Source organism: Malaclemys terrapin, chromosome 1, assembly GCF_027887155.1.
Source record: "Malaclemys terrapin pileata isolate rMalTer1 chromosome 1, rMalTer1.hap1, whole genome shotgun sequence".
Classification (NCBI taxonomy): Eukaryota; Metazoa; Chordata; order Testudines; family Emydidae; genus Malaclemys; species Malaclemys terrapin.
The window spans coordinates 297007471-297139498 of record NC_071505.1 but is presented as its reverse complement, the minus strand read 5'-3'; the positions used below and the strand labels follow the sequence as shown (position 1 = coordinate 297139498).

The 132028-nt window shown below is 43.3% G+C and overlaps 1 protein-coding gene across 2 annotated transcripts; it reads right to left on the bottom strand.

Annotated features, from left to right (window-relative positions):
• Nucleotides 1-34351: 34351 nt before the first annotated feature.
• On the bottom strand, nucleotides 34352-110879 carry FAM124A (family with sequence similarity 124 member A). 2 transcript variants are annotated; one of them, XM_054015143.1, is made up of 5 exons: nucleotides 110640-110879; nucleotides 97845-97876; nucleotides 52031-52770; nucleotides 44261-44329; nucleotides 34352-39188 (listed from the first exon to the last, which is right to left on the bottom strand). In XM_054015143.1, the coding sequence occupies exons 1-5, from the start codon at nucleotides 110696-110698 to the stop codon at nucleotides 38352-38354; spliced, it is 1737 nt and encodes a 578-aa protein (XP_053871118.1). In that variant the 5' UTR covers nucleotides 110699-110879; the 3' UTR covers nucleotides 34352-38351. The 2 variants fall into 2 exon arrangements, with proteins under 2 accessions (XP_053871118.1, XP_053871117.1); XM_054015142.1 differs by lacking the exon at nucleotides 44261-44329.
• Nucleotides 110880-132028: the final 21149 nt, after the last annotated feature.

Here is a 132028-nt window from a genome sequence, read left to right as displayed (position 1 = left end):
GACAACCCAAAAATACAAGAAAAATACAGTAAAGATATTTGGACAATTAGGCTAGAACCTATAAATAACTATCGCTAAGGAGCAGATAGGGAAATACTAGGGCAATGAGAACATATATACATCAGTTAATCTGGATGTACACCCCAAGGTATTATGGAAATTAGTTGGCAATTATTATTGTTAAATTATGGAGAAGGTACCAAGGAGGGAGGAATTATTTAGTGTAGGACAGTGGGATATAAGGAAAGGGTAATGCACTGATCTGTAGAAAGGAAAAAAATAAGCCTATCAGGAAATACTTCCTAATGCTGAGATACATTGGACTGTGGAATAGTCTCCCAAGGAATGCCCCAACATCTGGAACTCTTAGGAGTAGCTTGGACAAAATATGGGAAGTAGATTGGAACAATCCTGCATTGTCATGGGGCTGGACTGGATGATCTAATAGGGGCTGTGTCTGGTTTCTGTGGTTCTGTGCTGAGCCCCTGGAGGTGAGAGAATGCCATGAGTTACAACATTCTCCAGGGAACAACTCTGGCCACCTGCCGGAGCAGCACTGAAAGGCTTTGGGGGGAGCTAAGTCCATCTCTCTCCATTGGAGGGGTAAAATCACTGTGACACAGGGCCGGGCAAGGTAAAAGGCAGCACCTTGTGGCACCACTCTCTCCACCATCACCACCTCCAGCCAGAGAAGAAATCTGAGGGAAGAGTCAGACAAAAACTGCGGATGGAAGGCTCAAGGGACTGGTAATAGACTGCAGAGTCTTTCACCATCAGATCATCAATTTTTCTCCATTGTGTTGCCAGCAGATTACAATTCAATGTCCTGTAAAGACACCATTGTGGATAGAGACACACCACAAAACCTATCACAACTGGCATTAATTGGTACCCTTTCTGGTAGTGTCACAAAGTAAGGGAGGAGAGTTGTCCAAGAGCAGAGAGAATACAGAGACCGAATGGACTGGCAGCTGAGGTAAGCCTGGAAAGACACGGAGTGAGCTCAGAGGAGAAAAGCCTAATTCAGAGCTGTTGGTCTCAACATTTTCCTCTTCCACGCCTTCTCCGGGCCAGATTCTGTTCTCATTTATGTCAGTGTAAATCCGAAGTACCACCCACATTGACTTCAGATGAAATTCAGAGTTAATACCTGATTTACATTAATGGAAGTAAGAGCAGAATTTGGCCCAGGGAAGGCTTTAGAGAGAAAAAGCTGAAACCAACAGCTCTCAATTATGTTTTTCTCTTCAGAGCTTTTCTACAGGCAATCCAGGAAATTTTTGGAAAGTGTAGGGGACAATTTCCTGGTGCAAGTGCTGGAGGAACCAACTAGGGGCAAAGCTTTTCTTGACCTGCTGCTCACAAACAGGGAAGAACTAGTAGGGGAAGCAAAAGTGGATGGGAACCTGGGAGGCAGTGACCATGAGATGGTCGAGTTCAGGATCCTGACACAAGGAAGAAAGGAGAGCAGCAGAATACGGACCCTGGACTTCAGAAAAGCAGACTTTGACTCCCTCAGGGAACAGATGGGCAGGATCCCCTGGGAGAATAACATGAAGGGCAAAGGGGTCCAGGAGAGCTGGCTGTATTTTAAAGAATCCTTATTGAGGTTGCAGGAACAAACCATCCCGATGTGTAGAAAGAATAGTAAATATGGCAGGCGACCAGCTTGGCTAAACAGTGAAATCCTTGCTGATCTTAAACGCAAAAAAGAGGCTTATAAGGAGTGGAAGATTGGACAAATGACCAGGGAGGAGTATAAAAATATTGCTCAGGCGTGCAGGAGTGAAATCAGGAAGGCCAAATCACACTTGGAGTTGCAGTTAGCAAGAGATGTTAAGAGTAACAAGAAGGGTTTCTTCAGGTATGTTAGCAACAAGAAGAAAATCAAGGAAAGTGTGGGCCCCTTACTGAATGAGGGAGGCAACCTAGTGACCGAGGATGTGGAAAAAGCTAATGTACTCAATGATTTTTTTGCCTCTGTCTTCACGCACAAGGTCAGCTCCCAGATTGCTGCACTGGGCAGTACAGCATGGGGAGAAGGTGACCAACCCTCTGTGGAGAAAGAAGTGGTTCGGGACTATTTAGAAAAACTGGACGTGCACAAGTCCATGGGGCCGGATGCGCTGCATCCGAGGGTGCTAAAGGAGTTGGCGGGTGAGATTGCAGAGCCATTAGCCATTATTTTTGAAAACTCATGGCGATCGGGGGAGGTCCCAGATGACTGGAAAAAGGCTAATGTAGTGCCCATCTTTAAAAAAGGGAAGAAGGAGGATCCGGGGAACTACAGGCCAGTCAGCCTCACCTCAGTCCCTGGAAAAATCATGGAGCAGGTCCTCAAGGAATCAATTATGAAACATTTAGAGGAGAGGAAAGTGATCAGGAACAGTCAGCATGGATTCACGAAGGGGAAGTCGTGCCTGACTAACCTAATTGCCTTCTATGATGAGATAACTGGCTCTGTGGATGAGGGGAAAGCAGTGGATGTGTTATTTCTTGACTTTAGCAAAGCTTTTGATACTGTCTCCCACAGTATTCTTGCCACCAAGTTAAAGAAGTATGGGCTGGATGAATGGACTGTAAGGTGGATAGAAAGCTGGCTAGATCATCGGGCTCAACGGGTAGTGATCAATGGCTCCATGTCTAGTTGGCAGCCGGTTTCAAGTGGAGTGCCCCAAGGGTCGGTCCTGGGGCCGGTTTTGTATAATATCTTTATTAATGATCTGGAGGATGGTGTGGACTGCACTCTCAGCAAGTTTGCAGATGACACTGAACTAGGAGGCATGGTAGATACACTAGAGGGTAGGGATCGGATACAGAGAGACCTAGACAAATTAGAGGATTGGGCAGAAAAAAACCTGATGAGGTTCAACAAGGACAAGTGCAGAGTCCTGCACTTAGGACGGAAGAATCCCATGCACTGCTACAGACTAGGGACCGAATGGCTAGGTAGCAGTTCTGCTGAAAAGGACCTAGGGGTCACAGTGGACGAGAAGCTGGATATGAGTCAACAGTGTGCTCTTGTTGCCAAGAAGGCTAACGGCATTTTGGGCTGTATAAGTAGGGGCATTGCCAGCAGATCGAGGAACGTGATCGTTCCCCTTTATTCGACATTGGTGAGGCCTCATCTGGAATACTGTGTCCAGTTTTGGTCCCCACACTACAAGAAGGATGTGGAAAAATTGGAAAGAGTCCAGCGGAGGGCAACAAAAATGATTAGGGGTCTGGAGCACATGACTTATGAGGAGAGGCTGAGAGAACTGGGATTGTTTAGTCTCCAGAAGAGAAGAATGAGGGGGGATTTGATAGCAGCCTTCAACTACCTGAAGGGGGGTTCCAAAGAGGATGGAGCTCGGCTGTTCTCAGTGGTGGCAGATGACAGAACAAGGAGCAATGGTCTCAAGTTGCAGTGGGGGAGGTCCAGGTTGGATATCAGGAAAAACTATTTCACTAGGAGGGTGGTGAAACACTGGAATGAGTTACCTAAGGAGGTGGTGGAGTCTCCTTCCTTGGAGGTTTTTAAGGCCCGGCTTGACAAAGCCCTGGCTGGGATGATTTAGCTGGGAATTGGTCCTGCTTTGAGCAGGGGGTTGGACTAGATGACCTCTTGAGGTCCCTTCCAACTCTGATACTCTATGATTCTATGATTCTATGATTCTATTGTTCCCTCTCCTTTATCAGAGCTTCTCTCCACTGTCATTTCCCTCTGTTCTAGGACGAGTCTGTAAACCATGGAGTTAAACTGTCACAACCAAGAACAGGCATTGGCCTTCTGCCTCTCTCTCTCTTTCTCTCTCTCTCTAGAGGAGTTAAACTTAGCCAAAGATAGCTTTCTTTCCCCCTTCCCTGCCCAAATATTCCTCCTCTGCTGTGTTCCAGGGAACATTCCTCAGGAAACACACCCCAAATACGTATGTTAAAATATCCCGTGAAACCTCTAAAGCAGCAAAGGAGATTATGGCACCAGAAAACACAGGAACTGGGTGATTCCATAGTATTGGGGTATGTGGGGGTGTCTACTCATATTTATGCTCACAGTATCCAAAAAGTTTCTACTGCCATCTCCCCCTCTGTTGCCCACTTTTTGGGAAAGAATGTGAGAGCAAAATCTGATTCTTCCAATGATAAGTCTTATGGAAAAGTCCTATAAAATGTAATAGGCATGTGGACAAACTACTGTAAAAACCAATCACATGTAGTACAACATGAATAGCATCTATCGGGTTGCTTTTAACCAATCTACATAATTCTGTAACAGGGACACACTCCCCCATTAAATTATATATAATGGTTTCAAACAAAAACAACTCAAACTCTGCAAAGTTGATCAATTATTATTAAATTCTGTAGGACTTTTCCATTCAGGGAGCTTAGGAAAGTATTCCATGCCTAGAAAACTGAACTGCTGGCACACACGATCGCATTACATCAGGGTTGTAGCACTTTGGGCCAGATTCTGCTTGGCCCTTCTGTGGGTGTACAGATGGAGGAGCAGGGACGTCTGGCCTTTGCACAGCTAGGTAAGTATGAAGTAGAATTTCAGTTCCTGCACACAGGGAGCTCAGAAACTGCTCCATTCCTATTCCTCTGGGAGCATAGGGTGGAGGATGGCTGGGAACGTGGGGGAGTCATGACCATAACCACCTGTTCACTTGTCTGGGAAGTGGGACTGGCGCACTCAAAGGAGTAGGCTGATACTCACATTCAGCTGATTATCCAAATACACACCCAAATCTTTTTCAGAGTCACTGCTTCCCATGATAGAGTCCCCTATCCTGTCAGTATGGTCGACATTCTTTGTTTCCAAATGTATGCGCTTACATTTAGCTGTATTAAAATGCATATTGTTTGCTTGCGCCCTGTTTACCAAGCGATCTAGATCGCTCTGAATCAGTGACCTGTCCTCTTCATTATTTACCATTCCCCCCCCATTTTTGTGTCATCTGCAAACTTTGCCAGTAATAATTTGTTTTGTTCCAGATCATTGATAAAGATGTTAATAGCATAGAGTGAAGAACCGATCCCTGAGGGACCCCACTGGAAACAGACCCCCTTAATAATGATTCCCCGTTTACAGTCACATTTTGAGACCTATCAGTTAACCTATTTTTAATCAAGTTGATGTGTGCCATGTTAATTTTATATCATTTAGTTTTTTAATCAAAACATTGTGCAGTACCAAGTCATTCGCCTTATAGAAGTCTAAGTATATTACATATATGCTATTACCTTTATCAACCAAACTTATAACCTCATAAAAAAAAAAACCAAGTTAGTTTAAGAAGATCTATTTTCCATAAATTCATGTTGATTTGCATTAATTACATTAGCCTCGTTTAGCTCTTAATTAATCAAACCCTATATCAGCTGCTCCATTATCTTGCCCAGGATTGATCTCAGACTGTCAGGTCTATAATTATCTGGGTCAGCCCATTTACCTTTTACCAGCACAACATTAGCTTTCTTCTAGTCTTCTGGAACTTCCCCAGTGCTCCAAGACTTATTGAATCAACATTAACAATATAGTGAGCTCCTCAGCTAGCTGTTTTAAAACTCTTGGATGCAAGTTATCTGGACTTGTTGATTTAAAAATATCTAAGTTTAGTAGTTTCTGTGTAACATCCTCAGAGATAGAAGTGGAATAGAAACAGTGTTATCATCACCATATGATGAGACTACTGCATCTGTTGCCCCCCCCCCCCCCAAAAAAAAAAAGAACAGAAATATTTATTGAACACTTCTGCCTTTTTCCATCTAACAATGCACCAATACCTTGTCGGGATTCTTTTTGTTCCTAATATATTTTAAAAACTCCTTGTTATTGTCTTTATCTCTGCTGACCATAGAGGTTTCCTTGTGTACCTTGGCTTCTCTTATCTATTTTCTACAATTCCTAACTTCTGATTTACATTCATTACTATCAACTTCCCCTTTCTTCCATTTGTTATATATTATTTTTTTTTTTTACAGCTGCCTTCATGTCCCCTCTAAAGCATATTGTTTTTTTTTAACCAGCACAGCTTTCTTCCTCAGTTGTGGGATTGTGTCTTTTTGGGCATTTGGTAAGGTGTTCTTAAGTGATTCCCAATTATCATTCATATTTTGCTGAATAAATTCTCCCTCACAGCTGATTTGGTTCATAAATTGTTTTCAGTTTTGTGAAATTGACCCTATTAAAGCACCAACTATTTATATTACTGGTCTGACTTTATTCTGCTTGTACATGATAAACGTGATCAAGTCATGATCACTTGTACCCAAGCTACCAGTATAATTTAGATTTGGGATAAATTTCTCTTTATCTGTTAGGTCATATCTTCCCTCTTTTTAACCTCCCTTTTTGCTACTAGTTTAACCCCCTCCTGACTTCTCTAGCCAGTCTGTCCCCTTCTACTGAAGTGCAGGCTATGCAGACTATATAGTCACCTTTCCCCATAGAAGGTGAACCAAAGTTCCACAAAACCAAAGCCCTGCACCGCTTACCTAGCCAGCGATTCACTTCCAGAATCTTCTGACTCCTGTCTTCCTTTGCTCGTGGGATAGGAAGGGTCTCAGAGAAGATTGCTTGGATATGTTTCTTCCATGTAGTGTGTTATGGAGATCTTGAAAACTGAAGGCTTGTCTGGTCTCTATGGACTCTGAAGATACAATGGGCCGCTTTATCAGAGTAAAGTTTTGCCCATGATAAAAATGTCCCATCTCATTACTGAAACATTCCCAGTGTCTCCTCAGTTCAGAGGTGGCTGCATCTCAGATGTAGTGTCAACTTCCTAGTTTGTCAAGTGCCATTTTCCTCTTTGCAGATCAACCATTTCGGTATTCGTCTGCACATGCAAAATACATCCATGGGAAGAGAGTCACTGTGATGTGTAATGGGTATGGAGGACAATAGTGTCTGAAACCAATAAACAGGAACCACAAAATTGGGGTCTATCTGTGGCAGCACATTGTTCTCCCAGAAGAACATATGGACCAAGTAGTTTAGATAATCTTTATTGCTGACAGGTGAATCTCAAAACCTTCAGACATCCATTTTAGCTCAGAGAATCCTTCTGAAGTCTGAGTGTTTATTTAAATGACCATATCAGCACTTCTTCAGTATACCACACTAAACTTGGGATGGAATCTCAGGTCAGCAGACTGCCCCATGTGATTAATGCATGTGATTAGCACTGGAATAGCCTTCCTAATTTTTTTGATGATACTCCAGTTCCTACTCAAACCAAGAACCACAGAGTATTTAACTGTTTTAAAATATTTTTTTAATCTTAAAAAATGTTTGGGTTGTGTTCTGACAGAAGATGCAGGTCCATTCTTATTTTATCTGAACTCATACTCCCACCTCTAATATTTACTCCATATTTTCACCTATATGTCTCACCTAATCAAACATATGGGTAGATGGATATTAGTGTGTAGTTTGTTAATTTAAAGCAATAAATAAATAAAACCGTAATAGCACCAGGATTATTTTTTGCTGTGCTTGACCCCACACTTTATGTATATAGCCTTGTAGAAGGAGGATTTGGCTAAGAAGATGAGTGCCGTATAGTAGAGGAAACTGAGATATGAACTTCCAGAGTGAATGAAGGGGGGAAATGCGATGAAAACAGCATCTGTCGCCATACATCAATCCAGCCTAGAGAATAAAACAGAAAAGTGGATGGCGCCAATTTTCTGACATGTTTGGAAGTAACACATTTATACAGGATGATTGGTACTGGAAACGGCAGTTTCAGAAACTGTACAGTAGAATCAGAGTTGAACAGATGCGCAGTGTAGTGTGTGGTGGAGTGGCGTGTGTAGAAAGAATAGCAGAGTAAGCACTGCACAGCAGTTGCTTGCTTGTCATTCTTCTGTATCCCCTCCAGTGTGGGCTGTAGTTTAAAAGCTACAATCTGGCTGCGAGGGCACTGTGCTGTACTATCGACCCATAAGCCTTGCTTGTAATGTAAGCTTGGGCTGGACAGAGATGAAAAATGAATATATTATGGTATGAGCAAACCTTTGTAGGAAAAAAAAAATCTCTACAAAAACTTAACAAAGTTGTATAATTGAATAGAAAGGGGCCCAAACACCCTTAAACTCCAGGACAATTCAGATCTGAGTCATGAAGTCACCAAATGGCAGCCATTTTCATCACTTTCTCATCTCTTCTCTATGCAGGTTCCTATAGAGCACCCATCGTCCTAAAGCCCAAACCCTTGAGCCACACAGCCCTTGGGGATAAGTTTGGATCCAGATTCAAACTTTGCATCTCCACTCTTAGTCACTGCTTATGACCCAGTCCTGCTGCCAGTGAAGTCAATGGCAAAACGTTCATTGTTTTCAGTGGGAGCAGAAAAAGGGCCTTTAAGGATCAGCTGACACCTCATGGAAAAGCTTTGAATAATGGTCTATTTAATAACAATCCTGCTGGTGTCATATTTTGTGCAGTTTAGGGGAGAGGGTGGGCAAGACTCTTCTTTCTTCTTTTATTACTAGGTCAGTTTACGTCAAAGCAGGGTCTTTATTCTTTAGGAGCTGATCTGTTCCTGAAGCTTAGACCCCACTTGAAGTCATAATCCTTTGTTGGTGACATCACAGTCATTGCCACAGTGACCAAAGTGATGTCACAAAAAGAAGATTACAACTTTAAATGCGGAATAAGCCTCAAGAGGAGACAAACTCCTAAGGAACTAATATCCTGTTATTATATAAATGTCCCTAATAATTATATAATTGTATTAGGAATAAAAAAAGAAGAAAAGATGTGCAATATAATGGTATTGGCAGAGATGTTTCTAAATATTCAAAGTTTTCCATGAGAATCAGAGTTTAACTCAGAGTTTTCTTATATCTAAAATTCTATATAGTTTTTCAAAGTTTTATATTACTATTTAGCTTGTTTAATCAATTGCAAAATCTCTTCAAATTTTAAAATTGTTATTACATTTTAAATCAAAAGGAAAACACAAGTTCTGTACAATCCTTAACTTGCTATCCACTAAAGAATTACATAGCAACACATAAGTAAAATATACCTTTTATCATTAAGGACTTGTTATAGAATTTGCACATACGTATGTATAAAACTATTCTCTAAAAGAAAATATGCAAACAAGAAACAATCATTGCAGCTTTTTATGAGCTTGGTTATATACTGACCTACATCTTAGTTTTTAAACAAAGGTATGTATATAGAAATTACAATCCCATTCCACAGGCAGTACCAGAGACGGATTGTATATACTAAGCTATCTGATTATTACGTTGTTTTATTTGTATGGTAAATAGGAACCATAATAATGAAAAATTAGGACAAGAATAGCCAAGGTGAAGCTTCTCAGTAAGGTATTCATTGCAATAATGATAGAATAATTTAGACATTGATATATAGTTTAACAAACCCAGGGTAATTTCTGAATCTTTACTAAGAACATTCTTTGCAGATGCCCCAATACACTGGATGGTGTCAAAGCATGGTTATCCATACTCAAATAATTATTACAAGTTTCTACTTGGGAATTTTAAAATTGATTTTTTTGCTTTGTAATGATAAGATTAACTTTAAAAAGATTTTACACCAACACTTCTAACCACATAGTCTGCATCTCCAATAGCTTTTTACATTATGCAAGTAGACATTTAAGGTACTTAATACTTTCTAACCTCTAGTGCCCTATTTACACAGAGACAGGCAGTCAGCATGGATTAATCTGATCCTAATTAACCTCAAACTCTTCTGATATTTGGTCATTGCACAGTAGCGTGCTGCCAGGTACGCAGAGGTAAACTGAGCTGGATTATCTGCCAGTGCATGTGCTTCATGGAGGGAGGTCTAACACTTGGTATTGTGAATGAGTTATGTGCATAGATGGTTTTAAATCGAGAGCATGAAATTGCTGTGCAAGGTTGGAGCCACAATAAACTGGAAACAACTGCTTGTCCGGCCTCTGCCTAAAGTCCTTTTATCTTTCTAGGTTAAGTTTTTATGTGTGGCATATATTACCGCGGCAACTAAACACAGGAAAATCAAGAGCACAAAAGCCCAGAGAAAAAGGCATTTTCTTTCCATTTCTCGGGGGAAAGGAATGTGACTTTGTATGGGTATAATTTTTCCTTCCTTTTCGCCTTCTTTCTTTAAGTGGCTGTGTGTGAGACACGCTTTGATCTGAACTCTGCCAGGCTTGGCTTTTGTCTGATCTCTTCTGGCAAGGAGTTCTACAGCCAGGATCACAGGCAACGTGAATGATATCTTTCTTACAAATGGAATATATCCCTGTATATTTTATGCTAACAGAATTACACACACTCTCTCTCTATACACACACACACTGTGTGTGTGTGCACGCGTGTGTGTGTGTAGACACAGTATATAGATAATGGCTGCATTAAAGATAGCATATTAGATCTATGAAGCAGCACTTCATGGCAATAGCTAGGGTGACCAGATGCTAAGTGGAAAATATCAGGACGGCCGCAGGGGGGGTGCTTTTTTAATTGTTACACTCACCCGTCCTGGTCTTCAGTGGCAATTTGGCGGCAGGTAATAAACCTTTCCGCCAAAGACAGAAGCACCCGCCGTCGAAATGCTGCCGAAGACCATCAGCGACTGAAGGACCCTCCGCCGAATTGCCGCCGAAGTGAGTGAGTGTAAAAAAAAACCCACCCGAAACAAAATATCGGGACAAATGGTGTCCCAACCTACTTCGGTTGGGATGCGGGACAAACTCCTCAAAATCAGGACAGTCCCAATTTTATCGGGATGTCTGGTCACCCTAGCAATAGCAGGGATAGATCTCAGATCCTCCTGCTCCAAAGCATTTGAGCTAAAGGAGAATCTCCGCAAGATGAAAAAATATCAGGACTTTTCCAGTCTGTGATAAAGTTAAGTTCTAGCTACATTGCTGCTCAGCACAATCTTCAGTTTCAAACCACAGGTTTACAGGAGAATTTCCCTGACGTGTCAGCAATACGAGATTTATGATCCACAGTTGAGCAGTTCTAACCCCAGATAACTCCTAAGATAACAGAAGACTGGACTGAACTGTTTTTTGGTTTTTATTTTCCCAGATATATAGAAGCATGTAAACAAAAAGAAAGGAATGAAAAGACACTGCACTAGAGAGAAAGTGACAAGCTATACAAATCATACAATGTTGAGATTTCTTAGGGTCTGTCTACACTTGGAGCTGGAGGTGTAATTTCTGGCTCAACTAGGTTTGATCGAGCTAACATGCTAAAGATAGAAGTGTATCCATGGCAGCACAAGTGGCAGAAGGGGCTCGCTGCCCTGAGTACGTAGCTCTGGTTTTGGATGGGTACGTACGCAGAGTGGCTGGCCCCTCCTGTCGCTTGCACTGCTGTAGTCACACTGCTATTTTTGGTGGACTAGCTCTATCGCAGTTGGCGAAGGTAAGTCCTCTGAAGCTGGAATTGCACCTTCTAGGCTTGAATGTAGATATAGTCTTAGAGAGCAACAGTCTAAGCAAAGACATGAACATGACTTCTGAGAGCAAATGAGATGTAGAGAAAAAAATATGAATGAAGTGCAAGATGGAGAAAAACATCCAGGTTGCAAAGTTCTAGTGGTACAGACCAGAAGAGGTGGTGTACTCCAGGAAATCAAATTATTTGAAATCTCTTCTGAGACCACAAACCCTGATCCTTAAGCATGGTAGAGTCCACATGCTTCTCTCTCTTATGTTTCAGAGTGGTTATGCCCAAATAAATTTGTTAGTCTCTAAGGTGCCACAAGTACTCCTCGTTCTTTTCTCTCTTCTGTGTGTCTGTCCCACCTTAGGATCAATGGCCATGGGTTTTCTGTGCTCCTTGGGCTGATGGCAGGTATTAATCCTTAGTTTGCTGATCACTGGTACTAAAATGGACTCTCAGTGCATGGTGATTCCACCTAGTGGTTGGGTGAATATATTAATATACAACCCCCATGACCTCTAGGGCATAACCAATAGCAGCAACCAAGGACCAACCAACCGCTGCTGGAATAATGTGAGCAACTCTGGTGAACACAATTCAAGAAGGAGGTTATTAAATTGGAGAGGGTTCAGAGAAGAGTCATGAGAATTGTTGAAGGATTAGAAAACATGCCTGATAGTAAGGAACTCAATCTGTTTAACTTTAAAAAGAGATGGCTAAAGTGTTACTTGATCACAGTCTATAAAAACCTACATGGGGAAAAATATTTGAAAATGGGCTTTTCAATCTAACAGACCAAATCAAATGGTTGGAGGTTGAAGCTAGACAAATTCAGACTGGAAATAATATGTAAATGTTTAGCAGTGAGGGTAATTAACCATTGGAACAATTTAGCAAGGATTGTGGTGAATTCTCCATCAGTGGCAATTTCTAAACAAAGATTGGATGTTTTTCTAAAAGCTCTGCTTTAGTTCAAACAGGAATTATTTCAGGGAAGCTCTATGGCCTGTGTGATACAGGAAGTCAGACTCACAGTGCTCCCTTCTGGCCTTGGAATCTCTGAATGAAGAAACACTTTATTAGGGTAAAGGACAGGGGAACTGAGGCATGAACAGAGTAAACTGCAGAGCAATAATCAAATAAAAATATCCCTCTGATATCTGAATACAGTCCAAGCTCTGCAAAGAGTATACAAGCAAATGATTGAATCCTGAAGTGTGTTCACAGTTCCTAGATAGTCAAAGTGTCCAGTGTTCTCATGTCAGAGCTGTCTAGGGCTGACTGAATACCAGTAGCACAACAATCAAAGGAACACCGCAGGCCTTACCATTACTTGTCTGTGCTGTGGTGCCACACACCCCTTCAAGTTCAGGTGAGTTTTCACCTGGCTGTACACCATCATTCTCTTGCTAGCAGCTGACAACCAACAGGGATTTCCTTGCCCATAGACTTCCTAAATAGCTAGGTGAAGTATTCCCATTACTCACTGCTAAAGCTGCAAGACAGACCCCTATCTGGGTTGAGAAGGTCCTGGGTGGCTCAAACCTTGGCATTCCCTTTGCTTCTGGAGCAAGGGAGGCCTAATACGTGAGGCCAGCAGATGGTTCTCTCCCTCCGGATATGGCATCTTGGGCCTCTGTCTTTCTCTCTGAGTCTGGCTTGTGACTGGTGACTGCTTGGGTGGAAGACCTGGCTTCTCTCCCTGCCTGATGCTTTCAACAGCCAAACTGTTTCAGAGACAGCTAACTGCTGGGGACATCCTTGCCCCAAGCACCGCGTGTGCCCATAAGCGGTGCACATGTGTAGGCTGTTGGGGCCTATAGTTGGGTGCACTGGCATGTCGGTGAGGCTTGTTCTGGCCCAGAAATGCCTCCTCTGTCCCAAGCCCCACTGCTGTTTAGGTCTCAAACGCAGGCAGGCAGTTTCAGTTTTGGGAGCCCTTTGTGCTGCTTTGTCTATGTGACTAGGGGTCTACATATAAAAAACTGTAATGGAGGTTTAGAATTGAAACTGAAGGATGCTATGCAGCGTGGCTCTAAGAAGTCAGATTGCTCTGAGACCAGTCACGATCCTGCAAGATGCTGAATGCTGTTACCTCCCATTGCTTGCTGGCAGGTGAGGGCACTCAGCTCCTTGCAGGATTGAGCCCAGAGACTGGTAAAGGGGCAGAAATAAAGTCAATTACCTGGTGTGGCAGAAAGTGTTGATCTACAAAGTACATGGTGCTAAGTGGGAAAGCTGGAGTCTTTGATCACCTGAGCTGTTTAAAATACCGGAGCAGCCAGATAGGCACTCGAGCAGGAGCTCAAGAACTGAAAATAGAATTGGTTGCTGCCTGACCAGGAGAATGGGTACTAAAAACAATATGAAGGGGTTATTTTTTCCCCTAGGAGAGGAGATCCTTCAAAGACTTTCTCAAACCCCTTTGCTCAGTGTTACCGAGACACCTTCTCGCTAATTCTGCTTCCATTTTGAAGGGAAGATTGTGGTGATGTTGTTCAGTACCTCTGTATATTGCTGAGTCATACTAGAACTGATCAGCCACTTTCTCCATACTCTCCGTAGCCTGCTAGTGAAGGCATTGGCCTGGGACATGGGAGAGGTTTTCACCTCAACTCACTCTGATTTCAGCAGAATAAGGACTTGAACCCAGGTCTCCCACATCCCAGACCACTGCTTACCCACAAGGCCTCTCTTTCCCTGTTAGTCAGGCCTTTTGACACCTCTTCCTGAATGTAAAACCTCAGATTTTCAATTCGAATACTGACATTTTGACACCATTCTATTTTCATGAAAATGTTCAAAAGGTTTTGCTTTCATTCCAGAACAAAAACAAATGTCAGAACCTTGGAAGTTGCTGTGAAACGGAATTGTCCTCCTCCAGCCAACTCGAATCCTAACAGCCCGAGGTGACCCATCTTGAGGGCTCAGACAAACAGTTCTGAAGAGGAAATTTCTGCCTATGTAATGGACCCGGATTGCACCAATGGCAGGTATCTTCAAAACATTTCCTGGGGCGGGAGAGACTTCCCCGGAAGCAGACCCTAAGTTGTAACTACATATTTGGTAATCAGCTAGAACTTTCTGAGGAAAACATTACAGAGAGGCTAGATTTAGGCATCACTAAGGCCTGTTCTACACTAACCCCCCAATTCGAACTAAGGTACGCAACTTCAGCTACGTGAATAATGTAGCTGAAGTTCGAAGTACCTTAGTTCGAACTTACCTCGGTCCAGACGCGGCAGGCAGGCTTCCCCGTCGACTTCTTGCTCTGCTTAATGTGTCTATTACCTTAATTTCTTAGCCCCAATGTTGATTAAGACAAGGAGCCAACCAAAAGACAAGCTAAGGGCCCAATCCTGAAGTCAAGAGGCGTTTTGCCATTAATCAAGTGGAAACCTGACTGAGACCCAGGATACATGCCTCTGTACCTTGTTATACCAAGAGATGCAAAAAGGTAGGCTTAGAGTTATAAGTATTTGCAGAAATGTTCATGAAAGAACAAACAGGAGTAATGCTATTTTCTATATGTTCTTTCTTTAAAAGCTCTAAGGCAGAGGTCGGCAACCTTTCAGAAGTGGTGTGCCGAGTCTTCATTTATTCACTCTAATTTAAGGTTTCGCCTGCCAGTAATACATTTTAACATTTTTAGAAGGTCTCTTTCTATAAGTCTATAATATATAATTAAACTATTGTTCTATGTAAATAAGGTTTTTAAAATGTTTAAGAAGCTTCATTTAAAATTAAATTAAAATGCAGAGCCCCCCGGACCGGTGGCCAGGACCCGGGCAATGTGAGTGCCACTGAAAATCAGCTCGCATGCTGCCTTCGGCACGTGTGCCATAGGTTGCCTACCCCTGCTCTAAGCTGTACATCTTGCTGCCTGTGCTCATTTCAAAACATCCAGGGAAGTTGACATTCTATTACCTTGGCAAACAACATTTTTCTTTTGTTTCAGTGTTTCAAGAAACAAACAAACATTCTCCTTGGATTGTGCAAGAAAAAAATTACAACTGTCAGCATATTGTCAAAGTCAATTATCTTGGATTGATCCATTTACCTTAGATCTTTATGGGCATTCCAAATACTTTATAAATCATTTGTTTAAATTCCGTAGGTAACTCCAATACCTCATTACATAAAGAAACAAGGAAAGTCTTGATATCCTTCCCCTTAAGCCTATCACTCAGGGCCCAAAAATACACAGATGACTGCTTCTTAGGCTATTCTCAAGTGGTTCATTTTTAAATTGCAAAAGAGCTTTATCCTCTCCTATAACACTACCAGCATTCTCATCAGTGCTCACTTTCTCTCCAGTCCCATTATAATTATCTTCCACTACCACATTTAGTATCCGTGGCTACAATAGGGCACAATAGGAGAGGCACATTACAATTACTGGTGACTGTGTAAATGTCACATAGCAACAGGACACTACTTAGAATTGTATTGATGGGACAATACCTGGAAGGGAAAGGAGAGAGGAGATTTATTTGGAAGGAGATGACTTACTAGAAGTTGTATATTTGGAAAGGCCTACAAAATTTATGAATATATTTACCAACTAAGGGTGAAGGCAGCTATCCAGATCTGGAAGAGAGGGACATACAGACACGAAACTGTAAGGTTTCATATTACCCAGGTGGTAATATTTTTGTGCACTCCTGGCATAAAATTTGAACGGATCACTGTAACTCCTGTTATGCCAAGCTGCAAAATGGATTGGATAACAGCAGTGGAAGACATAGGGAATTAACAATGGAGGAAAGAAGGCAAAACAATCTTTGGAGGTTTTTTCTAAATTCTGTCTCCTGTGGGTGCTATGTGTCCCCCTGCACCTTCTTTTCTGAACTCTTTAGGCCTTTACACTGGCTTGAACTAGTCACATTTCTTTTTTGAACACATATCCGCCATTGATTCTGCAGTCTTCAGGCAGTTAATCTCCAGAAAGAACTAAATCTACTCAGGAAAATTTCCAGTTTTTCCCCTCCCTCCCGCCATTTCCTGTCCCTGCACCATTCCCTCTGTTTGTTAGTCTTGCCCTTTTCAGTTTTGTGGCACCCCAAAAATCTACCATCAACACTTTCAAAAATTCACATACACCTCCCACCCGTGCCCACCCCAAAAGCCCCCTCCAGTTTGGGGATATTCAGGTTGAATGAATATTCCCCAGTGCCTACATTCTGCTGGGCATGCCAAAGAATAGGAGCTTCCCCACTTCTGAGCATCTTCATTTCTCTCTCCAGAAAGGAGGTGCGGAGCTGCAGAGGAGTTTTGCTTGGTTTCAGGTTTCAAAACTAAAGGTTCATGTGGCTCTGATACAGGGATTGGCAACCTTTGGCACATGGCTTGCCAGGGTAAGCACCCTGGAGAGCCGGGCTGGTTTGTTTACCTGCCACGTCCGCAGGTTCAGCCGATCGTGGCTCCCAATGGCCGTGGTTCACCGCTCCAGGCCAATGGGGGCTGCGGGAAGTGGCGGCCAGCACATCCCTCAGCCCGCGCTACTTCCCACACTCCCCATTGGCCTGGAGCAGTGAACTGCGATGCATCCGAAGAAGTGGGCTATTGCCCATGAAAGCTTATGCTCTAATAAATTTGTTAGTCTCTAAGGTGCCACAATACTTCTGTTCTTTTTTCAGGTTTTTCTGCAGTTTCATACCGGAGCTCTGAGCAGTCATACTGCTCTCTTACATAAAGTGCAACTCCCCCACCTTTTCTGCCCTGCCTGTCCTTCCTGAACAGTTTATATCCATCCATGACAGTACTCCAGTCATGTGATTTATCCCACCAGGTCTCTGTTATTCCAATCACATCCCTCAGAATATGGTTTTATGACATCTCAAGGAGATATTTAGAGGTATTTGTATATGTAGTTATTTTTGCTTTTTAATTACCATTTTAATTTTTCTATGTCTCTATGAGTTTGGTTTCCTAAGTGGCCAAAATAATCCTTTTGTGTTCCTCCTGGGGAAAATCTGTGCCACTGATTTGGGCAGCCGGGGGAGAGGTGAATCACCTGGGGGAGACGGGTCTGGGGATGCCCCGGGGCATTAGTCCCTCCTCCCCTTCCCTGCACAGAGCAGCCAGGGCTGGGTCACATCAGCCCCCAGAAACTTCCCCTGGCTGCAGGAAGCTCTACACCGCAGGGGGCAGGGCGGGGAGTAAGGCTGAGTAAGGAGTCTGGGGGGTGGGGTGGGGGATGAGGCTCAGCAGCAGGGTTGGGTGCAGGGGTGTCCAGGTTGTGTGGACAGGGGAAGCAGCTCCCCGTATTTGCACCGTCCCCCTACCCGGAACCCTTCCACCTAGCCCCCTTGTATCAGGAGCTCCCCACAGCCATAACCACCCCCCCCACGGAGTCTCCCAAACTTCCCCCCACTGAGCCTCACCCCTGCATCAGGAGCCCCCCACACCCAGACCCCCACTCCACTGAGCCCCAACCAGCTGACCCTGATCCCCCCTCAAGCCCCATTCCTCCTGCTGCCCCCCCGCACTGAGCCCTAATCACCTTCACCCGGATTCCCCTGCAGAATCCCATTCCCCCTGCACCCAGAACCCTGCACTGAGCCCCTGTGCATCCAGATTCCCCCCCAGACCTTCCACTGAGCTGCGCTCACCCAGATTGCACCCACTTTTGAGGAAATTCTTCGCCAAAAAATTAAAACTTTTCATTTATATTGTTTTATTTTGACAAATAAAATATGCAGAATTTTAAAATATTGTGCACAGAATTTTTATTTTTTTGGTACAGAATTCCCTCAGGAATATTGTGTGTATGTTTTATTTTGTGTAGCCAGTATATTAAATCTTTAATCCTGTGCATCTCTCAACTCCTGGGAAATAAATTAAAAGGTTGTGGTATTTCATAGGGTTGGGCAGTGGCCAAGTTGGAGTTTTGAGGATCACAGTGGAGCCTAAAAAGGGGATTTAGGGGTCTAAGACAAAGGTCAGTGAGGCTACTCGTGCTGACTATGTGCATAAATCTTTGCGGGATTGAAATTTAAGGCCTTGTCTACACTGCAGAGTTTTGTCGGAAAAAAGGCAGCTTTTGGTGTACACACTGCAATGCCACTTTTGGTGACAAAACTCTTCAGTTTTGGTGACAAAATAAAACCACTTCAATGAGAGACAAAGGGCTTTTTGTGGCAAAGTTAAAATGACAAAGCGTCAGTGTAGATGCTGCCCTTCATTATATTGCCAGAACTGGCCTCCCCCAGTATCCCACAATGCCTGCCGTGACTGCTGGGCTCACTGTTTCCAACTCGGCTGCCCTGCAGGCATGCACCCCTCCCTTTTCAAAGCTCACTGGGCTGCTCTGCTCTGGGGGCAAAGAGCAAATCATTAACGTGGAATGCTGCTGTCTCCCGCACTACAAACACAGAGGCAGGTAGGCAGGGGCAGATGTGTGTGTGAGAGACTGCTGTGCGGGGGCTGATGTTGTGGGTGTCGCTGTCCCCATGCCTCAGGACTGGCTGCTCAGGCTGCTGTCTGAACTTAGAGACAATATGCAGACTACAGTTGCTTCCCTGGGCTACTTCCTCCCCTACCTTCGGGGTGTACCTGGATCTTGGGCTTGTACTCCATCTCTCTGGGGTACACTGCTAGGGGCAGTCCCAGCAGCTCCTCAGTGTTTGGGGTGCCTGGCAGCTCTGGAAGATCTGACGAGTCCTCGGGGCAGTGGAGGTCCTCTTCAACTTCCCATTCCAGCAGTGGGTGGGAAGTGTCTGTCTCCCTCAGCAGCTACTGCCTAAGTGAACTGCAGGGCCCACCTTTTGTACTTCCTGTACCACCCCTCTGCTTCCAGAGAGGTGTGCGTTGCCTCCCGTGTGCGGTGTTCCTTCCCTGTCAATCTTGGAGGGAAGCTATGCCTGCTCACACAGTATCTTTCTGGGTCCATTCCTGACATGTGTCCAAGCCATCACAATCATCTTTTTTGAATCTTGTATAATAGCATTATTTCTTGCCCTAGCCGTATTTTTATTGCTTCATTTTTTAATTTTCTGCTGTCTTGATACCCTCAGCCAGTTCATTTCTGCAGTCAATATCTTATGTTTGTCAGCTTTCCTCATACTCCAGCATTCCAACCCATACAGCAATATCAGCACAATTGTCTCATATACGGTGATTTTCATTTTTATCTAAATGTCTGTAGCCTTCCAGATGTTGCAGAGCTTTCCAAATGTAATAGCACCTTGTCTGAGTCTTCTCTTTTTATGTCATCCTCACAATTCACATTCTTCAATCCTCCATTGTACACACATTTTTCCACTTATTCTAGTTCTTTGTCTCTGTTTTTGATCTTTACGTCTTCTTCTTGTCTTCCATTTGACATAGTTTTTGTCTTCTCCATACTGATCTTCTGTCTGAATTTTCTGCTTTCCTGGTCTACCTTGTCAGTTATTCTCTGTACATCCTCCTTGGTCAATTCTAAGAGGTCAATATTGTCTGCAAATCTAAAGTTATTTACTGTCCTCCCACGTAACATGACTCCTCATTTCATCTCTCAGTGTTACAGCCGTCACTACTTCCAATGCTAAGTTAAACAAATCTGGTGATAGCATGCATCCTTGTCTCACGCCTGTGCTCATCCTGAACAGTCCACCAGCTTCTTGTCTGCTCTGACGGCACTCATCCATTTTGTGTGTTTACATGTTTTCTGTCAGCTTGATCATTTTGCCAGGGACAGCATACATTCTCAACACTTGCCATAACCCTTTCTCCAAATGCTATCAAAAGCCTGTTTGAAGACTATAAAGTTGTTGCAACAGGCTTGGGCGTGGTCTATGTATTTCTCCGATAGCTGATCTATTATACTTTGTCCTAGCCTAAATCCAGCCTGTTCTTCTGCAAGTGCCACTTCCATGTACCTTTTCATTCTACTCTGCAATATCTTGGTGAATGCTTTTTCTGGCACACTCAATGAGCTGATTCCTCTATAGTTCTTACATTCACTCTTATCTCCTTTCTTATAAATTGGTACTATTATCATTTTACCCCATTCACTTAGCACTTGCTCTTGCTTGTAAATCTTGTTGAATAGCTTGTGCACTGCCTTTACTATGTGTTTCTCGATTGTTTGCAAGAGCTCTGAGGTTTTGTTACTTCCCGGTGCCTTTTCCTTTTCAAACTTTCTATTGAGATCTTTACTTCTTCTAAAAATTCTAGCATCTGCTCTCCCTCATTTGTACTGGGAAGCTTCTCTAGGACCATTCCATCTACTGTGTTCTGCATGTCATGAAGCTCTTCAAAATATTCTTTACATCATTTATTCTTTGCTTTTTCATCATCAATAATTTGCCAGTGCTTCTTTCACTGCCAACGTTTTCGACTTCTATGTCCCACTCACTTCTCCAATCTTGCAATACAGTATTGCATTTCTCTTTGCATAGTCTTCTGCTTATTTACATTTTTCATTTATCCAATTGTTATTTGCTGTCTTCACTTTCTGTTCTATCTTTCTGGTCATACTGTTTTACTCAGTTCTTAGACTTGCATCTTCCTTTTTATTCTCCTTCTGTTTCCTATTCTTGTCACTCAACTGCAGCACTTCATTCTTCGATTGCTTTTATTTGGACTGTAGCCCAACACTAGTTCAGCTGCTCTTGTAATCCAATTTTTTACACTCACTATTCCATGTCTCTTCAGTGTTTGGTTCTTCTTTCACCAGAGATCTGATACTTTTCCCATATGGCTTCCTTGTATTCTTTCCTGGTATCTGGCTCTTTCAATTTGTCCACATCATAGATCTTGTTCTCAGTACTTTTTCAGTTGTTCTCAGGCTCAACCTCATTGATGACAACAGTAACTTATTATCTGATCTGTTATTGGCCTCAAATGATCTGCATGACAACACACCTGATTTCCATCTGCAATTCACAAGTACAAAATCTATCATGATCTTTGTTTGCCCATCAGTTCAGTGGCGGATTACTGCGTGGGTCCATAGGACCCAGGCCCAGGGGCCCCGGCCAATTTGGGGGCCCCCTTAGGAGTGCTGGAACTCTGGCACTGCCCCCGCTCCTCTTCTCCCCACCCGGGGCCCTGCTGCCCTGCTCTTCCTCTTCCCTCTGAGGCCCTGCCCCCTGGCTAGCCGGAAGCTGGAGCCTGGCAGTAGTAGGGTGAGCATATTCCCCCCACCCCCTCCCGTGCCGAACTGGCCTGAACTCCTCCCCCTCCTTCATGTGGAGCTGGCCCAAGCCTCTCCCTCCCCCACTTGCCCCACCACTCACCCCTCCCCCCCCCCGAGCCCCTTTTTGGCAAGACTGGGCATTTGTCCTGTTTGTTCTTGCCAACTGATGATCAACAAATGGGCAGGGGTCCGGGGGGCCCGAGAGCAGCCCCTGGCCTGTGTCCCTGCCCGCCCCCAGGGCAAGTGGAGGGACCAGGGCTCCCCCTAGCAGCCTGGGCTCCCTGGGCATCTCTTACCACTGCCCTGGCTTCTGGCCAGGCCAAGAGGCGGAAGCTTGTGGGGAAGGGGAGAAGCAGGGGATGGGGCCCCCATACTAGGATTGTTTGTGTGTGTGCGGGGGTCCAAATGTTCGTTGTGCCCAAGGCCCCAATAAATCTTAATCCGCATCTGCATCAGGTGATAGCCAAGTCCATTTCTTCCGCAATTTTCTTTGTTGAAATAGCCTATTTGTTATCACCAGGTTGTTAGGCTACTACATTTCTGCCTTTCTCTTCTTTCATTTTCTTCACCGAGCCCAAATCTGCCTATTGCTCCAGCTCAGGAATTCCACGTCGATCCTTCTTTCGCATTAAAATCTCCTATTACCAATACCATGTCTTGTCTGGAAACTTCTTGTATTGTTTTCTGTAGATTGTTATAAAATTAACCAATATCTTCCTTGTGCCCCCACTGAGGTTGGTGCATTGTGAGTGCATTGGATTTGACTCTGAATCCTACCTTCGGCATATCAGGTTAAATGCCGTAAGAGCCTGGCTGGCCTTTGGCTTTAGCACCAATGTGACTCTGCCTGGTGTCCATCATCTCTTCTTCCTGATGCACACACACGTACACGGCCAGTTCCGAATGGGATTTTACATGCCATAAGCCGCTCACAACAGAAAAGAAGAGATCTTCACCATGTTTTTGTTTCCCATTCAAGGAAAATGTTTATCTTGTTGCCTCAGAGGATTCCCCCCGGGATTGAGATACAATAGTCTGGTAATGTACTATATACAGTGTACAGGATACAATTCCCTCTCTTCTTTCCAAATTCCTCATGGAGTTCTCTAAAATGAACATTTCCTGCTCATTGTGACACATCACAATTCCTGTTGTGCATATGCTTATTTTTCCAGCTTACACAAATCTATCATTTGTTGCCCTGAGTGGTCTCAGTCTCTGAAGTCTCCTGTTTTCTTTCTTATTTACTTTGCCTCTTGTATGCCACACTTGAGGCCATAACACGCCTCTGATATTTTAAAGTAGCATTCATCACTGATATTGCTGAGGTATCAGGTATCATGGTGATGGACAGAGCCGGGCATACATACTTGTTATATTCCACTGCTTAAAAAACGATGGTTGATCTGGCCCTCTGTGTTGTCCACTGATAGAGTATTTCCTCTCATTGTGTTTTCAGAATGCTGTCTTTTGTACCCATTTCTTTAGAACTTCCACTCAGTTTGATTTCCACTGTTAATATTTAATTTTTCCTCTGCAGTGAGTTCTGGAAACTAATGTTTATATCTGGGTTGCTGCTGAAAGGGAGTAAGACACCCAGACAACAATAAGCCATTTAAACATCAAAGTGTGCAGATTCTGAAGCAATCTACATCTTACTGAATTGTGTGCTATGATAAATTGCAGGAAAGAAACTCAATGGACAGTCCTATCTTTCAGTACCTCTTCTCATTTGTTAAAGAGACTAATAATGCTAGTATTTAAAAATCAAGGTCCCATTGAGTCACACATGGATATAATAACTGAGTGAGCCATAAAAAATGTTTTCTGCTCCAACTCCCTTCTGCCCCTTCCTTCATCTCCACCTCACTCCTCATTTTCCCTCTCACCCTCCTCTTTCTTCCCCTCATGTTCTCTCCCCTCCCCCCTTCCTTTGTCTTCCTGTTTAGCTTATCCCCTCCTAACAAAATTCAAGCAAAAAACAAGGTGGGGCAAATATGCCATTTGCTGCCATCACATAGATCACTCTGCATGTATGTTATACTCCTTTTCCCTACCCTGTTGCGATTGTCTCGTCTATTCAGAGTGTAATCTCTCTGGGGTAGGGACTTTTTCACAGTTTGTTACAGTGTCTCACACAATGGGGCACAATATTGGTTGGTCCCTCAATATTACTGTAATAAACATGACAATAATAATAACATTAAACTGTTACTGCCATAGATTATAGTTATGTATATTTCCATTTGTTGCATAGTCAAGTTGGCCTTGCAAATCTTATCACTTTTCATTCTACTCTCAGTGTAGTGTAAAGACCAGAGGGTAATCGGCTTTGGGATGTGAAGTATGTCCGTTGTGAAAACCATGGCTTACTGTCATCACAACTGCATCTCTATAGTGGCCTGATCCAAACCCACCACAATTAATGAAACAATTCCCATTAACTTCAACGGACTTTAGAGCAGATCTTTCCCTCCTTATTTGTACAATTTTGTATTAATAGTGCTTACACTGCAAGATCTCAGTTCTGCAAACCCTAGAATACGGTCTGTAATCAGACTACCTGTGAGAGTAAGGATTACTCTTGTGAGTAAGGACATGCAGGATTAGATCCTGAAACTGTAATTCCATCCAGATGTTCTAGTGCCATAACAAACAAGAAAGAGGGCTTCAATTGTTCGTGCTTATCACCAAAATGCCACGAAGGGTTACATTTAATGTATTCAGATTTGTATTGATACATTAACATGTCACTCGGTGAAAAATCTTCACTCCTGCACCAGTTCTTGTGCTCCCCTTTTCTCAACTTTAGCACATTCCATTGGATTTTTAAAATTATTTACACTCCCAAATGTAAGGGGACTATTGTCCCCTTACTAAAACTCAGCGGGGTGTTTTGGTTGATTAGCTCCCAGTACCAAAAGTAAGGGGAGGGGTCGATGGGAAATCAGGACCCTGAGACTGACAGTCCCCAGGAACAATGGAGAGAGGCCAATGCTCCAGGTCAGGGCGGGCAGACTAATCAGGGAGTCAGGAGACCGGGGGTGGTGGTGTCCCATCCTCCACGTGAGCTGGAATTGCCTGGGTCAGACTGAGTGGGGCCGAGCTAAGGAGAAAGCAGGGGCCCAAGCTGAGCTGGAGAGCAGAGCCGTACCCAGGGCTGGCTCCAGCATTTCTGCCGCCCCAAGCAAAAAAAAAAAGAAAAAAAAGCTGCGATCGGCGGCGGCAGTTCAGCGGCAGGTCCTTCGCTCCTAGAGGGAGTGAGGGACCTGCTGCCCCCAAATTGCCGCAGGTGCCGCCCCTCTCCCTTGGCTGCCCCAAGCACCTGCTTGTTAAGCTGGTGCCTGGAGCTGGCCCTGGCCGTACCAGCCAGAGGGGCCAGACAAGCAGCCAGGAAGCAGGTCAGTGCTGGGAGCAAAGTCCCAGAAGCAGCCCACAGAGCAGACCTGTACAGGGGGCAGAGCTGTAGCAACCAGAGCCAGAGGGACCATACAAGCAGCCCAGGGAGCTGGAGGCAGAGCAGCAGCAGCAGTGCTGAGGCAGAGTGGGGTTGGAGCTGGGGCTGGAGCAATCCAGAGTCGGGTGCAGTGAGCAGCTGGGAAGAGGTGAGGGGGACCCTGGGCAGTGGGCTCAGCGCAGGGCGATGCCCCCAGCCAAGAGGCCCTGCAGGCCAGACTTGGGGGGGATCGTAACCCCAACGGGGCAGGGGCGATGCTGGTAAGAAGGATCCTGCCACCTAGAGCCTGAGAGCATGTGACCACCGCAGCACAGCCAGGGCCTGAGAAGGAGGCCTGGGACTTGTGAGGAAGAGACTGAACTTAAGGGTCCCTTCCAGTTCTAGGAGATGGGATATCTCCATTAATTATTATTATTATTATAACTTCCCTTACATCCCAGAGACGCTCCCTTACATCCCCATGCCACAGAGCAGGATGACATGTTTTCCTTTAACCTTTCCCATTTTTTTCCTTATTTTTTTTAATTGATTGCTGTTTAATAAATTGTATTTGCTTTGAACTGTATGTAACGATCAGCGGGTCAGGGAAGCGTCCAGTCAGAGAGAGCACCCTGGAGTGGGGACACCCTAGCCCCTGCCCTAAGTGACCACAACAAGGTTGGGGATTGAGCCCCCCAGGAATCCTGGGCCCAGCCTTGTTGGGGTTATGAGGACTCTGCCACAGTGGAAGGCGGAGCCCTTGAGGTCAGGCAGGCCTCTGGGTAAAGGAAGTGGGAGTGAGAACTCAGATCCTGGGGTAGTGTATAAGCCAGGAAAGTTCCCCACAATAATGGGACCATTCCCCCACTTACACAAAGGTACATCTGATGGTTATGATGTCCATTTCTGATTCCATTTGCTTTTCACTTCAAATAATAAATATGGATTCACACACCCATTTCTGTGGGCTGCCTTATATAATAAGATCAATTCCGTTTTTTTCACCAAACGATGCTGCTGGACTTCCTGATAAACATACCAGTGGAGATGGCCTTGGGAAACAATCTGTCTCAATTCTGCTACACTATTCAGTTTTGTCAAGCTGAAGGCTAGCAGGCATTACAGAGTATATCTATGCTTCCTGTTTGCTATCCGGCAATGAGTCTGTAGTGTTCAGGCAGCAAGCAGAGTCAGGCAATTGTCCTAGAAATAACACAGGTGTGCAGCAAAAGAGAAGGTTTAAGTATCGTTTTCTGTTTAACGGACAACAGGCAGTAAAGAAAGTCAACAGAGTAGCACATGCAACAGGGGGAATTTTCTGAAGTGGTGAGCTAGGATGTCACTGCGCGATGCTCGTTATTGTTAAAATGCAAAGTCTTGTGTATTGTACAGCATGTTAGACCTAAGTTATGTGGCAAGCTCCTTCATGTTTATTTCAGTGGTGCCTAGGGACTTACTAAGGATGGGGCCTCATTGAGCTAGGTGCTGTACAAACACATAGTAAGAGACAGTCCCTGCCCCAAAGGGCTTGCAATCTAAATAGACAAGACAGCCACCGGGCGGGAAAAAGGGCGGAACATGCAAACAGAGTGATCAGTGCGATGATGGCAAATTGTATTTTAGTGCCTTTTGAGGGCTAGAGGGGGCTAATTTTGGGGGGTTGGTTTTGTTGAAAGAGGATCAGCTAACTGGGAAGACATGGGAAGGGAGATGGGACAGGAAAGTGGGGGAAGAGAGGAGGGGAAGGAAGAGGGTATGAAAGGCAGGTAGAGACTCTGAGGGAGGAGGTGAAAAGATTCTGAGGGAGGAGGCGGAAGTAGCGAACAGTCAATCAGTACAGGGCAGAAAATGTCCAGTCAAAACTGCAGAAGATGCTTTATGGACATCATCCATGTCCAGCAACCCTTGTTATAAATCCAGCCTTTGTTTCTGCTGACTTCAGTTTCTTTGGCCCCTGGGCTAGCTCCTCCCTACTAATATCTTCTTCCCCGGTCCACATGGCTTGGGGGTGGAGGGCCCAGTCTGGGTCCTAGTGTGTCCAGAAGGGGAAGGAGACGTATCGCCCCTGCACAATTCTGGGTCCAGGAGTGTTCAGGTTGAGGAGTAGTCCAGGCTTGGCCACATCTCTGGCCCCCATGGTACAAAATCTGCCAAAGCTGTGCTTGTGCCTGCTCCTGTTGGCTTCAGATGATTTCAGTGTCAAAGCTGCACTGAATTATGTTTCATTTGAGGAGAAGGGGAGAGTTTAGGAGCCACCTTTTTCTGCAAGACTCCCCCATACCCGTAAGAGCTGTAGCACCTTCTGCTGTTGCCTACCCGTTACACTGTTCCTTCAAAGCTGCAGGAGAAGAGTAGCTTGCTGTGTGCTTCACACCTTCCCTGGCCTCAGTGATGACAATCCCACCCTGACACCTATGTGCCCTTGGAGAGAAAAACTGGCTAAGCTCCTGCGCATATCTGTCCTTGTTGCTGCCTTTACTGTGGAAGGATCTTCCTCTTGTTGACTTCCACTTTATAAGTAGAGCAGCCTGGGAGCTAGCACATGGAATTAATCCCCATTCCCCTTTTGGAGAAACCACAGAACAACAACAATAAAAAGATGGGAAGGAGGCAGAGAGGCAAAATGGCAGATAGAGAAGGTCAAGAGCAGATGAAGCATTTTGGTGGATTTATGGGGCATCAGCAGGGAATTGTGGCAACTGGACAAAAACATAAAAGTATGCAACCATTTGCTCAGCCACAAAATCATTAATTTAAGCTGGGCTTTGTCCTGTCTAAACAAAACAAAACCAGCCCTAGAAAAGTCACAAATATGTTATGGAGAACAATGGGGGGAGAGGGAAAACCCACCAAACCCTCCCCCAGACTTTTAGCAGAAAACATGCCCAAGTCAGAGAGTCAGAGCACATATTAGTTGCAAATATATTGTGTGGTTCTGATTTTATGTTTAAGACAAGTTGAAACCAAATGAAATTCATCCAATTCATGTGTAAGACACAAAATAACAAATAAGTTCTTATAAAACGGGTACTAGAACTTGTTTTCTTTCCTAAATTACTTGTTTTTAGATTTCCTCTCATCTCAAATCATATCTTTATATAAAGCGAAGGAACACCTTGTACAAGTACTGTTTGTTGGTAGGACATAGGAAGACAGCACTACATCGGTTACACTTGGGTCCCATTTGGGAGATTATCTTTGTACAAGGAGGACTAAAATTTCCATTAAAAATTACAGTTAAAGGTGTTCAGCAGAGGATTATTGAGCTGCTGGGACTTTTATTTTTTAATTGCAAAAATTGTGGAATTTGTGACAACCTGCCAGCGTTATGCATTATACGCAAGGCTCCGTTAATAGCAGATGTGCAGTTAAATCCCAAGACACAGATTTGAAAATTGACCGCACTTAGCGTAATATTGTACACATATTACAATAATGTGGCATGTTAGCAAGATAAATAATTTTTTAAGTTCTGTTGTAAAAACTATGACGCAGACCAGTTTGGTTTGAAAACCAATCTGGTTGCCCTGTCAATGTTTTAGTAGTTAAAGGGTGACCAATAAAACATAACAACAGTATGTGCGCTTGTCTCCAAATCTGCCAGCAAAGAAAAATGAAATGCAGAACTAATACAACATCAGGGCAGACAGAACTGTTTTGTAAATCAGTGAAATGCTCTCCATTGCTCTTTTGAGAGAATATCTCTTCGCAGCACTTATTTTGAATAGGTCAGCAATTTTTTGTGACAAATGATGATCATCAAATGAAACTACTAAGGAAAGGTAGGACCTTCTCTTCATTCAGGATCAGGTATATCAAAAGAACCTACTAGTGGATAGTTTGGAGGGATGTCACTATTTTTTTTCTATTACAGCTTCACATTGCAGTGCCACTTGTTATATTTTTTTAAACAACCACAAGATGGCACTGGCAGCTTTCACAGACCATATTCAGTTGCTTCCAGCTCAGGTTCCATAAGGCAGAGTAGCACAGTCTGCAGAAACCCTTATATCATCACAGAACAGTACTGAAACATTCTGCAGACTTTGAGATACCTGAACTCTCAGAGCTAGTTCCTAACCTACAATAAGACAGGGAATTTTCCTAGTTGTCACCATGACTCTACTGTGTGATCAGTCAGTTCTAATAGATTGTTTTGCTTTGGCAAACCTATTCCAATTCTAATTGCACTCAGTATTAATGGTCAGAAATGTTCATTTATGACAACCACATTAGATTTTAAATGCCTCCATTGAGCAAGATATTTTGTATTTCATGCATCATACATTCAGGAGAAATTTAATTAAAATGGACAATTAACTTTAGTTTGAGTCACATATAATTCAAGAGACTCAAAAGAGGAGAAGGAAGGAGCCAGTATAATTTTGGAATTGTCTAGGGCTCCAGTTGTCCTCTCTGTGGCCTGATTTGCAAATGACAAGTGCATGGGTGGCACGTAATGGAGCTGAAGGGAGAGGGAGAAAGGGGATTTGGGTCTCCCAGAAAAATCTCCCTGCGCCACGGCCCCAGGGCTGGAGGAGCTATTGCTCCCTGCTGTGGCCTTGCTGCTACAGTCATAGGCGCCGACTCCGTGGGTGCTCCGGGGCTGGAGCACCCATGGGGAAAAATTAGTGGGTGCTCTGCACCCACAGGTAGCCAAGCTCCCTGCCCTGCCCCTCCGACTCACCTCTTGCTCCGCCTCCTCCCAGTGTACCACGTCTCTGCTCCTCCCTCCCAGCGCTTGCCGCCACCAAACAGCTGTAGCAAGCACTGGGAGGGAGCGGGGAGGAGCGGGAATGTGGCGCGCTCAGGGGAGGAGGTGGGGCCGGGACAGGGATTTGGGGAAGGAGTCGAATAGGGGCAGGGAGGGAGCGGAGTTGGGGCGGGGATTTTGGGGAAGGGGTTGGAATGGGGGCAGGAGGGGGTGGGGCTGGGGGCAGAAGAGGTCGAGCCAGAAGTCGGCGCCTATGGCCACAGTGAGGGCACAGAGCTTTTCCGGTCTCGGGGCCGTTGTGGGGGTGGAGGGATAGGAGTGAGTGGGGGGGTAGGAGTGAGTGTGGGGGCCGGGCCTCAGGGGAAGAGGCAGAGTGGAGGAGGAATGGGGGAAGGGGAGGAAAGCGGTGGGGCCATGGGCAGGGCTGTGGATGGAAGGAGGTGGAATGGGGGGAGGAGCTCGGAGCGCCGTGCTCGGAGCTCCAGCCAGGGCAGACAGCTCTTCTGCTGTCCCAGCCGAGGCTGAAAGCTCGACCCTAGCCAGGGCCTAGCTCTCAACCCCCCTCCCTCATCGTAGCCCCAACTGAGCTCTCCGCTTTCCCCCCTACCCCAGCGTAGCCAGTCGCTCAGACAAACAAGTTTGTTTACATTTGCAAGAGATAATGCTGCTTGCTTCTTGTTCACAATGTCACCTGAAAGTGAGAACAAGTGTTCGCATGGCACTGTTGTAGCTGGCGTTGCAAGATATTTACCTGCCAGATGCGTTATTCATATGCCAGATTCATTGTCCCTTCATGCTTCAACCACTATTCCAGGGGACATGCGTCCATGCCGATGATGGGTTCTGCTCGATAACAATCCAAAGCAGTGTGGACCGACACATGTTCATTTTCATTATCTGAGTCAGATGCCACCAGCAGAAGGCTGATTTTCTTTTTTGGTGGTTTGGGTTCTGTAGTTTCCGAATCGGAGTCTTTTAAGACTTCTGAAAGCATGCTCCACACCCTGTCCTGTTCAGATTTTGGAAGGCACTTCAGATTCTTAAACATTAGGTCATGTGCTGTAGCTATCTTTAGAACTTCTTTGCGTTTTGTCAAATCTGCAGTGAAAGTGTTCTTAAAACGAACAACATGCTGGGTTATCATCTGAGACTGCTATAACATGAAATATATGGCAAAATGCAGGTAAAACACAGAGCAGGAGACATACAATTCTCCTCCAAGGAGTTGAGTCATAAATTTAATTAACGCATTAGTTTTTTAACGAGCGTCATCAGCATGGAAGCATGTCCTCTGGAATGGTGGCCAAAGCATGAAGGGGCATACGAATGTTTAGCATATCTGACATGTAAATACCTTGCAATGCTGGCTACAAATGTGCCACACAAACGTCTGTTCTTTCAGGTGACATTGTAAATAAGAAGCGGGCAGCATTATCTCCCGTAAATGTAAACAAACCTGTTTCTCTTAGTGATTGGCTGAACAAGAAGTAGGACTGAGTGGATGTGTAGGCTCTAAAGTTTTACATTGTTTTGGTTTTGAGTGCAGTTATGTAACAAAAAAAATCTACATTTTTAAGTTGCGCTTTCATGATAAAGAGATTGCACTACAGTACTTTTATGAGGTGAATTGAAAAATACTATTTCTTTTGTTTATCATTTTTACAGTGCAAATACTTGTAATACAAATAATATAAACTGAATACTATACACTTTGTATTCTGTGTTGTAACTGAAATCAATAAATGTAGAAAAACATCCAAAATATTTAATAAATTTTGATTGGTATTCTATTGTTTAACGGCGCAATTAATCACGATTAATTTTTTAATTGTTATTAATTTTTTTTAGTTAATCACGAGTTAACTGCAATTAATTGACAGCCCTAATTCTAATCTAACAAAGTTACTAACATAGTGTAAATAGTATTGTAAAAAGTGATAATAACATACAATATTATACTTAGCTACAATTGCAGGGAATGTTTTTATATCATTGTAAATCAGAACTATTGCAGTCATTTAAAGTGCTGCACACATCCTGTGAAACCCCCATAATTATGGCCTATCCCCCAGAAACTCCTGGACCTAGTCAGATTATAAAACATCCGTGCAGGTAAATCCGCCCTACCAAAGGTCATGGAATAGAAAACCCAGTTAGAGTCTGATCCTGCTCCCATTGAGGTCAATGACAAAACTCCCACTGGCTACAATGGAGCTGGATCAAGCTTTTGGTCACCATAACCTCTCACTAACCAAAGCCATCAACACCCTGACACAAGGTCAGTAACATTTCCGTGGTAAAAAAGTTGTGGTCCACGGTAATTTTTCAGAAAATTGAATGACTGAATGGCATAACGCCTCTCACCCCCCAATGTCCGTCACTAAGTACAGTAATTTTGTCAAATGTCCGTCACGCAACATGGTGGTGCCAATCCCTGTTTTGACACCAAAGTGTCCACTCCCTCCAGACTGCCACCACAGAACTCCATGTCTCTGATGAACTGTGTAAAAACAGGAAGGAAAAAAAAATTGAGCCGGCAGGAGGAAACAATCAGGCACAAGGAATTCTTGAGAGCCTATGCCCTGGTGATGAAAGAAACAAAGAAATCCTATCTTTCCTCCACCATAGCAGCAGCCACTAATTATGCCCCACTGAACTATTTGAAACCATGCGTGCAGGGGACTGGACTAGATGACCTCTTGAGGTTACTTCCAGGCCTATGATTCTATGACCACAACAGCTACATTCCTCTGGACCAATGTCAGGTTCAAGAGTGCAGGACACCAGATCTGAAAATCAACCCCAAGAGATCAGGATGACCATGAACCTCAGCACCTTCGGAGCAGAATGCAAAACATCTACAGTGGCACAATGTTAAACTATAAAATACAGTAAAACTCCCTACATATCTTTGTGTATACTGTGGAATTCTGGGATGCACTCAGATCCCATGATGATGAGTGGCTATAGACAGATAGAAAGAGATAGTCATAGTGTAATTGTGGGACAAAGACCAAAAAATGAAGGCCATATTAAAAAAAGTGTCATCACTCTGACCAACAGGGAGGAATTGGTTGCGAATCGGAAGGTTGAAGTCAATTTAGGTGAAAATGATCATGAAATGATAGAGTTCATGATTCTAAGGCAAGGAAGGAGTGAGCGCAGCAGAATAAGGACAACGGATTTAAAAAAAGATTAGCTGAAATTACTGTAAAGTGGGTGCAAAACCAGTTGAAAGACTGTACTGAAAGAGTAGTTATGAATGGTTCATTGTCAAACTGGAGGTATGCATCTAGTGGGAGGCCTGCAGGGGGTCTATTCTAGGTCCAGTACTATTCAATATTTTCATTAATGATCTAGACAATGGAGTAGAGATTATGCTTATAAAAGGTTTATAAAATCTTCAGATAACACCAAGCTCAGAAGGGCTGCAAGCACTCTGGCTGACAAGATTAGATTTTAAAATGAGCTTGACAAATTTGAGAATTGGTCTGAAAGCAACAAGATGAAATTCAATATAAACAATATAGACCTCTTAAGGTCCCTTCCAGCCCTACATTTCTATGATTCTAATACAGGATACAAAATTAAGTTGGATTCATGTATGTAGAATTTTTCATATCCTCTGTTAGTCATTTAGCTTTACTGGGATAAATACTACTCTTAGGAAGGAAAACATCAAACATGTAGCTACAAAATGTGGAATAACTGCCTAGGTGGTAGTACTGCTGGAAAGGATCTGGGGGTTATGGTGGCACACAATCTGAATATGACTGGACAATGTGATGCAGCTGCAAAAAAAGGCTAATATCACTCTGGGTGTGCATTAACAGGAGTGTCATCTGTAAGACATGGCAGGTAATTGTCCCGTGCTACTCAGCAATGGTGAGGCCTCAGCTAAAGTATTGTGTCCAGTTCTGGACACCACAGTTTGGGACAAACTGGTGAGCCTTCAGAAGAGAGCGACAAAAATGATAAAAGATTTAGAAAACCTGACCTATGAGGAAAGGTTAAAAAGCCTGGGCATGCTCAGTCTTGAGAAAAGAAACGGGGGAGGGAACCACTGCAGATATGTTAATGGCTGTTATAAAGGGGACAGTGATCAATTATTCTCCAAATCCACTGAAAGGAGGACAAGAACTAATGGGGTTAATTTACAGAAAGTGTGATTTAGTTTAGATAATAGGAACAAATTCTAACTGTAAGGATAGGTAAGCACTGGAACAGGCTTGTAAGGGAGTTTGTGGAATCCTCATCATTGGAGGTTTTTCAGAACAGCTTAGACAAACACCTGTCAGGGATGGTCTAGGTTTACTTGGGCCTGTCTCAACACAGGGGGCTGGACCTGATGACCTCTCAAGGCCCCTTCCAGCCCTACGTTTCTATGATTCTAATACAGGAGACAAAATTAAGTTGGATTCATGTATGTAGAATTTTTCATATCCTCTGTTAATCATTTAGCTTTTGGGATAAATAATTTGCAATAAGAAAAGAGAAATAAGACCTGTTTGTAGAGGTAAATCTGAGTCTAAAATAAGAGACATCTCTTGTATTTAGGGCTGTGTTTATTTTATATTTGCTCTATTGATCAACATTGCGCAGAAGTGATGTGCTTATGTCTGGTACAGTGATCTTTTGAAATCTGAGGAAGGCCTCACTAAAGTAACCAATATGACTCCACTGTGTTTAATAAATGAACACACAGAAGTTTAAATACAATTAACTTTCTGTCTATATTTTATTTGATAAAAGCAACATATGCTGGCATGGAAGAAGAGAGGAAGTTAAGGGGAAATCTGCAATTTTCTACTGATCCTGTTCATAATATAACAACAGTTATATGATACATAAGCAAAATGCCATAGCATGAACCTTGTGCATCTCCAGTCATCTGGATAAGTTCAACTCCCTTTTAAATTATAGAAAAGGGAACTAATGACACTTATTTTAATTGAAACACTCTTGAAAAGCTGGCTTTTATTTTTATAACATAAAAGGTTTCAGTACAATAATATTATTCCGTTTCCTCTCAGTGGAGCATTTTGTGATTCCACAATTTTGTTACACACCCCATGAATTATTCATACAGAACTTAAAAAATTAGAACATTATTTTCTAGTTAAATATCAGTAAACAGAGTAGAAGTACTTGGAAGAACAGAACCATCTGAGACAATATAAATTCTCTCTTCTGAGTCTGTTGAAATTAATTTGGCTTCCTTCCTATATTGGTTTACGTGATACAGTCTGGAGTTTAGATGTTCCCATTCCCGTATATTAACATTAGTTGCTACTTGGTAATTTGCTATCTTGTGCTAATTTGCAGCCTTTCAACATCATCAATACTTCTGATAAAGCCAGGCTATTGCATTCAGCTATGCTGAACTCCAGTCATAAGGCACGCTGTAGATTGACAGATATTTCCAAGTCTTCTCTCCAGTAGTAGAACAAGTCAGCTTCCGTCAGGAGTCTGAACACTGACATGGTTCCAGGAATGAATAGACATGTCAGCTGAAGTCAGTTCTCTGAAGATCTTCTGATTCCATGTTTTGATGACTTTTTATAAGTATTATAAATATTTTGAATATGCCTTTTCCCAAATAATGAATGATAAAACACTTTTTTTGACAAGGGTGAACCAATTCTTTCCTGTTAATTGTCATATCTGAAAATGGCTAGTGTTGGTAAAATGGCTTCACAATGTTATTTCATCATTTATCTTTGTGCCACCACACATTTTAGAGAAGAATATTGTGCCATTAGTCTAAACCAGGGGTGGGCCTGAGGGCCACATCAGGGAATAGAAATTGTATGGCGGGCCATGAATGCTCACAAAATTGGGGTTGGGGTGCGGGAGGGGAGTGTGGGCTCTGGTTGGGAGTGCAGATGAGGAGTTTGGGATGTAGGAAGGTGCTCAGGGCTGGGACCAAGGGTTTTGGAAGGCGGGAGGGAGACTCAGGGCTGGGGCAGGGGTGTGGGAAGAGCTGCAGGTTCTCACTGGGGGTGCGGGCTCTGGGGTGGGGCTGCGGATGAGAGGTTTGGGGTGCATGGGGGTGCTCTGGGCTGGGGTTGAGGGGTTTGGAGAGTGGGAGGGGGATCAGGGCTGGGGCAGAGGCGTGGGGAGAGGCTCAGGGGTGCAGGCTCTGAGTGGCGCTTACCTCAAGTGGCTGCTGGAAGCAGTGGCATGTCCCTTCTCCGGCTCCTACGTGGAGCCAGGTGCAGCCAGGCAGCTCCCCAGCGGGAGCTCGTGAGCCGGCTTAAAATGGCTCCGGCCCGTAGTTTGCCCACCCCTGGTCTAAACCTATTGGGCCTGATTCTTCACTGACTTGCACCTTGCATAGTCATTTGCCAAGTGAGTGCAAAATGCTACCATTCTGATCGAGTAGTGTTCTACACATATTTTGCCCAGTTGTAAATAATTACATATAGCCCATGACAGTGGCAAATCAGGCCTACTGTGCTCTAACAGTTCTGAGACCCTGCAAAGGACCCTGCAGTATTGAGTCTCAGAGCCTGGGCTCCAGCTGAAGTCTGAAGGTTTACACTGCAATTTTTAGCCCCACAGCCCGAGCCCCACAAGCCCGAGCCAGCTGACCCAGCCTCTGAGACTCGATGCTGCAGGTTTTTTAGACATACCCTAAAGTCTGACTGACCTAAACCCCAAGACTCCCACGGACTTTGATGGGCTTTGGAGCAGGCTGATAGTTGGTAAACATTCAAACACCATGTTAAATCCCTCATTCATGCTGTTTCTGCTTCCAAGCATCTCTGAACAGGGTCGTTTATCAAAAGTTGGAGTGAACCCAAACAGCTCTGGGTGGTAGTGGTGGGGAAAGTGCTAATATTCAGCTGGGTGTCCAGATCTGGAATAAAATCCTATTTTTATAGTTAATACAGAAGACAAGGTTTCCAGGCAGTTCATGTTGTCTCAGTAGCTGACTACAGGCAGGAAACTCTAGATGAGGCAGATGCACCATTCTCTATCACTGTGGGGGGGAAAAAAGCAAAAAATGCCGAACAGCATAAAGGAGGGTCAGTGAATTGACTGCCAATTCCTTCAAGCCTTTACTGTCAATTTCCTGCCTTTTGTGGATTTGGGTTACAACTTTAATGGTGTTTAAACAGAATGATTTTATATTTATTTCTTCCAGACTGCATTTTTTTTTTAAGGATGGTTAGTGGAATAGTATAAACTGTATATTTAGTTGGGGGTTAGAATGAAGGTTTTTGGAGCTGTTCCACTCTCTTATGTAACTATTTATTTAGGCTGTTTTAAAATGAATAGTATTGTTCGGAGTAACGCTGCGGAGTAATACACACAAGATCATTCTTCCTCCCTAGTTTTATTTACTGACTGATCAGAGTGGATCTTCTGCAGCTGTACCTGTCTATTATTAAATACAGTTTTGTAAACACTACTTTAAACCAGGTAACGTTCTTAGTGCCTAGACCAGAACAACATTCAGCGTCAGTCGTGTTTAACACAGAGATATATTGTCAGAAAAGTTTGAAATAGATGGTAAAAATCCTTATAAAGGTACTTAGCCATTTCTCAGACTAATGGCTTCTCCATGTAAACGTTTTTCCAAAATATCAAAAGTAATTACACCATAACAGCTTGCCACATTATACTGTAACAACTTGCCAAAATGTAACTTGATAAAAAGGCCAGTACAATTCTACATGTTTTTCCCTTTAGATAAATTAAAAATTCAGACAAGTTTGGCAAGAAATTTGTCTTACACAGAAATTGGGCTGGGACCACCAATACTATGTTTATGTATGGGGTGAATTTTTTACAACCAAAATAACAAACCCCTAAAAATAGGGAGCTGCAGTGCATTTTTAACAGTGAGTCGCCCTGCTCCCTTCCCATATGATGAAAAACACTTTTGACTTGGGTGGGAGGGAGGGGGGAGAGATGGGGAGAAAAGCTCCTCAAGGTTCCCCTCATGGCATTTTCCCAAAATCGGTCCATCAGATTGGGGATATGGTGCGGGTTCCTTCTTCCCCATGGAGCAAACAGGACGTTCTCTCCCCGAATCTGCAGATTCTCAAAGATCAGCTGGAGGCTTGTGCCTCTACAATGGTTCTGGGGCCCTCAGCCTCCTTATCTGGCTCTACTGGAGTCATGTTGCTAGGGTCGGCCCTTTTCATAGCTGCCTCTGGAACCTCATAAAGGAGGTGGGGAAGGGTTCGCCAGTGTGGAGAGAGCTTCTCAGAAAAGTTAATGCAGCTTGAGGTTGTATTTTCTTTTCAGCATCTTTACAGATACTTGTCAGGGGAAGGTGGGTTAACATGTGCATCCCTGGGCACTTCCTGCTCTACATGCTAAGGGTCAGTCTCCCAAACCCCCTTCGCCAGAGCTGAAGGACACTGAGCGCAAACCTCCTACCTGCACAGCTACACATCGAGGTTCCTCTCCACATGAATCCAGTGGACACAACCTCACCTGATATTATAATACACATTTATGAGGCACCCATTACAGTGGTGTGTGGGAACCTTTCACAACATTTACAACATTTAGTGATGTAACACCCTCCCCTCAGGAAGGAGCAAGGAACTTGCCAGCACAGATGGCTCAGATGGTGGAAATGCACTGCTGTAATTCACATATGCACAAATTTACATTAAAAGGTTCAGCATGGAGAAAGCTCAGATGTAGAATTCCTCCTCGTTGGTTGGAGAGCCTGGATGAATGCTGCCAGTTGTTTTCCTATCATTCAGAGAACAAGGGGTTGCTCCTGGTGACTGTCTGAGTTGGCAGTGAGATGCTAAGGAGGATGCGGAAGATGACAAGAAAGAGCTGGAAGACCACTCGGAGAGAGATGGAAGTGAACCACTAGGGAGCTCAAGGGTACTGCACATGGCTGACAACGGCCTTCCCCTGGAGACAGCCTGTTTAGATATACTGACACTTTGCCTTTGTGAGGGAAGAGTAGCTTCCAAATCACTGCAAAATCCATTAAAGGTAGAGTAGGCTGAGACCACAGACAGATCTGAGAAGGACAGCTTCATCCCTGTGTCGACATCAGTCTCCTGTGAACCCTCCAAGTCCTCAATGTTAAGCTTGGGGCTGCATCTCCATGTTTTTAACCTGTTCACAGATGACCCAGTATTTAAATTCTGAAACGGTTCACTAAAGTTAAAGGAGTCAGAGGCCGGAGAGGAGCTTGTTGTGGGCAAACAGAACAGAGACTTGCTTCGCTGAAATGACCATGAAATGCTGGAGGCACTACTGGATCTTCGGGTGAAGTCTCCTCGGTCACCATTTCTCAAGTCCTGCTGGGAGATGCCAAGGTACTGACCCAGGCCATTTGCCCGATGCAGCTTGATTTGACCAGCTGATTTCAGATGCTCACTAGTTTGATCAGGGGCAGGTCTGTGACTATGAGAAATGTAGCTTGGTGAAGGAGTGAAATGGGAATCCCTTGAAGATGGGAAATGAAGCTTGTTCTGCTTAGCAGACTTCCTATACCAAATACGTGCCTGCTGCGGGAGGGGGGAAAGAAAAGAGGAAAGACCACATTAACTCAGACTTGGCAATTTTACAACCGTTAGTCTCCATTGTTGAACTGTTACTGCATGTAACTATAAAGCAGACTGTCACTCAGTACAGTCACAGTAAATATTTCATTTTAATAATAAAGAAAAAGCACTGTGCCAAAATCCAAATATTTATATAAGGGTCCTTGGAGGAAAACAAAAGTGAATAGGCCTGGAGCCTTAAAACTGTCCTGCCTCAGAGGGTGAATTCCATGGAACAACAGTGAAATCCTGAGAAAGACACTCATCTCTTGGAAGACAGGTGAAATTTTAAGACTCTAGGACTGTAGCAAAATTTTCAGATGTGCTCTGAGAATTCTCTATGTAATATTTTTAAGAACTATAGTATTCTATATGAGATTTCAAAAGGCTGAGCTCAGAAAGACCCTTTGGAAAGGCATCTAATTTTATTCCAATTTAAAAAAACCTGGCTCTTAAAAAACAAGTAATGTCTCATCGGACATTCAGTAAAAGCCTGGATTGATTGATTACATACTTACATAGTATGTGAAAAAACAAAACTATAGGAAATTGACATAAAAAAAAATCTTTGAAGCTTGTGTGTTGAAGCTCAGGGCAAAATTGGATGGGTGAGAGGAGCAAGTTACTCCAGCTCACCAGGTTTTCCTTTTTATCTCAAAATCCCAGAGTTTTTCTCATTCTGAATTTTAATATATTGATTGGGTTTTACTTAAAAGGTTAAATAAATCAAAGAGAAACTGTTTATTGGTATTCTACAAGTTCAACCAGCATGGACTTTTTAACTAATATAGATTATTATATGACTTCATTCATACTCTACTTCCAGCATTTCTTCTTTTAGTAAAGGAAGTTGAAGATGAATAGTGTAAATGCCAACCCCTATTACTGTTCTTTCTCCATTCATTTCTTCACTAAGGGTGGTGAGAAGTTTGCTACTTTCTTCCTTTTGATTTTGACCGCTGACGTAAACCCAGAAATCTCATTCTCCCTCTTTTTCTCTGGAACTCACCAACGCTTCTACTTCTCTCTCCATCCAACTCATCCCCTACCTTATATTTTCTAGGAATGAAAAGGGCAGATTACTTACCTGTAACTGGAGGTTCTTTGAGATGCGTGATCCTTATCTGTATTCCACTGAGGGGATTCAAAATCTGTGCTTCCTGCCTACCTTTTTTCACTCTTGTGAGCCTTGGAACAACTCGTTCCTCCATGGCTGGAATTCGTTGACAGGGCAATGTCCTTCTTGGACTTGGAGGAAGACTTATGGCCATGCTTATGCGCATGCGTCCATGACTCATGGCTAGGTCGCTGCATTGGGTCTGTAGCACTGGTACTGGCGGAGCCAGCTGGAGTTTCCGTGGTAGGGGGAGCGCTCTTAGGTTGCTCAGGCTGATGGACAGGGGGGATTCCCTGGCCAGGATCTGATTTTGGCCCCACTGCAGCCTCCATGAGGTGATTTTTGAGGGAAAGAGCTCAGCTTTCCCATGTATGGACAGGGAAGGAGAGGAAGATACTGCACCTTGATGTGATGTGGGATTTCCCCAAACAGTACAAACAGCACCGGTGCTCATCACTGATGGAAAACAAGCGAGGGCAGGAAGCCCAGATTTTGAATCCCCTCGGTGGAATACAATAGGGACCATCACTTGAAGAAGAACTTCATGGTCATCAACAGCCCTTTCTCCCCAGCCTTCCAACCTCAATTCTAATGATAGAAGGGCACCAACGCCACCACTGTCACCCATAGCCTTGCCCTAATATCATTACCCTGAAACACTCCAATTCTTAGTGTCAGTCAAAACCAGTATCTCCCACTCTTTGAAAAACACATCACCCTTCTCTTTTAACATTGCCCTATCTCCAAGATCTATTGTCTGAGCAAGGGACCCTTCTCCCCCCCACTCCCGCCCATCCCCCCTACTCCTAGCAAACCTTTTTTGAATGGTTAATAACTTCCTGTATCCTTCTCCTCATATTAGTTATTTCAATATGTCTTCAACAGTTTGTATTTAAATCACTTCTTTTGAAAGCTTTACTGGAATTTCTCACATGATGCAAAATATCAAATTTTGTCCCCAGATACGCTTACATGCAATTCCCACAGACTGCAGCAGGAGCTTCACACACATCCAAAGTGAGAAATTAGGCCCAAATAAGCCAATACCTTATTTATTGTCCTCCACCTCATGACTTAACACAGCATGGTTCAAATACTCTACCACACAGCTAGTGTATCAGAACTGAGAAAATATCTCACCTCTGAAGCTTCCACATCCATTACTTGACATCTTACAGATTTATTCAGCAAATAGCTTCATTGTTTATATTTTAAATTATATTACTAGATAAATTTTAAGAATTTTAAAATGGTAACAACTGGAATTTAGTGCAGATAGCAACCTACTGTTACTTTAATGCCTAGACAACCTCCAAGCATTGTTGTTGCTCATTTCTCACTACTGCACACCCCAATGGTTTTAGTGGCAAAGATGTGCTGTTTAAATCTTTCATTATCTATTACATTGATTGTAGAGGTAACAAGGTACTTTCACATCTGCAAAAAATTGTTTGCTCATTTGTAACTGTCCAGGCCAAGGGTGCGTTATGGGACATAAACCCTGTTGAGTTCCCTTATGTATTGTAGATGAATACACCAACACATGAAGCTATGGTAATTCATAATCCATCTTTTCATCCATCGTAATCCATCCATCCATAATGTAATAGGCTATTTTTCTTAACGCCACACAGAACTAACTGAATCTTCGAATAAAATTAGCTACAGTACTGTACCAGCTTCATTAACAGATAAGGGATCAAGATTTCAAAAGAGTCAAACAGAATGGCTCAAATTGAATGGTAGTCAATGAAGTTTTATCAGAGATGACTTTAGAGCTATATTATTTTTATTTATGCAGAAGGCAAGATAAGTTATTTTAGAAATTATGCAGAGGCTGTTAATAGGTGTGTATTGATGAAAAAAGCATCAATTTGTATTTGAAGGCATTTCTGGATAGCCTATAGAATGCAGTATTTCATTTTCAAGGACACAAACAAATTATCTCATCACTTCCTGTGTTTGTGCAGGAAATTATTTTGTTATATCGTTGTCCACTATATGAATACAAAAAAAAGAACAGGAGTACTTGTGGCACCTTAGAGACTAACAAATTTATTAGAGGATAAGCTTTCGTGGACTACAGCCCACTTCTTCGGATGCTAATAAATTTGTTAGTCTCTAAGGTGCCACAAGTACTCCTGTTCTTCTTTTTGCGGATACAGACTAACACGGCTGCTACTCTGAAACCTGTCATTATATGAATACAGTTTACACTCACTAATGGTTCTGATTTTCTCTGCAGATTTGTTCTATTGTGAGATAAACTGCATGGCAAACAGATGGATTAAGTAATTAAAAAAATAAATAGTTGATAAATATTTAAGACAAAACATGCACCAGTAGTAACTGAAGCTAGACTCAATGGGACCCCCTGCAGGTGTTAAGAGTCCTTATTTGTGGATTCCTGGACTAGGGCCTTTGAAACATTAGATCACAAATACAGTTATCAAGTCAAATGACTTATACTAGAAGAGCTCAAAAATGCTTTGTGGGACAGATCTAACATGGGCAAAGAGGATGGTCTTATGGATAATGCAAAGGACTGGAAATCCAAAGGAGATATGGATTCTACTCTTGCACTGTGATGTCTTTGGCAAGTTATTATATCCCTGCACCACAGTTTCTTTATGTAAAAATATTTGTAATGAGATGACCTATAATTTATGGGTCACATTTTCAAATACCATCTTAAATTTTATGGGCAAGTGCAATATTTGCTAGAACACTTTCAGAAGCCCTTTATCCCACATCATGGAAAACCATCCTAGCAGTTATATGTATTATTAGACTGTATAATAATCTCCCAAGTGAAGTAGTGGAAATTCCATCTTTTGGCACATTTTATACCAGACCAGAGAAAACACTAGCAAATGTAGATTAGTGGATACTCCTTTATTGGTAGAGAGCTGGATTAGATAAATGAATAGGACTTTTCCATCTCTAAATTCTCTGATTTGCTGGAGATCACAGAGGGAAACCATATTTTAGCCTGGATTAAAACTCAGGGGAAATTGGCTCTCAGTCCTGTGTTGAGGCCACTACACCATGCCTCTACTTACTAGTCAACTACTGTATACAGAGAGCTAGGCAGTCTGCTGTTCCTCTTTGCTTTTACCAATTAAATGTATATAAAAATTTAAAAAATAATAAAAGACTTGGAACCCATTTTCAGAATGTGATGGACCAAAATGAGACATGAAACATGAGTGAGAGAGACTGATCTTCCTTTGCTACTCTGATCTTGGACAGAGGAAAATAGAAAAACACTTGTTTTTATCTGTTAAAGTAAATGACATGTACATCTCAGCTGTTCTTTTTAGCATAATGCCTTTATATTCCCCACGTGGGGCAAATCTTTTGTCTCACTTCAGAAGCAAAATCTCATACTTTTTTTTTCCCCCTTCAGCCTCCTTACAGTTTGCTTTTTGCAATGCCCATTACCTCACTGCAGACTGACAAAGCACTGTCTGGTATATCTGTGCTGCTTGTGTTAGAAACAAAAGGTCCAGCTACACTGGAAAAGGATCAGCCATCTGACAGAACAAAAACCCTGTGTACAAACTGATACGCCACTTGTGCAGCCCCTAGAACACCAAAAAGGTTGATTTTGATTGAAATTCCAAATAGAGAGGATGATATATCTGCCCACATGAATACCCATGAGAGAACAATTGTTGATTGAACAGATTAGCTTATAATAAAAAAAATAATATATTTTTAAAACCTAATGCTTGGTCTGTTACCCATGCTCACTGTAGTCTTCACAAATCTTCATGAAGTCTATGGGAAATTACAATCTCTCCACATCAAAACAGAATTTTTGGAGGATATTCAGTCAAACATTCAGAAATCAAGGAAACAAGTTTTGGTGAAAGTTACAGAGATCTACAGAGTCTATGTTATTAGGGCCTCCTACATCTGATGAGAAGAATCCAGGGCTGCTAGTTAACGTTTTGCATGTTGACAGAAGAAAGGAAATTTCCACCTTTAAAAAAAAAGATTTATCTTATTAGTCATTATTTTTATTTCAGTAGTTCCTAGAGGCCTCAACTCTCACCAGGGCCCTGTACAAACACAGATAAGGGACAGTCCCGACTACAAAGATCTAAGGGCCAGATTATGACACCCTTCCTCACACCAATTAGTATCTTACTCTGTTAGATGGGCTGTTGTATTAACTTCGATGGAATATATGGACCCAAAGAGTCAAAGGTGTTAAAATGACCTTGTCAGAGATCTCTGCCTGCTTAGTACCATGGCAAACACATTATTACAAATCTGTTAAATCCTTTATTAAAGATACAGAAAAGAAGGAAACAGTTCAGCATTTGACATGTAAAGTATTAAAGATACCAATAACTGTCCCTTTTGGGGGGGGGGGGGAAGGGGGAGGGAGAAGAGGTTAGCTGAGATGAACTGGAGATGTTATTGCTATTGTTCGAAGTCTGATCCAGTTTCCTAGAAGACAAAACAAGACAAATACACACAAAAGGGGAGAGAAAAGAATAGCAAATATAGAAAATGCAGCTTCTGTCTCTGATTGACTTTCACTTGCAACCTCACTGGCAAAACACAGGCATGGCATTTAGTCTTATTAGCCTCTCTGAGATCTGGCAAACTCGTATCAGCACGAAGCTACTTAGAGCATTGCTTTTAGTTTCCTCTCTGGTCACAGAGTTTCAGCAATGTTGCAAAATGTCCAGTCTTGGCTGGCTAAGGCAGACTCTTATTAGACAAGAAGAAAAGAGAGGGATATGAAAGAGAACAAAGTGAAGGAAAAGGACACACATGAGCAGGGATGACAAATCTCACATCCCAGTTGATGGTTGGGATTTAGCCAGAGCCAGTGGAGGAGGTGACATCATCAGGATCCCACTCTCTCTCTCTCTGACCCAGTCTGGTCAGTACATCTCTCAGGATCAGGGCAACTAAGGCTGAACAGTGTCATGGTAGATCCCGGGGTTCCAGGCCTCTTTGTTTGGACTCATTCAAAGTCTGTCTCCCTTTTGCACCTTTCCCCATCAACATTTGTTGTTATAGATTATTGTGACATTTTATAAACTTTCACTCACTTTTTACAGCTGAGCTCACAATTACAGTAAATGTGTAGTCCCAGTCATCACAAGAGGAATCTTATAACATTATATATGTACACTGGCTTTTTTTGACTATATGTTATGTTTAAAATGGCATTCGATATATTGATATTCTAATTAAGATATTTTTTTAAATAAAAAGATATAAAAGAGGTTGTCTCTCACTCATGGTGAAGGACAGAATGGCTGAAAGATCATTTCCTGTTGTACTGAGCTTCCAAGACCTCCGTTTAGGATTGTGTGTTTCTATTAAAACCATCACTGATACTAGAGAACTCACAAACATCTAAGGCAGAAAAGGCAGAGCACATCTTGCAGGAGAAACACAGAGGACAAATTTTTTTAAAAACAGGAGGCAAAAGTTAGGTTCTTATTAGGGTGACCAGACAGCAAGTGTGAAAAATCGGGATGGGGGTGAGGGGGTAATAGGAGCCTATATAAGAAAAAGGCCCAAAAATCAGGACTGTCCCTATAAAATCAGGACATCTGGTCACCCTAGTTCTTATATCTGTAATTAAACATGTCTTGTTGAGTCCACTGTTATACGAACGGTTTGTCGTTTTCAGCAACATGTCCAACACATGCCTATCACAAGATGTGGTATACCTCATCCAGTGCACTAAATTCCCCAATAAAAATGATGAGAGTGAAAACAGACAATCACTATGCTCTTGAATGAACTCACTCAGAAAAAAATAAAAGATAAAAATAAAAGATAAAAATACCACATCACCTATGGGGCAACACTTTTCACAAAATGATCGCTCCATATATGACCTCTCAGTCTTTGTCCTCAAAGGAAACCTACACAAACGATGAAGCTTAAATTCATAACTTTACTAGATACTAAAAATCTAAAGACACTGGATTTATGGCTTAGTACAACAATCTATAAGCCACTAATCCCGTTTTTTGTTTTATGAGTGCAGGAGTGTTAAGAGGACACTTCACCTTGAATGGTCCCTTGAAATAGGTGTTAACTATTTATGCTAAATAATCTGTTCCACCTTGTACTTAGCTATGATGCTCTGAGTACCTTTCTTAGACCTGAAGAAAAGCCCTGCATAGCTTGAAAGCTTGTCTTTTTAACCAGCAGAAGTTGGTCCAATAAAAGATATGACCTCACCCACCTTGTTTCTCTAATTTTCAGCACACTAAGAAATTAAAGGAAACTTTGTAAAGGCTATTCTTTTTGTCCTTCTGTCCAGTCAAAATCCCTCCTTGCCTTCCTTTCCTTTCACTGTTCATCAAATTTGTTCTATCCACTTGCACCATTAATTTAAGATGTCTCACATTTTTCTTTAATCACCATCCTTTAGTTTTGTTTGGCAAAAGTCGCACTTCCCCACCTTTTTGGGGGGCTGTCCTTGACTTTCTATTTCCTTTACACCTCCTTTGATTTCTAGTTAGTTTGTTCCCCTCTCTTCCCTTTTGTCCTTTTAACTGTAATTGCTCAGACTTTGAAAATGGAAATGCACTCTGCTATTTATCTCAAAGTGTTTGTAGCTATGCTGGTTTTGAAGAAGACAGGCAAGATAGATAAAGGCAAACCTTTTACTGGATTAACAAATAAATTGTCATATATAAGCTTTTGATCCCTTTTTAAATAGTACAACTTATTTGATATTCATTTAGCTCAGTAACCATAATTCTTCTTGTCTTTAAATATTTTGTACTGTACATATTTATCAGGGCCATACAGAATGCCTTCATTTACATAGGTGGAATACCTCTGCACTCACAGATTTACTTTTGGGAGTTACACTGAAATGCTTGACAGTTATTTACTGAACCACTACATACATTGTAAAAATTCAACATATGAAAATAATGACAGAACCAGTACTGATCACAGACAATCTTGCTCACACTAAATCCAACAACATATCTACCCTTGACTTCAGCTGGAATAAGATCAGGCTGTTTGAGTTAATTTGAGGACAGACAAAGCAAAGATGCCACAACAAAACATTTTTGGAGGGTGTTATCTTTGCAAACAAAGGATATCAAATGCCAGACTCATCCATTAATACGCTTTTTTTCTTGCTCTTACTTAATCTAAGCTCCCTGATAATTGCATTTGCAGAACGGGTTAAGAGGATGGAGCAATCTTACTGGTTGGCAGGAGTCCCAACCCCTGTAAGTATACCACAAGATACACGTAGGTCACATTGCTGAAGTATATTAAAATCCCAGTCACATTAAATGCTTTCTTATTGCTCTGAAGTATAGATTTATTATTGGTGGGTATAAGTGATACTTTTGGCATGTGGAGATAATCAATCTGAGTATGTAGCAATCAAAAATATTCTTGTTATTAATAACACAAACCTATATGCAAGCTGAAAAATATTAGAATGTCATTCTGATGGGAGGTGAAAATTAATACGGATACTGTGACAATAGCCATGGAATGTTTAAACCCCTGTACAGTATCCTAAGCAAAGACATTAAAATGTTTTTCATTCAGTGTCATTATGCTGTAAATTATTGTAGTTGGAAGATTCACTATTAAAAACTGGAATCAGAGAGAATTTCACTATTCAAGAGATTACTAATGGGATATGGACCCTTTAGTCTATAGAAGAAAAGCAGTAAGTGAAGGTGATCACAAGTGGTTACCACATCAAGGTAGTTTGTGGCCATTTTGAAATGAACTGATTATCCCAACCTAGTGCCTATCCAGTCCACATCACAAAAACCAGTCCAACAACTAAAATTAGTGGCAGTCTCAGCAGAAAGGCCAAGGACTGGATGGTCAGGAAGAGCAAATTGCCTTCTCAGCTGCAGTCAGACTTGAGGCACCTATATGGGGCAGTGCCGTTGCTGCCAGTGGAGCAAGGGGTAGAGCTACAGCCTAGGTGGGATCTGCAATAGCGAGGTGCGTGGCGTGGTGATCTTGCCAGAGAGAAGAGCTACGGGCACACAGCTGCTACATTGCAGAGATGGTCTGCGCACACCCAACACTGCAGAAGTGTGCAGAGGATGGAAGGAGATATGGTTGCTCAGCAAGTTCAAGCAGAACTTCCCACAACTGTCAGCATCCTAAGTTCCACCAAGGAAAAGGATCAAACCTATGGTACCTGTTCTGTAGATAGAGGACTTCAGTAGCAGGGGCACCTTTCACAAAGAACATTCACTGTCAACCTCCCCACTTTAAAATCGGAATGATGACATTCTTCTACATGTGAGGGTCTAACTTTCCTTGACACACATACTTAGCCCTATTAGCATTAATAGCATGTGGATTTAGGGGATGATCTGTCCCATGGATTTTTGAAAATAAAGTGCAAATTAATAGTGGGTGGGGGCTATTTTTATTGAGCAGAAATATAAATCAGAAAATATTTAAGAATAAAAGGTTAAGCCTCAGAAAACCTCTTTAGTAAAACAGTGGCTTTGAGGCACATGGTTAAGCAAAAAGCCACAATGTACATTAATGTAACTGTGGAGCAACATACCTGTTGTGTGTACAGTAACTCCTCACTTAACGTTGTAATTACGTTCCTGAAAAATGCGACTTTAAGCAAAACTATTTTAAGCGAATCCAATTTCCCCATAAGAATTAATGTAAATGGGGGAGGAGGGGTGTTTAGGTTGCAGGGAAATTTTTTTCACCAGACAAAAAACTATATATTATATAGATATACACACAGCTGCCCCAAGCTCTCTCTGTCTCTCTCCAGTCGTGTCCCCTCCCTGCTCTATATGGAGAAGGGGTAAGTGGGGTGCAGGGGGGAGGGGGACACCCTGACATTAGCTCCCCCTTTTCCCCCTTCCCTGCACAGTAAGCAGGAGGCTCGGGGAGCAGTTCCAAGGCAGAGGGCAGGAGCAGCACATGGCAGTCGGGGGAGGGACAGCTGAACTGCTGATTGGTAGCCTGCTGGGTGGCTGCAGCACAGGGAACTTAGGGGAGCGGGGAGCTGATAGGGGAGCTGCCGGTCCACCCTGGTTCCAAGCCCCCACCAGCTAGCTCCAATGGGCTGCTCTTCCTGCAAGCAGTGGACAAAGCAGGCAGCTGCCAAACGACGTTAGAAGAGAGCATTGCACAACTTTAAACGAGCATGTTCCCTAACTGATCAGCGACATAACCATGTTAACCAGGGCAACCGTAAGTGAGGAATTACTGTATCTTGATGAAGAGTGCAGTTTTGGAAAGCTTGTTATTTGTTATTCTATTTAACTCACTTGCATATGTTGAAGTGACTCTAAGCAGCCTTAGATACAGTATGGGTACTGTGCCTTTCACGACCTTTCCACTCCTATTGACCAAACTCTCCACAGAATCTGTCTATGAGTACATGCAGCTTGAGATAAGATTGAGAAGGCAGATTGCAGGGAGCATGTCTCCTAAACAGCTCAGGTTGCTTCTCTGCTTCTTTCTCCTTTTTTCTGGGTCTGATAGCTATTTTGCAGAACAAGAAGATTCCTGGGCCATCTATTGAGGTGTGCAGTTGGTCACCCAGTGTTTTAATATATATATGTGTAAGCAGAGTCAGGATGAGCTCTACCCTGACATCTGGTGGTGAATTTTGGCGAGTGTGGAAAAGAACTCCAGGGGCTGATCTTGTTTGCATAGGCACACCCACTTGCCTGGCATGAAACAACAGCAACTCAAAGTGGTTACTTTGGCTGGTGTGGGATCCCCAGTCTTCTCTGTTATTGGGGCAGGAAGAATAAAGTTTTGTTACCCTGATTCTGTGAATCCAGGGCAGTGAAACTGTTGTATGACAGAAGGACTGAGTGAGTCCTTCACCATTACCTAAGTAGCACTTGCTTGACAAGGGGCATGGGTTACAAAACCCAGTGAATGGAGAGAGGATGGGGACAGGTATTTGTATCTGATGGTATGGGCCCTCTCTGAGGGGTTGAAACACCAATTGCACTACCTCCTCGCTCCACTGTTGAATATCAGAGCTAACTTTGATTCCATTAGAAGTCTAGTTACAGACTGCTGAGCTGAATTCACTTTGGGCCAATGGTGCACTAGCACTGGGGCTCCCCTACCTTGAGCTGAAATCGCTAAGAGCTGAAATCACAAAAGAGCTGAGATCACTGAGGCTGTGTTAACTAGTGGGGGAGCCTGAAGCTATATTGCTAAGCAGCTGGCGGAGCAGCTAGTAGAGTGGAGCCTTGCGGGATGGTTGGAGTGGAGCTGAGCGACTCACAGGTCGGTGAGCGGAGCGGCTGGAGGAGCAGCTGGCAGAGCAGAGCAGAGCCTTGTGGGAGCGGCCCAAGGGACTCCTGAAGTGGAGCAGAGTTGAGCGGCTCACAGGTCGGTGAGCAGAGTGGAGCAGCTGCCAGAGCAGTTCATGGGACGGCGGGAGCAGCTCACGGGACAGCTGGTAGAGTGGAGCGGCTCGTGGTGAAGGCTGCGGCGGAACCCGTCGGCCTCGGATCACGTAAGGTGCCCCTTAACACCCTGCCTGCCCCCCCACCGGGCTCTGGGGCTGCACTGACCAGGGACAGAGACTTTGGGGGGTTGTTGGACTTTTGGGACTTTGGTGATCCTTGGGTTGCTGGTTTCAAGAACTCAAGGGAAAGGGAACAGCCCAACTTGCTGGGGTGGGTTTTTTTGCTCATGGTTTGTGTTATGAATCCTGTTTGTGGTGTTTTTCCAATTTAATGCTGATGTCGTTTACCTCATGTTATTAAACATTTTCTGTTACACTCAGACTCCGTGCTTGCGAGAGGGGAAGTATTGCCTCTTAGAGGCACCCAGGGGGTGGTATGTAATTGTCCCAGGTCACTGGGTGGGGGCTCGAGCGGGTTTTGCATTGCGTTATTGAAACGGAACCCCTAGATACAGAACCCGGCCCTTGTTGCTGCCAACTTAGGGTACGTCTATACCCAGCCACTAGTTTGGCGGCTGGCAATCGAACTTCTGGGTTCGACTTATCGCGTCTTGTCTGGACGCGATAAGTCGAACCCGGAAGTGCTCGCCGTCGACTGCGGTACTCCAGCTCGGTGAGAGGAGTACCACGGAGTCGACGGGGGAGCCTGCCTGCCGCGTGTGGACCGAGGTAAGTTCGAACTAAGGTACTTCGAACTTCAGCTACGTTATTCACGTAGCTGAAGTTGCGTACCTTAGTTCGATTTGGGGGTTTAGTGTAGACCAAGCCTTAGATGGGCAGAAGGGTTACATATGTAAGGAAATAATTTGTACCATCAAAAATTCTGTTTACCTCTAATAAAGAGCTAGTCACTAATAGCTATTTTATAAAAATGTGTGGTCTGGGTATTCATGTTTCTTATAAAAACTGCAAAAACGTGCATCTTTAGCTATCAGTTCACAATCTTTCCCTTTTCCACACTTGGCTTATCTCAATCTCTTCATTGCCTAACATGGGGCTAAGGGATATATGAACATCATGGGATCACCTACAGCTGTATTGATTTATATATTTTTACATGCACAAAGATTTGATAAGCTCTCTTTTTAGCAGTATTTTCTTGGGTCTGCCTACCAGAATATTGTTATGGAAGCCCCACCCTTTATTTACTGTTCTGGGACAAATTAGCATTCTTGTACAAATCAGCAAATATGTTTCTGTTTCATCACATACAAAATTAGAGATGTTAGAGAATACCTGCAAGAGGATCTTATTCCCATCATGGTCTTCTGTTTGCCACCTGCCTTCACTGATTGGGCTACAAGGATTGGGCAAGAGAGGAACAAGCTGTCCAACATCTTCTACTCGGAATTCCAGCACCGCTGACTCTGTAGGGGTTGGAATCTGGCCCTTAGGGAGTCTTTTTAAAGAGAACTGAATGTCTATATCCATGTTAGAATAGACAGGAAAGACACAAAAGTCCGCCTTTTTCTGACACACCGGTCTTTTCAGGATTAACTGGTACAGTTTCATAATGTCAATAAAGTTTTCATTCCTGCAGTATATGGCAAAGCGGATAATTTCTCTCCCATAATGCACTGGGCGGATGGCCCACAAAGGGGTCCCATGGGCCAAAGTGAAGAAGTCCTGACTGCATGGCATGTAAGGGAGGAACTTGCCTTGCACTCGTTCTGTATGGTGGTAATGCCAAGGTGGTCTCTGAAAGGTTTCATGGAGCTGTAAGATTGGTTCTTCTCCATATTCCTCCTGCAGAAACAGAATGACTGCAAGGGCTGGCTGAGAAACAGCAGCCTTACCAGACTTCCTGTGCTTCCTTGAGACCCGTCTTTCTGAGACTCGGAACAACTGGAGGTCTGGATGGATCCATGCTAACAGTTTATCAATGGCTTGCTGGAGAACTTTGGATTCACCAGGGTCTGCAATGATATGTATACTAACAAGGAAAGGGTCCTGATTGCCTTCCACAGAAAGTTCACCTGATAGTATAAAAACAAAATCTGTATTAGGTTTTAAAAATTATTTAGCAATTCCTCATATTGTGTCGTGATTTATGTAGATTATGAAGGAGAAATACATTATTCAGTCATTGCTCAATCTCGGGTGGCTGAATGCCACTTGTCCCTCTAAGACAGTCAGTTACAGTGATTTTTCTATATCAAGCTGGCCTACAATAGTCAGCAATATCTAGAGGTAAATATAGCCATAAATAAAAGAACCTAACAGAAAACAAACTAGTATTTAGACTACTCAAAATGGGCTAGGCACTATACATTCCAGTGTAGAAAGAGACAGTCCCTGCCCCAAAGAGTTTACAGTCTGAAGGGCAAAAAGCAAAGAATTGGGAGAAAGTGATACAATCAACAAACAAAATGGTCAGGATCAAAATGGATATCTGGCTTGTTCATTCCATGTTTTTGTTTTAATTAGTGCCACCCGGCTTTGTGCATGGAATTTACACAATGGAATTTTATTCTATCACCTTGCCATTAGCGTTTCCCACCGAGTATTCAAGGGGCCTGAAGGCAAGTATCAGAAGATTTTATATACTTAGTGAAGATGTATCTGCTTAGTAATAGGAAGTAGTACAAACATCATGGTATTCAAAAGCCGAATGTCATTCAGGCAAAAATTACTTGTTACCACTCAAACGCATGAGGGAATCTCTATGATGTAGAGTGGGTGTTTAGCACACCCACCCGCCTGGCATGAGACAACAGCAACTGAAAGTGGTTACTTCGGCTGGTGTGGGATCCGCAGTTTCTCTGTTATTGGGGCAGGAAGAATAAAGTTTTGTTACCCTGATTCTGTGAATCAAGGCCAGTGGAACTGTTGTATGACAGAAGGACTCACCATTAACTAAGTAGCACTTGCTTGACAAGGGACATGGATTACAAAACCTAGTGAATTGAGAGGTTGGGGGCAGGTATTTGTACCTGGTGGTGTGGGCCCCCTTTTGTGAGCCTGAAACCAATTGCTGCTGCTCCTCCTCCTCCCCCCCCCCCTTGTTGAATGTCAGAGCTAGCTTTGATTCCATTAGGAGTCTAGTTACAGGCTGCTGAGCTGAATTCACTTTGGGACAATAGTGCTCCAGCACTGGGGCTCCCCTACTACTCGCTGAAATCACAAAAGAGCTAAAATCACAAAAGAGCTGAGATCACTGACTGCTGTGTTAACTAGTGGGGGAGCCTGAAGCTATATTGCTAAGCGGCTGGTGGAGCAGTTTGCGGGGATGGCTGGAGGAGCAGCTAGCAGAGTGGAGCCTTGCGGGGATGGTTGGAGCGGCCCAAGGAATGGCGAGCGGAGCGGAGCCGAGCGGAGCAGCTGGTAGAGCAGAGCAGTTCGTGGGATGGCAGGAGCGGCTCACGGGACGGCTGGTGGAGTGGAGCGGCTCGTGATGAAGGCTGCGGCGGAACCCCACAGAGAGGCGGCCGGTCGGCCTCGGATCACGTAAGGGGCCCCTTAACACCCTGCGCGCCCCCCCCCTTTGAACTCTGGGGCTGCACTGACCAGGGACAGAGACTTTGGGGGTTGTTGGATTTTTAGGACTTTGGTGATTCTTGGATTGCTGGACCCAAGAACCAACGGGAAAGGACACGGCCCAATTTGCTGGGGTGGGTCTTCGCTCATGGTTTGGTCTATGCACTCTAGTTGTGGTGTTTTCCCAATTTAAAGCTATGTCGTTTACCTCATGTTCTTAAACATTTTCTGCTACACCGAGGCTCTGTGCTTGCGAGAGGGGAAGTATTGCCTCTTTGAGGCGCCCAGGGGTGTGTAAGATTTTCCCAGGTCCCTGGGTGGGGGCTCGAGCTGGTTTTGTGTCACGCTGTTGAGAGGGGACCCCTATGTACTGAACCCGGCCCTTGCTGCTATCAACTTGGCCTGGCAGAAGAGTTACACTAATAAAACCAAAAAGAAAATAATGTGGATTAGTTATACAATCACACTTTTTTCTAAGAGCGGAATGCAAGATGTTCAAATCTGTTCTCCCTTCATTTCCTTTGATAGCATTTATGTAACAAAGACTGCAACAAGGGACAGGCCTGATATTTATGCAAATAGATGGCTACAGCTTTGTAAGAAGCCTGGGCAGAAGGATGTGAAGCAAAGAGCCGCCATTCCTGTGGGCTGCTTACTTTGCATAAAAAAAATGACTGAGCCTGGCCTTTCTGCCCTCTTGTCACTCAGCGTGGTAGAGGGGTGCTGAATGGTCTAAAGCATTTTTCAAAAGCCAAGCTTTGTGAGAACCAGCATTAGCATTAGTATTCCAAAGCTATCACCAAATGTACCCGTCAGCACAAGATGCTAAAACAAACAGCCTCAGAGGACCACCAGTGTACAGCAGAAAGCCATCATTAGTAGCTAAAGCTACGTATACACCAGAGAAAATCATCTTTTGTTGAACTAGAAGAAACCATGAACTAAGCCAAAGGAGGAAATGAGTAACTAATAAAAGCTGAAAGAGCTTCCATATCAACTTTACATTAGCAGGGACACTTCTACTATAGTACTGGTCCTACCTTTATACCTGCAAAAGCCAGTCTTTTCATTAAGGTAAGAAAAATGTAAACAGGAATATGAGGAGAGGAGTTTGATGAAACCTCTCCTAAGCTGATTACATGGTGTGAACTACTTCTGTGCTATTAGCAAGACTTTCTACTTCAGCTTGCACTTATCAAGAAAGGGGCGGGGAAAGAGTCACTGCTTCTCAAGTTAGTGCAATTCAATTTGCCCGAGGCAAATTAAAGTTCTGCATATATATTAGGCTTTCTGTGCAACTGATTAAACCCACCAACAAAATGCTGAAACATTTATTTGAACCTAAACCGTACAGTTCTCACAACTGTTCTATTTTTTCCCATGGCAGATGGGAATTGTTTCCTTTTGGGGTGGCAGAAACATTAAAATTGCTAAAAGGGAAACATTATCAAGATTTAAATAATATTTATATATGTTTTAACTTCTGTTAACTTGTGTTACTACCACCAGCTGGAAGACTTTGAACTGAGATAAGTTAGCAAACCGAGAGCCTGATCCCACAGGGGCTGAGCGCCCTCAGTGCCCATTAGCTTCAATGGGAGTTCAGGGTGCTCAGCATACTGCAGAACTGGATCCAAGATTTTTCTTTTTCCGCGGGTACAGCTTGATATTCTGTTGCTGTTTGCTTTGTTTATTTCCTGGGCAGAGAAACGGGAGGTCTCATAATGGCAAGGCAGCAGCCCAATCTTCCCTATATTATTTCATCAGCTATTACAAGTATATCTGGTGAGGAATTTTCAACTGGAATGATTTTCTGACAGAAAATGCAGTTTCCACAAAAATCAAAACTTTCTATAGAAAATTTTTGATTTTGCTGAAAATTCTTGATTTTTCCCTCAGGAAAATTGAAATTAAATATTTCATTTGGGGTCAGTTCAACATGAATATGAATATTGTGTTGTTTAAACTATCCCCAATTTTTTCATTGAGATACAGGTCAATAAAACATTGAATTGCATTTTACTATTAGTTTAGTTCTAGGCCTCATTCTCTTCTATAGGCTGGGCCCCCTGGAGAAGTATGGGTCCCATAAGGTGAAGTGTTCATTTCAGTCATGCGAATCAGATGATTCTGGGTGCACTATGGGAGATGCAGGCCAACCTGGGGAGCCTGGCATATAGCAGGGAAATGGGCGCATCATGCTCCAGAATAACAAATCCCATAAGACAATGTGCCACCATAAGGAAATGCAGTTTAACATTGAAATGACTTGAAACTGCGTTTTGGGAATGTTGACATGTTTCACTTGGATCAAAAATATTTCCAAAACCAAAACATTTTGGAATTTCTGTTCCACAGGAAATTTTGTCTTTTCATCCTTTTTTGGGACACAAACAAATCCTGACATGTTGAAATTTCCCCTGGGATGAAAATTCCAAGTTTTGCTCAACTCTAATTACCATATTGACACTTTGTTGGAGTGTTTCTTGAAAGCTGTACAGTGAGGCACAGGTAGAAAAGTTATTTTAATCAACAAATTGCATCATGTCATGGATCACTGTGAGAGAAGTGGTTAATGGTCATCTCTGGCAGTGGCACTACATTGTCCTTTGCTAAATCACACACTACTAATAAAGCAAGCAAGAGGGGATCACAGCAACAGATTCACCAGCTCCGCCTTCTCCCTCTCCAGGTTAGTGGCTTCTGACAAATGAAGTGTGAGCAGTGAGCAGTAATCTGTTCCTCAACAGGCTATCCTGTGTCTGATTCTTTATATACCCTGAAAGGGGTATATATATGAATATGTGACCTGACCTGGCCACAAGGCTGAGTCACAAGAAAGGGGCAGACCGTTGCAGGAATGCTTGTTAGCAGGCATGCCAGGAAAGAAGAAGTGAGCCTGCCACACCTAAGTTCAGCCACCAAGGGCACCTGTGGTGAGTGAACTCCTTCACAAAGGCCTTTAGAATTTCTGCCTTGACTGCAACATCCTGCTCTGGTTTTTCTGACACTAACCTCAGCCCACTCAAATCCCTTCAATAGGCTACTGCCAAGATCATCTTCTTGGCTTGTCATCCTAACCACATCACCCCCTTTTCCAAGTCCCTGCCCCTTCTCCATCACGTCAAATACAAGCTTTATGGCCTTACCTTTAAGGCCATTCACAACGTAACTCCTCCCTACATATCCATTTTTGTATCTCATCTTGTCATGCTCTCTCCCTTCCTCTTCCACTTTGCCAATAATGCCAGCCTTGACTGCCCAATCGATTGCTTCACCAGCTAATAACATCACACTTCCTTTCATGCCATGCATTCTGTGAGGAACACCCTTCCAGAGCTAAGGGCTACCCCACCTTCCTTCAAATCCCTTCAGTTCCACTTCTGTCATTCCTTTGCTAAATTGCTAACTCACAATTGCAAGGCAAGGAGCCAGTAGGGATTGTCCAGATCATTATATCTTAAAAAAACCCAACCCAAACTCAACCTTCAAATTGTGTGCATAGGTCTCCTATTATTATCCAGGGTTCAAAAAAGAACTACATAAATTCATGGAGCATAGGTCCATCAATGGCTATTAGCCAGGATGGATTGGGATGGTGTCCCTACCCTCTGTTTGCCAGAAGCTGGGAATGGGTGACAGGGAATGGATCACTTGATGATTACCTGTTCTGTTCATTCCCTCTGGGGCACCTGGCATTGGCCACTGTCGGAAGACAGGATACTGGGCTAGAGGGACCATTGGTCTGACCCAGTACGGCTGTTCTTATCCTCATCTTTTATCCCCCACTCCCTGTTACACCCTCCTGTTACATCTTGTCTTTACAATCTAAGTTAACTCCACGGGGAAAGAACTACATTTTACTTGGTGTCTGGATAGCACAATGAGGTTCTGACCCTCACTGGGGCCTCTGGGGCCTACTGTAGTAAAAATAAAAATAAGGAGTGGGGGCTTGTGCTCTTGCACTGTGGCAGAAGGTGAGCAGTCAAAATATTTTGTAGCCCCCCCGTACACACCTCCTTGTGGAGCGCTTCCAGCTCCCTCTCCTGATGCAGAGTCAAAGATTCTTCACCTGCACTGCGACCTCCTCCTTCAGTTCTTACTCCTGAGACAATGAGCTCGCTCACTCCCTAGTGCAACAAATCACCATCCTCAGCCACACCTCCCTGGTTATCCTCCACGACAATATGCTGCTGCAGCACTCTGTACTGCCAACCACGAGGGTTAAAAAAGAATAAATGAATAAAGTCCCTAAAATTATGAGATTGGCATAAAAACCATGAGATTTAAATAAATACATAAATATCGGTTCTTTTTTATTTGTCTCCTTGTTTTTGATCCTTTAGAGCGCAAAGGAGGCACAAGAATGATGACTAGAAACTTAATTTTAAAAAAAATAAACCAGAGGATCCTCACAAGGCTCCAGCTGCTGGGACTTTAAGAAAAATAACAATTATTTCAAAATTCACAATAGCAACACTAGCTCTGAGGTAACACTGTTTGCTTCCCTATACACCATTATGCTTCTGCTACATATTGGTTTTGGGCTGAACTTCAGGGTAATGGTTCTCAAGGTGTTTTGAGAAACTTGTGGTACTCCTCTTCTGCTCACCTGTTGCTCAGAATTGGAAGGAGGTGCAGCATGTTGCACATATGTGTGCCTACCCTTTTGCTCTACATAACAAACCCAAATTTGGGACATGTTTCATTCTGACTGGCGACACCAATTTTTCAACCTCCTATACATCCCCATCCCTCCCTCCACAGCTCATTTCTGTCTGTGCTAGACACACCAACAGTGAACTGCAAAATTATAGAACTCCCAGATAGTGTCTACAATTTCACAAAGAACCCCCATCAATGGGAGGTTGATGGGATTCTGAGTTTCTGTGGGTGTTACATGTTTACAATTCAAAGCTTGCAAATCAGTCTGGTGCAAAAATTAATGGAAACTATGTAAACTGGAATTGTGACAGTTAGCACAGGGGATTAGTAATGGGATTTAGAGCCTTTCTCCCCTAGGCTGCTGGTTTGAATCTCCCCAAAGTCAATAATGACTGAAGTTTGCTAAAATGTGAGGATAGTTTAGGAGTCTCTGTCCAATTCCCATTGTATAGGTGCCCATTTCACAAAACTGAGGAATCAAAAAACACAGAATCTCTCTTTCCTAACAGATGTCAGAGCTTGATGTCCGGGTTCCATAACCACAGCGTGGCCTTTTTATCAAGACATGCTAGATGTTTTAGACTGTCCTCCAGCTGTTGGGCTGGACACTCTTCCACCACATGATTTACTGTCTGCTATGCTTCTCCACAGTCACAGAATGGAGAGGAAACCAGTCCTAGCTACTGCATGCTTGTGGGTAACTCTGGTTCAGTCAGCAAGTAACCTGTTAAGTCTAGTCCAGGATCTACAATCAAGTGGAGGCAGGTGCAGCAATGGACTCCTCCTGAATTTACTTAGTGTGTTAGACTCTCTTTCCTACTGATGCTTCTAAAGGTGCAATTTTTGGCTACCTGGTGATACTGATCATCCGTGCATGGTAAAGGATCAGCAGTTCTTTTGTCCAAGAGTGCATGAGCTGCCGTAACAAAGGGGAGCTGAGAGCGAATCCATGGCGTCATATCCCAGACCACAGGAATGAGATTCATCCTTTGAATATATCTGAGATTGGGGCACTAGCCAACTGGAGATGTAATAGGTTGGTTTCATCTGTCGCAGCTCTCCAAGAAGGCTTAACAGGAACAACATCTCACTGCCAGTCTGGCAGAGCTATGTGTGCTAGCACATACAGACCGCAGGCTTGTGTGTAGTTCGAACAGCCACTAATGACATAAGTGGCCAAACTCAGCTCTGTGTCAACAAGCTGAATGTGGCAGCTGCAGCCCCAGACTGCAAAACAGTATTCAGCTGGAGCAAACACCAGTGCCAATACAGAAGTATGAAAGACCACAGGGTCGGCTCCCCAGGAGGTTCCCAATAGTTTTCGTATCAAGGTGATATGGAAAGAGATCATAGGTGTTCCAGGTGAGGCCGTTTGACAGACTATGGTGGAGTTTTACTCCCAAGTAGGTGACCACTGGATGGAATGGCAGAGGCCACCCTTGGACATGGATCAAGATGGGGTTGATTGGCAAAATAATTGTTTAGAAGACAAGTAATTGCCACTGTCACAACCTGCTCTAATTGGCGACTTTGTTAGCAGTCTGCCCACAAAAGCCAAGAATTGATTCGCTTGCTCTCCATCTGGATACTAAAATGACCTCATTACCTGTGGGCAGTTCCCATGTGAGAGCTGAGTGTGACAGCTGGGGTAAACTGGAGAAGCTTGAGAAACTTGCTTCGCCACCACTCATACTATACCTCTTCTGTGGAGAAATAGGGGAGCTGTCAATTCAGCATCTTTCATAAGCACTGAAGTCACACAAATGAAAAGAGAGACGGAGTACTCAAACAGATCCTGTTTCTGCAACCTTTTTCACACTGGTGAACAGTGTGTTCAATGGGACTACTTGTATGAGTAATTCCACATCAACATGAGTAACAGTACAACAATTACGCCTTAAAATAGCAGCTTGTCTTGTTTCTAAAGTTAAGGGTTTTGCAAAAATGTAGAGAAGTCTGTTAATTAAGTACTAATTTATAATTAGTATATTTGTTTTGATTATTAGGTAACATTTAGTTTAGAATTGACTAGAGTTGCATCATTTTTAGTGGGGAATAAAAAAAGCTGAAAGACAATGAAGTCTGGATTCTGACCAACTCCAGATTTCCACTTTAGAAGATTTAAGGTTTGCAAAAATGTAAGTCCCTTCCAGTCATAAAATTTTCCAAATAAAAATATGAATTGCTATAGTTGGCAGAAACCCAGGATACTGATCTTTGTTATATTTCAGTTCTCTATTCCAAGTTCTCAAGGCGAACTAATTCAGCAAAAAAAAAAAAAAAAAAAAATCCATTAATAATCTCTCAATAAATTAAAAACTGTACAATTTATATGAGCTTTCAAAATGCATCCAAAGAGTTAATCAGAGTCCTTTCACGCTTTCCTTCAGTTGTTTGATTTAATGTATGTGTGTACTTTACTAAAATCTAGTTCCCAATTGAAACAGAGTTTTTCAAAAGTATGATTAAAAAAAGGGTAGAAAGTACATTGCCTTTTAAAAAATACTTTGGAGCTGTGCACACTTACACTGTTGCTCAATTTGACCCAAGAGCTAACTCTGTCCACTGCATAATGTCATCGAATTGGCAAAGACATGGTCCCATGCCATAAAATATGTTTGTGGTAGTGCCTGCATAGGTAATCAATAGTTTGTGTACAAAAAACAACAAACTTCTCAGAAGGAGTAATAATGGAAAACTATTCTGGGGCACATAAACCTCTCAGCTAATAGGACTGTGCCATGAAATAGACACATACGCACCTTAGCTGATGGGAAAGGAAAGCAGTAACAGAAAGCATGCTTTGTGACTGAGGGCCTAATTCTCAGCCCTCAAGAGTCTCACACATAGTCTGTATGTGAAACAAAACAGACCCTTTCCTAGGATATACAGTCCAACTGGACCTATCCCAGTACCCTGCCATTGGTATCTCTGTAGCCCTCCCCGGGCTCAGTCTTTAAGTAATCCTGACTCTGGAATTGAGATGTACCCCCGGGGGCTTCCTCCTGGGAGACGCACTCTTCACCTGCTCTGGGCCTTTCTGGTCCCAGCTCTAGCTGGGCCACTAAACCATCTGATCCCCTTCTGGGTGTGTTTCACAGTTTAATAATCAGCCCCTTCTCTGGGCCTTCTCAACTCCCTTCCTGAGGACTTAAGCCACTTCCCTAGTGGCTGATAGGGGGGACCCAGAGCTGCCCACTACTCCAGGCCCCAGCACAGAGACCCTATGAATGGCAGCTACGTGCTACTGAATTCCCCTTAACTAGTCACCATGCCGCTACAGTAGCCTGGGCCACTTCCCCGCGGCCCCAGCACCTCCACAAATGTTTCACCCTTACCATAGGGCTGAAGTCTTTTACTCTGGCCCAGCAGCCAGCCAGAAGCTCTCTCTTGCTCCCCCAGTCCCTGCCAGCAACTGATCTGTCCATGGTCCTGCCAGTCCTTCAGCCAGCCAGAAAAACAGTGCTCATTCCTCCAGCTCCAGTCACCAACTGACTGACTCCTCTGGCCCTGCAACTCCTTTTATGTGAGCCTGTTGGGCCCTGAATGGCTGCTCTCTCTGCAGCCTCTCTCATTGGCTGCTTCCCCCGCAGCTAGTCTAGGCAGCGTGGAGAACTTCTCTACTGCTCCTTTCTGGGGCAGGATGTGGTAGGATCCTGAGGCCTCCAGCCAGGGGCCTTTGGGCCTAATATACCCTCTCTCACAGGGGAAATCTAAAAAACCGTACGTGTTTATCACGTTTACTAATTCCATTTCAGCTAATATCCTGGGTGACAAAACAAAACAGAAAGGCTCTCCTTGTTTACAAAATAAAGTTATTTTATGGCTTAGTTCCTAAAAGACTCTAGTTGGTGTACTGGAAACAGTTGATCAATATAAATATACACTCTATGCAATTTGCAAGCATTATTCTTTAAAAGCTAGTAATACACTTTTTAAAAATTGAATATTACATTTCTAAAATAATCATTAATTCAACTATTAATTTAAAACTTTTTTCCTGTTTCCATTCAAGAATGGATAATTTATTTTAAAATGTTTAAAATGCGAACTGGTTCTGAAACTCTAAAAAAAATCTTGTTCTCAGAAACAGAATGACAAAATGAGGGAAGCTGGCTAATACAGATTGAATACACAGAATATTTAAATAAAATGAAATCCCACATTGCTTAACATAAACTCTGTTTTTAATGGTGGTGGTGCTGAAAAGAGGGTTACTCACCTTTGTAACTGTTGTTCTTCGAGATGTGTTGCTCATATCCATTCCAATTAGGTGTGCGTGCGCTGCGTGCACGATCATCGGAAGATTTTTATCCTAGCAACTCTCGGTGGGTTGGCTGAGGCGCCCCCTGGAGTGGCGCCATTATGGCGTCCGATATATGCCCCTGCCGACCTGGCGCCCCCTCAGTTCCTCCTTGCCAGCTACTCCGACAGTGGGGAAGGAGGGCAGGTTTGGAATGGATATGAGCAACACATCTCGAAGAACAACAGTTACAAAGGTGAGTAACCGTCTTTTCTTCTTCGAGTGCTTGCTCATATCGATTCCCATTAGGTGATTCCCAAGCTTTACCTAGGTGGTGGGGTCGGAGTTAGATGTTGCAGATCGAAGAACTGCTGAACCAAACGCTGCGTCGTCCCTGGACTGTTGCAGTATAGCATAGTGGGAAGCGAAGGTGACCAAGTCGCTGCCCTGCAGATTTCCTGTATGGGCACATGAGCTAGAAAGGCGGAGGATGACGCTTGAGCCTGAGTAGAATGGGCAGTAAGCTGGGTAGTCGGGACACCCGCCAAGTCATAACATGCACGGATGTAAGATGTAATCCAAGACGAAATTCGCTGCGAGGAGACCGAGAGACCTTTCATCCAGTCTGCTACTGCAACAAACAGCTGGGATGTCTTTCTAAAGGGCTTAGTTCGTTCGATATAAAAGGCGAGAGCCCTGCGAACGTCTAGGGAATGTAGCTGCTGTTCCCGTCATGAAGCGTGGGGCTTTGGAAAGAAGACCGGAAGGAAGATGTCTTGGTTGACATGGAAGGCAGACACCACCTTAGGGAGGAATGCGGGGTGTGGTCGCAGCTGTACCTTGTCCTTATGGAACACCGTGTATGGTGGATCCGATGTAAGAGCTCGAAGCTCCGATATTCATCTCGCTGATGTGATAGCGATGAGGAAAGCTGTTTTCCAGGAAAGGTACAGAAGGGAGCAGGTGGCCATCGGCTCGAAGGGGGGACCCATGAGTCTAGAGAGGACGAGGTTAAGGTCGCACGTAGGGGTCGGATGACGGATTTGTGAATACAGCCGTTCCAAACCCTTGAGGAACCTGTTGACCATGGGATTGGAGAAAATCGAGCGGCCATTTTCACCTGGGTGAAAAGCTGAAATCGCTGCCAGGTGTACCTTTATGGATGATACCGCTAGACCTTGTTGTTTGAGTGACAAGAGGTAATCTAGGATGGTAGGTATTGGAACCTGTAGGGGGACAGCGTCCTTCAGGGCACACCAGCAGGAGAAACGTTTCCACTTGGCTAGGTATGTGGATCTAGTGGAGGGCTTTCTGCTTCCTAATAGGACTTGCTGCACCAAACTGGAGCAGCGCAGCTCAGACTGTGTCAGCCATGCAGCATCCATGCTGTGAGATAAAGGGACTGCAGGTCCGGATGGCATAACTTGCCGTGATCCTGCGTGATCAGGTCTGGCCATAATGTGAGAGAAATTGGCTTGGTCACCGACAGATCAAGGAGTGTGGTGTACCAATGTTGTCTGGGCCACGCTGGTGCGACCAAGATTAGGCGGGCCTTGTCCCTGCGTAACTTCAGAAGGACCTTGTGGACAAACGGAAACGGAGGGAAGGCGTAGAGCAGCTGGTCTTTCCACGGTATCAGGAAGGCGTCTGACAGGGAGCCTGGGGAGCGTCCCTGGAGAGAGAACATTTGGCACTTCCGATTCTTGCAGGAGGCGAAGAGGTCTATGTGGGGAAACCCCCACCTCCGGAAAATGGAATGAATGACGTCTGGATGTATTGACCACTCGTGAGTCATAAAGGACCTGCTGAGGCGATCTGCCAAGGTGTTCTGGACTCCCGGGAGAAATGATGCCACCAGGTTGATTGATTGGGCTATGCAGAACTCCCAGAGGTGAATGGCTTCCTGGCATAGCAGGGACGACCGTGCTCCACCTTGCTTGTTGATATAAAACATGGCCGTTGTGTTGTCTGTGAAGACAGCGACACAACGGCCTTTCAGGTGTTCGCAGAATACCTGACACGCCAGGCACACTGCCCTCAGTTCCCGAACGTTGATGTGGAGGGATATTTCCTGTGCAGACCAGAGGCCTTGAGTGCGAAGGTCCGCGAGGTGAGCACCCCAACCGAGGGAGGACGCATCCATAGTGAGGACTAGAGAGGATAGCGGGGCATGGAATGGTATCCCCCCGCAAACATGGTTGGGATTTAGCCACCAACTCAGAGAGGACAATACCTTCATAGGCACCGTGAGTACTGTGTCCAAGCTGTCCCGGCCTGGACGGTACACTGACGAGAGCCAGATCTGAAGCGGGCGGAGGCGTAGTCTGGCATGTTTGGTCACGAACGTGCACGAGGCCATGTGGCCCAGAAGACCAAGGCACGTGCATGCTGTCGAGGTTGGGAAGCTTTGGAGGCCGAGGATAGTGGTCATCATGGACTGAAAGCGGGTCTGTGGAAGGCAAGCCTTGGCGAGATTCGAGTCCAGGACTGCCCCAATGAAGTCTATTCTTTGGGTCAGCTCCAAAGTGGACTTTTCGATGTTGAGCAGCAGGCCCAGCTGCCTGAAGCAGGTGATGACAAAGCGAACGTGAGACCGCACCTGTAGCTCGGACCGACCCCGAATGAGCCAGTCGTCGAGGTACGGAAACACTTGGACCTGATGTCTGCGGAGCCAGGCCGCTACGTCGGCCATATGTTTTGTGAAGACCCTTGGCGATGTGGACAGGCCGAAGGGGAGGACAGTAAATTGGAAATGTTGGTGTCCAACCAGAAAGCGAAGGAACCGCCTGTGCGGCGGGTAGATTGCTACGTGGAAGTACGCGTCCTTCATGTCGAGGGCGGCATACCAGTCTCCAGGATCCAGGGATGGGATAATGATTCCCAGGGTGACCATGCGGAACTTCAACTTTACCATGAATTTGTTGAGTCCGCGTAGGTCTAGGATGGGCCGAAGCCCCCCCTTTGCCTTGGGGATTAGGAAGTAGCGGGAGTAAAGCCCCCTGCCCCTCAAGTCCTTTGGGACCTCTTCCACCGCTCCAACCGACAGGAGCGTTTGTACCTCCTGCAAGAGGAGTTGCTCGTGAGAAGGGTCCCTGAAGAAGGACAGGGAGAGAGGGGAGAAGGGGGGGCGAAACAAATTGAAGATGGTATCCTGTTTCCACCGTGCGAAGGACCCAGCAATCTGATGTTATGTGGGACCATGCAGGGAGGAAAAAGGAGAGGCGGTTGGAGAAAGGTAGGGAAGGATCCTGGGAGGAGACAGGTGCTCCGTCCTCGAGCGCGGCTTCAAAAGTTTTGTCTGGGCCCTGCTGGTGGTCTCGGGGGGCCCTGATTCTGGCCTGACTGTGGACCAGGTTGACGCCTCCTAGTGCCGCGACCACGCCTTCTAGGAGGGTCTTGTCGCGGTCGAGGGTTGGGGTAAGTGCGCTGCGGTTGGGGCCGGAAGGGCCTATGTTGTGTCATTGGGTATGCATACCCAATGAGCGCATGGTGGCCCGGCTATCCTTCAAACTTTGCAGTCTGGGATCAGTCTTTTCCGAGAAGAGACCTTGTCCTTCAAAGGGAAGGTCCTGTATAGTCTGCTGCAGTTCCGGTGGGAGGCCGGACACTTGCAGCCAGGAAATACGTCGCATGGCCACCCCTGAGGCTAGAGTTCTAGCAGCTGAGTCCGCTGCGTCTAAAGACGCCTGCAGAGATGTCCTTGCCATCTTCTTGCCCTCTTCGAGCAAGGCTCCAAACACTTCCTTGGACTCTTGGGGAAACCAGCTCTTTGAATTTCCCCATCGAGTTCAGGGTGTTATAATTATACTAGCTCAGGAGGGCTTGCTGGTTAGCTACCCTGAGCTGTAGTCCACCACAGGAGTAAATCTTACGCCCGAATAAATCCATGTGCCTGGCGTCCTTGGATTTAGGGGCGGGCGCTTGCTGGCCATGTCTTTCCCTCTCGTTTATGGATTGTACCATGAGGGAGCAAGGTTGGAGTGCACATACAAGTACTCGTAGTCTTTGGCTGGTACCATGTATTTTCTTTCCACCCCCCGCGCTGTGGGAGGGATGGACGCCGGGGACTGCCAGATAGTGTTGTCATTGGCCTGGATAGTTTTAATAAAGGGCAAAGCTACCCGGGTGGGGGCATCAGCTGATAAGATGTCCACAACTGGGTCCTCAATCTCTGCCACCTCCTCCACCTTCAGATTCATGTTCTGTGCCACCCTACGAAGGAGGTCCTGGTGAGCACGCAGGTCTATGGGTGGAGGGTCAGAGGAGGATGTGCCTGCCACAGCCTCATCAGACGAAGATGAGGACGACAGTCCCTGGACCAGTGGGTCCTGGGGAAGGTCAGGCTGGGGCGGGTCCGGTTGTCCAAGGTCCACGACTGGAGGGACAGTGGCCTGGTCAGATGGTAAAGCCGTTGCCTCTGACTGTATCGGGGGACGACAGCTAATCGTTGCCTCAGGCACCCTAGGCTCCGAATGAGCCAAGCGAGAGGCACCTGAGGGACCACCTTGGGCTTGGTGGTATGCCCAAGGGGTCCAGAAGGACCATTGAGGAGGACCCTGGTCGGGATCATGTGTCTCGTCCTGTCCCTGGCTTGCACCATCAGCGTCCTGGTCTTGGACATTATAGGCGCTCCCTTCTTGGGACGACGCCGAGTTCTGATGGGAAGGCCATGGCGGTGCCGAGCACACTTGCTGAGGTGGCACGGCACCATCTACTGGTGCGCATCTGGGGATCAGGGACCGGTGCTGGTGTCCCAAGGGATACCATGACCTGGAGCGGGACCGACGGTCATAGCGGCGCCGAGAGGTCGATCTGGATCTCAATGAAGATCGACGGTGCAGGTAGTGCCACGACCGGCTGCCGGGACTGCGAGCGGTGCCGAGAGCGGGACCATCTGCATGACTGGGACCACGACCGGGACCAGGATCTCGAGTGGTGCCGAACTGGTTCACTCTGCTGAGGAGGCCACATGAATGAGGGCTTCCCAATCGATTGGACAGCCTGTACCGGCGGTGCCGGAGGCTGAGAAGGTCCAGGCTCAGTCAATGCGATCAGGTCGCGAGCGGTGGAGAAAGTCTCCAGAGTCGATGGCAGGCCCAGCTCAACCAAGGTGTGCACCGGGGAGCTGATCTGCACCGGACTCAACAGCGCTTGGGGCGCCGGAATTGACAGTGCCGAAGTCAGGGCCTTTGTGGTCAGGTCCGGCGCGGTGAGTTGTTCTGCTGGGGCCACAGGAGGTGCATGCCCTTGTGGCGGGGCAGCAGGCTTTTGTTGCTTTCTGGGCCGCAGTGAGAGCGATCTGTGTCGGTGCCATAGATGTCCGGTGCCGAGGGGCTTTACTAGGACCGGGATGCTCCAGTGCAGGACGCGCGCTGTGGACCGATGGTGCCTGATCTGCGCGCGGTGCCGGGGGCACTGGGCTAAGTGCCGCTTCCATCAGGAGCTGTTTTAACCTGAAGTCCCGCTCCTTTTTCGTCCTAGGCTTGAAAGCCTTACAGATACGGCACTTGTCAGGCTGATGAGCTTCCCCCAGGCACTTCAGACAGGAGTCGTGGGGGGTCTCCAGTTGGCATAGGCTTGAGGCAAGCTGTGCAAGGCTTAAAGCCCGGAGCCTTGGGCATGAGCCCCGGTACCGGGTGAGAGGAACGGGGATAAGCCCCGAATCCTCAACTTATCTACAACTATATACACTAAATTTACTAACTTATAAACTTGCTAACTACTAAACTAATTACAACTACACTAAGGAACTATCAATAGAACGCTAGGGATGTGGAGGTCTGCTACGCAGCTCTCCACAGTTTCAACAACCATCACGGGCGGTAAGAAGGAACTGAGGGGGCACCGGGTTGGCAAAGGCATATATCGGACGCCACTCCAGGGGGCGTCTCAGCCGACCCATTGAGAGTTGCTAGGGTAAAAATCTTCCGATGATCGTGCATGCGGCACGCGCACACCTAATTGGAATCGATATGAGCAAGCACTCGAAGAAGAATACATTTACTTCATCATCTATTAGAATCAAGGCATTTTGAACAGTTATTGCATTTTAATTAATTTTTTAATCAAATAAGTTAGACCAGATAACCCAGATACAACAAAGGGCAAGGAAAGAAATGGATAAATTAGCAGCTAAAATTTGTTTAAATCTCAATTATACACTATTATTTCACTGTGTTTCAGTTTCTCCATCCATAAAAAACCCAGAGGAACAAGGATACCTGCTGTAAGGATTAGTCTTGCTAATAGTACGTATGTAGCGTTTTACAAACAAACCCTAAAACTACAAGTAAATTCTCGATGTCCTCAAAATGGTGTAATACAAGAGAAATCCTTAAAAGACAGTAAAAAAACCTCTTAATAGAATAGTTATTTTTGATAGCATGGAATATATTAAATTACAAGACAGCCAAAGTTAGTTAACAAGAATTCTGTAAGGAGGATGAGAAATCTGATGAATATATATCCTGAAAGGGCAGAATGGCAAATAACTTACTTCAGAGATACATTTTTACATGCACTTCAGGATGGACATTCTGTATCTGCAGAGTGGCCCACGTGATAGAGAATCTGTGTGCCTTCCAATGGTCATTTCTGGATAAAATAAGTGTGGTAAATTGAAATGAGATTGATATGTAACAAATCATGCCACTTATTTGCCTGATGGAAATAAAAGATTTCTCTGTGGTCCATTAATATGAGCAGGCAAATGACAAGGTGACATTGTCCTTGGTGCACAGCAATATTAAAAATCCTATTGACTGCCCCTCTACATGGAAAGAAAAATGCAAGTGGAAATAATAAAATTATTTATTTTTTATAGGACTAAGATTGAATTGATACATTGGTAGGTTACATAAGTGCTTTCTCTGACCTAATTAATTTATCCTTTTAAACAACAATAAAATATCGTACTGTTGCCTTTAGAGACAAGTCAAAACTTCTATATATACCCCCCACCTGCAAAGAAGTGTATGGTCTGATTTCAGTAGTTCTGAACATTCAGAAATTCCACTGAAGTCAACTGATGCTGCAGAAGTTTAGCACCTTAAAAAAATCACTCACGAAAGTCCAAAATCCTTGCCTTTAGCATGTTGGGAACCGAGCAAATATATTACAAAGCTCTTAGAAATTACAGATGAAAAAAAGACTTATTCAGGTCCATTCACCTGCAAGGGCAAACTATGCTCCCAACAAAAAATGTATCGGGTATTAAACTTCTACTACATTGTGTGTTTTAACTGTGTGTCATTTTATACAGCTTGTACATACCCACATGAACACAATTTATTGGTGCAAACAGGATTTGACACACACCTACCTTGTGTTCACTTGGAAAAAAAGGTGTATTCTTAACTCAAGTTAGCGAACTTAAGGTAAAATCCCAGTGATAACAAGGCAATTTGCAGGTTTCACACATTAGCAGGACGAATGAAATCCTAGGCTCCCAACAGCCTTTAACTAGACTTGCAAGCTCACGTGGAAACTACCAGCTGCCTTGTCTTCACTAGGATGTTCTTAACTTGAGTTTATTCCTAATGAATACACTACCACATAGGTCAACCCACAGAATACAGCAGAAGAGAGGAAGTATGGTACTACAGTGATGAGTGCAACAGAAAAGCCTGTAAGAAATGAGATCATCAGATCAGAATAAGAATTTATACTATCTATGTAACTCAAGCCAGTCCCACGCCCCTCATTCTCCTCAGCTCATATCTTCTTCTAAATAAGACATTACTAAAGATTAATTAATGTAAGACATGCACAATACTTATTTCTATTTGTGTATAGGTGTTCCCCGGTCAGTGGAATACTTCAGAACATTTACTCCAATCAAGCACAGTGTAAAAAGTAATATTAATCTACTTGAAGAACATGCATTTACATGTGGGTTCTGCTCTCTTGATGCACGGAGTGTGATGCATGTACATCACATATGGGAAAAATCTCTCTCTCTCTCTTTAATGTAGATTTCAATACTACTTTGGGAAACTAACTTCAGAAATCTGGCATTGTCAAACACTAACTTAATGGAAACTGTCTTAAGAACCTCTATTTTCAGAGATCTTCTGTCATTGGCACAGTATAGCAAGCAGCTCTGTCCACTTTATTATAAATAGTGCATGTGGGTAAACAGTTAGCATGGGACCAGGTTACCTTTCCTTGCTTCATTCCTTGGCTTTAACCATCTGGACAGCTGTTACAAGCTTTTAAAATCATTTTCAGCATCATTTCAGCTGAGCTTGGATTTTCAAGGAAGACCTTTTCTGTAACCCTTAATTCGATGACAATCTTTCTACCTACTTACTCGCAGTATTTTGGAAGCTGCAGCAATGATACATTCACATAAGAAAGTGTAAACCAGGAGACTTAAATATACAATTTTCTTCTGCAAGACATTTTTATCATCTTTCTTGCTATAACATTAGAGTGGCATTCAGTACCCTTACTGTAGTTAGGGGGTTATCGAGGTTTCTTACAAGCCAAATTTGATTGTTGGTGAGGAAGAGGAGCAATTTGCTTACTTGTTTTTGATTTATAGCATGGGTCCTCAACGCGGACACTGCAAAAAAAGTACAGGGGGTGGGTCACAGTCAGCCTTCCATTCTTTATGGTTAGATAGGAGGGGAGCCTCACGAGCATTTTGTCTGTTGTAACATGGCATTAGGGTATGGAAAAGGTTGAGAACCACTCATTAAGAGATCAGATATACAATTTTGTCACACTCTCTCCAGGTGCCCAGGGCTCGTTATTCCCCTATCTCCAGTGAGAGAAAGACTTGCTGATACTTAACTGGGTGTCAGCTCCCTGACACCACTAGTCTGTTAACCACCCAAACAATCTCCTCAGGGCTCTGCCAACCTTTACTTTGCCCTGCAGGACAACAACAGGTGTGCCACAACTCCCAATCCCCTCTGAAAGCATCCCCTACCATTTCCAGCCCTTACCCACTGGACAGTCACAGAAATTCCCAGACAAGCTGTCTCCACAGGAACAGTGCACACACCAACTTGTTTGGTTCAACTGAGGCTCATCTCAAATATAACATCACAGCACTGAGATACATTTATAGTGAAAACAATGATAAGTGTATTATCAAGAGCTAAGATTTAAGAGACAGTGAATAAGGATAATGGAAACATATAGATCAAAATCATAAAACACAAAGCTGGATCTACACTAATCAATGATTACCTTTCCTATATAATAAAGGAGTTTTCCCCTCAAGGATTCAGTCTTTTGCAGCGCTCACTGGTTTTCTGGCAAACCAGGATCCAATCATTCATGAACACCCCTGCTGTTCATGCCTCCTTGCATTCTATTTATATTCTTCAAAGTTCACACCTGCCCCACAACCATGGTATAGTCTCCAGTGTCTTCCCAACCCCCTGTTTACTCTGTATACAGATTTGGCTTCCATTGTTTTGGCTCACAACTAGGGCTGTTGATTAATCGTAGTTAACTCATGTGAATAACTAAAACAAATTAATAATTAAAAAAATTAATGGCGATTAATCACACTGTTAAACAATAAAATACCAATTGAAATGTATTAAATGTTTTTGGATTTTTTTCTACATTTTCAAATATATTGATTTCTATTACAACACAGATACAAAGTATACAGTGCTGACTTTATATTATTATTTTTATTACAAATATTTGCACTATAAAAATGATAAACAAAAGAAATAGTATTTTTCAATTCACTTCATACAAGTACTGTAGTGCAATCTCTTTTATCGTGAAAGCACAAGGTAAAATGTAGAATTTTTTTTGTTACATAACTGCACTCAAAAACAAAACAATGTAAAACTTTAGCGCCTACAAGTCCACTCAGTCTTACCTCTTGTTCAGCCAATCGCTAAGACAAACAAGTTTGTTTTACATTTACAGGAGATAATGCTGCCTGCTTCTTTTTTACAATGTCACCTGAAAGTGAGAACAGGCATTTGCATGACACTTTTGTAGCCGTTTTGCAAGGTATTTATGTGCCAGATATGCTAAACATTCGTATGCCCCTTCATGCTTCAGCCCCATTCCAGAGGACATGCTTCCATGCTGATGATGCTCGTTATAAAATAATGCGTTAATTAAATTTGTTACTGAACTCCTTGGGGGATAATTGTATGTCTCCTATTCTGCTCTATCCACATTCTGCCATATATTTCATGTTATAGCAGTCTTGGATGATGACCAGCACATGTTGTTCATTTTAAGAACACTTTCACAGCAGATCTGACAAAAACGCAAAGAAGGTACCAATGTGATAGTTCTAAAGATAGCTATCCCACTCAACCTATGGTTTAAGAATCTGAAGTGTCATCCAAAATCTGAGAGAGATGAGATGTGGAGCATGTTTTCAAAAGTCTTAAAAGAGCAACACTCAGATGCGGAAACTACAGAACCCAAACCACCAAAAAAGAAAATCAACCTTCTGCTGATGGCATCTGACACAGATGATGAAAATGAACATGTGTAGGTCCTCTTTGATTTGGAGCGTTATCAAGCAGAACCCATCATCAGCATGGACACATGTCCTCTGGAATAGTGGTTGAAGCATGAAGGGACATATGAATCTTTAGTGCATCTGGCACGTAAATATCTTGCAGCACTGCTACAACAGTGCCATGTGAACACCTGTTCTCACTTTCAGGTGAGATTGTAAACAAGAAGCGGGCAGTATTATCTCCTGCAAATTTTAACCAAACTTGTTTGTCTGAGCGATTGGTTGAAGTAGGACCGAGTGGACTTGTAGGCTCTAAAGTTTTACATTGTTTTATTTTTGAATGCAGTTATTTTTTGTACATAATTCTACATTAGTAAGTTCAACTGTCAAGATAAAGAGATTGCACTAAAGTACTTGTGAATTGAAAAATACTATTTCTTTTGTTTTTTACAGTGCAAAATTTGTAATAAAAAATAAATATAAAGTGAGCACTGTACACTTTGTATTCTGTGTTGTAATTGAAATCAATATATTTGAAAATGTAGAAAACATCCAAAAATATTTAAATAAATTGTATTCTATTATTAACAGCATGATTAATCACAATTAATTTTTTTTATTGCGCGATTAATCGCGATTAATTTTTTTTAGTCGCTTGACAGCCCTACTCACTATGTTTAATTTACACAGCCAACAGCAAGACAGGTGAATCGTTTTCTTTGTCTGGCAAAACCTGTTTGACAATCCTGCCTGGGACACACGTTCCTAAAACTTTTTTTCAATACATACACATGACTTCTTAAATATCATTCAGACATACATCTCACAATTAAGAGCTTCAGTATGATAGAAGCTTTTATTACATGCCTCACTTGACCCTCTCTGGATAAATTATTATTAAAGAAATGTATTCGGTGTAGTGAGTTTGTCAACACTGTCAAGTGTTACTGTTACAGAACAGCGATCCCTTTGCCTGTTGGCACTGAAGCGTTGTTACAGTCACACAATTATCAAGGTATGACACATTTAAACAAACCATTGGTGTTTTTCATAGCCACGTGCTTAACTTTAAGCAAGTGAATACAGCACGTACTTAAACTCTTTGCTCAAGCAGAGACTTCGTACTCACCTTAGAATAAGTCAGTGATAGAGCTTGGAGTTGAACCTAGACTGCCTACACCCCACATTACAGCCTTAACTACAAGGCCATCATTCCTCTATGACCTGGGGTCAGTCATTTCATGTGTCCATGCCTCAATTCTTTCCTCTCACCCATTGTCTGTCTTGTCTAGTTCGATCCTAAGTTCTTTGAGACATGACTGTCTTTAATTATTTTTGAACATGCAGATATTTCATCTCTAATTCCCAGGAGTCTATATTACCACACACAATGACATATCTCAGGGCCCCTAGCACAATGGGGACCTCATCTTGGTTGGGGACTCTAGAGGCTTGTAATACTAATAATCAATAACAACAACACGATAGCTTAGGAGATGTTTCCAGGCATTCTATGCCGAGCAATGGTGACATATGCAGATTTCCATGCTGTATATGACAGACAGGGCTCCACTTACATCCTCTGATGATTGGGAAGGGTCAATAGGAAGGATGCTGGAGCCAGTGGGTGAGATGTGCTGCTGCTGGGAGTAAAAGAGGTGGAGAGCTTGCAGGCTGCAAATGGTCAGAAACCACAGCCAAACCTGGAAGGAGTTGGGAAAAGATGTACAGCTGGGACAGCAAATCAAGGGCTGAGTTGAAACGAGTGATACTGACGTTGCTTGGGGCAGTGGAGCCAAAACTAGACACTTTCTTCCTGTATGCAACCATCAGTTCTTCCACTTCCAGCCTGGTGGAATTTGATGAGCAGAAACATGGTTTTAGCATAGCTGCATACTGCTAGTGGGTGAGTAGCAATGACACTTCTGTTCGTCACACAGCCCATGAGAGGTTATGGTGTCCTTTATCCCTAGCAGTAGGTCACAGGCCAGGATACAGGTGAAGAAGATACCCTCCTCACATTTTCCACAGAGCTGAAACCTTCACTCTCAGCCTTTTGCTGCAACTTTATAAACATATTCTTAATGTTGACAGAGGCTACAGACAGACTTTCAGATTACTTGGTTCCAATTTCCTCTCCCCACATTTTTTAATTAGTCTTCTTTTTATAGAAACAACTTTGGGACGTATCAGAGGGGTAGCCGTGTTAGTCTGGATCTGTAAAAAGCAACAAAGAGTCCTGTGGCACCTTACAGACTAACAGACGTATTGGAGCATAGGCTTTCATGGGTGAATACCCACTTCGTCAGATGCCCCTGACGAAGTGGGTATTCACCCATGAAAGCTTATGCTCCAATATGTCTGTTATTCTATAAGGTGCCACAGGACTCTTTGTAACTTTGGGAAATGCATCATGCTACTGTAAAGCCCACCGTGAAATTATTTTTACAATAGTATTTAGCACAGCCTCTCACTAGCCATTCTTAAAACACTGTGGAAAAATGAGAAATAATATGAAAAGAGATTTCTGCTTATTGTAGAAAAGGGAGGGTGAAATCTGCAGAGATCTCTTCATTTGCAGCAGGAAAAAAAAATCCATAAAGTTATTCCTTTACATGTCTGCTGAGACATCAGATGAAGGTAAATACATATTTAATACAGAATTTAATGCATTTGACAGCTGGTTTGAACTAACTGAGCTTGCAGTGGGCAGCTATCTTAGGGAAGTTATTTTTTTTACTTGGGTTCTTAAAGGCCAAGTCAAAACCATGCCCCACTGTCTCAGCTTGATTTTCATCACTGTTAGCAGTTACGTGAAGGCAGCCAGGCTTTGAAGTGACCCGAGAAGAGGAAGGCCATCTCTCTCTGTATGCTATCGTTTCTGTCTGCCTATAAATACATGCGCTACTGTAGCTCCTCGAGCCTGTCACCACACTGTAGGTTATCTCTGCAACCAGAAGGGCTAAAGCTTTGTCTTTTAGTGAAAAGCTCTAATTCTGGAGAATACACAGAAATCTGTGGAGATTTTGCTGTGCTGTATGTATATTTATTGTCTCAATGTAATGCAAACTCCTGAAAGAACTTGTGAGGACAGTGACTCCATCCTCCAGTAAGTAAACGGCATAGTTCTCAGATACTAAACTGATCCTACACTTTCTTTTCCAAAAGGCCTCCCTTTCTCTCTACTTTTTCTCTTGGCAATGGACGCTGAACAGAATAGAATTTCTCTCAGCTGGCAAAACAGAAACCATCTGGTCTGGCCTATCAAAGTGAAGGGGAGAAAAGGGAGGCAGAGAAAGAGACAAAATCGGAGGGCAGAAAAGAAAGAAACTATGTTTGCAAGTGAATCATAAAAAAAAAAAGATGACAATCTCTCTTTTCTAACTAGTGGTGTGGGCATGCCCTCCCTGGACAACTGGAGCCACAAGGAGGCCTGGTCTACACTACAAACTTAGGTCAACATAAGCCACGTTAAGTTGATCTAATAATGTCTGTGTCTACACTGCCAAGTCCCTTCTGCCGACCTAAGTGGCCTGTAAAGTCCACTTCTGTACTCCACCTCTGCAAGAGGCGCAGCGCTTGATTCGACATCCGGGGTTGACATGGGGATAGTGAAGACACTGTGTTGCGTAATTCAAATGAATTGGCCTCCAGGAAGTGTCCCACAGTGCTGCACAGTGACTGCTCTGGAGAGCACTTCCAACTCCACTGCACGTCAGCCAGGCACACAGGAAACAGCCGCTCCCCTGTTAAAGCCCTGAGAACTTTTGAATTTTCATTTCCTGTTTGACCAGCATGGAGAGCTTGTCAGCACAGCTGATCATGGAGACTCAAGGCTGCACACTCTCTTCAGCATGGAGTACCCAGGAGGTGGTGGATCTTATTGCTGTGTGGGGAGAAGAGTCTGTGCAGGCAGAGCTCCTATCCAGCAGAAGAAATGCTGACATCTATGCCAAGATTGTGCAGGGCATGGGGGAGAAAGGCTACATCAGGGACACACAGCAGTGCCGCATGAAAATAAAGGCGCTTTGGCAAGCGTACCAGAAGACAAGGGCGGTAAACAGTTGTTCTGGTTCTGCCCCACAGATATGCCATTTTTATGAGGACCTGCATGCGATTCTCGGCAGCAACCCCACCACTGTCCCAAAACGCTCCGTGGATACGTCCAAGGAACCCCGCACGACCTCGAGCAACAATAAGGAGGACACTGTTGATGAGGAAGAGGAGGAGGAGAATGTGAGGCAGGCAAGCGGAGATCCATTCTCCCCAACAGCCAAGAACTGTTTTTAACCCCGGAGCCCAACCCTTCACAGGAACAGTTGGTGGCGGAGCATGATGCCGGGGAAGGTACCTCTGGTGAGTACAGCAAGTATCTATCTCTGAAAAAGACTGTTTATGTGCACGGGGATGGCCTGTGAATCCTCCATGGTGATCTCTAGGAAGCTTTCATGGAAATACTCTGCAATCCTTTGCAGATGGGTTTTGGGAAGGGCTGCAGTAGGACACTTTCCCACACTACTCCAGTATTAACTCTGCTGGCATCATTGCAGCACAGAGCATTGCAGCATAAGACCAGGTCTGTACCCAGATGCTTGCAGCATCTATTCCCTTGCCACCTCTGTTACCCGCAGGAGAGTGATATTGTAGAGGGTCACTTAGAGGAAACGGGGGAAGTTTTCAATGCTAGCCCTTAAACCACAAATAATTCACCCTTTGGTGAAATCTGGGTCACACAACCATGCTTTTCTAAACGTGTCATGGTTTTGATTGGAAGGGATCGCTGTGTATTGCAAGCAGCATTGAAAAAGTGAGGGAGGTGTTGGTTGCCTATTTGTCTCCCTTCCCCCACAACCCAGTGCCGCTTTTGTAAAAAGCAAACTATTTGGGGGGCTTTACACTGGTGCCTATCCTCAAGCACCATCCAGGTTGCTAGGGGAAAGGGGGCTTTTCTCAAGTTCCAACCAGTAATCTCAAGGATGTGTTTGGGCCTTTTCTGTTGGGCAGGACCTTCGGCACCAGATAAACTAATGTGGAATATCACAGGACAAAAGACTTTCTTGATTGCTACCCCCCGCCCCCATCCCAATCCCCATGAAGAGGAGACATGCAAGTGAATTCCTTCCATCAGCTAAGTTCGCAATTAGAAGCAGAAGGGACAAAGGAATAAAAAGTCCTAATGAGGAGGAACTTTATCTCTATGCTGCTTGGACTCGGGGTGGGGATGGAGGGGGAGGGCAACATTTTCTAGGCATAAGCAAGAGATCCCCAGTATTTAGCCTCAAGTAGCTATAAGGGACATATAGAGCTTACTTATTATAGAAGTTTCTATTACCTTCTGAAACTTAAAATGGTAACTCAATTGTGAACGTATGTTTACCTGCTTTAACGTTGTAAATAACATATTTCCTTTTTCTAGTTAATAAATCTTTAGATAGTTTATTATAGAATTGACTATAAGTAAGGCTAAGATTTTTGTCATGGTTATTTTTAGTAAAAGCCATGGACAGGTCATGGGCAATAAACAAAAATTCATGGAAGCCGTGACCTGTCTGTGATTTTTGCTGCTGTGGCGCCATGGTTACGCCCCCCTGCCACCACCCTGGTGGCTGGGATAGGGAGTTGCAGGGTTCTCTCCCACCCACTCCCCACAAGGCTGTCTGTGGTTGCTGGAACACTAAGGAGGGCCCCTGGAGGAGGCTGGCGCCTGTTGCTGGAATCCTGCAGGGAGACCCTGAAGAGACTGTCGCCTGTCCCTGAATCCCTTCCGGGGCCCCACTGGCTGCCAGCTCCAGGCCCGCAGACCCAGGGGCTGAAGCAGAAAATGTCACGGAGGTCTCTGGAAGTCACGGCTTCTGTGACCTCCGTGACATAAATGTAGCCTTAGCTATAAACATTGTCTTTGGTGTGAGATCTGAGGTGCAACTGACCTGGGGTCAGTGACTAGTCCTTTGCAACTGGAAGTAACTTGAATAGTGTTGTGACTTTTGGTGTAAGAAACCATTTATCACAAAGGCAATCTTACCTGGCTGGCAAGATAGATTGGCGTACCTAAGGGAACTGTCTGTGATTCCATGTTAAGGCTGCTATAGAGCCTGAGGAGTTTACACGTGATACTTGGTTGGTGAAATCTAAGTATAGAATTCACAACCAATTTGGGGTTTATGTCTTGCTTCTTAACAGTCTGCTCTGAGGTTGGTACTCACGTTCTTGAGCCACTGTCTGCCAGCTTGGCGCTAGACAACTGGAGGTTTGGGTGGTGGAAGCAGGTCTTACCCCCCTTTCAAGGATCTGTCCCCATCAGAGCACTCTCTTTGGATGTTACTTGGAAAGTGCACTTGCACAATCCAGTCCATCTAGAAGGAGCTCTGAGCCCTCTGGCCAAGGCCTTCTGGCCCTCCTTTTGGGCTCTCGGGTGAAACAAACAATCCAAAGTCAGCAAAAGAAGTTAAATGAAGGAAGGGGCAAAGAAAACCACTAGCCAGAATATGGGTCTCTCCTTCCTCAGAGTCCCCTGGACTCCAGCACAAGTTATAGGATAGTCTCTTCCCCCTCTTAGCAGAGGGGATCTGTTTTCCTTTTTGTGAGGGCAGAGGTTCTGTTGGCTATCAGACCTCTTCCAGGGAGCGGGGAAACTTAAACAGCTCCCTTCCAGGGCTGTCCACTGAGGAGTGGTGTTCCCTTCTTCTAAACTCCCCCTTTATGCCTGGCATGACTTGTAGGTGCATCAGGGCATAGCTACTCAAGCCTACAGCAGCTCCTTACCTCCTTCCATACTGGTGCAGGATTTATACAGCTTGTTTCCCACCCATCCCCCCTAAAAAATTGGAGATTGCATTAATAAGGGAAACACTGAGTTTGGAACAGAAGCTAGTTTATCTCACTTGATTAAAAAGGGACAAATTTAGTCATGGTACAAAACCACTCATTAAAAAGAGATTCAACAGCTAGTATTTTTTCACTCTAGTGCATGAATGCGCACTCCTTCCCCCATCCCAAAAACATTGTCTATACCCGTGTTTTTATTTTCCCATACCTTCACTCTAATTCCTGAATAAAAGCAGGGTTTGGGGTCACCCTGCTGCTGCTATCCGGGCCACAACTGAGCAGGCTGCATGCAGGCAATATTCTAGCTCCAATGCTGTCACATTGTGTCAGGTAAGAGTAAATTCCATTCTCTATCTCCTGTAGTACAGCTCCAGCTAAGAAGATATGGGGGGAGGGAAGGACCTCAGACTTATCAGTGAGATCTAGGGTCAGATTTTCAAAGGTATTTGATCAACTAAATATGCTGCTAGGCACCTGGTAGTATTTTCAAAAGTGCCTAAGCAGGTTAGGCACCTAATTTCCATTGACTTCAATGGGAGTTAAGTATCTAACCTGCTTAGGCACTTTTATAAATCCTACTAGGCACCTATCCTCATCTTTAAGCACCTAAATACCTTTGTAAATCTGTCCCTTAGAGGTCAGTGCGCTATATGTGATTTGGGGTGCTTGTTTTCTGTTCCTGACACACACCTGCTGTGTGACTTTGGGCAAAGCAGATCACCTATCTGTGCCTCTGTTCCCCCCCTCGCACCGTTCGTTTTCTCTATTTAGATTGTAAGCTCTTTGGGGCAGGAGCTGTCCCTTACTATGTGTTTGTACAGTGCCTAGCACAATAGGGTCCTGATCTCTATTAAGTCCTTGAGGTGCTACTGTAATACAAAAAATAATAATTAAAACAACCCTGCTTACAGAAGGGGACAAGAAACTTTGCTTTCTGGTGGTGAACACAAACAAGACTGAAGGAGGAAGAGAGAGGGTCACTGACAAGTAAGTAGGCAGGGGAGCCATTTGCCATGACTGAAAGATTTGAAAATTGAAGGATAATTGCCCCACAAACAACTCTGTGCACTGATGGGACAGGTGGCCTTAAGTTGACTCATAATAATCTATGTGACTGACTATCAACATCTAGCTTATGGCTGTTCTTTAGAATGCGAGTATGCATGTAAAAATACTGAATTTCTGTTTCAAATTTTGAAACTGGAAGCCACAGAGCCTCAAACCAACAGCTGGGCTTGAAAGTGAAAACAGTGATTCCGTAGAAAAGCTAACCAGTTTAGGAACTAATCAGAAAAGAAATGCAACTCTGCTCCAAGAAACCACAAACGTTTTACCTCAAATTCAATCCATGCACATGTTCTGCAGTAGAATTAGAGGATATCATTACATTTTTGAAAGACTTATTTCCTATTTGAATAGTGTTACTTTGCATAAACACCGTTAATTTATTCTGACTGCAGTTAATGAGAACTGCCAGCTGTCAAAATAAGATTAGGCCTTAAAGATCTTAAAGAGAAAGAACACTGATTTTTACACACACACACACACTATATTCAAACCATTTTTCTTTTATATACACCTGGTACTTGTAGTGCTGGCTGTCATCTCTGGGCCACACTGTTCTTTGCAGTGGAGCAGGCCATGGGGAAGAGAGCCAGCAGAGGGAAGCCATTAGACGAGAAGGTAGCTGGAAGGAGGAATTGCAGTGGGAATTTTGCTCAATCCCTGCAGCCTTGTTTATCAGTGACATTTCAGACTCATTATATAAAATAATTAGAAAAAAATAAGTCTTGTGGATCCTCCCTGACAAAGAAACCACTGGAGAAATAAAATTCACTACCCACCCTAACAATAAAATAGCAGAATTCAACCCATCTTACTAGGTGGCTCCAGCTTTAACAGTCCCACTATACTACCTGGAACCAAAAACCAATAAAACTTCTACACTTACAGTTCTGCAAACAAACATTACACCTGCATAGACACAAGCCCAACAATAGCTGCAGAGCAGTATTGGAATGTTACTCTCCTAATGAACATACAAAAAAGAACATTCCGTTTTGGGTGGCATCCCGACCAAAGCAACACATACTCTTGCTGCTACAAAAGATCTATCCCCTGTGCTATGTATATATTGTGATGGGGCAAGGCCAGATGGCTACAGTAAAGTAGTGAGGAACAGGTATGTTAGCCCCAGGCTAAACAAATCTCTGGTACCATGGTAACCAAATGACAGTTGCTCCAGGTTAATCAAGACACCTGGGGCCAATTAAGATCCTTCTAGAAGGCAGGAGAGACAGCTAGATTGATTGGGACACCTGAAGCCAATCAAGGACTGGCTGGAACTAGCTAAAAGCCTCTCAGTTAGTCAGTGTGGGGTGGGTATCAGGAGCTATAGGAGGGAGTTGTGCTAGGAATGAAGTAGTATGAATCCATATTAGCTGCAAGGAAGGAGGCCCTGTGGTAATTGTGAAGAAGATATTGAGTGGGGGCTGCTGTGGGGAAGTAGCCCAGGGAATTATACATGCCCTATTTCCAAAAAGTCAGCTTTCATAGCTGCTAAGTTTAGGGTCCCTGGGCTGGAGCCTGGAGTAGAGGGTGGGCCTGGGCTCCCCCCCTCCTCTCCCTGATTAATCACTGATACTGGGAGACAACAGAGACTGTGTGAGGGAGGGTTGTTTCTCCTCACCTCCCTTGCTGGCTTATGATGAAAATGGCTCAGTAGACTGTGACCCTTCTCTCTCTAGAGAGAGAAGGGCTATGTGGAGGGTCACAGTGAGCCTCTGAGGCTAGCAAAAATCTATCAGGAAATACAGGACCCACGGAGTCAAGAACAGAACTTTGTCACAATATGTACAATGGCAGCTATCTGTATATGAATGCAGCCACAGATCACTGCAGTTGGATTGCCAACTCTCCCAAGGTAAAAAAGGAAGGTTTATGCTTTATAAAATACAAGTTTTAGAATATGACAAATTTTAAAGTGTCCTCAACTGTAGTTACACTTTAGGCTTTTCAAGTCAGATATAGAAAATATGGGATTTTTTGGTGCACAAAGGAATTCTTGAATAGCCATTCTTTCCCTGGGAATAAACACACAAAGTACACCTTTTGATTTTATTGAGGCTAAAGTCATAGTGACTTGAGTTTGGATCCTGTTCTTCCAATGAAGCTCATATAAAGTGTCATTATTTTATAGACTGTATGACCAGAAGGGACCATTGTGATCATCTAGTCTGATCTCTTGTATAACACAGGCCATAGGACTTCCCTGAATTAGTTCCTCTTTAACCTAGAGCATATCTTTAAGAAAAACATCTAATCTTGATTTAAAAATTTCCAGTGATTAAAAATATTGACCACAACCCTTGGTGATTTAATATATGTATCTATCTCAAACTACTTTGTTTTCTGAGCACCATTTTGGTTGTAAGACTGTACTTTCCCTTTCCTGTTGCCTTTTTGCCTCCATCTTGGCCTGAAATTCCAAGAGAAGTTGCGAGGACCAACAATGCAAAGCAACCAAGGGTCATAAACCCAGAGGGTCTCCTATTCAAACACAAGCTCTCTTGAACAATGAGTCAGCTACCACTCAGAGAAACCCATCCTTCCAGGTGAACCAGTAACCAAGCAACTGATTATAATTATCTAATGGGGACTCCAGTCACCTGAGGAAGGCCACAATACTGACCAGGAGAGTCACCTTACAGAGGGGCCTGAAAGTTTATAAAAGGAAGACTTTCTCACCAGCCATTTGCAAGGGGGGACAGAGGGGTGATCAGAAGCAGGCTAGAAGGAGCAGGAGGGTTTTGGGACCCTGAAAGGGCACTGACCAAATCCCAAGGGGTTCTTGGAGTGGTGAGGACACTGGAGGGAAGGTTGTGGGTGCAGGTTTTGTTCTTTCCACATGAATCTGTAAGTCTCTATGCTTGGTCTAGGAATAAAGTGTGTGTGAGTGTTTATGAAGCTACTTTGCAAAGCCTCTGGGTTCCTTGCTGTAACTATCACATGTCCCTAATGGGTTAAACTGTAAACTGGAGTACCCACAAGGGTGGTGCTCTGGCAAAGGGTGTGCTTAAGCTACTGAAAAGACTTTGGGGGGGGCAGCACTGGTCCTTGGGGAGCCCAGGGCAGTGGGACTGTGGGGTCCATACAGCTGAAGGGGAGTATCAGATGGAGTCTGCACCCAGGAGTGAGCCTGAGAGGCCAGAGCCAGTACCTGGATGCTGCACAGACTGTTGGTTTAGCATTGCAAGAGACAGTGTTTGGGTCTAAACCCAGCAACCGGCTGGTGCTCAGCGACGAGGTGAGTTGGACAGTGAAGGACTTTCCAAGCAAAATACGCGAATGTTAATTTTTTTAAACAAAGTATAAAATAGTTTAATACATTCAAACACTATATTAAAAAACCTCAGTCCCTTCATCCTTGACCCTCAATAGAAATAAAGCTTCCAACAATGCCTTGCCTGATTTTTGTGCAACAATGCAATGACAAAATGGAAAATTGGATAAACTGAGTACTATGAAATGTTACTGTTGTCTTGGTAGGAGAACCTTATTTTGTGAGGTTCTCCTATCTGCTCTGTGCAGACCTTGAAGTTCCCATTACACTTTTCACAAGATTTGGTGTTTGCCTTGGTGTCGTCACCAAAATATCCTCTTTCCTCTTGCTCACTGACATCAGCCAAGTTGTTAATTGGTTAACCACCCCTCTCTATCCCAGATGTGGCTGTATTTCAATGGTGTATGTACATTATGTGTGAAGCTCTCTTGGATTCTCCTAGATAAAAGGATCAATATATAAATGTAAAATTATTACTCCTACTACAGTAAACTTCTACAAAAAATTGCAGTGACTTAGCCTGAAATGGAACCATATCCTTTAGGATATTTTAAAGAAATATTCACTCAAAGATTACTGATGACTATGATGAGCATTGTACTAGTAGTATTTTTTTAAATAAAAAGAACATTGAGGAATTATCTAATAAGTACATTTGGAGAATTACTGGAACTTTGCAAATGAATATAAAAAGAGTAGGTTGGTTTCTCAGCATACTGATCTTGACAGTGGACATGTGTCCTTTTGTAGCTTTTATTAGGCCTACATTTTCTCAATAAAAATTATGCATGTCTTTCAAAGGGTATTCTGAGGGTGAAAAATTAGCGCCTTTGCACTAGATTCATGCCATTTGGGCACAGAGGTAGAAGTGGGCAGAGCCACAGGGAGCTAGTCTATGTTACAGAGGTAGACTGCCTCCCTGAATTCTCTTACGCACAGGGGAAGTACACTCACTACTACATCCCTTATGGGGCGCAGACTATTCCACTCTACATGCCAGATTGCCAGCCCAGCTTCCTCCCCATCCTCTTGTGGGGGAAATAGGGAGAGAGAAGTTTTTACATTCCCTGGAGCTCAGTGTATCTGTCAGCACAATTTACAGAAAGTGACAAGGAAAAACAAGTCAGTCAGTCTGCAATCTGACCAGTAGCTCTGAATGTTAGCAGACTTGTTTATTTAGATAATCTTCTTCTCCCCTTTCTGTGGGGCACTGCAACTTCAGAGCACAGAGGGGTTGTGTGTATGTGTCTGGGAGAAGAGATCACCAGGGTATATATTTAGAGTGGTTCTTCTAAAGCAACATTTTTACTGGTTAAAAGTTTTAAAAGTGCCTAAGTCCAATTGACTTTTAATGAGATGTTAGGTGCTTATGTCACTTGGGCAGTTTTGAAAATTCTACACCAAAATTATGTGTATGCTTTAAAGAAAAGTGAAATAATTAACTCTGAGCACTGATTATAACCGTGAATTTCAAGCAGTAGGCTAGAACACTACTTAACATTTAGGCTCCTTGTCACTAATGACTCCAACAACTTGGGATCTGACCATAAGAGGTGGTACTTTAAATAGGTTTATATTCATGTCACAACCACTCCATTTTCTTGTAACTTTTTCAGAGTGTAGTTCCCCAGACATCCCTTCTGTGCCTCTGTTTAAGAAGCTGTGTCTCTGAAAGGCAGCACTAAATATAGACCATTTATTGTCTTAATTTACAATCAATATGTCAACTAGTTAAGTAAACAAAATGAATGTATTTACACTAACAAAGGAACAGATTATAAACAGAAAGCAATATGCACACTTTACAATAATACTAGCGAGTTACAGAAGAAATATGGGACCAGATTCTGCTCTTAGCAACTTACACCAGTATAAATTTGCCTTGGAGAAATTACGTTGCACTTTAAAAAAAAAAAAAAAAAAAATCTGAGCATGGAAGAAACTTCAATGACATATACAACAGAAGTATAATTCTAATCCTAACCATGGAGGTCACAGTCAAGGAATACATACAGCCTAAAAATACCCCCAAAGTATTACATTTTCCAGTTAGAGTCAGTAAACGAAAGATAGCTGATGACTGACCTATTAACTGCAAAGCAGGCAGGTGACATGCCTTTCACTTAATTGAGAACCAGAGCACAAATCACAGTATGCTATACCTCCTCTCACAGTCTTTATTTAAGTTATTTCTATCCAAGAATGACCTCTCACCCACAGAGTTTTGAATTGAAGAGTATTAGTGTTATATTGGTTTCTGGTTAAAACAGATTGTTGCTTTCTGTAGCGCAAGTTCCGCACATGCTGTCACAAATACACATCCTATCCCATAGGGGTAGATAAGCATTTTGCTCATTGATTTAGCTGAAAGTCGAGTAAAATGTGTGCGTCCAGACAGTTCCTATTGGCTGCATACCTGAAAAATGCCAAGAGCAAAAGTTATTCCATAAAAAGCCATTGGTAACTGGCTCCAGAGCTAAGTACTATATATTTCAAATGCTACGAGGCAAATCAAGGCTTTGCTTAAAAATGCCCAGTTTTGGAGAAAGCCATTGGGATAATGGATATCCAGAACTGTGCAAATGACCCATTTTTCAGTTTGCTGGCAGTTCTGAAAAATTTAAAGAAAGTTCAGTTTAGGTCAAACCAAAACCAATTTTTTGGGGAAATTCTAGTGAATCAAAAAAAAAAAAAAAAAGTCAGAAAAATTCTCTTTCTGGTTGAATAAAACATTTTTTCTTTGGCATTTTTAACCCTTTAAATAAAAGCAAAGGAAATAAAGGGCTAGATTCACAAAATGATGGGAGTGCCCTCTCTTATGCCCAATCACCAGGGCACTCACCCAGGATATGGGAGAATCGCTCTGCAGCAGAGACTATGAATCCGCATCTCCCCCTGACCAAGATGAATTTCTAATCACCAGGCTATAGAGTCAGTCTCATGCTCTCTTTGAGCCAATAACTAATCGAGTATTTTATACAAAGCGAAACAATTTCACAGGAGAGACTGAGCCCTGGTCTACACTATGGGGCTAGGTCGAATTTAGCCACGTTAGGTTGATTTTAAAATGAATGCGTCTACACAGCCAACCCCATTCCGTCGACCTAATGGGCTCTTAAAATTGACTGCTGTACTCCTCTCCGGTGAGGGGAGTAGCGCTAAAAATCGACCTTGCTGGGTCAAATTTGGGATAGTGCAGATGCAATTCGATGGTATTGGCCTCTGGGAACTATCCCAGGGTGCGCCAATGTGACCGCTCTCGACAGGGCTTTGAACTCCGATGAACTAGCCAGGTACACAGGAAAAGACCCAGGAAACTTTGAATTTCATTTCCTGTTTGGTCAGTGTGGCGAGATCAGCAGCACAGGTGACCATGCAGTCCCCTCAGAATCGCAAATGAGCCCCAGCATGGACCGAAAGGGAGAAAAATGGATCTGATTGCTGTACGGGGAGAAGAATCTGTGGAGGCAGAACTCCGATCAAAAAGAAGAAATGCTAATAGATGCCAAAATCACACAGGGCATGGTGGAGAGAGGCTACAACAGGGACACACAGCAGTGCCGCATGAAAGTTAAGGAGCTCAGGCAAGCCTACCAAAAGACAAAGGAGGCAAACGGTCGCTCTGGGTCAGAGCCCCATACAAGCCGCTTCTATGATCAGCTGCATGGCATTCTAGGGGGAGACCCTACCACTGCCCACCACTGTCTGTGGACACCTGCAAAGGGGGGGGGGGGGGGGGAGTCTCACGCAACAGGGCAGAGGATTCTGTGGATGAGGAAGAGGAGAAGGAGCAGAGGTAGGCAAGCGGTGAATCCGTTCTCCCCAGCAGCCAGGACCTTTTCATCACCCTGGAGTCAATACCCTCCCAAGGCAGGATCCCCGACCCTGAAGCTGGAGAAGGCACCTCTGGTGAGTGCACATTTGTAACTATAGTACAGGGTTTAAAAACAATAGTGTTTAATGTTTGATTTACCCTGAAGAATTGGGATGCATTCGCGGCCAGTACAGCTACTGGAAAAGTTTGTTAATGTGTCTGGGGATGGAGCGTGAATCCTTCAGGGACATCTCCATGAAGCTCTCCTGGAGGTACTCTGAAAGCCTTTGCAGAAGGTTTCTGGGAGGACTGCCTTATTTCGTCCTCCACGGTAGGACACTTTACCACGCCAAGCCAGTAGCAAGTATTCTGGAATCATTGCAGCACAAAGCATGGTAGTGAATGGTCCTGGGTTTTGGTCGCATTCAAGCAACATTCGGTCTATATCTTTCTGGGTTAGCCTCGGGAGAGTGATATCATTCATGGTCACCTGGTTGAAATAGGGGAATTTTTGTAAAGGAACAGTAAAAGGACCCCGCTCATGCTGGGCTGTTTGCGCTTGGCTAAAAGGGATCATCCCGGAGAATAGCCATGTGGCGGGGGGGGGAGGGGTGAAGGGATCATTCCAGAGAATAGCCACACAGTGGGGTGGTGGGAGGTGTGTGCTGCACAACCACCTGAAAATGGCAGCCCCTCCTTTTAAATGTGAAACCCAACCAGTAGTGCTTGCTATGGGAAAGGATGGTGCTGTAGTTTGAAACCATTCTCGCATGTTATGAAGGCGTAAGAAGCAAACCCCGCGTACCAAAAGACTTAACATGGCTGCCTGGAAACCGAATTCTGTTGCCCAGCCGTTTGTGATGTATCACGATACCGGCAGGTGCTCAATATAAAAGGCAAAATATGACCTTGTACCTAAAGCACATGTGCTGTCTGCTGTGAATTTGCTTGATTCACTGTGAAAGAGTCTCCCTTTTGTTCTCAGAAATGTATCATGTTAAATTTTACTCTCCCTTTTTATCCCCCCCCCCCGGTGCAATTTTTTCCTATGTTCCCCCTATTATCTACATCCCTGAGGTTATCGCAGGTTAGAAGGGGGTGGGAGGGAGGGAGGGAGGAAGAGGAGAAAAAGCACTTGCGATGAAATGTTTTCCGAGCTCATGCAGTCTTCCTGCACTGATAGGGCACAGCTGAATGCATGCAGGAATTCAGTGGCAGAGGCCAGGAAAGCATTAAGTGCAAAGAGCAGAGGTAAGAAGCGATGCTGAGGCTAATGGGGGAGCAAATGGACATGATGAAGCGTCTGTTGGAGCTGCAGGAAAGCCAACAAGAGCACAGATCCCCGCTGTATCCATTGTATAACCGCCTGCCCTCCTCCTCAAGTTCCATATCCGCCTCACCCAGACACCCAAGAACGCGGTGGGGGAGGCTACGGGCACCCAGCCACTCCACTCCAGAGGATGGCCCAAGCAACAGACGGCTGTCATTCAAACAGTTTTGATTTGTAATGGGGCTACAATAAGCTATGTGGCCTTGTCCTTCCCTCCTCCAGCACTCCACCCCACCTGGGATACCTTGTCAGTTCTCACTTTTTTTTTTTTTTTTTAAATTAATAAAGAATGCATGGTTTCAAAACAATAGTGACTTTATTTCAAAGGGGAAGGGTGGTTGGCTTACAGGGAATTAAAAACCAACAAAGGGGGCAGGTTTGCATCAAGGAGAAACACACACAACTGTCACATGGTAGCCTGGCCAGTCATTAAACTGGTTTTCAAAGCCTCTCTGATGCGCAGCTCGCCTAGCTGTACTCTTCTAATCGCCCTGGTGTCTGGCTGCTCAAAATCGGACACCAGGCGATTTGCCTCAACCTCCCACCCCACCATAAACATCTCCCCCTTACTCTCCGATATTATGAAGCACACAGCAAGCAGAAATAACAATGGGAATATTGGTTGCGCTGAGGTCTAACCTAGTCAGCAAACAGCCCCAGCGAGCTTTTAAACATCCAAAGACACATTCTACCACCATTCTGCACATGCTCAGCCTATGGTTAAACTGCTCCTTACTACTGTCCAGGCTGTCTGTGTACAGCTTCATGAACCATGGGAGCAAGAGGTAGGCTGGGTCCCCAAGGATAACTATTGGCATTTCAACATCCCCAACGGTAATTTTCTGGTCTAGGAAGTAAGTCCCTTCTTGCAACTGCTTGAACAGCCCGGAGTTCCTAAAGATGCAAGCCTCATGCACCTTTCCTGGCCATCCCACGTTGATGTCAGTGAAATGTCCCTTGTGATCTGCCAGTGCTTGCAGCACCACTGAGAAATATCCCTTGCGGTTTACGTACTGGTTGGCAAGGTGGTCCGGTGCCAAAATAGGGATATGCATTCTGTATATCGCCCCACCACAGTTAGGGAACTCCATTGCAGCAACGCCATCCACTATGACCTGCACATCTCCCAGAGTCACTACCCTTGATAACAGAACTTCAGTGATTGCATTGGCTACTTGGATCACAGCAGTCCCCACAGTAGACTTGCCCACTTCAAATTGATTCCCGACTGACCAGTAGCAGTCAGGTGTTGCAAGCTTCCACAGGGCTATCGCCACTCATTTCTCAACTGTCAGAGCAGCTCTCATCTTGGTATTCCTGCGCTTCAGGGTGGGAGAAAGCAGCTCACAAAGTTCAAGAGAAGTTGCCTTACGCATGCAAAAAGTTTCACAGTGGCTGTGAATCATCCCAGACCTGCAACACTATGTGGTCCCACCAGTGTGTGCTGGTTTGCTGGGCCCAGAATCGGCATTCCACTGTATCAACCAACCCCACTGCCTCCATGATGTCCCACTTGCCACAGTCCATGCTTTCAGGAATGTCTGTGTCCATGTCCTCATCACAATCATCCTCGTGCTGGCGTCTCTTAGCCCGGTTCTGCACATACTCCAGGATAATGCGCAAGGTGTTTACAAATGCTGACAACAGCAGCAGTGAGCTGACCGGGCTCCATGCTTGTCATAGTCTGGCATCTGCACGGGTAACCCAGGAAAAAAGGCGCAAAACCCACAGTGCACCCTTCCGTAAGTCAATGATAGTCACGGTAGCAAGGACACACTCCGCCAACTTAATGCACTTAATGGGAACATACACAATCGACTGTATAAAATCAATTTCTAAAAATCGACTTCTATAAAATCAACCTAATTTCACGGTGTAGACATAGCCTTAGAAAGCCCCACCCCACATTAGCCAATAGCCTGGTGATTAGGGCAGTCCTCTGAGTGGAGAAAGACCTGGGTTCAAGTCCACATACCTAAGGAAGATTCAAATCTGGGTCTCCTATAACCCAGACGAGTGCCCTAACCACTGGGCTACTGAGTATGAGGGAGGAGCAGCAGCTCTACCTCAATGCTGTGAATGGTGCTGAAATCCCCTTGTGAATCTAGCCTGAAAAATCAAAATGATCTGTTTTGACATTTTTTTCCTCTTTTTGTTTTGATCAACAAAATTTACTTAAATTGACACAAAGTCACAAAATGTTTTGGTTGACCCAAATCTGTATTTTCTCAGCAAAAAAAATTTTTCAGCTGAAAAATGTCACCCAGCTCTGTTATCACAAATGCGAAGAACATGCAGAGCTGGAGATATGGAGAAGATTCTCCAAAACTCTACTGAATCAAAAGGCAGACATAGAGGCTGCTGGCAGCATCTCAAAAGCATAACTTGACAAAAACTTCACAATGGTTGGTAGGCTGAGACCACTGCCTACCATATTAACCAACACTGTCTCACTGTTTTCTAGTACTCCCCCCTGTCTGTAGCTATCTTTTGTCTTTGTGTGTCGTATGAAAAAAATTACTTCCTTTTGTTTTAAACCTGCTGCGTATTAATTTCATTTGGTGACCCCTAGTTCTTGTGTTATGAGAAGGAGTAAATAACACTTCCTTATTTACTTTCTCCACACCAGTCATGATTTTATAGACCTGTATCCTTTTCCCCCTTAGTTAGGGTGACCAGACAGCAAATGTGAAAAATCGGGATGGGGGTGGGGGAGTAATAGGAGCCTATATAAGAAAAAGACCCAAAAATCGGGACTGTCCCTATAAAACCGGGACATCTGGTCACCCTACTCTTACTCATCTCTTTTCCAAGCTGAAAAATCCCAGTTTTATTAATCTGTCCTCGTATGGAAGCCATTCCATACCCCTAATCATTTTTGTTGCCCTTTTCTGAACCTTTTCCAATTCCAATATATCTTTTTTGAGATGGGGTGGTCATATCTGCATGCAGTATTCAAGATGTGGGCATATTAGGGATTTATATAGAGGCAATATGATATGTTCTGTCTTATTATCTAGACCTTTTTTAATGATTCCCAATATTCTGTTCGCTTTTTTGACTGCCGCTGCACACTGAGTGGATGTTTTCAGAGAACTATCCACAATGACTCCAAGATCTCTTTCTTGAGTGGTAACAGCTAATTTAGACCCCATCATTTTAGATGTATAGTTGGGATTATGTTTTCCAATGTGCATTACTTTGCATTTATCAGCATTAAATTTCATCCACCACTTTGTTGCCCAGTCGCCCAGTTTTGTGAGATCCTTTTGTAGTTCTTCGTTGTCTGCATGAGACTTAACTATCTTGAGTAGTTTGGATTCATCTGCAAGTTTTGCCACCTCACTGTTTGCCCCTTTCTCCAGATCATTTATGAATATATTGAATAGGACTGGACCCCATACAGACCCCGGGGGGACACCACTATTTATACCTCTCTCCATTCTGAAAACTGACCATTTATTCCTACCGTTTGTTTCCTATCTTTTAACCAGTTACCAATCCATGAGAGGACTTTCCCTCTTATCCCATGACAACTTACTTTGCTTAAGAGCCTTTGGTGAGGGACCTCGTCAAAGGCCTTCTGAAAATCTAAGTACACTATATCCACTGGATCCCCCTTTTCCACATGCTTGTTGATGCCCCCAAAGAATTCTAATAGATTGGTGAGGCATGATTTCCCTTTAGAAAAATCATGTTGACTCTACCCCAACAAATTATGTTCATCTATGTGTCTGAGAATTTTGTGCTTTACTGTAGTTTCAACCAGTCTGCCCAGTACTGAAGTCTGGCTCACCGGCCTGTAATGCTGGGATCACCTCTGGAGCCCTTTTTAAAAATTGGCGTCACATTAGCTATCTTCCAGTCATTTGGTACAGAAGCTGATTTAAATGATAGGTTACAGACTACAGTTGGTAGTTCTGCAATTTCACATTTGAGTTCCTTCAGAATTCTTGGGTGAATATCATCTAGTCACTTATCACTGTTTAGTTTATCAATTTGCTCCACAACCTACTCTAATGACACCTCAATCTGGGAGAGTTCCTCAGAGTTGTCACCTAAAAAGAATGGCTCAGTTTTGGGAATCTCCCTCCCATCCTCAGCCATGAAGACTGATGCAAAGAATTCATTTAGTTTCTCCACAATGGCCTTATTGTCCTCGGGTGCTCCTTTAGCATCTCGAATGTCCAGTGGCCCCACTGGTTGTTTAGCAGGATTCCTGCTTCTGATGTACTTATTTTTTTTGCAATAACTTTTTGAGTCTGTGGCTAGCTGTTCTTTTATGGTCTTCCTAATCATATTTTTACACTTCCTCTCAGGTCTATGGCTTTCGTATGCTTTTGTATTGACAGAGTAGCCTACAAAACTTTTGCAGTCTTCTCTGCAGCACAGTTTAACAGTCTTCACAATGAGCAACTAAACTGAATGCAATGAAGTCACCTGACATATTCTTTCCTACTCTCTTCTTTGGCATCTCTGCAGTAAACTCTTGCCCAGCTGACTTGATTCAGAAATTTGCCAGAAAGAATGGCTTACGAGTTTAAGATTCAAATTTGAAATCCAACACTCCACAGAACTACAGATTACAATCCTGGCAGGACCAACAAAGCTTTTTATCCTTCTGGGTTAGAAAACTACCATTCATAGGAAAGGGGTCTTTCAGAAGACACATTTGCAGATCAGACAAAAATTAAAATTGACAGAGAATCTTTAGTAAGAGTAGGGGTTTACCCTAGTATCTCTGCCCCAAATTTCTTCTCTTCCCTTCTCCAAACTGTTTTGCAGTTTGCTATGTGTTGGCTAGTTGCTAGCCTCAACCTTGGCAGTTTAATTTAGGGGATCTCTATAGTATGCACATAATTTGTGAAGTCCTTTGGGATGAAAGCAGCAATATAAAAGTAAACATTACTCCATTGTTTTTATGCTTTACTGGGGACATGGAAATCATTGCTGTCAAGTGATTTAATATCAGGATGTGGAGCAATGAGTTTTCATGTGGACTTGTAAAGCCAAGAGCTAACCTCTACTCTTTTTTCTAAAGAGTTTTAAACCAAGCTATTACAATTTATTATTTGTAATTCAGTGGCAACTAGAGACCCCGATCAGATTTGGTGCCTGCTCATAGTAGGTGCTCTATAGAGAATAGAAAAGTAGCTCCTGCTCTGAAGAGTTCGCAGTCTGAGCTACTCAAATATTATTATTCCTCTTGTGCTTTCTGAACAGCCTGACCACACAACGCCTATGAAATACAAAACTAAATCCCATGATGTGTGGTGCTACACCAGTCTCATTTGTCTTGGAAGCAGAAAAGAGACAACACATTTTTAAGTTTGTATGTAAAAAGGCTGTTCTGTCTCTTGAACTTTTCTGTCTCTGCTGGAATGATAATACTTCCCAGTACTGACAAAGGACTGGTGTTAAAATACTATTGTAATCCCCACCACATCCTGGACTGCCTTGCTCAGCAAAACATCTAGGTCACCACATTTAACGTGACAAACTGCAGCTGGCATATAACTAAAATCACTTGTATGTACAAATCTATTACGAGTAAGAATTACCAAGATTAGTTTGCGCCTATTGTTTTTACTCAACACAGCAGTAATACAAATAAATAATTGATTACAAGTCAATGTCTAGATGAGAAATACTTTGCTTTAAACCTCATCAGTGAGTTCATTTGTCAAATTATTAGTATTGGGCCCATAATCTGGGTCACTGCCCAGGGTACTGACCGGGCCTGGTAGTATACACTCTAATACACGGCCAAAAACTGGGTTACTGGAGGGAAATGAACAGGAACAGCACATCAGATAAAAAATTCTTTTAATAAAAATGCAAAGAACTGATTTATTGGATGTTGCCCCCCCCACCCCACCAATCATATAGAGAATGAGTCCTGCCAGTAGGAAACCGGGAATATATTCAAATAAGAACAAGAACATTCTTAGGCTAAAGACCTGAACTGCTAGCAGGAGACATACATCCAGCAGACAGACAGAAGAGACAGCTAGCCCTTTGTCAGTCACATCAGCTCAGGATTCAGACATGTAGATAAATTTATTCTTTAAGGGCCTGATACAACTCTCAGTGAATTGGAATTCAATGAAAATACTCCCACTGACTTCAACAGGAGATAGATAAAACCTCAAATTATTCCTTCTAGCTAGGTGATACCCTGTGGAATTAGTCTGAGAGCTGGACACATGTGTGGAACTGTCCAGAGAAACCCCGTTTCACCCAGAATCATGTGCATGGAGGACATTTGACAGCTTTCTTCTGATTATAAGAGAATTAGGGCTGCAGGGTGGGAAAGTCATCTTTGTGAATTTCTGTAGTGTTCACTTTGAGTAACAGCTTGCATCTATGAGGAGAAATCAGGAGGGAATTAGCTGGAGAAATGCCATCTTACATTGATAGAGGGCTTTATTTACAGTTTTGCTTGAACAACCATTTCTGGGATTCAGAGAGTAGTAGATACAGTTCTTCCAATAAATGACAGAATATTTTTGGGAAGATAAAGTCATTATTGTAGAAGACTGAAAAGCAACCATGTGAAATTCCTTTTAGCAAAAGCAGAAAAATTTGCCACATCACATCACTGGAAAAAAGAAACCAGATACTGTGTTTCATCTTTTATCACTTAGTTAACCTGAAATCTAATCTGTTCATAAGAAATATTTGGAAAGGCTGGAAAACATTCAGTTCACTTTCTCACTTCTTTAAAACTCAAACGAAGAAATGCCTTACAGAATTTTCTCCCCTTATGTTTTCTTGGCACCACTTTATAATAGGCACTCACTCATTTCTAATTCCTGTGGCCTTTGCTGAAATGACATTAATCATTACAAACTCTGAGGCCCTATTCACATTGAATAGCCAAACCATGTTTCAGAATTGTATTCTCACTCTAAAATCATAAGAAGATAGGGTAATGTTTATATCTTCAAGCATGGTTGTAACTCAGTCTGGCCCTATCCACACTGGCCAACCAATCCGTCCATTGAGCTACTGTTTCCAAACTGAGTTCCAAGCAGAGCATGGATGGGGTCCTTACCATGCAGATGGCACATGTAATTCCCTGGGAACTCTGCTATCTCCCTGCTAACAGCTTTGAAATAGAGCTGTCACTTTGCAGTGGAATACAGGACCAATCTAGGACACCACCCACATAGTGATCAGGGCCACTCCCTCCTGTGATCTTTGAGGACTACTTTTTCCTCTTCCAATTGTATTTTGGGGACTTATCTCAGTCCCTCTTTTTCACTTACAACAGCTCTGCATGGGTTACTGAAGCCCCAGAGCCTACTACAGTGAACTTCACAGGCCCAGTGAGAGGCTAGGGATGAAGATCTGCTTGGTGGTGGAAAGAGATGGTGAGAGGAAATATTTAAATGATCATTTGCATGAGCCCTCTCTACACCCGTCCAGATCACACAAGGATCAGTTGAGTCAGTGCAAATTGGGCATATAAAAGTGTGTTTCGTGCTGCTGTGTAAAGCAGGACCAAGATTTAGGGAGTTTTAAAATTGATCTTAACGGGAGCAGAGTTAATCTAGTGTCAAGTATTTTTGCAAATCCTGCCCATACACTGAAAAACTGCTTTCAGTAAACACAATAGCCAAGAGGCTTTTAAAATTGTATATAGGGTTTGTGTAAAACGTCTGTTAATCAAAACTTTTATTTGTCTTTTTATTTCTCCTTTTATATTATTCCTTTGATTTTTAAACTCATCGCTGCTCATGATGGAGAATAATGTAGATGGATCCAAGACATATCACTGTAATGTAATTTGAAAACCTGGAGATTTCTTTATTGCATTAATTAGACATTAACAGATAGCAAATGAAAAAGAAAAGGGTGAGATTTTATTTTTAAAAAGGTCTTAAAATTATACTCACTGCTTGTAGAGGACATGCGGCTGTACTCAGATCTGCAAGACAAAAATCTTAGTTCAGCGGGGCTGTACTATGTTTAAATCTTTAAAGATCATACACAAATTTGGCAAAGGAAACTACTGACTTAATTTAATTTGCTTTAAACCAGTGGTTCCTAATCTTTACTGCAGCCTGCACCCCTTTGGTTCTCAAAATATGTTCTCGCACCCCTTCTCAAAAATCGTTGAAGTAGGTCAGTTCTTTAAACCTAGGTATTTTCTTTGTTTGTATATTACAGTAATTGTTAAAAAATTTATAATGTTAATAAATACATAGGTTTGATTAAACAAAGTAGTTGTACTTACGTGCCTGTGCTTAATTTGTGTTTTTGATGATTTACCTTTACAAAAACCTGACATGTCTTGCCCCTCGAGAAAGGGCATCTGGCACCCCCAAGGGGTGCATGCACCCCAGGTTAAGAACCACTGCTTTAAACCGTCAAACTGCTTAAAACCTACACACAGTTATTTTTATAGTAAAATAGCTCACTATGGAAATTATTCTGAATGTGCCCTCAGGGTAGCGGACATTCTGCAGGAATGTTAAAAATATCCATAGAGACTACACAACTACGGAAGAAACTCTTTTTGAGGCTGTAACTAGTTTTCCAATACTGCTGGATTTTGACTCTCCTCCCCATCCAATGTCTAATATCTCCAAAAATGCTTTGCACCTGACATTTCTAATGTGCATTCTGTAGACAGAGGAGAAATTGAATTGTCCTTTGCACAAAGTTTGAAGGAAACCATAACATTGATCTTAGAGACAACCTCATTCTTCAATGAATCATTTTACCTTTTGGAGAAGTCTTTTCTGTCTCTTTTTCCTTCTTTATGTCATATCTCAGAGACTCAATCTAGAAGTTCCTCATTAGTTTTATTCAATTTATTGTCCACAACAAGAACTAGTGCTTTTCAGTATTTTGAAGAAGGCTAGGTAGTTAATTTTGCAGCTGTTCACTATATAATTCTGAACCTTTGAAAATTTTATTCATTCCTGAAGGAGCTAATAAACTTTTACGGTTACCAACTAATCAGATTTCATTTTACAAATCAAAATATAAGCCCTTTTTATTGTGAGCTGGGGCTGAAAGTTTGTCAAAAGAGATTTTTAATAGAAATCACAGGTTATTCACAATGTGTTGACACCTCTCAATTTTGTGATATTTTATGCTTTTCTTAAAGCTCCAGATTTTGGAGGCAAGAGAGTATATGAGACTCTCAGCTTTATTTTTCAAAATAAGTCAATTCCTAGCCCTCATGTTTGCAGAGAAAAAGCTTTAAAAAAGTGAATCAAAAGACATATATATGACAAGCATTGATAACTTGCTCACGGAATAAACAAAAAACCCTCAAAACAGTATGTTGCTGTCTTTTTCTAATAATGAAAGCTAGCTGGAGTACTGGAGTTCTGGAGCTCTTGCAAATATTTTAAGCATTCTAGGTACTATACAAAATGAACAATCACTTTGACAGGTCTTAAATTTAAACAAGTTAAATATAGAAGTAAAAATATCCCAAGTCATTTAGCCTCTGCTTCCTAGAATGTCGTTTTGTTCCTGCTAGTTCATGTTCTGATGCTGTTCTCGTCCACATTTTAAATGTTCCAAGTAACGGAGCTTCTACCAATTCCCTCGGGAAAGTGTTCCGTGGTCTGTGTTCTGAACATAGATTGAGGGGGGGGGGGGATTCAAGAAGCGACTAGTGGAGCAGTAGCAGCTGTTATAGGGCTTTATCCTATGTTCATTGAAGTCAGTAGCAAAGCTATCATTGACTTTAATAGTGAAGTATCAGGGCCATAGTCTTGGGCAGTACCAGGGACAGAGGCAGGGCTCTGTAGCAGCATTACTTCTGCATTTTTTAAATGAAGGATGTTACCTTTTAAAGGTGAAATGGAAGGGGAAATTCAGGCAAGAATGGGTAAGGAGGATGCATCTCTTATACAGAATCATTTTCAGACCCTCAAGGTATCTTAGGGGGAGGTAGTGGAGTAACAAAGGCTCTGAAGCAAGGTGTGGTATGAGCATGTGTGAGTGTGAAGGGTTGTTCCACTCACTGTCCAGTCATTGTTTCTATTTCTAGGTTTAATAGCCCCTCCTCCCTCCCATGTCTAAAAAGTCTCCTTCTCCAGGGCTTCTTTATACCAGGAAAAAAGTTATAGAAGAGCCGACAGCCCACCTGCTGCCTGCTTTCTTTGCTTGCCCAGCACTGGCATGATAACACCTATTGTACTGAGATTTTTCCCTACCCCCTTTTACCTAGGAACTATTCTTTCACATCACAGTTATACCTAAAAGACTTATTTTCTTCCTTAAATAGGCACTGTCAAGGCTGCTTCCCCACTTTGAACTTTAGGGTACAAACGTGGGGGCCTGCATGAAAACTTCTAAGCTTAACTACCAGCTTAGATCTGGTCCGCTGCCACCACTCCCAAAATGCTAATTCCCTTCCCTGGGTAGCCTTGAGAGACTCTTCACCAATTCCCTGGTGAATACAGATCCAAACCCCTTGGATCTAAAAACAAGGGGAAAAAAAAAATCAATCAGGTTCTTAAAAAGAAGGCTTTTAATGAAAGAAAAAGGTAAAAATCATCTCTGTAAAATCAGGAGGGAAAATAACTTTACAGGGTAATCAAACTTAAAGAGCCCAGAGGAATCCCCTCTAGCCTCAGGTTCAAAGTCACAGCAAACAGAGATAAACACTCTAGCAAAAAGGTACATTTACAAGTTGAGAAAACAAAGATAAAAACTAACACGCCTTGCCTGGCTGTTTACTTACAAGTTTGAAATATGAGAGACTTGCTCAGAAAGATTTGGAGAGCCTGGATTGATGTCTGGTCCCTCTCAGTCCCAAGAGCGAACAACCCCCAAAACAAAGAGCACAAACAAAAGCCTTCCCCCCACCAAGATTTAGAAGTATCTTGTCCCCTTATTGGTCCTTTGGGTCAGGTGTCAGCCAGGTTATCTGAGCTTCTTAACCCTTTACCGGTAAAAGGATTTTGGAGTCTCTGGCCAGGAGGGATTTTATAGTACTGTACATAGGAGGGCTGTTACCCTTCCCTTTATAGTTATGACAGGCACATAGGGGAAGAGCATGGTATAGTAATTTAACTACAGGCTTATGAGTCAGGAGAAATAGGTTCTATTGCTGACTCTGACACCAGCTTGCTGTGTGACCTTGAGCAAGTCACTCAATTCCTATGGATCAGATTATGATTTCAGTTACATTGGTATAAATCCAAACTAACTCCACTGGATTTCCACCAGAGTAACCAAGATCACTGCATTAGTGTAAGTGATAACACTGCATTTTAATGGAGTTAGTTTGGATTTCTACTAGACAGAGTGAGTTCAGAGTATGACCATCTGTGTCTCAATTTAACTACTACAAAGGGATGTTTACTAACATTTTAATGGTTTTGGAGAGCCTCTGGTAGCAGTATCATTCCTGTGCTTTAAGCTGCCATTTATAATCTTTTAAATACAGTGGAATAGCAATAACCAGACAGTATGTGCCACACCGCTTCTGCTGTATTTCTCAGGTGGCTGAAGGCACAATGCTTACCTGCCTAGGATTTTGTACCTTGTTCTTTAAAGGGTAGTACACCAAAGGAATGAACCACTAACCAATAATGCATACACTGTTCTGGCTCAGCTTTGGTAGATGTCAGTACAGATCTCCCTGCTAGCAAAATTTAGTCATTAAAATCTAGGTAAAAGTTGCTTTCAAGGACCATATCTATAATAATATACTAGCAGGTTTCTCTGCTGAGATATGAAAGAGCACATTGGAACTTTTGCACTATATTGGTGATGTCTGGTGGCAGAAATCATTTCAAAACCAATGTAGTGCAAAAGGTCCATTTTATATATTTGAATACTCAAATCACAGATGAATTCAGTACAGTGCCATGACAAGAGTGATATATATGATGTGAAAGTTACAAAAAAACCTAAACGTAAAAACAGTCCTTTAAAATAGGTTACAGCAGCAATGGTTTCTTCTCCTGAGAGTTACACATAAATGGACGCAATATATGATGGGAGACTGACATCCGAAGAATGAACCAAATCAGCTAGAACAGGGGTTGGCAACCTTTCAGAAGTGGTGTGCTGAGTCTTCATTTATTCACTTAATTTAAGGTTTTGCATGCCAGTAATACATTTTAACGTTTTTAGAAGGTCTCTTTCTATAAGTCTATAATATATAACTAACCAATTGTTGTATGTAAAGTAAATAAGGTTTTTAAAATGTTCAAAAAGCTTCATTTAAAATTAAATTAAAATGCAGAGCCGGATGGCCAGGACCCAGGCAGTGTGAGTGCCACTGAAAATCAGCTTGTGTGCCGCCTTCGGCGCACATGCCATATGTTGCCTACTCCTGAGCTAGAAGGAAGAATTTAATCAGAAAAATGTGAATGATAATTGGGAATCATTTATGAACATCCTAGAGATGCTAAAAAATGCCACAATCAAGGAAGAAGGCATACTGGTTTTAAAAAATGACCTGGTTAAGAGGGGAAGTGAAGGCAACTATAAATATATAACAAATGGAAGAAGGTGAAAGTTGATAGTAATGAATATAAATCAAGTAGGAATTGTAGAAAATTGATAGATGAAGCAAAGGGACACAAAGAGAAATCTATGGCCAGCACAGTTAAGGACAATAAGAAAGAGTTTTTTAAATATATTAGGAACAAAAAGAATCCTGACAATGGTATTGATCCATGACTAGATGAAAATGGTAGACTTAATAATAATGCAGAAAAGGCAGAAGTGTGCAATAAATATTTCTGTTCTGTATTTGGGGAAAACAGATGATATAGTCTTATCATATGGTGATAAGAATACTCTTTCCATTCCACTAGTATTTATGGAGGATGTTAAATAAGAGCTACTAAAGTTAGACATTTTTACCAGAACACTTGCATTCAAGAGTTTTAAAAGAGCTGCCTAATGAGCTTACTGGACCACTACTGTTGACACAAAATACGTAGGATCACAGGACATTGTGATTAAAAAACTAGAATATACAATTAATAGGGCACTCACTAAATGGATTAAAAACTTGCAGGTCTCAAAATGTAATTGTAAAGGGGGAATCATCATTGAATGGGTGAGCTGGGTTTCAGCCCAAATGTTTACAATGCTATTTTCAGCCCTGTAACAGAACCTGTGAGCTCAACTCAGTTGACCCAGGCTGAGACTCTCTGCTGTGGGTTGTTGTTTTTTTTTCTCCTGTGTAGATGTATCTTAACACACAAATGTACAAATTCATAAGTGAGTATCTGTAAGCAGAGCTGTGTGGCACCAAAAATAAATAAAAATTCATGAAACTATTTATTTTATTTTAAGCATCAAGGCCTGTCTGTAGATTAACATAAAATAGATTTTAATTCTGTTTCAAAATAGTTTAATATTTTAGATGTCTAGTCTTTTTTCTGTTTGCTGCTAACAAAAATAGTTCGCACTTACACGGCATCTTTTATTTTAGAATCTCATACTACTTTATAGCTCCCCACCCACCACAACAAGACAGGTAAGTATTTTACACCCATTTTACAGTGGGGTAAACCAAGGCACAGAGGGATTAAATGCTTTATTCATAGTTATGTAGTGAGCCAGTGACAGAGCCACAAGTAGCACCACTACAGAACAGTAGCATGGTCAAAAAGTTCACATATACCATATAGTCATCAACTTTGAGAACACAATGATGATGAGGGATGTTTACGGAAACATTTAATACACAAAAAACTAACAAGTAACAATGCAGCCAGGTGAAAAGTGTCCATAATTTGTCAGATATACTTTTAAAAATATCTGATATATGATGCATATACGATTAAAAAAAAAAGACACCACATAGCTTGTGTTTCTCCATGTTGACACAAGCATTGCGCAATTATGATCCAGCAAGTGCTTGTTACTAAAGAAACATCACTGTTTTCCCACCTCCCAAAATTAGGCAAGTGCTTTACAATTTAACAAGCAATGGATTCAAATTTGAAATGCAACCATGAAGACATATATAAGTGGAACATTTATATTTTGTCCATACAATAAGTTATAACTGCCTTTCTCTTTTATGTTCTATATGGGTGTTTTTTCTTAACTTTGACTAAAAGGATTAATAATATTTTGAAATGTAAGTGAAAAAGCTCCTTAAAGTCACAATTTCAAATAGCTTCTAATTAAAGAAGTGGAAAATTAGAGCTTTGAATACATTAGGAAATTAGTATCCCAAGTTGTTAACTCTTTAAAGCTTTTCACATGCATTAAAAATCTTACTACAGACCTCAATCCTGCACTCACTGAATTCAACTGAAGTTTTATCATTGATTTCAAAGACAGCAAGAATTAGGTTCTGGGCATTAAAAAGTAGATGCACAACAAATTCTAAAATTATTTTAAAAGATTATATTTTTGGATCAAAATACCAAAACAAAATTGTGTGGCACAGAAAACTATGCCTTATGGTTCATATAAAAGGTCATGAATCATAAAATCCATATGGATTAATTTTAGTAAAACTAAGACAAAGAAAACATATTATTGCAAGTCACTCTTTCAGACTGTTTAGTATTAATTTTTCATTTGCATACACATATGTCATCCCCCTTAGTTGTTGCTTTCCCTCCCTTCCTTCTTTCTAATTAAAGGAGAGGCTATATATAAGAAAAAATAAGGCCATGTCTCTTTCTCTCTAAACATGCAGGTTTCCTCAATATCAATGGGTGTTCTGCCACAGATTGCAGCTGTAAGCGGCGGCCCTTAGTTTTGGGGGCAGAGAAATGTTCGGTAACTGAAAAAAGGCAGTGATTTTGAAAATCCAGAATTACATTGTTCTGAGAAAAATACATTAGTTTAGCCAAAGGTGATGCTGGAACTCTTTCAAATCTCATTAATAAACAGCCAATACAAACTAATTGGTTTATATGTCCTATTCTCTTTATTTAGGTACTTGGCAACTCAGCCGAATCCAGTCTTATTGGATTCAGTAACTTAAAATACACTATTTTTGATCTGCTTTCCAACATGATCAACTAAAGAACATACAATAGCACAAAGATATCTTGAATATCCACAAATATTCAAGTGGATTTGTAATATGATAGTTTAAAACTGGACTCAAACTCTGCTGTAGACTAGGGGTTTGCCTACTATTGTGGCTAACAGCAATATCAGCTCAAGAAAATACAGTTTATGGAGATATTTCATGAATTATAGTGGTAGTTAGTTGCTATATAACACTTTTAGCAATACATATATATAAAGCTCATGCTTGAATAGAGATGAAAATGGTTCACAAAGCCTGGATTTGCTAGTGTGTCAACACACTATTGTTCACTGAATGATAGAAAGAGACCACTCAATATATAATAATAAAACTGCTACTGAATTATTTTGAAAGCTGTTCTAAGAATACTTTCATAGTATGATTGCTGAACTTAAAAATAGGTGTCAATTGATTCTTTTTCATCACTGAAATAGCTACATAACAAGGAAACCAGCTGAGTTTTTGCAATACTATTATGAAGATACAGAAAACCCTATTTCTGCTTTAAGAGTAATAAGCAAACAATATAAGTAGCCTTGATAGAATTCAATATAATTTTGACACATAATATTGATGTTATTTTTTTAAACATTTTTCAATTTATCAATTTAAATTTTCACAGTTGAGGGAAATCATGGGTGGAGTCAGCCAATAATTATTTAATGACAGCCGTTGAGATTAAAAAAGTTAAAACTTTATAACCATTAAAACACAAATTGTCAAATCACATGTCAAATATTCAAAGTAAATAGCTTTCAGTCAGATTAATTGGCAAAGTAGGAACTGCTTGAGAACTTGTGTAAATTTCTATTATCTGTGGAAATATTTTTTCCATCGGTTTGTTGTGTATGGGGGAGGGGGGAAATCAACATTTACCGATAAAAAAAAAAAAAATCATCCATCCAAGCCTAAATATGAGCAGTTGATTTGGTGAGTAAACAAAAATACAAATATAGTTGCATATGCCTCTTTCACATGTTTATCAGACTAACATCTGCTAAACACAGTAAAATAATGAAAATGTAATGACCTATTTCTTTGAAGACATATTTCAGTGTAAAGCATTCTAGTTGATAATTACCATATGTCATGGTTAAAATTCCGCAAAACAGCGCATTCTGCTAAAGCTACATGTTCCAGTGTCAAAAGTGTGACAGGGACACAACACAAAATCATCAATATTAACAGCTCATCTACACCAGACATAAGCAGCTGCCACACTGATCACTAAGGTCTAAAGGCTAATGTCACCATCTGGGGCAAATCCTTCCAACTGCCCCTTCCAACAAAAGACAGGTTTTTCTGTTTTGGAAGAGCATGGTAAATTAAAAGTGACTTGACATGTCAAGGATTTTCTGAACTTTGACCCAGCTATGAATTAGCTGATTATGTTGTTTTCCCTTTATTCACATTCCAGATTCCCATAGGGTGAAATGAAAAGCCTGTTGCCCCACAAATAGAGGGGGAGGGAGGGAAGTGTGTTTTTTTCCCTTTATGCTGAAGACAGATAAAAAACATTAACCTTCAGGGATTAGTCATGTCCACAATATTGTAGCTATTTAAGGTAAAAGGAAAAATAGCCCACAATCTCTCATGATTACAGAAATGTGCAGAAAAATGTGTAATTTATAACAAAGGTATTTCATTTTGCTCATTTGATTATGATGAATCTAAAAGGAAATGATAAACCTAATCCCATTTTCAGCTGAATCTTTTTTTTAAAACCTGTAATATTATTTTGAAATTGTTTACTCAGCAGCTGACAGCACTGGTGGCAGAATCAGTTTCACTGTTTTGTCACACTTCCTGTCTCATACACTAGCATAATGACATGGCTCTTATACGCTGCAGAGGGTATAATCCACGAGCACCAGTTTGAGGTCATAAGAACATAAGAATGGCCATACTGGGTCAGACCAAAGGTCCATCAAGCCCAGTATCCTGTCCTCTGACAGTGGCCAATGGCAGGTGCCCCAAAGGGAATAAACAGACAGATCATCATCAAGTGATCCATGCCCTGTTACCCAATCCCAGCTTCTGGCAAAAAGAGGGTAGGGACACCATCCCAGCCCATCCTGGCTAATAGCCATTGATGGACCTATCTTCTATCAATCGATCTAGCTCCCTTTTGAACCCCGTTATAGTATTGGCCTTCACAACACCCTCTGGCAAGGAGTTCCAGAGGTTGACAGTGTGTTGTGTGAAAAGATACTTTCTTGTGTTTATTTTAAAACTTGCTACCTATTAATTGCATTTGGTGGCCCCTTGTTCTTGTATTATGAGGAGGAGTAAATAACACTTCCTTATTTACTTTCTCTATACCACTCACAATTTTATAGACTTCCATCATATCCCCTCTTTAGTCGCCTCTTTTCCAAGCTGAAAAGTCCCAGTCTTATTAATCTCTTCTCATACGGAAGCCGTTCTATACCCCTAATCATTTTTGTTGCCATTTTCTGATCCTTTTCCAATTCCAATATATCTTTTTTGAGATGGGGCTACCACATCTGCATGCAGTATTCAAGGTGTGGGCATACCATGGATTTATATAGAGGCAAGATGATATTTTCTGTCTTGTTAGCTATCCCTTTCTTGATGATTCCCAACGTTCTGTTTGCTTTTTTGACTGCCATGCACATTGTGAATAGTTCTCTGAAACATCCACTCAATGACTCCAAGATCTCTTTCTTGAGTGGTAACAGCCAACTTAGACCCCATCATAGTATATGTACAGTTAGGATTATGTTTTCCAATGTGCATTACTTTGCATTTATCAACATTAAATTTCATCTGCCATTTTGTTGCCCAGTCACGCAGTTCTGAGAGATCCTTTTGTAGCTCTTCGCAGTCTGCCTGGGACTTAATTATCTTGAGTAGTTTTGTATCATTGGCAAAATTTGCCATCTCACGGTTTACCCCTTTTTCCAGATCATTTATGAATATGTTAAATAGGACTGGGCCCAGTACAGATCCTCAGGGGACACCACTATTTACCTCTCTCCATTCTGAAAACTGACCATATATTCCTACCCTTTGTTTCCTATCTTTTAACCAGTTACCAATCCATGAGAGAATCTTCCCTCTTATCCCATGACTGCTTATTTTTCTTAGGAGTCTTTGGTGAGGGACCTTGTCAAAGGCTTTCTGAAAATCTAAATACACTATACCCACTGGATCTCCTTTGTCTGCATGCGTGTTGACTCCCTCAAAGAATTCTAGTAGATTGGTGAAGCATGATTTCCCTTTACAAAAACATGTTGACTATTTCCCAACAAATTATGTTCGTCTATGTGTCTGACAATTTTGTTCTTTACGACGGTTTCAACCAATTTGCCCAGTTCTGAAGTGAGACTTACTGGCCTGTAGTTGCTAGGGTCACTTCTGGAGCCCTTTTTAAAAATTGGCGTCATATTAGCTATCCTCCAGTCTTTTGGTACAGTAGCTGATTTAAGTGATAGGTTACAGATGACAGTTAGTAGTCCTGCAATTTCACATTAGAGTTCCTTTGGAACTCTTGGGTGAATACCATTAAGTCCTGGAGACTTATTACTGTTTAATTACTTATTATTATTTAGTTTAGGTCAGGGTGCCTCCTCTTTCCCTGAATCTCACCATGGGATTCAGAAGCAATTTGAACCCATGACTGCTGTGGGAGAGGGAAGAGAGAAAGCCCCCTTTACTCCCCAGATTTCTGCATGCAGCTAGGGACCAAGGTGAGAAACAGGAATGCTCTTGACTCCTTCATAGCTGGAAAGGAAGAACCTGTTGTACACATGCCCAATCCTATGCCTCTCCGTGGACCCAAGCTAGAGAGAAAAAGTCCAGGCAAGAAGTGAGGAAGTACTGACCTGGGAGGGAAGGATGGCGGGAGAAGACCTTCAAGCCCCTTTGTAGGATCCAGAAAAGATGGGTCAGAAAAGATAGAGCAGCTGGGACAAGATGGAGAGGTGGCAGCCTCCTCTGATCCTGCTGGAGCCAGAGGCTGAGCAGAGCCAAGAGGCAGCAAGGGCTAAAGGCACCCCTCCACGCTCTCCCTCCCTCCCCCTAAAGACAGGAGAAGGGAGGGAGATGAGACCAAGAGGTAACATCCCCTAAAGACAGGAGAAAGGAGAGAGAGGAGACCAGGAGGTAAGAGGGCTAAGAGTCCCTTGTCCATGGCCCCCTCCATAGAAGTCCTACTTGAGGACTCAGCCTCCCTCCCCACAGGAAGCCAGGTGACAGGAGAAGGCTGCAGCATCTGATATAGGGCTGCAGGGGAAATACCCTGTCTCTGGCATAGGGAAGGGCAGAAGGTTGCAACAACTGTAGATGGGAGTGAGAACAGAAGGGGACTTGGAAAAAAGTACTGTCTTGTGGACAAAACACTGGACTGATCCTCAGGAGATTTGGGTTCTGTTCCTGGCTCTGCCACAGTCTTCCTGTGTGACCTTGGCCAAGTCATTTGCTATGTCTTGGTCCCCCATCTGTAAAATGAGGATGACAATAAGACTTTCCTGCCTTAGTTGGATGTTAAGAGAGTCAATTCATTAAGATTATGAGGTACTCTGATACTGAGATAGAAATATTTCTTGCTTCTCCATGGCACTAAACAGGAGGATCGACAGGCAGGAGCAGGCTAAGAGACACCCCCTTCCCCCCAGGCCGTTGTGGAGCTGGGCAGGAGGAGGCAGCAGCTGGAAGGAGAGGAGAGGAGACAGTCTTTTGGCTGCAGCTGTCCCAGTCTTGTGCACAGCAGTATATTTCAGCTCCGGTGCATGTCCCCTGGGAGCCCTTGCTGTGGGCTTGCACACTCCCTTGTTTGTATGGGTCTTTCTGAAACAGCCAGGAAAACCGAGCTGAAATCAAAGGGGCACTCTGGGGCAGACCAGCTGCACCAACATTCAATGATTATTTGTGGCTGTTATTATAGGTACATCTTTCATGTGCTCTGACCTAACGCCAAACCTAGGGAGCAAATACTCTGAGTATTTATGACCCAGTCCAGATTCAGCTCAGCGTTTTCCCATTCAGCAACGTAACACTGATAGTACAAAGCTTTAACTTAACTCATCAGGCAAGACAGAGAACAGATTTTTTTTTTTTGAAGGTAGGTGGGGAGAGCTGCGAACCCGCTGCTGCCTCTTGGAGCAGGAGCAAAAGAGAAGAGGAAGCAGAGAAAAGCAACACGTGCGGCAGCATCTCTGTCCGTCTCGCTGCGAGATCAAACCAGCAAGACGCAGGAGCTGAGCCATCCAATCCCCCCCACTCGTGCTGCCGCCAGCCGGGCAAGCGAACTGGGGTAGAAGGGGGAAGCCGTCCCGGGCTGGACAAGCTGCCGTCACTTCTGTGTAGCTGCTGCAGACAGTCACCGCGCTCTCCCGGGAGAGACCGAGACGAGATGCCCAGACACTTTCTAGCGCCGCAGGCAGGTGTCCCTAGAGCTGGGGTGGGGGGTAGCGCCTGGCTCCCCAGGGGAGGGCAGGGGGAAAGTACCGCCCCCCCCCATTCAAGCCAAGCGGGCTCATTTCTGGGGACCGCTCCCGGCCAAGCTATCCCGGCTCCGCGCTTCAGCGAACCTGCCCCGCTCCCCTGGACCCCACGCCCGCGCTCCTCGCTGCAGAGCAGGGGGCCCCTCCGCCCGGATCCGGCCCCCAGCGCCCCCCTTTTTCCTCCTCTCCCGCCCCCAGCCCCTGCGCTGCCTGTTCCCCTGCCCGGGACTCACCCTCCTGTCTCGGCTCCCGAGTCCACGCAGTCATCCTCGCCGCCCGGCTTCCTCTCCATGGCAGGCGTCAGGGCTCCAGCTCCGCGGTCGGCGGCCCCTGCCTCCTCCCCCGGCTGGCTGCGGCCGCCTCCCGCCACGCGCTCCCCCAGCGCAGGGGGTGAGGAGCCAGCGCAGGCCGCCGGGCTCCCCTCTCCCTTGGCAGCGAGAGCGTGTGCAGAGCCTCCCCGCCCCCAGCCAGCTCCGCCGCGGGGCTCTGGGTGTCAACGCCGCTCCTCTGGCCCGGCCTCCTCCCCGCCTTTGTGCGCGGCTCCTGCATCTCCCCCGCCCCCCCAGTGGCCTGCCCGCTCCGCAGCAGCGACCCTCTCGCTGAGAAGGGGGCGCGGCCCTCCCCCCACGCTTTGGAAGTGGGTCTGTCCCATAGGTAACATCTTCATCGAGAAAGGCTCCCCAGTCGGGCCCTATTAGTTATTACAAACACATGTGGGAGTCACACGTGCTTGGGATCACATGACACAAACTCCAAGGAACCAACCCTGCTTGGTTCCAGTGACTCTGGCCAGGACTGGCTCCAGGCACCAGCTTGGCAAGCAGGTGCTTGGGGTGGCCACTCTGGAGAGGGGCAGCAGGTCCAGCTATTCGGCGGCAATTCGGTGGACGGTCCCTCACTCGCGCTCGGAGCGAAGGACCTCTCGCCGAATTGCCGCCACAGATCGTGATCGCGGCTTTTTTTTTTTTTTTGGCTGCTTGGGGCGGCCAAAACCCTGGAGCCGGCCCTGGCTCTGGCTGAAGTCTGCCTTCTCCCCTCCCTTTGCTGGTTACAAGGGGCTACCTTTCAGGGGCCGTGGTAGTATATAGTCTGAGACCTACTTTGAGATCTGCTGGGATGAAATGGAAAGGATTATTGCTTGGGCTTTCCAAAGGGGCCTAAGGGCTTGTCTACACTTGGAAGTTTTGCCAATTTAACCATACTAGTAGTTAAAGGGGCAACCCACTCCCCTGTCGTGGGCGCAGTTAGGTAGCTGTAAAGGTGCTTACATTGGCTGGTAGAGTTGATTCTGGTTCAGGGACTGAAATAAATTATGTGTGAATAAGGCGCCTTATGCCCCTTTATAACTGCATACAGTTTCCGGTGTATACCAGTATAATGATTTTGGTTAAAAAAAAAATCAACTATTAACCAACATAAACCTTTTCTAGTAGACCAGGCTGAAGAGAGTTGCATGCCCAACACCCATTAAAAGTCACACTCTGATTTCCTTCCCCAGACCTGAAGAGATCTGTGTAGCCAGGGCCAGCTCCAGGCACCAGCCTACCAAGCATGTGCTTGGGGCGGCACTTGAAGGGGTGCGGCACTCAGAGTTGTTGGTTTTTTTTAAAACATACTGGGGCTGTTGGGGTGCCCTACGGCGCTCCAGCCCGAGAGCGGGGCCATGACTGGGCTCCCTGCCCTCCCCCGGCGCTCTGGCCGGCTGGGGGGAGCGGGGCCCCAGCCAGGCTCGCTGCCCTCCTCCCGGCGCTCCAGCCGGTCGGGGAGAGCGGGCCCACAGCCGGGCTCTCCACCCTCCTCCTGGTCAGGGAGAGTGGGGCCCCAGCCGGGCTCGCCGCCCTCCCCGCCGGGGGGCGGCGGGAGGCTTTTTTGCCTGGGGTGGCAAAAAAGCCAGAGCCGGCCCTGTGTGTAGCTCAAAAGTTCAACCTTCCACATATTACCTCACTCAATATTGGGGTTGGAAAGGACTTCAAGAGGTCATCTAGTCAACCTGCTGCTCAAAGCAGGCCCAATCCCCAGACAGATTTGTACCCCACTTCCTTAAATAGCCCCCTCAAGGAGTGCACTCACAACTCTGGATTTAGCTGCCCAATGCTCAAACCACTGAGCTACCCTCCTTCCTTCCTCTCTCTAGTTCTCTATGAAGAACTATGGAGCTTTCTTCCTTCTCACCCAGTTTCAACTTGTGCTTGAAACTCCAACAAAGTGAAATACAATTACTTTTTAAATTATATCATCCCATTCTGCAGACAATCAGCACACAATTCCTACTGACTCAAAAGAACCATACAAATAATTCTCATTTCCTACAATCCGTATTATTACCCCACTATGACCAAAGAAAGTGGTGAAAGTCTCAGCATTTGTGACATTTAAAACGAGATTGGACAAGACATTAACTAATATACTGTGGGAAACAAGCCTATATTGGCAAAAGGTGGACTAGATGCTTTAATACCATATGTATTTTCCATCTCTGATTTCCATATCTGTGTCTACTTTGCCATAGATTTTGGGAAATTTCCCATGATTGTACCATAACCAGTTCACCTTCACTGGTGGCAGCAGTGTTGGCACTTACTGTAGAATAAGTACAGGCAAGGCATAGGTTAACATCCTGTTGTCTAGACCTGTTCTAAGCAAGTCTGTTGTAGACACAGGGTGGCACCGTATTAAAAAAAAATGCCTTGTGGTCTGTTTGCACCATATCTGTTCCTGGAAGTGGAACTTGTTTAGAAGTAGTGCAACAGTGGATGATTCCTAAAACAGCCTAAAGACCCTAAACCAAAGGTCCCCAAACTCTGGGGCATGGCCCCCTAGGGTTTTGTTTTAAAAAATGCCCTAGAGAGTGTGCAGAAAACAAGGGGGACATGGAGGAATGTCCGTGGGGGCACGGCGGGTCCCAGGCCTGCCCCCATGGGAGGTGGGAATGGAGTGCCCCCCAGCCCCTCCATGTCCCCAGCTCTGCTCTGATCCCATCCCCAGCCTTGGTGTGGCTCCACTCCCGGCCCCAGACCCACCCTAACTATGGCCCCAGCCTCGGCTCCCTTACCCCTGTCTGTGTTCCCCCCTCCCGAGCCGCATCCCTGCTCCCATCCCCAGCTCCAGGAGGACAGGGAGGCATTGACAGGGGTGAGGGGGAACACAACCCTCAAAAGTTTGGGGACCGCTGCCCTAAAAACAATGAGAGTACTCCAGTTTCACTGTATGAGGTACATCAGTGTGCAGAGGGGCCATGGGAGGGGCGGAGACTCCTCAGCCCTGGGGCACTATTCCCCTGTGGTTCTGTATGGTAGTACAGAGATGGTCTAGGCATGTGGCCAATGTGTCTATGAATCATACAGATCCATTACCCCCAAATACCATTGGTATATAAGGATTGTAGGCTGTAGCAGTTTTGAATATTTTCATGAATTTTAATATATGTTAATATTGGTTTAAAATAGCCCTTTTTCCCCTGGTATACAAGAGCTTTCCTATTATTCAAATAAAAAAGTATGGCTTATATACTGTATAAGCTCTGTTCACTAAAGTCTCACCCCTCCCCCTCTCTCCCATTGAGTTACTAAAAACTAGTCCTATAAGGAACAATCCTGCACTATCAGGGGGATGTCACATATATAGCCCTTTATACATTAAAATATTAAGGGACAGATTCTGCCCACCCTCCCCCTTACTCCTGTAGAATAACACAACTGAAATCAATAGGGTTAGTTACATGTGCAAAGTTACGTTTAAAGGACTGGAGACAGAGAACTCTACTAAGCAGCGTGAACAATGGTGGCAGAATCTGGGCCTAAACCAGTTAATCCTCAAAACACCCTGTGAGATAAGAAGTATTTGTGACCTTCTCCTCGGTGTTATCTGGATCGGTGATCTGCTAGGTCACTCCAATCCTTGACTCTGGGAGCCAGCCCTACCCTGCTGTGAGAACCCCCATTCCTGGGCTGTTCATGCACAGCCTCTGGCATGTAAGCTGCTCCTTGGATTGTGCAACCGAATGACACTAGCCGATATCTCCGGTCCCAGACACAACCCTAGGAACCTCCATCTTGCAGTGTCCAGTTATGCCCGCTGGACGTTGCAAGCTTATAGGAGTTCGTCAATTTAACAAAGAAATTGATATGTACCAGGCTTGTTATCCCAAGGGGAGTCTCTGACACGCTTCAAACCAAACGCACTGCTTCAGGTAGAATAAACAAACAGATTTATTAACTACAACGATAGATTTTAAGTGATTATAAGTCAAAGCATAACAAGTCAGATTTGGTCAAATGAAATAAAAGCAAAACACATTCTAAGCTGATCTTAATACTTTCAATGCCCTTACAAACTTAGATGCTTCTAACCACAGGCTGGCTGGTTACTCTTCAGCCAGGCTCTCCCCTTTGATCAGCGCTTCATTCGCTTGGTTTGGTGTCTGTAGATGTAGATGGAAGAGAGAGGAAGAGCATGGCAAACGTCTCTCCCTTTTATCATGTTCTTTCTTCCCCCTTGGCTTTGCCCCCCCTTCCTTCAGAGTCAGGTGAGCATTACCTCATCACAGTCCCAAACGGACCAAAGGAAGGGGGGTGACTCACTCGATAGTCCAACAGATCCTTTGTTGTTGCCTAGGTCAGTGTCCTTTGTTCCTGTGAGGCTGGGCTGGATTTGTCCCATATATGCCCTGATGAGGTATGAACTACCCCTCTGCTTTTGGAGAGTTTTTGTCTGGGCTTGGTTTAAGCCATGAGGATACATTTTCAGCCTCATAACCATATACATGAAATTATAACCTTTAACATTACTATAACAACAATTACTGTAACATCACTAGAACAACAATGCTCAGTGCATCATGAGCCTTCCGAAGACACCCGACATGACAAACTTTGCATTGGATACCACACAATCATTTTACAAGGATGAACCTGGGAGTGCTGGGTGTTCCCCCGAAGTACAGAGCGTCACAGTATTATCCCATGTTACAGTTGATGTGATTAAGTGATTTGCCCAAGGTTACAGAATGAGTTAGTGGCAAAACCAGGATCAGAATTCATTTCTTGGCTCCTAACCTGAGCCCCAATACTGTGAGGCATTGAATGTATAACTCCCAGTGATGTCAATATCAATTGAGGGCATTGAGCCTCTCTCAGGGTACGTCTATACTTACCTCCAGGTCCGGCGGTAAGCAATTGATCTTCTGGGATCGATTTATCGCGTCTTGTCTAGATGCGATATATCGATCCCGGATCGATCCCGGAAGTGCTCGCCGTCGACGCCGGTACTCCTGCTCGGCGAGAGGAGTACGCGGAGTCAACGGGGGAGCCTGCCTGCCGTGTGTGGACCCGCGGTAAGTTCGAACTAAGATAGTTCAACTTCAGCTAAAATTGCATATCTTAGTTTGAAGTGGGGGGTTAGTGTGGACCAGCCCTTAGTAAGTATTCAGCATTTTGTAGGACAAGGACTCTGGTGTTCAAGTCACTAGTCCTCGCTGCCTCTCTTTGATCCAGTCTATACACAGAAATCATAGCTAGTTAACTAAATCGATTTATAAATTAATTGAATTACATCAGTGCAACTGCATTTAAATCAGTTCACTTTAAATTGGTTATAAGTTTGATTTCAAACCAAATTTGAAATAAATCAGTTTAAGAGTGGCTAAAACTCATTTAAGGGGGTCTGCACAAAGGAATTGTACTGCTTTTACTAAACGAATTTAAAAACAGATGTAGTTAAATTGGTGTAATTTCTTTAAGTAGACTTTTAGATGAGCAACTAATAGATTGTTTCCATCTCTGACTTTTACTATTCTAATTAGTAATGTATAAGCATTGGCATTTGAGAGGATCTGGAATAGATTTTATGCTGCATTTAAGATTAGTTTGCTCCATCTATCCCAGGGGAAAACCCCCACAAGCTTAAAGGAAATATATAATATTAAGGTAGTAAGTAAAGTTACCACAAACAAGAAGCTCTCTTTATTTATATATTTGCCTCATTTAACCCTGTTTAATTCTGGTCTTTTAGGTAATTAGGATGAAAAGAACTTTACCCTGTAATAAATTCCAAGCATGTCAGAGATTCTAGTGAATGAGGTGCTAAGCCATCTTTTTCACTTAGCTGTTTCTTATTTACTGTTACTGGTACCTCACATGAACTGTTTTGTGGTATGTTGCAAAGGAAAGTTACTAAAAATTTTTTCCCTATATTTGGAAGATCATGTTGGTACTTATAAAGATTAGACTAATGTTAGTGCAACTATTCCTGCGTAAATTTCCCCACTTTCTAACCCTTCCATTGTGTAACAACAATGCTTATAAAAACCATCAGAGACAAAGCACCAATATGAGAGGCAATCTTGCAAGAACCCTGAAAAATAAACTATTCTTATTGAGTGGTTTTGTACAAAATAAGTCCAGCTAGCACTTAATACAGGAAATTAACATCCGCTCTTCATGCAAACCCCTTTTGCTAGTTGCTTTGTTCTCAAGATGCTGGTTTTCTCAATGGGTGTTGATGAAGTCAGCAGGATAAGGCCCTGTTAAAGTGCAGTATCAAACTCAGGACATGCATGTTGGATTTTGTATCCAAAATCCAGGATAGTTGCATTTTTGGAAGCCAGAGGTGGGTTACAGTTTGGCATACCGTTCAATCTTCATGCTAGATCAGCCCTAAAATGATGGATTTCATACAGGTGAATATTGCCAAAATAGTTGTGGCAGTTTCTCACAAAGAGTGGGCTTTTTTAAAGGGTTAAGATGAGGTCACATTTCACTGGTGGTGAATCTCAAGCCATACACCCAACCTCTTATAATATTTGTTAACAAATATGTGTACAATAAAAAGTTGTTCATTCAGTGTATTAAGGCTGGGATTTACTATGGAGTTTAAGGGAGTTTGGTTCCCAACTCCCATTGTCCTTAGGCTTCTTTGAAAATCCCAGCATACCCACATCCACACACAGTGAATGGTGTACTGCATTAGATATATATCTTTATAAGCAAATGACTTGTAGTATTTAAATGATAGTATATTAAAATGTTATTGAGAAAATCTAGCAGTCAATAACAGCTGTTATAAAATCTTGAGTATTTAGATTCTGATCCTGTACCACTGAAGTCAATGGGAGTTTTGTCATGGATTTAAAGGGGAAGAAGATTGAACCCCTATCTTTCAATGTGTAAAGTTAGAGTCTTACTAGGTTAGGCAATGAAATAAGCTATTCATGCTTGGAAATCTGAGATAACTCAGCACTGTGTACTTTTAAAAAATCCAGTGTGCATTTAGGCCCCAATCCTGTAAAATGAGCCAGCTGGACTGGGCTTTACATCCACACAGACCCCTATGCAGGTGCAAGAATCCAGCTTGCAGGACTACAGTTAGCCGTGTAACCATGACAGCGACTATCACAGATCCACTGGGAAGATAGTCACTGCCACAAAATAATGGGTAGGGGATGTCTGTCTGATGTTCTAGCAATTACAATTCAAATAGAAGAATTAATTCAAGTCTATGTTATCCGCCATTCACAATTTTCATGAGACAAATTGAAATGAAAATGGAACTAATTTATGAAAAATCAACTGTCTGCACTTTGTTGACTGTTGGATCCTTCCCCAGGCCTTGGCGCATCTAGCCCACAAGTAGTGTGTCCCTGACAGACCTTCAAGAACACAGAGACAGGCAGTGAAAGGAGGTCTTGAGAAAAAGGATTGCAAAAGCTACACTTAAAGCATCTAATATGTAGCAGCTAAAAAGAAAGACAACAACACGTACAGGATGCTCTTAATCCAAATCCCAGTAATCGAATTACATGATAGGCTACAGCTTCTTGTCTCTTAATTTATAAAGGGATCAAGCAGTATTAGAATAGGGCTGCTACACACCATGAAGTGATCATTCTAGCATGACAGCACGTACAAAAACAAAACATATCATGAGGGAGCATGAGAAATGAATTCAGCAGCCATTCTGTACTTAGAAATTCAAGAAATGGGATCTTCATGTCCTTGTTTTTCTCTTCAGGAACTGAAAGATGCTATTTATGTTCAATGCAAGTGTGTGACTTTCATGAAATGGGAGTTACACACGTTTCCAAGGCAGAACAGAAATATGAATATAGGCAAACAACACAGGAATGCAGGGGCAAGATTAGAAAGGCAAAGGCACAAAATGAGCTCAAACTAGCTACGGGAATAAAAGGAAACAAGAAGACTTTTTATCAATACATTAGAAGCAAGAGGAAGACCAAAGACAGGGTAGGCCCACTGCTTAGTGAAGAGGGAGAAACAGTAACAGGAAACTTGGAAATGGCAGAGATGCTTAATGACTTCTTTGTTTCGGTCTTCACCGAGAAGTCTGAAGGAATGCCTAACATAGTGAATGCTAATGGGAAGGGGGTAGGTTTAGCGGATAAAATAAAAAAAGAACAAGTTAAACATCACTTAGAAAAGTTAGATGCCTGCAAGTCACCCGGGCCTGATGAAATGCATCCTAGAATACTCAAGGAGCTAATAGAGGAGGTATCTGAGCCTCTAGCTATTATCTTTGGAAAGTCATGGGAGACGGGAGAGATTCCAGAAGACTGGAAAAGGGCAAATATAGTGCCCATCTATAAAAAGGGAAATAAAAACAACCCAGGTAACTACAGACCAGTTAGTTTAACTTCTGTGCCAGGGAAGATAATGGAGCAAGTAATTAAGGAAATCGTCTGCCAACACTTGGAAGGTGGTAAGGTGATAGGGAATAGCCAGCATGGATTTGTGAAGAACAAATCATGTCAAACCAATCTGATAGCTTTCTTTGATAGGATAACGAGCCTTGTGGATAAGGGTGAAGCGGTGGATGTGGTATACCTAGACTTTAGTAAGGCATTTGATACGGTCTCGCATGATATTCTTATCGATAAACTAGGCAAATACAAATTAGATGGGGCTACTATAAGGTGGGTGCATAACTGGCTGGATAATCGTACTCAGAGAGTTGTTATTAATGGTTCCCAATCCTGCTGGAAAGGCGTAACGAGTGGGGTACCGCAGGGGTCTGTTTTGGGACCGGCTCTGTTCAATATCTTCATCAACGACTTAGATATTGGCATAGAAAGTACGCTTATTAAGTTTGCGGATGATACCAAACTGGGAGGGATTGCAACTACTTTGGAGGACAGGGTCATAATTCAAAATGATCTGGACAAATTGGAGAAATGGTCTGAGTTAAACAGGATGAAGTTTAACAAAGACAAATGCAAAGTGCTCCACTTAGGAAGGAAAAATCAATTTCACACATACAGAATGGGAAAAGACTGTCTAGGAAGGAGTACGGCAGAAAGGGATCTAGGGGTTATAGTGGACCACAAGCTAAATATGGGTCAACAGTGTGATGCTGTTGCAAAAAAAGCAAACATGATTCTGGGATGCATTAACAGGTGTGTTGTGAGCAAGACACGAGAAGTCATTCTTCCGCTCTACTCTGCTCTGGTTAGGCCTCAGCTGGAGTATTGTGTCCAGTTCTGGGCGCCGCATTTTAAAAAAGATGTGGAGAAACTGGAAAGGGTCCAAAGAAGAGCAACAAGAATGATTAAAGGTCTTGAGAACATGACCTATGAAGGAAGGCTGAAAGAACTGGGTTTGTTTAGTTTGGAAAAGAGAAGACTGAGAGGGGACATGATAGCAGTTTTCAGGTATATAAAAGGGTGTCATAAGGAGGAGGGAGAGAACTTGTTCACCTTAGCCTCTAAGGATAGAACCAGAAACAATGGGTTTAAACTGCAGCAAGGGAGGTCTAGATTGGACATTAGGAAAAAGTTCCTAACTGTCAGGGTGGTTAAACACTGGAACAAATTGCCTAGGGAGGTTGTGGAATCTCCGTCTCTGGAGATATTTAAGAGTAGGTTAGATAAATGTCTATTAGGGATGGTCTAGGCAGTATTTGGTCCTGCCATGCCGGCAGGGGACTGGACTCGATGACCTCTCGAGGTCCCTTCCAGTCCTAGAATCTATGAATCTATGAATCTATGAATCTATGAGCATGCAGACAATTAAATAATAGGGTTCATTAACAATTTATGGCTAATCTGAAGGTGTAATATTTATTATTGTGTACCGAGGCTTTTAAAATGTACTTTTTGATTCAAATGTATTTATTTATTGTAATGGAGGACCAGATCCTTAGTCAGTTATGTGGTCCCATTTACATTACTGAGACTGCTTGCATTGGTATGTATGGGCTGCTCACACTAATAAGGGTTTGGAGGACTTTCCAATAAGTTGTTACATTTCAACATTTTTTCCTGTTACTAGTACAGCTATAAAAGCTACACAGAAAGAAGAGCAAAACTGAAAAGAAAAACAAAATACAAACTGTGTAAAAACTCACCAAACTTATAACACAAAGTTACCAAAAGAAGACGCAAAGTATTACCAGCCTTCAGGATAAAGTACTTATTGTCAATCAACTAAAGAGACTCAAACATAATCAGAATTTGGCCCCCATTCTGTTTCAACTTGTTCTGTATATGAGGAGATTAGGTCAGAATCAAAGTTCTTCAGCTAAGATTTATCAAATAAACCTTGCTGTATGATTAGACCAAAATTTTCAAAATTTAGACTCTCAAATAAAAGTGGCTTGATTTCACTGGTCTACAATTTTTGAGAAGTCGTCTACTTCAGAGATAAAATGTGCTATTTATTATGTATTTTGATGTGCTGAATTCAAATATGACAATTAAAACAACTGATTGGCTACTGTTTCTAAGATATTTAAGTTTTTACATTTTATGTCTATGTATATTGTGTAGATAGTAGAGTTTTAATCATAAATTGTAAACCTAGGTCTTTTCATGTGTTTATGGTTGCTTTACATGATAATATTTCACCTCTCCTGTTTATGTAACACTTTAAAAATCAGCAAAAGGGTTAAATAAATAAAATGTATTATGAAACGAAAGGCAAAAAACTATTATGTACATAGTTTAGTCCTATTCAGTGTCTACTCGGCGCTTCTTGGCTTGTCTCTTGTATTCATTAAATGGAGCATCTCTTGTCACTGTCCAGCAATAGTCTGCAAGCATTGATGGGCTCCATTTGCCCTGATAGCGTTTCTCCATTGTTGTAATGTCCTGGTGAAATCGCTCGCCATGCTCGTCGCTCACTGCTCCGCAGTTCGGAGGAAAAAAATCTAGATGAGAGTGCAAAAAATGTATCTTTAGTGACATATTGCAACCAAGGCTTTTGTATGCCTTGAGGAGGTTTTCCACCAACAACCTGTAGTTGTCTGCCTTGCTGTTTCCGAGAAAATTTATTGCCACTAACTGGAAGGCTTTCCATGCCATCTTTTCCTTGCCACGCAGTGCATGGTCAAATGCATCATCTGGAAGAAGTTCACAAATCTGAGGACCAACAAAGACACCTTCCTTTATCTTAGCTTCACTTAAGCTTGGAAATTTTCCATGGAGGTACTTGAAAGCTGCTTGTGTTTTGTCAATGGCCTTGACAAAGTTCTTCATCAGACCCAGCTTGATGTGTAAGGGTGGTAACAAAATCTTCCTTGATTCAACGAGTGGTGGATGCTGAACACTTTTCCTCCCAGGCTCCAATGACTATCAGAGTGGCCAATCTTTCTTGATGTAGTGGGAATCTCTTGCACAACTATCCCATTCGCAGAGAAAACAGCAGTACTTTGTGTATCCAGTCTGCAGACCAAGCAAGAGAGCAACAACCTTCAAATCGCCACAAAGCTGCCATTGATGTTGGTCATAGTTTATGCACCTCAAAAGTTGTTTCATGTTGTCATAGGTTTCCTTCATATGGACTGCATGACCAACTGGAATTGATGGCAAAACATTGCCATTATGCAGTAAAACAGCTTTAAGACTCGTCTTCGATGAATCAATGAACAGTCTCCACTCATCTGGATCGTGAACGATGTTGAGGGCTGCCATCACACCATCGATGTTGTTGCAGGCTACAAGATCACCTTCCATGAAGAAGAATGGGACAAGATCCTTTGGACGGTCACGGAACATGGAAACCCTAACATCACCTGCCAGGAGATTCCACTGCTGTAGTCTGGAGCCAACAGCTCTGCCTTACTCTTGGGTAGTTCCAAATCCCTGACAAGTCATTCAGTTCACCTTGTGTTATGAGGTGTGGTTCAGAGGAGGAGGATGCGAGAAAATGTGGGTCCTGTAACATTGATGGTTCAGGACCAGAAGTTTCATCCTCTTCCTCTTCCTCGGCTGACTCAAGTGAGAATGATTCTGGTGCATCAGGAACCGCAGTCCTTCTCCGTGGGGTCCTGGGCGTATAGCTGATGGAATGTTTGGATAATGCACAGTCCACTTTTTCTTCTTTGACACACCTTTCCCAACTGGAGGCACCATGCAGAAGTAACAATTGCTGGTATGATCTGTTGGCTCTCTCCAAATCATTGGCACTGCAAAAGGTATAGATTTCCTTTTCCTGTTCAACCACTGGCGAAGATTTGTTGCACAAGTGTTGCAGCATATGTGTGGGGCTCACCTCTTGTCCTAATCTCCAATTTTGCAGCCAAAATAAAGGTGATAGGCTTTCTTAACCATAGTGCTTATACTGCGCTTTTGTGATGCAAAAGTCACTTCACCACAAACATAGCAGAAGTTATCTGCACTGTTCACACAAGTACGAGGCATCTCTGCTCACTTTGGCTAAACAGAAATGTGTCCCTTTGCAAAATCAAACACTGACAAATAAGAGAGCACGACACTGTATGATTTCTAGAGCTGATATAGGGCAATTTGTTCAGCAGATTGATGTAAGCTTCATTATGATTGCATCATCCATGACTTCTAGGAATAACATGATGTAATTCATATCATGTATGACGCAATACCAGCTTCAGATTGCATCATTCATTGTTTTGCCTAAAAAGCAAGTACTGTCCAAACCCAGTCATAGATTTATTCATAGATCCAGTCAAAGATGTATTTTAGTCCTTTCTGGTTGAAATTGAGATCCCTTCCCTTTATAACTCACTTATCCTCCGCCATTCCCAAGTCAAGGGTCGTATATACTGACCCAATAGCATATCTTGAAAACTAGAGCCAATCAACAATTTTAAGCATCATTTTCGTTCTCAGTGACCCAGAATTAGTAAAGTTTGACTACATTTATTTCAGAAGCATTTTGGCTGTAGAGCAGTGTTTTCAGAGGTGCTGAGCAAATCCCACTGCTGAGAACGGGCACTGCCTTTTACTGCCTAACTATGAATTTAGAAGCTTAACTGTCAGCATCCAGTTTTGAAAATATTGGCTGTAAGAATAATAAAATCTTCAAAAATAAAACCAAGAAAAGTGGAATGATTGATATATAGATATGTAGGATACTCACTGCAATTTATTAGCTCCACAAGCTAGTGTCAAACTGCATCTCTGGTGTCAGCATCTGTTTTGCTTTCACTTTCACAGAGTCAGTTTGCCTCTTCTTTCTCCCTCGACTCCCACGGACGACTTTTTAGAGCTGACAGTTTTAAGACTATCATGGTCTGACCTCCCTCAGCTCTTCTGCCAGACCCCTACCCTGTATACATTTATGTTGCACTCAGTGCTTAATTTGTAATGAATGAGGTGAGGGAACTCAAGCAATTAGGTGCCGGGGCTCAAGCAATTTTTTTACATTCATAACTGATGCAGCAAGCCCAGAGGTGCTAGGGGGCTATGAACTGCCAAGCCTAGAGATGCTGGGGCTCAGTACTGGCAAGCCCTGGCACAAATTAAGCACTGGTTCCACTTAAAGACTCTGCCATGCTCAGTGCCGGCTCTAGTGTTTTTGCCGCCCCAAGCGCACGCGCACACACACACGCTGCGATCGTGATCGGCGGCAGGTCCTACGCTCCAAGAGGGAGTGACGGCTCCACCGCTGAATTGCCACCAAACGGCGGGACGTGCCGCCCCCCTCTTCATAGGCCGCCCCAGGCACCTGCTTGCTAGGCTGGTGCTTGGAGCCGGCCCTGGCCATGCTGCTTGCAGTGAATCAAAGTGACCTGTGTATAAATTGCCTGTTGTTGTTCTTTCTCCTTGACTTCTTTCTACCTGCCTGACATTCAGCGGTGAGCTAACATTTGGAGAGCACTCAGCACATCATGGGCACCGCAGCTTATAAATAATAATAATCTTCTGCATCTAACTCAAGACTCTATAATCTGTTTATAACAGAGCTGCTTCTATGTACTGTTTGAGTGACTGTGGTTGATGCTGTAAAGCCACAGTTCCTGCCCCAGGGAGCTTACAGTTTAAGTGTAGATACAGGCAGAACAATTCAGCCAGGTCATATGCCAGGTTGCAATACAAGCTTGCGGTAGTAGAGAACTCTTGAAGTGCTCACTGAAAAGTTTCAAGGAAGAGAAGGGTTTTAAAGGCTAATTTGAAGGATAAAAGGAAGGTTGTATGATGCATGAAAATGGGGTGAGTTCAATGGAAAAAGGGGTACACACAACTTTATTTTACACTGAAGGAGCAACAGCTACCCCAAACAGCTACAGCTCCTAAACTGAACTGCTCCCCCCTCCAGACAGGCTCCCTCAAATTCCTAGCCCTGGAAGAATCTTCTGAATACCTGCTAACTTATTGTAGTTAATATGACTACTTTAACTTATCAATCCTAGATTAATATTTCTTGTGGGATAAAACATTCCTCCATGGTGAAATAGTTATTTTAAGTAACTGTTTTAGTTACTGCGGTTGGTGTATTGTGAGATCACCCCCATGAAGACTGCTACGAAAATGTTTATTGTTGGAGTGATTGCTTCCACTCTTCCTTTTTGGCAAAGCTTTGGGCACTGAGAGAAGTACGTGGAACAAGGAACCCTCACTCACTTTCCCCACCCACAATGTAGCTAAAAAAAAGTGCAGCATAATATAACACCATATGTTTAAACATTTGCTATGTATACAAGAATGCTGAAGCACGGTAATGTTGGAGGTTTACAGGATAGTTTTGCAACAGTAATAGCTTCAAGAAGGGTATTAGATGGCTCAGAGGACTGGAAAAGGGCTGGGGATCCTTCCACCTCTATGTGGTTGGGTCAATCTAGCCTCCAAAGGTCAGCTATGATTTAAAAGTCCAGAATCTGGACAGTGGCTCATGTGCCATGAATTGGAGTTTTCATTGTGGTGAACAGAGAGATAGCTCAGTGATTTGAGCATTGACCTGCAAAACCCAGGGTTGTGAGTTTAATCCTTAAGAGGGGCACTTAGGGATCTGGGGCAAAAATCAGTACTTAGTTCTGCTGGTGAAGGCAGGGGGCTGGACTTGATGACTTTTCAAGGTCCTTTCCAGCTCTAGGAGATATCTCCATTAAAGTTAAAATTATAGATGACCACATCTCCCAAATACCACCACATTTTGTAGTCTGACTTGAGAGGCAAAGGTATATAAAGTAAGCTATTCTATCACCCTGAGAATTTGTCTCTTTAGGATAAAGAGGAGTCATACACAAAGAGCTTTGCTGTTCTGTACAGCAAGGACTCTGATATTAACTACCTAACATTTACAGAGTGTTTTGAAGATACCAAGTGCTGTTTAACTGCTAAGTTTATTATTATAGTTATATATTCTTAGTACATTTGAAGAACTATTAATCCTGCTGTTAATCTAGTAAATAAAGAGATCAGGAATTCTCTCTACTCTCAATTGTCAGTAACAGTGTATTTATTTAGTCAGAGATACTGATATTTAGCCTTTTCATTCTCATGCAGTTCTGGTTTTATGTTCTGCATTATTTCTGAACTAATTTTTGGACAGAACAGTTCGGTAGTTTCTGTTTTGTTGCATCTGAGAAATTTACTAGGGGCTCCAATCCTCTCCTCTGCACAAAGTTCTAGTAAATAGCCTTTGTGCAGGGGCTCCCATAGCAGGCATATGCCCTCCCCCTCACTCAATCTGCCCCCAAAGTACTTCTCTGCACTGCTGCAGATGGAGATCCTATGGAGCTGAGCTCTGCAGTATCTACCCCTCTGCAAGGGCTCTCTGTGGTCTCCTGTGTAACAGGAACACGCTCATCCTGCAGCCACTCACGCGTAGGGCACATGTGCTGCTCGCAGAGGACAAGGCAGGTTATGCCCCTCGTTTTCTCACAAGGATAGATAAAATAATCAACAATGATGAGAGAATCAAGTGTTCAGTGGAAAGCTGATTTAGGAATGTCTGCAATATTACTATGCATTATTCTACTGAGGTCATCAACCAGATCTGTCATCGTAGATACAGGAGCCGCAAGCCAACGCAGAATTTGAGCTCACACTCACATAACCCTTATTTCACAGGCTTTGTACCACCTCCCACTTAGCCTCTTTGTAACATCTGTTTTTTCAATGATTATCAGTGGAAACAAATACTGAGATGTATGAAAAAGCAGATTGAGAGGTAAAGCTATAGAAAATCACCTACATGAAGAGATGCCGTTGCTGTTTATCTTTGTCTTATTGTCTGAACTCCCATTTAACCACAAAAACCATTCTAGGAGGCGTGTACCTCAGAATTGCTAGGACTCAAGACACAGTCCAGTCCCTGGTGTTATTATCTCTAGACTGATTCTTGCCTGCATATTTATACCTGCCTCTGGAAATTTCCACCACATGCGTCTGACAAAGTGGGTATTCACCCACGAAAGCTTATGCTCCAATACGTCTGTTAGTCTGTAAGGTGCCACAGGACTCTTTGTCGCTTTTTACAGATCCAGACTAACAGGGCTACCCCTCTGATACTAGTCCAGTCCCTGGTAGCTTGGATTAAAAATTCCTGGTAACTTAAGATTTCTTTTGTAAGAAGGCATCTCTTCAGATGCTAAAAATGACAGTTCCAATTCTGCATGACTCTCAAGCTGCTCAGACATAGAGGAGGGAGGCGGCTGCATGAAGAGCAGGAGCAGGCCTACGTTAAGTTCTGTCACCGATGTAAATTCAGTCTTTGTGCCAAATGAGGATTAGGAGCTCAGCTCAACTCCCCCTCAGCCATGACCCTTTGTGCTGGGACTGGTGTAGGAGGTGACAAGTCCCTATCACCAGGCGAATTCTCCACCAGCATGTCTGGCTGTTTTCAGGCCACTTTGTGCTGCTGACATGTTAATGGACTAATGCAGCACAATGTAGCGTTAGCTCACTGGAGAATTTAGCCCAAAATGGGAGGTAGGGAAAGAGCAGAGTCTGCCACTTTCAGCACAGGGAAGAGCCAACTTATTAATAGGAGTGTCCTGCCTTATCTACGCTGTGTCTTCCAAACCCTCCCAATCTCACACCTTTCCTTGCTAAAGAGGAACTAGGTCAGATCTGCAAGTCTTTTTTTTTGTGTGTGTGTGTGTGTGTGGAAAGAAAAAAAAGCCAGGAACAGTCTATCAGTAGCTGCAATTCAACTACCCAAATAAAATGAAGCCTCTTGCTTCCTAATTAGCAGCACTCCCCAAATCCACAAGCAAACCCACCTCAGACCTGGCACTCCTGGGAGCAGTGGTGAGCTGGAGCTGGTTTGCACTGGTTCATGCGAACCGGTTGTTAAATTTAGAAGCCAGTTTAGAACCGGTTGTTAAAGGGGTGAGCAAACTATGTGGCCCGCGGGACCGTCCTGTCCGGCCTGCCTGAGCTCCAGGCTGGGGAGGCTCCCCTGGCCCCTCCCCCACCTCCCCTCCTCTTGCAGAGCCTTAGCGTGCCTCCTGCCGCTTTGAGCGGCATGGTAAGGGAGTGGGGGTGGGGCTGCAAGCTCCAGCGGGGCGCGCGGCATCCATACACGCTGCCCTGAGCAGCATGGTAAGGGGGCCAGACTGGGGCTGGGAGGAGGGGTTGGATAAGGGGCAGGGAGGGGGTGGAGGTTCGGGGGGGTGGTCAGGGGATGGGGAACAGGGCGGTTGGGTAGGCATGGGAGTCCCAGGGGTCTATCGGGGTGGTGGTGGATGGGCTCGGGGCAGTCAGCGGACAGGGAGTGGAGCAAGCTGGGTAGGGGATGGGGTCCTGGAGGGCAGTTAGAGGTGGGGGGGTCTCAGGAGGGGGTGGTCAGGGGACAAGGCGCGGGGGGGTGTTGATGGGTTGTGGGTTCTGAGGGGGGCAGTCGGGGGCAGGACGTGGGTGGGGGTCAGATGGGGGGGACAGGCACATGGGGCTTGTACTCACCGAGCGTTTCCCTACCGGGTCTTCAGTGGCACTTCGGCGGCAGATCCTTCGCTCGCTCTGGGTCTGAAGGACCTGCCGTCGAAGTGCCGCCGAAAACCCAGAGCGCGTGAAGACCCCCCCGCCCCCCGCTGCCAAAGTGCCGCCGAGGACCCAGTAGGGAACCAGTTATTAGGATTTTGGGAGGTCATCACTGCCTGGGAATGTCACATGGCTCACCCCAGAGATTGCCAAAAGAAGACATTTGTGGGAGTAGACAAATGGGTTCTCACGGCTGGCATCATTGGCAGAATGGAGGTAATTGGTAGAGTCCTGCGTGGATACATAATTTGTATCCAAATCCGATCCGCGATCCACAAACATGGTCTGTGGATATCTGCAGATTTAAAGCAGATACATGCAGAACTGTAGGGCTCTAGTAATGGGGAGCAGAAAGAGAGAACTTGATTAGAGACAAGATCAGATAAGTAGAGAAGAACAGAGGTGTATAGGACTCTGAAGTTGAGAGCAAGAAACTCATTGAGTCAAAGAGGGAGGCTGTGATATGGCCAGAACAAGAGTCAAAGATATAGTGCCTTTCATTCCAAAGGATCCCAAAGCACAGTTCAACTGAAACGCAGCCACCTCTGGGGTCAGAGGCTGGTACCCAGCCAGTGAATGATAATCTGCACAAAAGTGGAGGCAGGGGAAACTTCTGGCCAAGGACATTGGAGAAAACGCCCACACTTAGGGAAAGTGCCATGAGCTCTTTAATGTAGAAAGGATCTTTCCAAAGAAGTACGGGCAATCTGAGCTATTGCAACCAGCAGAAATGAGGTCTGATTCTGATCTCCCATACTTTCACATAACTCTGTTGACTTCTTTGAAATTTCTCCTGGTAAGTCACCAGCATGAGTGAGAAGAGAATCAGGCCTATGGAGCACAGCATTTCACCTTTTGCATTAGGACTACTAGTTCACTTGCTGTGAAAACGTCTCTGTCAGCACTTAGAAAAGTCCATGGAACTACTGAGAAACTAGGAGGAATTTGAAGGACAATTGCCCGAGGGCATGAGACTGCAATGCAAGACTGACAGTTTTTATTTCTGGAAAGACCCTTGTAGCCATCGATGTCATTGGCAATTTTGTTCTCTTTGACAAGAGCAAACGTCATTACAGTTGTGACTCCTGGCGAAAGGAAGTCTGCCTGCCTCTACACACCCCATTGGCTTCATTCTGTTAACCTAATTGTGTAGGACACTGTAACCACTACAAAGCTATCAGAGCCACCGTGAACAACACAGGCTGGTCAGACTACATTAAAAATGGGACTTGCATGTCTGTTGTAGAAACCAGATGAGTGAGGTCATATCTTTTATTGGACTAATTTCTGTTGGTGAAAGAGACAAGTTTTTGATCTTACACACCAACAGAAGTTGGCCAGGAAAAGATACTACCTCACTCACCTTGTACGGGTACAACACTGCATGTCTGCTGTAGGCACTTTGTATCCGTCTGTAATATCTGTTTGCGGGCAGATTGTGAATCTCTTACTCCCACATTGGTGAGCTGTTCGCACTGAAGTCCATGGGACTCTTTGTGCAACTACTTGCTCCTCAGCAGGAGTGAAGGCTTTACAATTTGGCTCATAATTAGGGCTTCTGTTTCTCAGGATTTATTTTCATTTTGGGGGGTTATTTTTAGCAATTTTTGAGTTTTATGTCGATGTCTTTCTCTCTGTATATACTGTAACGAATAATGTATATTGTATACATTACTCATTCGAGTAGTGTTTACTCTAATGAGTAATCTCTTTGTAATGTTCCCTAGTGTGCTTTAACCTAGTACTTTCCCTCCTGCTGAATGACAACAAAAAACTACCTGAAACAAACAACCTAAACACACAAAAGTAAAATAAAATAAAATCTAAAATATCAATATATAAATTAAAAAACCTATCCCAAGCAGAGTTTTTGTGCCAAAAAGGGAGAAATGCCACAGACTTCATGAAGTCCATAAAACTTCATTATTGTTCTCCATTTTACATGCAAGGCACTCAAATACTACAGTGATGGGTGGCAGTATAACCCTAAGATAAAGATAAGATAAGGTAAGAACAGATACAGGGAACAAATTCTTCTTTCACTAACTTGTATTGTTCTGTACTATATTGGACCAAATCCTCATCCTCAGCGTAAAATGGCAGAGCTCCATTGATTTAATGGATTCACACCAGCTGAGGACCTGTCCCATTGTTCTGTACTTCGTGCACTCTGAGATACCATCCTTTGTTTGGCACACACACATTGTCTATTGTACAAAACTCTGCAGATTAGTGGCACTACATAGATAATAGCTGTAGTGTTGGATGTGAGAAAAATAACAGCAATAAAGAGTGAGATTATATTAAACAACTGAGTTTCTAATCCATACATTAGCTCTCAAACAGGCAACAAACATTCTCTTTCTTTTAGCCTTATATGTGTAAGGACTAAGGACAGATGAACATTGCAAAATATTTTCAGTGAATAGTTCTTTGAATTTTGAAACTAATTTGTTTTGACTGTGTTCTCTGCAGTTCTGGTTTCGATTTTGTGAAAATTCTAACAAATGAATATACAGCTTGCCAAAACCATGAGATTTGAAGGGTCTCATCCAGCACCCATGGAAAGACAAAGCTGCCACTGACTTGAATAAAACAGGATCAAACCAAAGCTGGTATTCACAGAAAAAAAATTCCAAATTCATAATCATAAGTGTTCATAGCAGAAACCCAAGTCTAAGAGTTACTCACCCAGTCAGGGGGTACACCCTATCTAACTCTTAGACTTGGTTTTGTACTATGTGACCTATGTGTTCAATCAAAACAGCTTGCATTTTGAATATTTAACACATGCAGTTAATTGCTCACAAACAAGCTATGAAGAATTATTGACAGGAAGTGATGGGTGAATAATTTCTAATAATGAATACATAGTAGAAAAACACTATCAGTTCATGATCAGAAAAATGTCAGGCGATCCAGACAGCACAGCTATTGTGCCACATTGGATAGGTCATGAGGTGAGCTCCATGCTGCTTCCTTTGGAGAGTTTAATGCTGCTAAGGGCAGCAGTCTGGCATAGTCTTTGTGATCCCTGAGTGTAAAGTATGATCACCGTGCTGATCCCTGTGCTGGGACACAGGAATGGGGACGTTCCTGTTCCTTGCATCCTCTCCCCTCCATCTATGCAGGACCACACCGAGTCTAGCTCTATATTTGTAGTAGGGCTGTCGATTAATCGCAGTTAACTCACATGATTAACTCAAAAAATTAATTGCAATTAAAAAAATTAATCACAGTTTTAATCGCAGTGTTAAACAATAGAATACCAATTGAAATTATTAAATATTGTGGATGTTTTTCTACATTTTCATATATATTGTATTTTGTGTTGTAATTGAAATCAAAGTGTATATTATTTTTGATTATGAATATTTGCACTGTAAAAATGATAAACAAAAGAAAGAATATTTTTCAGTTCACCTCATA

What these genes read in the sequence shown, in the direction of transcription:
- FAM124A (XM_054015143.1), bottom strand. Translation starts at nt 110,698, where the DNA reads ATGGAGAGGAAGCCGGGCGGCGAGGATGACTGCGTGGACTCGGGAGCC. An exon ending in TCGGGAGCCGAGACAGGAGG is followed by an intron (nt 97,877 to 110,639) that starts GTGAGTCCCGGG and finishes TTTGTCTTGCAG; the next exon opens with ATCTGAGTACAGCCGCATGT. An exon ending in CTGGATTCTTCTCATCAGAT is followed by an intron (nt 39,189 to 44,260) that starts GTAGGAGGCCCT and finishes CCCCTCCCGCAG; the next exon opens with CAGGCACGTATTTGGTATAG.